The sequence below is a fragment of the Mastacembelus armatus genome, chromosome 11 (genome assembly GCF_900324485.2).
Source record: "Mastacembelus armatus chromosome 11, fMasArm1.2, whole genome shotgun sequence".
Lineage (NCBI taxonomy): Eukaryota > Metazoa > Chordata > Actinopteri > Synbranchiformes > Mastacembelidae > Mastacembelus > Mastacembelus armatus.
This window is the reverse complement of record NC_046643.1, coordinates 11864939-12004176: the sequence shown is the minus strand read 5'-3', so window position 1 is coordinate 12004176 and position 139238 is coordinate 11864939. Positions and strand designations below refer to the sequence as shown.

The 139238-nt window shown below is 40.4% G+C and overlaps 13 protein-coding genes across 20 annotated transcripts in view; 9 read left to right on the top strand and 4 right to left on the bottom strand.

The window, feature by feature from the left end:
• Positions 1-12124, bottom strand: part of fam83hb (family with sequence similarity 83 member Hb) — a 13423-nt gene extending 1299 nt beyond the window's left edge. Inside the window, exons 1-8 of the mRNA XM_026300566.1 lie at positions 11786-12124; positions 6383-6577; positions 5963-6295; positions 4327-4491; positions 4042-4166; positions 3371-3928; positions 933-3216; positions 1-154 (exon numbers count right to left, since the gene is read on the bottom strand). The exon at positions 1-154 is cut by the window's left edge and continues 1299 nt beyond it. Coding sequence (XP_026156351.1) covers positions 134-154; positions 933-3216; positions 3371-3928; positions 4042-4166; positions 4327-4491; positions 5963-6295; positions 6383-6505 — 3609 coding nt within the window. The 5' untranslated portion in view covers positions 6506-6577; positions 11786-12124 and the 3' untranslated portion in view covers positions 1-133. The remainder of the gene's footprint in view (positions 155-932; positions 3217-3370; positions 3929-4041; positions 4167-4326; positions 4492-5962; positions 6296-6382; positions 6578-11785) is intronic.
• A 6268-nt stretch (positions 12125-18392) lies between these two features.
• LOC113126965 (receptor-transporting protein 3-like) lies at positions 18393-20760 on the top strand. Its single transcript, XM_026301127.2, has 3 exons — positions 18393-18542; positions 18946-19117; positions 19577-20760. The coding sequence occupies exons 1-3, from the start codon at positions 18527-18529 to the stop codon at positions 19923-19925; spliced, it is 537 nt and encodes a 178-aa protein (XP_026156912.1). The 5' UTR covers positions 18393-18526; the 3' UTR covers positions 19926-20760.
• Positions 20761-21302: 542 nt separating this feature from the next.
• On the top strand, positions 21303-38664 carry LOC113126367 (ankyrin repeat and IBR domain-containing protein 1-like). Of its 5 annotated transcripts, XM_026300346.1 has the most exons (22): positions 21303-21512; positions 24176-24514; positions 27107-27278; positions 27434-27565; positions 28282-28473; positions 29641-29758; positions 29857-30077; positions 30285-30373; positions 30478-30622; positions 30727-30887; positions 31090-31178; positions 31444-31574; positions 31727-31861; positions 32060-32146; positions 32267-32333; positions 32761-32906; positions 33237-33415; positions 33617-33668; positions 33858-33914; positions 34072-34195; positions 34471-35791; positions 36420-38664. In XM_026300346.1, the coding sequence occupies exons 2-22, from the start codon at positions 24327-24329 to the stop codon at positions 36445-36447; spliced, it is 3834 nt and encodes a 1277-aa protein (XP_026156131.1). In that variant the 5' UTR covers positions 21303-21512; positions 24176-24326; the 3' UTR covers positions 36448-38664. The 5 variants fall into 5 exon arrangements, with proteins under 5 accessions (XP_026156131.1, XP_026156130.1, XP_026156127.1 ...); XM_026300345.1 differs by having other exon boundaries at positions 34474-38664; XM_026300342.1 differs by having other exon boundaries at positions 34471-38664.
• Positions 38665-39636: 972 nt separating this feature from the next.
• Positions 39637-42752, top strand: snrpd1 (small nuclear ribonucleoprotein D1 polypeptide). The gene is made up of 4 exons (XM_026300472.2): positions 39637-39770; positions 40759-40835; positions 41740-41931; positions 42591-42752. The coding sequence occupies exons 1-4, from the start codon at positions 39757-39759 to the stop codon at positions 42665-42667; spliced, it is 360 nt and encodes a 119-aa protein (XP_026156257.1). The 5' UTR covers positions 39637-39756; the 3' UTR covers positions 42668-42752.
• Positions 42753-43905: 1153 nt separating this feature from the next.
• Positions 43906-46093, top strand: ggcta (gamma-glutamylcyclotransferase a). Its single transcript, XM_026300312.1, has 4 exons — positions 43906-44106; positions 44617-44762; positions 44852-44984; positions 45126-46093. Exons 1-4 carry the CDS (start codon positions 43921-43923, stop codon positions 45258-45260), a joined length of 600 nt encoding a protein of 199 aa, XP_026156097.1. The 5' UTR covers positions 43906-43920; the 3' UTR covers positions 45261-46093.
• A 144-nt stretch (positions 46094-46237) lies between these two features.
• adnp2b (ADNP homeobox 2b) lies at positions 46238-52520 on the bottom strand. 2 transcript variants are annotated; one of them, XM_026300311.1, is made up of 4 exons: positions 52065-52520; positions 51385-51506; positions 49823-49927; positions 46238-49696 (listed from the first exon to the last, which is right to left on the bottom strand). In XM_026300311.1, exons 2-4 carry the CDS (start codon positions 51490-51492, stop codon positions 46958-46960), a joined length of 2952 nt encoding a protein of 983 aa, XP_026156096.1. In that variant the 5' UTR covers positions 51493-51506; positions 52065-52520; the 3' UTR covers positions 46238-46957. The 2 variants fall into 2 exon arrangements, with proteins under 2 accessions (XP_026156096.1, XP_026156094.1); XM_026300309.1 differs by having other exon boundaries at positions 52245-52520.
• Positions 52521-55179: 2659 nt separating this feature from the next.
• Positions 55180-61435, bottom strand: azin1b (antizyme inhibitor 1b). Its single transcript, XM_026300619.1, has 11 exons — positions 61259-61435; positions 60318-60461; positions 59695-59893; positions 59285-59458; positions 58891-59063; positions 58447-58660; positions 58203-58277; positions 57835-58000; positions 57443-57552; positions 56816-57033; positions 55180-56708 (listed from the first exon to the last, which is right to left on the bottom strand). The coding sequence occupies exons 3-11, from the start codon at positions 59794-59796 to the stop codon at positions 56633-56635; spliced, it is 1308 nt and encodes a 435-aa protein (XP_026156404.1). The 5' UTR covers positions 59797-59893; positions 60318-60461; positions 61259-61435; the 3' UTR covers positions 55180-56632.
• Positions 61436-64182: 2747 nt separating this feature from the next.
• Positions 64183-71349, top strand: atp6v1c1b (ATPase H+ transporting V1 subunit C1b). Of its 2 annotated transcripts, XM_026300956.1 has the most exons (14): positions 64183-64333; positions 65687-65715; positions 65891-66071; positions 66162-66229; positions 66404-66489; positions 66703-66797; positions 66980-67071; positions 67482-67580; positions 67770-67838; positions 68951-69043; positions 69484-69577; positions 69920-70017; positions 70186-70309; positions 70557-71349. In XM_026300956.1, the coding sequence occupies exons 3-14, from the start codon at positions 65940-65942 to the stop codon at positions 70653-70655; spliced, it is 1149 nt and encodes a 382-aa protein (XP_026156741.1). In that variant the 5' UTR covers positions 64183-64333; positions 65687-65715; positions 65891-65939; the 3' UTR covers positions 70656-71349. The 2 variants fall into 2 exon arrangements, with proteins under 2 accessions (XP_026156741.1, XP_026156739.1); XM_026300954.1 differs by lacking the exon at positions 65687-65715.
• Positions 71350-71972: 623 nt separating this feature from the next.
• LOC113126707 (brain and acute leukemia cytoplasmic protein) lies at positions 71973-73640 on the top strand. The gene is made up of 3 exons (XM_026300790.1): positions 71973-72111; positions 72384-72508; positions 73536-73640. Exons 1-3 carry the CDS (start codon positions 71973-71975, stop codon positions 73638-73640), a joined length of 369 nt encoding a protein of 122 aa, XP_026156575.1.
• A 2539-nt stretch (positions 73641-76179) lies between these two features.
• Positions 76180-101694, top strand: spire1a (spire-type actin nucleation factor 1a). Of its 2 annotated transcripts, XM_026300949.2 has the most exons (18): positions 76180-76642; positions 80025-80056; positions 88191-88466; positions 90201-90326; positions 92281-92355; positions 92474-92638; positions 92757-92843; positions 93250-93379; positions 95144-95191; positions 95580-95728; positions 95952-96033; positions 96160-96302; positions 97868-97897; positions 98556-98693; positions 98801-98871; positions 98982-99009; positions 99556-99719; positions 99805-101694. In XM_026300949.2, the coding sequence occupies exons 1-18, from the start codon at positions 76297-76299 to the stop codon at positions 100064-100066; spliced, it is 2352 nt and encodes a 783-aa protein (XP_026156734.1). In that variant the 5' UTR covers positions 76180-76296; the 3' UTR covers positions 100067-101694. The 2 variants fall into 2 exon arrangements, with proteins under 2 accessions (XP_026156734.1, XP_026156735.1); XM_026300950.2 differs by lacking the exon at positions 97868-97897.
• A 2247-nt stretch (positions 101695-103941) lies between these two features.
• On the bottom strand, positions 103942-108903 carry klhl38a (kelch-like family member 38a). Its single transcript, XM_026300464.1, has 4 exons — positions 108470-108903; positions 105523-106879; positions 105275-105380; positions 103942-105043 (listed from the first exon to the last, which is right to left on the bottom strand). Exons 2-4 carry the CDS (start codon positions 106876-106878, stop codon positions 104754-104756), a joined length of 1752 nt encoding a protein of 583 aa, XP_026156249.1. The 5' UTR covers position 106879; positions 108470-108903; the 3' UTR covers positions 103942-104753.
• A 1388-nt stretch (positions 108904-110291) lies between these two features.
• fam91a1 (family with sequence similarity 91 member A1) lies at positions 110292-130692 on the top strand. Its single transcript, XM_026300063.1, has 24 exons — positions 110292-110592; positions 111587-111671; positions 112177-112328; positions 113931-113988; positions 115559-115626; positions 115863-115976; positions 116500-116590; positions 117278-117340; positions 117475-117581; positions 117806-117844; positions 119519-119631; positions 120014-120123; positions 120653-120765; positions 120893-120979; positions 121177-121306; positions 123266-123414; positions 124298-124432; positions 125483-125596; positions 125723-125795; positions 126193-126339; positions 126749-126850; positions 127019-127142; positions 127259-127328; positions 128342-130692. The coding sequence occupies exons 1-24, from the start codon at positions 110521-110523 to the stop codon at positions 128525-128527; spliced, it is 2502 nt and encodes an 833-aa protein (XP_026155848.1). The 5' UTR covers positions 110292-110520; the 3' UTR covers positions 128528-130692.
• Positions 130693-132994: 2302 nt separating this feature from the next.
• Positions 132995-134791, top strand: lratd2a (LRAT domain containing 2a). The gene has a single exon (XM_026300064.1). The coding sequence runs from the start codon at positions 133480-133482 to the stop codon at positions 134302-134304; it is 825 nt and encodes a 274-aa protein (XP_026155849.1). The 5' UTR covers positions 132995-133479; the 3' UTR covers positions 134305-134791.
• Positions 134792-139238: the final 4447 nt, after the last annotated feature.

Here is a 139238-nt window from a genome sequence, read left to right as displayed (position 1 = left end):
AAAATCCAGGAAAGGCTGTAGTGTTGAGCCACAGAGGTAATTTGATAGTGTTGATGGCACATAATGGAAATGAGTCTTTTTGATCATCTTGCATAAATAGTTTCCATATAAAAAGTCGTTCCTCCATCTTTCGTTACCCCAGGCTGTTCCCCATCTGTTAAAAGAACAACAGGGATAACAATGAACACAACAGAAAATAAACTCCAACCCATTTTCTTCTGTCCTTTCCCCTCTTTTTCCTCATTATTACTGTCATTATTGTGAGGCAAAAAGGGACTGTCCTAAGTACAGTATTGTGCATGGCATAAGGAAACTTTAATCATTATATAAGCCTGGGCAAGAAAAAAATTCTAATTAAATAAGTATCATCTATAACAATGATACAGTACTGTAGTTGTATTAGACATCTACTGAACTTTATATAAAGCAGTGTCAATTAACAGATCAATGAAAATTTATTTTCCCAGCTTTAAAGCACTACACTACTTGACACAATGTCAAACTTTAATCTGTCGTTATTTGTTAAATAAAAGCACTTTCAATTATTCAAACATGATTATTTCTGCAGGCAATGAATAAAAATATTATTGCAAACATGACTATTTATGTATTTATTTATTTTCAAACGGACTAAAATTCTTAATTTAAAATAAAAGGAATTGTAATGCCTGATATGAGTTTAAACAAATATATAGTTGCAAAGACGCCATTCTCACATTTTGCTTGTATTGTGTGGCTGTAGTGGATTAACTCAATCAAACAGAATTTGTTCTGTTGTTCAATATTTTGAATATCTGGCTTTGTTTAAACATAGTTTAAACTTTTGATTTGGCCACTACATATACTAATTTTCATCACATCTCACACTGCTTTTGCTTTGAAATTTCTTTCCCATCTATGCTGCCAAAATCATCCTTGTAGTGACAGACTACCTCAAAGCGGCTGTAGACCTTTTTCTCCTTCCTCAGGCTCTCTATCCTCTTCAGCAATCCTTCCCGCTCTTGGCTGTTGCCCTGTGGTCGCAAAAATCGGTTCTTTTTAATGGTGCTCTGTCCCTCCAGTCCCTTCTCCTTAGCATCAGTATCTTTGTCTCCCCCTGTCTCTTCCCGTTCCACTCGGTTTTTCTGGCTGTTGGCTGAGATCTGCTCCAGAATTACTTTTGTGTCATCTCGTAGGTTGCTACTGAACAGCACAGAACTGCCTGGGGACTGGTATCGAGACGGACCTGATGTCCCAGTTGACATCTTGTGATTTACTGTAGTTTGGTCAGTATTGGTGGAACCTGTGTCTTTAGCTGATGAACTCTGCTTTTTGCTTGAATCTTCAGTGGTCTCAATGACCATGCTCATACCCTTTTCATCTCCTGAAAATTTCTTTTCTTTATCCTTGGGGCCTAGGAACCCCTTCAACCTCTGAGTCTGCCTCTTTAAGAAATCAAGTGGCTTCCCCTCACCCTTTCCCTCTCCAAGTGTGTTGATGGATGTATTAGATCCCATAACCTTTTGGAGTCCTTCCTTGGACAAATCATGTGGCAGAGTTGAAGAACTTTGAGAGCGGGTCTTTTTCATTTCACTCTTCTCTGCATCTGTAGCATCTGTGGTTATACTTTCCTCACCACAAGAGATGCGTCGAGGATTCAGTCCTTTGAGCTTCAGCTGATCCCTTCTGAAGAGTTTAGGTGAAGGAGGAGGCTTTAGTGACTTGAATATATCCTTCTTTTGACCCTCTGAAGCATTTTCCTCTTTATTAGGTTGAAGTGGCTCTGCATGCTTCAGGTAGCTCACATAAGGCTTGGCAGTGATAATTGGTGGTTTTGAGGAACTAGTTGAAGGTCTGCGATTGAGCTCTGCGATTTTTGCAGAGATGTCTGGCTTCTTTGCTTCAGGTTCTGCTGAACTAACAGAAACAGTTGGGATCTGTGGAGTGGTGTTGGGAGGAGGTTGGTTAAGTGGACTGGCTGGATCATTCATTTTCAGAGATGATATTGTGACTTCAGATTTTTCAACAGTTGGTGTGGTCTTTACCTCTTCATTAGATTTATAAGGATCCTCTTTTGCTTTAATTTCAACTTTCAGTTGTATCTCCTTTTCCTCTTGCTGTCGCTCTTTCTCCTTCTCATTTTCTTCCTTTTCTTTCTTCTCTTTTTCTTCTTTGTCATTCTCCTTATCTTTTTCCTCAACCTTCTTTCTCCACTCGTAAGGGTCACGAGACAAAGACCTCCTCTTTTCTAGGATCTGGGCTACAATTGAAGAAGTCCGTACTGTATCTAATGCCTCATCTTCTTCTGTGGCTGGCTTTAGGCCCAGGCTACCACTGTGTATCTCTGCCTTGGAAGATGAGAATATAAGTGAGGAACGCAGACGAGAGCTACGTTGAAGGAGTGGGTTAATACGTGTCCGGAATGATTCATGTTTTGACAGGAAGAGATCGGGACCCTCTTTCATCTCCACATCCATACCCACTTCCCTTACTGCACCCCTCTCTGACTCTCTTTCCCTTTCTATCTCAACCCCATCTTTCTTATCCAATACAAATGGTTTCAAGTCACTGACTGAAGGAAGCAGATCCTTGGTTGTAGGTTGGGCAGGGTCTATATTGCTGCTCTCAGGTAATCTCGGCTTTCCAAAGCGTGGTCTCAGGATATCTGGTCTGGGTTTTGGGGGAACATTTGGTGGCTCCTTCAATCCAAAGTGAGGAGCTGATGTTTCAGCAGCAGCAGGCTGCTGCGATTGTGGAGGATCTTCAAATGCATCAGGCCCCATAGGCTGAGTTAGACCTTCTTCTCCCCCATCCTCGTACGTGCTAAGATAGGAGTGGATTCTCCAATTCCTCAGGCCATGCCTAACACTTGCATCTTCGTCATGCTCTTGATCAGGTTGTTTGAGATATGGTTTCTTCTCTGGTGGGTGGGGCTGTGTTGGTGAGCTTTGACAGGCATATGCCTGACCTATGGTTGGCCTCTTATGGGTGGAACCTCCTCCATATCTTCCAGGTAATGGAGGTCCCTGGTGCACCTCAACTCCTCTCAAGTCCTCAGATGAGAAGTAGGCTTGGCCATAATTTCCTGGAGGAGGCTCCAGATCTGAGCGAAAGCTGGACTCTGAATACTGGTCAATGGCAAGGTGTTGAGGTTGACCTCGAAGTCTGTCGTAGTGTCCATGGCCAGAACCTGGACCAGGCCCTTCACTGTAGTAATGGCTACTTTTTTTCTGGTCTCTGCCAAGAAAATTCAATGAATCATTGATTAATATATTTCTTTATGAAATCAAAATTATGTGTAGAAGGATATAATCACATAAAATAGTGATACATGTGATGACTAAGAATATTTCACATTCCAAACAGTTCTAGGTAATAAAGGGTAAATTACCTGTGGAAGTCTGTCTCGTCCAGATTGTTCATGACTCTGTGCTTCATGTATTGCCTTGAAGATGTGTAGTTTTCCTGGGTTCCTTCTGCATAGCTATGCCTCTTGAAGGCACTGGTACTTATCTCCATCTGTCTGGACACTATGGACCTTCCCTGCTCCATGAAGGACTGTGGTAGACGCAACTGCTGCTGAGAATACTTCCCAATTGTAATTCCAGGTCCAGGTTCCATGCTGTGACGAAATGGGTCGTTCCTTCGGAAAGAAAGTGTAAGGTTACGATCAGAGTCTCCATAGGGAAAGGCAGAGGAAATCTCAGGCTGCCTGCGGTATCCTATGGGGTTTCGCAAAGATTGGCTCCTCTTCAAACCAAACTGGTTGCCTAAGTAATTGCTGGTGCTACTGGTGTCAGTGGTAGCAAGTGCTCCATCTGAGGGGTCAATGACTAGAGGCTCTGACTGAGCAAAGAGAATGCGAAACTCTTCATCAAAGGTAGCGACCAGCTCCCCGAGGAAGAGGTGGGCAATGCAGCGGTGGATCTTCTCATAGGACCACATGAAACTATAGAAAATATGAAAGAACAGTGGAAACAATTAAAGTAAATGTAGTTGCAGAATGAATGAAACTGGAGTCTTGATAATTAAACTCATACTTGACACAGTTAAACCGCTTACCTGTAGTTTCCACTGAGTACAGCCCTGCAGTCAACCAGTAGAAAACGATCTTTCACCTGACCCTTAAATGATTTTCCTGTCCGGCAATAGTAAGTTATTCCTGCCACAGTTCTGACACGCATCATCTGTGACCCAAAAAATTCAACAATGTTATGGTTTCATTAAAAAATAATGTGTTATAAGAGGTCAAATAATAAATAATAAAATAAGAAGAAGAAGAAGAAATGCCACAACATAGCCAAGTGTTAGTCCAATGAGGAAAAAATATTACAAAGGCAAACTCACAGGGATCAAATCCAAGTTGACTTTGCAGTTGAGGACCATAGAGACAAAGTGATGTGTATTCTGTTCATCCAGTAGAATGTAAACAGGAATGTGGCGTGCTGCTGCATCCAAGAGGTCAGCAAAAATGTCAATATCTGTGAATATGTCCATCACCACAGCAATAACCTGAAGGAAGAACAAGGAAAAATTTCCCAAATACTGTTCAGTATAATTAGTAATTATATAATAAATTATAATTTTTAGCTTATTTCTGTTGGTTAATAAAAGAGCTGATTTAAAATTACAACCCCAAAACATTTATAGCATTTGAAAGAACTTTGGCTATGGCAGCTGCTCTTTGCGTTTATCTACAATAGAAGATAAAGCATATAACATCATGCTCTGTAGATAATATATTCACTTTAAAGTATGACAGTTAAGTAGGACTATTATTTAATAAAGTTATGTATGCTGCTCTATAGATACTGTGACAAAAGAAATAAAAATGTAATACTGCAAATACTGTGCAAACCACAATGAAGTTTGATACCACAGAGGTGAAGAGATGTTAAGTCAATATCCCTCAATGAATATGCAGCTCTTACAATTAATATATAGTGTATAATAATACCAGTTAAGCACATGGCAGAGGCAAAATGTGCATTGAACTACAGCAACACAACATAGCTTCAAAATTACATGATATGGTATGGAAAGATTTATTACTACTGCCCCTTAGAGCCTGCCTGTCCTCCAGGTGCAAGTTGAAACACTATTTAAAGAGACACACTTCTAAATTCTGTCACAAATAAAAATGACAGACATGCTCTCCAAAGACAAAGACAGAAAAGGAGACAGATAATGTCATAACCCTCCACATGAACTGGTTTGACTGCTTGTGACACTTGGTACATGCGCTGAAGGTTAATTATATTTTTAATTTAGCCAAAGGCCAACCAGTTAAATATTCATCTGAAAGGGAGTGGTGGAAAATGTTGGCAGTTGCAGATAAAGAATAATAAGAAAATGAAATCACATAACCTTATCTGAACACTTTTTTTTAAGAGATAATACTTCAGTTGTATAGTACATACAGTAGGATACTCATAAATAAGAAATATAATAGATCAGATATTATAATATAGTATACATGCCTAGAAACTTATTTGGCATTTTGATAGGTACAGCTAACCTAAACTAATGCAGTCTAATCCAACAGTCCTGCAATAAATCTTCTCTTCATGAAGGTGATAATGTTGATATGGATTCAACAATTTATATGGAAGATGTAGTTTGTCTCTCTGTTCTCTCTGATTTAGCCTAGCCTCACTGATATAAAAGGGGTTATTAAATTTAATAAAAAGCAACGCCTTTTAGTCTAATACAATACAGATCAACAGCATGAGAAACTAGATCTTCCACAATGATTATGCTGTTTAATCAACACCAGTCTAAAATAGTTTAAACAAAAACTAAACCTTATCATCTTCCTGAAGGGAGTTTTTCTTAGAATGCATTAGTTTTAACTGTGTTTAGAGGTATATAATAAATTATATGTATGGCATATTTGTATTTGTACATGATTAATATATTGTGCAACTGTTATAAGCAAACCAGATATACAGCTCCCTGTTTCCTATCCCTCCCTGTTACTTACTTGGCGTGCAGTCTTAATGAGTCTCCTGGCCTGCTCTTTGATGCTTGGCATGTCTGGGTCAGAGGGGTTCACCAGAGTGGTGACCTCTGTGGGCCCAATGAAGCTATGCTGTGGTAGCGGCCAGCCCAGGTCCAGCCCCGGCGCAGCCAGGTCAGACTGCACTGGCCAGTAGGTATCAGACGAGCCATCAGCTTCATCACTTCTCTCGTTGTATGTTAGTTCCGGGATGCTTGAGGTCTGGTTGGGCCCCTGGACTGCGGACTTTATATGTTCAATTTCTGGCTGTGCCAGGAAACTGACCACATCTGTAGTCTGGAGGAACTCATAGTAACCCTGGTGTGACAAGAGACACATCCAAGTTATAAAAACCAATGGTTACATTTTTTAAAGAATTTCATTCCACAAAAACTGTAGTGTTACCTTTATGTCTCTTTCTATCAGAGCATCAATAGCTAGACGGTACTCCTCGCGATAGTGTGGGGGCAGGTAGTTTGGGTCAAGGGGGTTATCACCATATGATGAACTCTGAGACCGGTGTGCCATGGTTTAAAAGAGGGACCGTCTCCAAGGTCAGGATTTAGGGTTGAGGAAAGTTGAGGGAGGAGAAATGTAAATCTGCACAGAAAAAGAAAAAAAAAAAGGTAATGCACAGAAAAATGAACCAGTTTAGATGTCTGTCCCACCTGTTTTAGGAAAATAATCTATGGACTTCTAATAATCTCAGAACAAAAAGTATATCACTCAGTTACACAAAACAATGACATATCTTCATGTGTTCAGTTGTGCCTTTGGTTGGTGCACAAATAGTAAATAACACACCACTCCTCCATCTGTGATATACAAGACTCATAATACAACTAAAGATTTGTTGGCGTGGTAAAAGGAAGAATGCAGATTATCTAAAACCTCTTACATAAAGGACCTATTGTTGTTGCTGAGTCAAAGCCTGTGCAGTAAGTTTAACGAGTAAAACTTTAATATTAGCACACCTTTACCAGCACACAATACCATGAGTTTATAACCCAGCATTTATTAATGTTTTCATTGCTAATTGTACAATGTAACATCTGGAATATTTTAATCATGTTTTCTGTCTTTGCATCACTGTAGACTATTTTTAAAATTAGATTAAAAGTTTACTTGACTTATGGCATCACACTGCTTTAACCGCTTGTTTGAGCTGACATCAGAGCAGTATTCAGCAGTTAAATATCACATGTGATGAAATTCATTCAGGCTTGTGAGAAAACTTCATGAAGGTATGAACAAAGAAAAACAACAGGATGCAGAAAACACAATGGGAGGAAGAGGTAGACGAAAGTCAAGCAAGAGAAAAAGGGTGGTGTCCGGGAGAGGTGGGAAAGGAATGGAGAGGTGTATAGACAGGTTCTCTGATATCTCTACTCAGTAAACTTGTCATGCTGGTGCATCATACTACAAACAGTCATCCTGATTAAACTGTGTCATTCATCACACTCAGAGTTTGCTATAAGCTATGCCATGACTTGACATGTTGACATGACTTCAGCTAAATGTAAGGTAGTGAAAACAGCGTTGTTACATAACAATTTGTGAAAGTATGATTGTGTGATTGAGACAAATGGTTGAGAAGTTTAGAATTTATTTAACACACCTACAGGGCTGAGGGACAAATTTTCAAGTGCTGTACTTATAGTTTCATATGAGGCTGAATAACAACATTAGATACAGAAATATTCTAACTCAAAACCCAAAAGATGCAATAAGCAAAAATAGAAAATAGAAAATTGAAACTGAAAGAAAGATGGCAGAGGAAACAGCTATACCGGAAAGCAGAAAACTATGACAACAAAACACAAACAGGGACATTATAACAGTTAAGGCAGCTATTTCAGTTCTTATTCTACATATTCTATTTGTGATTAGTCACACTCATATGTAAATGTATAAAAAATAAGCGTCACAATTTTCTGAACCCCAAGTTGATTTTAAAACACTTTCCCTACCCAGGCCCACGAAACTGTAGAAACTGTTTCCAGATGTACTACCAAAAATCGTTGGCCAAATTTGAATAAAGTCACAATAAACTAGAAAGTGTTTCCAATGATACCAAGCTCATCAATATAACCCTTAAAATGTAAGTACAACAGCTAGTTTAATTTGGGTATGCAAAAGGGGGGTAGGTTTAATAGATTGTTTTATCCAACCAACAATTTAAGAAAGATATTTAGTTTACTGATACAACAATTAGCAGAAAATCCTCACAAGGACCTGAAAATTGGCAATATTTAACATTTTTTCTTGAATAATCACTTAAACTATTGATTGATTATCAAAAAACAATGGAGAATGTGATTAACTAATGGTTTTATCTACTACCAAAGTAAGAAGTAGACAATTACTGTCACCTCTAAGATTTTGTTTGGCATTAGACATTTATATGTTTGTACAGCAACAACTGAGGCAACCACAGCACTGTCTCATTAATGTGATCCCAACAGCCAAACACTAGATGGTGGGTGAGGGTGGAGATGGGTTAACAACTAAACTGCAAAAAAAAAAAAAAAAACTAAAAATAAACTGGTTTAATGCTTGGTAAGCCTCAGGAATAAACAGTCTAAGGATTTCTTCCGTACCCTGAAAGCATGTGGTCAAAACAGGAAATGCTGTGTGGATATATCACCATGGAGGTAGAGACAGTTCGAGTACATGGTTGGGGTGTGGGTATGTGTCACCTTGAATCTAAGTCGGAGAGTAGGTAGGTGTTTCGTAAGGTGCACCTATTTTAAAAGTGTTTGACATATTTTCTGTAAACTTCCACACGCACTTTGCTGGTGATAATGAAGGGCCCAAGTCCTAGCCTGCAATCACTGAGAGAACCTGGTTTACTCAGAGGCCTGGTGAGTCACTGAGTTGCGTGGTCTAGCCTGCGGATAACTTGCAAGAGGCTTCTCTGTGGTGATTCATCTGTTGGCAAAATGGCTGACATCCTTTTTCCGAGCTATAGAAATTGTGCCTCTGTGGTGTGTTGTTCCCCTACCACAGTTCCATGGGCAGAAAGGCATGTTGGGTACACAGGCTTTTTGCTTGGAACTGTTTACTTAGCCCAAGCTCACCAGTAGAAGAATCCAAAGTACTTTTATGTGTTTTTTTCCTTGTTCTATATTTTAAAGCAGCCTGGGGCTTGATCTGTATTCAAGTGAATCATGCTGAGGCAGCAATGGAGTGCATACCTGAGGACTCTTTTTAAAAACCAACCACCTGTCTGTGCTCGTCGTAATGCGTAAAACACTCAAGCATGTGTTACAGAAAACAGTCAAAAACAATATGAGTGTTTTTCAGTTAAAAAGCATTCTACAGCAGGGGTCTCCAACCCTGGTCCTTGAGCGATAATGTCCTTGTTTTCCAGATATCCCTGCCATACCCACTGCTGATTAGCTAGATCAGGTGTGTTCAGCCAATCAGAAACTGGAAGGGCAGGGATGGTGGGAAAACCTGAAGGACAGTAATGCTCGAGGACCATTGTTGAAGACCTGTGCTCTAGAGGAATACAGCAACCAGGGCACATCAACCTTGAGGCAAATGTGAGTGAAGAGCATTACACAAGAGCACAGTAGCACTAAACAGAGCCTAGGGTTGTCTTATTCACGTTCCCTATCTCTGGGTCAGTGTAAAATAAAACAAGAGAATGAGACAATCTAAGAAGCATAACAGACTATCCCCACCTTACCTGACTGACTAGTAGCAATACCTAAACAAATATTGTTGCTTTGTTTGTTGGTATAGCAACTGTAGGGCAGCATCAAACTGTGGAAAGTGACACATGATGATTATGATCCTTTGCTCTTTTCTCTCTCTCTCTCTCTCTCTCCTGACTTCCCTTACTTATAAAGCTTTCTGGTGCCCACATAAAGTCGAGCCTGCTCTAAAGGTAACATAAACAAAGCCAGTCTGAAACACTAAACCACCACAGGACATACAAGCAACAACCAACTACAGCTACTCCAGGCTTATAAACCCAATAATTGAAAGTGCTCAGTGTTTGCTCACTAAGCATATAAATGGATCATTCTCTGCATTCCTGCTTGAACACTGACATGAGGAGAGGGAGGGAACATTTCCATCTGTCTCGACATGTGAATCGGAGAAATAAGCCTGAGGAGACACAAAATATCAAGCACAAACTCCAAAAAATATTTTCACTCTGCTTTCTCTTCATCGCTTCTCTCACATGCACATACACAGATCTGAACACACCTCACTAAATAAACACTATGATTGATACCTCTTCAGTTGAATTATTTTGTGTGATAATTCAGTGTAAAGCAGTTAGAAAAGAATACCTGAAAACAGGTTTGGAGGGATGATCCAATAATCTCTTGATGCTGTCCTGTCAGGACCTTTCATGCAACTTTTGTCAGATTAACATACAGAAACATAGATAAGAGTAAACGCACAGCATGACGTTTCTCGCTGTACATCATCATGCCTTAGCGCTACAGTTGAATGCTGCACAAAAGACAGTTCAAGGTCAGGTGAATATATGCTGCATGTGAGAAAACAGAGCAGTATTTATTCTCTCTTTTTCTACGCAGCCCTGCTAGAAAAACTGGCCCACTGAGGTCCTCGTCATTCTTTCCTTTTGCTAAAGCCTAAATGTCTGGTCATCTTGAGTGGAAAACTCAACAATAAAAGCACAATATCACTGGTACATGAATTTAACGCCTTTACAAACAGAAGCTAACCCCTTGTAACATAAATAATGCAACTAGACTAATGAATAGGATGAAGCCTTGGCCATATGGTTAGTGTGACAAGATCGAAAACTATAATAAGAAACATGCATGCACAGGGATACCGCAAAAACCTGGCACTACTGCCATTTTCCCTCAAATTATAGCCACATGTTGGAATATTCCTGCTCGGTGACTCACTTTGAATGAATCGAGGCAAAGCCTGCAAAGGTGAACTTTTAATCAATAGTGTTTATGTCAAAGCTGCAAACAAGACAGATCTGTGTGCCTAAAATGTTATCATACCCTACAGGAGATCAATGTACACGGGAGTGGACATGTGGTGGGTGTCTCCCTTGCTCAACAGAAAGGGCTATATCATTAGAAGACAAGGGCTGTATATTATCTCACCAGTTATCTGTAAATAAGATAGATCTAGCCTAGGACAAGGCTAGACCCAGGATTGTGGAACCAAGGCCTTAGACAAGCATCTGCTTTTTCAAGCATTATTTATTACCCACAGTTCCCTCCAGTACAGATAAAGCTCTGCCATGTTGCTTCTCCAAGAACTTGTTTTTCTCTCTTTCCTGAATGTCTTCAAAGGACTCAAAAGAGAGCAGCACAGTTTATCAATGTCAACCGACGCAGAGCCTTCTGGGGGCTTAGACCATAGTAACAATACCATTCAATGAATTACTCAAACCTCTATACACACCAGGCAAATCTTCAGGAAGATCTGCAAGATCAAATCTGCAAATCCTTTCATCAGGCCGAATATCACTTTTATTCTACTCATTAATGGAGTAAGCCACAAAGTGGAATAAATAGAATTGGTATAATTTGAATACAAATATAAGATCATAGGACAGGACATGATACCACTCAGCAGAATAAAATATAATGCGGTAGAGGACAATAGAGCAGAACACGTTAACAAAGAATCAAACAAGACAGGACACTAGAATAGAGAAGTGGGACAGTGGCTATAGACATGACAGCAAGCAAGAATAGAATAGAATAGAATAGTATAGAATAGAATAGAATATCTGGACAAATAGCTCTTTTGTCCCAGGCTGCATTTGCTCAGTTCGTCTTTGTTTCCACTTCGTACCTCCTGACTTTTCTGCAGAACTTGTCTCTTCGCTTTGTACCGAGGTTGATCGCTTTCCCCAGTGAAAACCGCCGATGTGCGTCTCCTTTCGTCCAGTGCGTCACATTCCTCAGACCAGACAAGAACTCCACCCAAAACCCCCCGGTGTGCACCCTTCACGGCCAGCCGGCGGAGTGCGGCGAGGCGAGGAATTTCTTACTCCAGGTCCGGGCTGAGCGCTTCACTCGGCGGTGTGCGAACCTCCGGAGCCGCCGCCACTACGGCACAGAGCAGCGCGGTAAATGAGGAAGAAGCGGGGTGATTCTTGCTGGGCAGGACTTTCCCACCGGTGAAACTCCTCCCAAAGTCGTTGATCACTGGCAGCACACAGCCATTGGAAGTACACACTCATTGGCATATTTCAAAAGTTCTGCCCTTTATCTCTTGGCTGCTTAGTGTATAGTCTAATCTTCACAATGAAGAGGAGTTGTTTTCTCCCAATTCCTGCTCAAAATTCTGTTACCCTCGCTTCTTTTCTTAGTATGTGCCAACTTGGGCCAACAGCCAGCCAAATAAAAGGCTATAGTTCATCTGTCTTGCTTTGACTCTTCACACGGTTTTTGTCTTTGCAGTGTTTTTCACTTGGTTTGGTTGGTCGTTTTGCACCTAATATTGACTAAAAGGTAATGTGAGCACTGCTTAAATGAATAATGTAGCTCTATTAGTCCCAGAGAAACTAAATGTCAACCCCATGTAAATGAATGAGTTGAAAATAAAGCTTTCATTAGATAGATAGATAGATAGATAGATAGATAGATAGATAGATAGATAGAAAGAAAGATGCTTTATTGTCATTCAGGTACACAGAAAAAAAGTGCACTTTGAATGCAATATTGTTGCATATGACTAAGTATTAGCAAATAGCAAATATGCTACAACGTAGTAAGTAAAATCTGCATAAGTAAAGTATTAATATGTATTTAAGTATTAAATCATTGGCAGGCTGGCAAAATCTGGGTACCAGGTTTAAATACTGTACACCATTTAAATACTATACACTGTGTAATTTGTGAAAGTATGAATAGCACAATTTACCTTTTACAAAAAAAGCATAACTTACTAGCAATAAATTTCACTGCACAGTTTTGCAGACTAATTTTTTTCCAGAATGATCAGTACCCTATGGTGAGTAATATAAGCTAATGTAAGCTAACTTTACATGTAGCCTATATGCCTGTACAATTGACATTATAGTGGTTCTGTTTGTTTAATTTGACTATTTTAGCATTTCCATAAATCTGTAATCGCCACTTGTGTCTATGAAACCCCCAACCATCTCCCCCACCTCCATATTAAAAATTTACTTTAAAGCCCCAAGTTCAACAAGGAAATCATATTCCCATCTGAAACATTGTGTAACTGAGTCACACATTGTTTTTCTCTATTGCAAAAAACTCTGCTGAATCAGCAGACTGTCCTTTTTAAGCTCTGTGTGCATTCTCTGTAAAGACAGACTCCTTGCTGCAGGCTGCATGGCTCACTTCTTTCTTCTGTAATACCAGCTGGATTTGGGACACCTGTTGGTAAAAGCCATATAGGCAACAGTGCAGGTCAAGTGGGTCCAGTGTCATGTTTTGTCCCCATGCATGCACATAAAACATGATTTGTAAGCAGTGTTGGATTTAGTAGATTGAATGATTATTAAATGATTATTTAATATGTAAATTCATTTTTCAGCTTGCTCCAATACTTATTAATGTGAATAAAACAGCTTCGTTCTCAAACATGTATCTATTTCACGCTCTTTCATCATTTACTTTGTAGTACTTTTCTTATTCATTTTCAGTCTCCTTCAACTGTGGGCCACTTGTATACAAAGACACCAGCAATCATCACATCAGGTAAACATATATTCCAGTTTATGAGCCGTCCTTTGTTCTGAAACATGTCTGTCAGACTAAACAGCTAGCTAGATAGCAACACACACACACATATGAGTAATGACTTGGTGTTCAGTTCTGCTTCTAAAGGCGTGGCCCCTGTTTGAATGTCTGCCTGAGCACCCATGGCCCATTAAGCCCTTATACACACACACACATGCACACGCACACTGTTGGAGCCATGTGTATTTACTCTTTTTCAACCTATGCAACTGTGCAATTGCACAGAGATATGACGTGTCAGTTGAGTGTTTGCACACAGTTGTGTATCAAAAGTAGACTATGCCACTGTGCAATAAAAATTACTATTGAATTTTGTGTGTAGAATAATATCTAATGAGAGAAGTATGAAGAGAGAAAGTTGCCCAAGTGTCTGCTTACATGAACAAGCTCTGGTAACAAACACTAGCAGGTATACAGACACAGAAACTCAGGGCGCGGCAGCTCCAAGGAATGTGCTAAAGGCATCTTACCACACCCAACCTCTTTCTCCCTATCTTGCCCCCCTCCCCCCCTCCTCTCTGTATCTTCCTGGTTTGTCCTCACTCTCTCCCCTTTCTCCTCCCTCGCTGAGTCATCTGGCAGCCATTGAACAGGTATACAGGTCCAGGCGGAGTTCAGGCAGAAGCTAAATCCTGGCCTGCACTTCAGCATACCGGGCTGAGGAGTGTGCTTTCTATGAGACTCAATTCAAACAGGTTTTATTGATGTTTGTTAGAGGTCTATGTTGACCTTGGAGCAGTTATATACATGTAGGGCTCAAACTGTAGAGATGTGTAGAAAACACTGACTGCTTTACTAAATGTGTAATCTATCAAACCCTTAAAGCTCCTTGTCAAATTCTCTAAGTCTCTGTACCTTTAAATTTACATCAGTTTCACATTAGTCATTTCCTAATTTCATGGATTGATGATAGTTTGAGAACACTGTCCAGTGCTATAATAAATCACTTTATGCCCATCAAACAAATCAGTGACCTCTCATGCACTTTTGTAATCATCTGCCATTAATCTGTCATCTAATCCACTAATTAATCTGTACAAATCCCAACATGTAAAAACACCATATTGTGGTTTTTCATCAATGTGGGGCTGCCGGGAAATGAGTGGAGCCACTAGGAAGCCACTGAATGAAATAGTCCAGCAAATTATTACCAATAAATCCACAATGTGGATTGTGTGGATTAAACAAGTACATGTTATCAGTGTGTTACTTACTAAGCTTAGAAGGGGGATTTTGTTACTTTTAGTCAGGCTGTTTCCTCTTCTTTTCAAGTCTTATGCTAAGCTAAGCTAACTGGCTGTTTGCTGTAGTAGCCTCTTATTAACAAACCAATGTATTTTTAAAAATGCTGAACTTTTCCTATAACAATAATGGTTTATTATTACAATAATGAAATATAATCGAGCTGCTATTATACAAACACATTTATGGAATTATAATAATTAGTTAGTAAAAAAGTTATGTTGTGAGCCCACAATTTTCTACATAAAATAAAGCTTACACAGCCGCCCTGAAACTGTGGAAGCTCAAATTTTAATCTTTCAGCTATTAGTTTTCATTATTAAGATGGAATCTTACCACATGGTTCATTAATTCTCAACCTTAATATTGTGGAAGGTCATGCAATACGATCAAAGAAGAGCTCAGCTGCAGAACAGCTAACAATGAAGTGTGTGGCAAATTGTTGTGTCAACTTCAAGAACGAACTTGCTACGTTGTTTGTACTGTCATGTTAGTGTAATGCTATTATACAGTCCATGTCAAATTATGTAGACCAAGCTAACTTCAACTGATGAAATCTAATGTGGCCTGCTGTAATATTAAAGCATGTATTGTGCTTCTAATATTTGACAATACTTGAAACACCTGTCAACATAACACAATACAGTTCTACAGCACCACAAAGGTAAAGCTTCAAAAATGGTCCTAAGGACAAATCAGTTAGATGACATGAAAGATATTGTAGAAATGAGCAAAAATCAGGAGGATTCTGTAAAAAAAAAAAAGAAGTGAATCGTGAATCAGGTTACAAATTGTCTTCTTTCAGTTATAGTGCAGACAATGCTAACAGTCCTTTGTGTTGTATTTTAACACTGTCTGTTTCCCTCCACTTGAATTCATTTGGTGCATGTTCCTAACATTTGTTCCATGGCTGATTTAATCACCATTTACGTGGATCAATGAAAATTGACTTCAGTGCTGTAGAAAGGTGATACAAAGAGGTTACTGTTACACTGAGTGTGCCCTTCTCTCTTTTTTTTCTCTGCTTCTACCCCCTGTGTGGAGCCTTCATCTCTGTGGCCCTCTGAGCTTTCCCAGCATGCTTTTCTCACGCTGTAATGTCACACCTGAGTATAAGGTGACTCTCTAGAGCCTTAAGCATTGAGGTCATATTTACACCACTGTGCCGGGGAGGAAAGGTGCACGCTGGTCCACTTTAACACTATATACTAGTTGAGTGGCTATGTATGTATGTGTGTCTGTGTATGGATTTGACTGTTGTGGTTTTATTGAATATGTATGTACATAAACTGATATTTCATGCTAGTCTGCATCGTCTGATTCTTCTTTTTTCCACTAGAAAACAAAATAAATCTATTCAATTCCTGTTAATGATGAATAAAGTTTGTTTACTAACTAACTAAGGAATGTGACTACATCAATACTGGTGTTTTTACAACAGACGACACTTTCAGGTACTTCTAAATGAGATTTATGAGCCTGACATGCATGTAGTGTTACAAAGTGTACGTGTGTGTGTCATGAGACCTTGTCAATCAGTTTTTAGTACTGGGTGGGGCATCGTTAGGAACCTTAAACAGCTCAGGTGGAAGGAAAGTCCCCACAGCGCATGCAAGGTATTTAGTGAGCAGCATGTAAGTGTGTCCGGTATGTGTTTGAGACAGGGATAAAATGACAGAATGGCGTCAGTACATACCTGTAACAGGTGTTGTCATTTTGATGCTATTATTGCCACTCATGAAATGACAGTAATCATTTTTCAGGAAACACAGTGCATACTTTTACAGTTAGGATACAAGTCTGAAGAAACAAGGGTTTCATCAAACCATGATGCGGGTTGTCACAGATTATAGACACCACAGTGAAGGCTTGGTCTTTACCTTTGGACTAGAGCTTTACTTTACTCTTTAGCAGACAGGATGGCTGTACTCCAGGACCTCATTGACCACTCCTAATTCTTACAGGAAGTTAAAACATAATATGGTGACTTTTTATCCATGTATGTTTTTTAGGTATATTGAATAAAGTACTATCAGGTTTAGGTGTGAAAATAACTTCAAACATATGGCTAAAGAAGAAAGCAAGAGATCAAAAAGAGTTTTGCCCTTTTTTAATATAGAAAGATGACACAGATTATTGTTTCCACCAACACCCTGAGGGCTTTAATTTAATGGCAAATGCAGGTGGCAAGAAAGATTTGCAGCTCAGCAGGTGGATCAGACTGATAGAAGGGTAAATATGCATTAGTGCAAAGATGAATATCAGTCACCTTAACAGGACACATTGACAAAGAGTGCCAACTTAAAATTAAGGTGGTATAATCCAGCATTCCTATAATAAATGCTACCTTCACTGAAGTCATCGTGTTGAGTTTTTGTTGAAGCTGTTATACTAAGGTGTTGTTTCAACACTGCAGGATGTCATTTGCTGTTAAATACTGATAGGTGCGCCTACTGTTTTGCCCTCCCCATTAGTGAGGATAGACTAAACACTTTTCAGTATAACACAACAGCACCACCAGCTAAATTTTTATATGTTGTACAAGTAAATATATCTGGGATATATGAAAACAGCATATAGTGCAGATTATCAATTAAACTATTTTAACCTCAATATCATTGATAGTTTTCTTACATGGCAAAGTTGATCATCTAGGCTACAGATGTAATTGTTTGCAGAGGCTCACCACTTACCAGCACCAAATTAAAAGTGCATTGACTTATTGTATTGGAAAGTGGATCCAGTTAGCCTACTTCTAAGAAACAGGCAGTGGCTTGTGGAAAATCTCAAGACTCCATAAAGTATTTGCTTCTACTGCGCATGAAAAGGTGCCACCCTTGTGTTCAACTGCAATGCACTTACATTCAATCGAGCTCTAGTATTCGTGGGAAACAATCTGTTGACTTATGCTGCCCCCTACCGACCTGAACAACATCTGCATCTGTTATTACAAGACGTGGTCATAGATAAACTCACCCATCTCTTTGCAAACCTCAGGGAAAATGGAAACGAGGTAAGGAAAATGAGCATATCACTTGGTGCAAATGTTAAATAGGTTTTCTTTTAATATATGTAAATAAATGTAAAACAAGGGAGCTCAAATAAAAGAAGTCAAAGAAGAGTAAAATACTTTATCAACTTTATGATTGGAGGTAAAGAGGATTTTTTTTTTTTTTACCAACTGATTGAAAGTTTATACAGTAATTATTGCTAAATTAAGTTATATTTTATGTGATATACTTTTCTCGGTTTTATGGTTTCATGTATGGTGGCTGCTGCGTAATAACAACGCTAACTACCAATGGCTCAAAAAAAAAAAAAAAAAAAAAAAAAAAAATCCCCTTAACTGCGTAGCAGAGTGTTACTCGTGATGTTTATTTGCTCTACATCACACGCTTGAAGTGACAAGATGGAAAGTGAAACTGTGATGTTAAGTTTCAATTTCCTGACTAACAGCTGTTGGGACGGTCAATAAATAGAGACGCTGCGTGCAGAGAGACATTAAAATCACAAACGTCGTTTAAGCTCGTCTTCCAAGAAACTCTTCAGGTCCAGGTTGATCCTATCAACGAGCACCATGAGCAGATCGACAGGTAACATATAACACTGTTTTTATATGTCAATGTGCTTTTGAATTTGGTGAGATGGTTTGTTTTTGCGTCGTTATTGCAGCGTTTATCAGTGGTTATACTTACAGCATTGATTGTGCCAAGTCTGAATTTTTGATTCCAAAAGCTGAATAAAGGATGTGGCACTTCTTTGCAAAAGTCAGACAAAAAGAAACATTCTTTTTTCTTTTCTTTTTTTCTTTCTTTAATAATTTGAAGCTTTCTTTTAGTTTCTTCTACATGATAATCATTTGCTCCAGGAAGTGAGTTGTTTTTTTTTTTTTCAGTGTTCGGGCCATGCAGAGACCTGATTTGTATAGTGTTATTATTTTGTTCTCGGTTGGAAAGCTAACACAGTGACTTGCATTTTTCACCTCTTTTTTTGTAGAATGGATTCCTTCATTGTGGTTGGACACTTTCAGTGAGTTGCTGTACGATGACAATGAGCTGGACTATGGAGACCAGTGGACTCTGAATTTTAACTACAGCCAGACAGACGTAGTGACCAAGGAGGAGAGGAAGAAAGGGTGGAAGATCTATGCCCACTGTGCTCGTGGAAAGTATGTGATGTATATTCTTTTTCTTTTTCTTTATTTAGGTTTTGGAAGGGTGTACAATATGTATATCCAACAAACATGCAAATGTACATTTACACCATTTACACATTATTGCTGTATATTGATAAAGTATCATGGTGAAAAATTCAGACTGTATTTTATGTAGTTTTTCTCTTTGTGGCCGGTGCTATGATGAAATAATTGCGTGACTGGGAGCAGGTTATGTGTGGTAGTAAAACAGTGCCATTTTGTGGCAAAACATGGTATTGCACCCCTGGTTAAAGTGGAAACCACATCCTGCTTTATGACAACTCAGAAGTGTACAAGATAGGTTATACCAAAAACAGACCCTTTTGCACTGAAAAGAGAGAAGCTTAATTTCAAAAACATAGTTTATATGGATAGATGTAGACTTGAGAATACCTCTGTGCCTCTGACTGTTGTCTTTTTATTTTCCCACAGTTTTCGCTGTGATTCCTGCTACAGGACATGGCCTTCAGCACGGGTGGTGGTGTTGTTCCGTTACCGGCTGCAGAGAGGCCGGGGGACGGTGATCATGCGGCCCTTTGGACAGTCCTGTCGTCATTGCCAAGATGATGAATTTGATCTCCCTGGTTTTTCCAAGAAAGAGGTTGAACACGCCTTGCTCAGGCTGTTTGGCAAAATCCGGAAGAACTGCTACAACGAAGAGGAGGAGGATGATGATGATGATGGCTCATCAACATGCTCTACCAAAGTGTGGACCAAACCCCATGAAGCGGGCCTGTGTGAAGCCTGCATTTTGGGCATTTGTTGTCAGGATGAGCAATAGAAAGTGAACGTGTGTGTGTACTAATACTTACTCCCTTGTGAAGACCATTTTCACCATAATTCCTTCAGAGAGAATATTTTGGCAACGTGAGAACATTTTGTCATTATATCAATGAGTGTCCTCACAAAGACATAAGTACATGTGTACCATGTTTTTGCGACATACTGGAGACAGAAACCTATCTTCACAATGACACATAATGCCTTGGCTTCTTTGTGGGGACAAAATCCAGGTGCCTACCATGTCAATCACTGAATTTTAAAGAGATGACTTGTTTAAAGTTAGGGTAAGATTAAGGTGAGGATTGGGGTTAGTCTCTAGTCCCCATGTATAGAAAAAAAAAAACGGAATGGAAACTAATTTGTGTTTGTGTGTGTGTGTGTCTGTGTCTGTGTGAGAGAGCGATATAAAGAAAGATTCAGAAAGACTGACATTGGCAGAGATGCTCCTTTCCAGTTCACTTAAGTTCACTAACTAGGCATTTATGTAGGCTAATTCTGTTTATAATAATTATATATGCAGGACCAATAATATATTAGAGTAAATATATCAGTTTGTATGTGGTGTTACTATTGATGAAGTGTAAAAGCTGACCACATGTTGTTTTGTCTTGGTTGTTATGCCAATTTAAGAGAAGGAATGCGACTATTTGCATTTACTCAGTCATACTTTTATTTCTATTTTGTTCAGCTTTATACTTCTGTTCACTAAGGTCCAGAGGTAAATGTACTTTTTTATCACTATATTTACATGATATAGTTATAGTTACTTTGCTGATTAAGATCTGATATGCAAAAGAGAATCTTATGGCTACCTAGTGCCATTAAAAATTTATTTACATTTGTCAAAAAAAATAAATAAGTAAATAAAATAAGTTGTCTCACTAGTTATTCATTTCCTAAAGTATTAGGTTTATGTTCAGAAAAAGCTACAAAAAAGCAGTTGTGTCTATATGGAGATCTAAAATGAACAATATTAATGAATAAATTAAAATGTAACTTCTTATTATGATTCTTTTTCACCACTTTTATTGCTGTTTATTTTATGTCATTAGGAAAATTTCTCAATCAATGATGATATGTTGCTTTTTATTTCATAATTACACATCTTATAATGTCACTGGATACTGGAATTACTGTGACCTCTGATTTTAGGGATTAAAATCAGACTGAACTCTGCATAAATTAATGCAGAACTGGGCTATAAATTTGAATGAATCAATCCTTTAGGCTTCAGAAAGTGTTTCCATGTATTTGAGATTGAACTGTTTGGGACTCCATATCCCACGACCACCCAGCGAAACCAGGCAACCGACCAATCAGGTGAGACTCCTCCAGTGTGACAGTTGGTGCCGAGCATGCGTAGTGGTCTTTTCTCTTTGGCAGCAACATCAACATACTGATAGCGATCCGGTCAGTCTCGCCCCTCCGCTCGCAGCAGCATCATCATCGTCCCCACCGGCTCCGGTGGCAGAGAGGATGGTACAGCGGAAAAGCAGCCGGGGATGCGAATGACAGTGAGAAGATAATGGCCCTCGGTTCACACATGTTTCGAAATGTGCGACTAGTGACCAAGTGAAACGACCGTGTAAGTAAAACGGCGGAGAGCTGATGTAGGGAAACGTTAACGTTAGGTACTTGAGGCTAACGCGCTAATGTAAACCCGAGAGGGGGAGACGGTTTGCTAGCTCCGGTAACAGCAGGTAGGAAGGCTGCTTTGGGTGTTAACGCGTTCCCACGGTGCCGTCACAGTCCGGAGAAACGATAGCACCCACAGTAAAATGATTTATCGGCGGAATTCAGGACAACCTACCCCCCACCGGTCGCTTTCCGGCTGGGTTAGTAATTCACACCGAGTGTCAGCGCGTTGAACAAAGGATCTTTAACCGAGGGGCCGCACGGACACAAGCATGCAGACAGAAGTCGGCTGCTGTTTGTTTTACGCTCCATTTCATGCTGACATACTTCGAGGATAACCACACGAGGTCTGACCTCAATATTTAGCCGAAACACGGTGACCCAGCTAATTTTGCCGAAGTGGATGGTGGAAGTAAGTTGCACTGTAGCTCGTTATGACTTTTCCTCCAGTTGTTTATAAACAGGCATGATCCAGTCATGAGGTGTTTGATTTGATGTGCATCAGCTGACAGGGAGTTTTGATAACTGCAGTTAAACTGGGTGTGTTTTTTAAAGATGTCAGCAACACAGTGGTCACTGTAGATTTCACTTTAAAAGCCAGGTTGCCAGGTAGAGCTGAATGTTTTCTGGTCTTGTATTCTTTAAGTATAGTCAATCAACAGCCAGCAGCTGATCATAGCTGGACTGTGAAAACTGATGCTTGACAAAAGTCCTCAAATCTAATAGGCTGTTAGACTTTTTTTTTTTTTGCTGTGACATAATAATCAGGCAGTATTTCCACATGGGATTCATGTGTTTGGGATTCTTGAGCTTATGAGTCATTATATTTTACACATAGCCAAAAATGGGGAATACCATGCGTGTTAAGAGGGTTCTGTTTTGTGTGGACCTGTTGCATGAGTGGAACTTACTGCTGTTAATTTTTTCAACATAACTCATTAGTGCTCTTCGGTTCCTGGCAGGATTTAGGATTAATAAGACAAGTGTCAAGTGAAAAGGGAGTGAAAAACCTCCTTAAGCTTCACTCCACCCGGCCACTGAATGACGTGTCGGCTCAGAGAGCTTTCGTAATAGTGCATAATTGCCCTGTCGCTGCCAAGTGCAGGCAGCAGGACTTACGATCCCTGGAATTCCAAAGTTTCTCCATGTCCATACTTCCTGTCCTTATTTAGTATCAGGGAGAAAGAGACAGACTGGTGATACACATAAGAGTGAAGTGAACTGGAAGTAAAACCAGTGTGCACAAAACAGAGAGCCAAGCAGACAGACTGACCTATTAACTGCAGTAACCCCCAACACCACCCCTCCAGATATACACAAACCCAGAAACAAGCTCCAGTCTAGCGCATTCATCACAGGAGCAGAACTTACAGACTCTTGGCTGTAAGTCGCCGGCGGTAGCAGCTTCAGTGCAGCCCGTATGTCTCTGTCTGTCAGTGTGTTTTCCTCTGTCTGTGTCCCTGTCTGTCACTGCTCAGAAATGGGAGGTACAACAGGGGAAGCAGCCAACCACGTTATTCAAATGTTCCAGAGCCTGGCCAGCCAGCGGCCAACTGTAGCCCAGCTAAAAAGAGGCTCATTGTGAGGGCCAGACAGATGGCCATAGAATGAAGACCGTAATGATACCCTCAACAGCCCAACACACACAGACACAGACCAATGCACAGACTCCACTCATTACAGGATGTAATAGTGTATGTGTTTGTGAGAGAAAGAAGGAGGGAGAGGTTGGGAAGACTTGAAGGAAATGAAGCAGAACACACTGATAAAGATAGTGATTATATGTAATATGTGACAAGAAAGAATGGGTGTTTGTTTCCCATATCTGTTTCCTTTCACTGCACCGTTATTACTTTTGTGATGCATGTCTTATTGTTTTGTGATATAAATAAAAATGTAAACTTTAAAATTTATAGGAAGATGAGACAGAAGATGGAATCATGAGAACTCATGAATCTACATGGGGTGTGGAAACTGTTGCTGGGAGAGTAAACTCAGCTGTAGCAGCCATAGCTGTGATTCTTTGGACTCTGTGTTTTAGCGCCTGAAAGGCAAAGTAAAACTGGCTTTGTCCTAGAGAATTAGTGTTGCATGGTTTAACACACACACACAGACTCTAATATCTCCAGTTGTAGACAAGCATGTAAACAGTCTAATATATGCAAATTCTTCACAAACGCAGCCCAACTGGACTCACGGTGGCCAGCTGTGGTAATATTGACCCTGCGTTTCATCAACTGACTAATAAATCGATGGCTTGGATGTCATTAATCTTCCTCTCTCGCCTGCTTTCTTTATAATTAGCTCTCTGTCTTTCTAGATTCTTTCATCCATCCCTCTGTCTTCCCCTCTATTCCTGTAAGATAACATCTTCGCTGCTGCACATCAGCTGATCGATGGATGGACTCATTGATTGAGTCTCCCTCTGTCTCCTTCCATCTCTATCCCTACATCTTCAATTCCCATCTTATGGCTATGGTTATTTTTTTCTTATTTTTCCTTCCTTTCACCTGCTATCTTTTTCGACTCATTCTATTCTTTCCTCTTCCAGTATCCCTCTTTCCACTGTTGTTTTCCTCTAATCAGTCTTTCCCCCCTTTTTCCTACTTACAGGGCAGGAAAACGCTGAACCATGTTGCTCTAAGTTGTGACCTGTGGTCAACGTGGGAGGAGGAACAGGAGGAGGAGAGGGGAGGCGTAGGCAGGCAGGCAGACGGGCATCTGCCACATCTCCCTTTAGGCAGCCCTGTATTAGCTTGGAGCCATGGGCAACACAGCCACCAAGTTCCGCAAGGCCCTGGTGAGTGGCGACGAGGCCCTGGCCTGGCAGCTGTATGAGGGCAATCCTCAGTTCAGGGATGGCCTGGACCCAAACGCATCATATGGAGAGCAGTACCAGCACAATACGCCCCTGCACTACGTCTGCCGCCACGCCATGACACGTCTGCTCAGGTAATACCCAATTTTTTATCTTTTTTTTTATCTTTTTTTTTTTTTTTTTTTTTAAGTTTGGATTTGTTTGAGAATCCTATTGAATTTGACAGTCATTTTTGAGGCTGTGGTTTTTAACGTCGTTAAGCAGTTATCTAACGCAGTTACAAAGCCAGTGAGTCATATTAAATTGAATAACAATTAGCAGGATGTCAGATTTAATAGATTTATGAGGGTCACCATTTTCATAATTGTGTTTTTAAGACAAGTAAGGCAACTTACTGTACAGAGGTCCATAGAGGCCACTCACATGCACTGTCAGATTATGTAAATGATGAGAAAATGCACTGGAAAAATGCATTAGCTTTTAGGAAGAGTGGCACTCAGGCACAGTTTGGCCTTCACCAACACATATACGAGTACATTTGTTTAAAAACTGCAAACTACAGCTTCAAAAATGACCAATGAATGACCACCTGAGTCGCAAAATATGAACAGTTAAGGGTCTGATTTTTACAGAAAGCCTGCAGTATTTTACAAACTGGAAACTGGATGTGGAAAAAGATCTGTTCACTTAGCAGACACAGAGGCTCTAATGAAAGACTAGTGAATTGCATTGAGGGAATTACACTTAGACAACAGCCCACCTTCCCTTCTATAATGGCTCAAGAGAAACAATAAAGGGGACTCACTAACGCAAGTCTAACCCAAACTCAGTGAAAGGTGTCAAATTAAAGAATATACAAAGAGCCACACACCAGTGTAGGGTTTTACCCCCTGCAGGGATAATCAGGCTGCTGGCCATGACTGAGACAGCTGATTCAGTGACTCAATAGCCGTCCAGACCTCCTACTCCTCATCACACTCTTCCCCTCTGTTGTGCTTTCTTTCCATGATTATGGGGAGGGGAGGGGCGGGGGGTCACAGGAAGCTGTTTGAAAAGGCCACTCAATTATCTGTGCATCTGCACGTATGTACACAGGTGTTTTGGAGGGGGGGAAGGGGGGCTGTGACTCCACAACTGCTTAATGTGTTCGAGTTTGTGAATATAACACAGTGAATCAATTGGTGTGCTATTTGTGTCCTTTTCCTACTAACCTATAATGGGCCGGAGAGGCGTGCGGAACGCAGCGCTCTGCTCCTGATAAGTATCAGAGGAAATTCTTGTTTGTTCCAACATGTCGATTGGGCAGAGACAAGCAGATAGACGACTGAGAAATCGCAGACAAAATAACGACTCATAGAGGACGAGCGTGGGCTGGTGGATGCGGGGTCTGTTTTTCAGATTATTTATAACATGTATCTCCTTCATATTTATTCGCTATTGCCTATGTGGGTTGGATTGGCTGGTAATCCCATGAGATGTGCAAATTGGGAAATCTCAAGTAAACCCATTCCTGGAAAAGTAGGCGTACTTCAGGAAGTGGACGCCTTCCTCCAGAACAACTGATTACACTGTCTTACAAATATGTAAATAACAACTATGACTTTTTTGATCATTCTGAACAATGGATTTTCTGTTGTTTGAAGAAGCTAAGTTGTAAAGCTTATTTGAAGTTTTCCCTTCAAAGTTGTGTTTATGTTTTCCTGGGATTTCCTGTTCTCGCTATATTAGTGGCCAAAACGACACTGAGTGCAAAACATGACGTCTCCTAGCCTTCTGTTTCTAGCAGACTGATATTAATGCCATCATTGAACATCAGGCTTTGTGTGTGTATGTATTTGCGTATAGGTGGGGGGTGCTGAGTTGTAGTTGAGAGGGGAATAATTAGTGATTATTGCTGTGTGCATAAATTGGCAGCATGCTGTCGTTAGGGGGAGGCTGCAGGGACTTGTGGCTGACAGGATAAGAAGGTCAAAAGTGGAAGAGCATGACAGTAGTGGAATAATAGACTGAAGGGATGAGCAATAATGAAACATTCATGCACAAATTCAATAAGGGCCACTGCTGTGTCCAAACTGCAGAGGGACTAGAGAAGCAGACAAAGAAACCAATTTCTCCCATACAAGCAGCTGCCATATGATGATGTAGAAAGAAGAAAAATGAAAGACAATTCAAAAGGCCATTGTGGAGAATGAGAAAATAGCAAGTATAGGATAGAAATCCAGCTCCGTCAGTTTTTAGCACAATGGAAATGGAGAGAAACGTGAAGAGGAATAAACAGGATAGGTGGAGCCAAATAAAAGAATGGAAAACCCATCAGTAAATGACGGATTTGACAAAGAGCAGAGAAAAACTATTTACCAAACACAACTGCAACCACAGCCAGACTTCCAGTGCAAGTGACACATCCATCACCATCTGGGTGTGTGTATGTGTATGTCTGCCAGTCAGCATGTCCATTATCTCTGAGATGTTAAACAGAAATTGCCAATAGTCTAATGTAGTTTCCCCTCCCTCCAACCACCATCTTTTTTTTACCTACAGCATCTCACAATTCTCAATATTGTACTTTGTTTGTCATCTCCACTCCTTCCATCTGTTTCTGTCTTAAGCCTTTTTCTATTGCGGTCACTTCTTTCTCCTCAATCCATCGTACTTCTAAGCTTCTAGCTTTGTTCTTATTCCTTCTCGTTTTTTATTTAATCCCTTCTTTTGCCTACACCATGTAGGTCCTTCCTGTTCAGCAAAGAGGGAAACCCCAACAAGCGAAATGTGCACAATGAGACGTGCCTCCACGTGCTGTGCCAAGGCCCACAGATCCTGCTGCTGCCAGAGGGAGCGCTGTCGCCACGGCTAGCCCGACCACAGAGGGATGAGCAGCGCCGTGCAGACTGCCTGCAGGTACAAACACCCTAGCACAGACAAATATAGTTTGGAGTACACACATACAACTACATGCTGGTGCGAAGGAAAGTGAATAGCACAAAGTTATTGCTGTTGACATACAAATAATGTTGTGTATGTGTGTGTCTGTTTGCGGGTTCCCGTGCTGCCAGATGATCCTGAGCTGGACTGGGGCACGGCTGGAGGGAGGCCAGTATGAGAAGGCTAATGTCAACGCCACCGACAACCACCACAGCACCTGCCTGCACTACGCTGCGGCTGCAGGCATGAAGAGCTGTGTGGAGGTGAGAGAAAGTGTGTGCACGCCACTGGCACACACATTAGGATGATCTGCCATTTGTGTGTGGCAGATCCGTTGGTATTGTTTAAGGTGGGATTTGGCAAAGCTTTTGTAGCCAGTAAAATCTGTAGACGGGAATGTTCCTATCGCTGCATCAGGAGCATCAGCTTTGTGTTTCTTTATTGTCAGATCCTAGTAGTGCTTGCTCCCTTGTTTTTAGAGATTTTACAGCTTTTGAATAAGAAAATACACGTCCTGAATTGAAAATGGAATTGAGCACAGCCTGAGGAAAAACAACCCAGAAAATGTCAGATAAGATAAAAAGTTTGAACACATTTCTCTCCACCTGTGTGTGCCCTTCCCTCTTTCCTCTTCACATCTTTTATAAACTTCATTCACACCTCTGCCTTCATGTACACCTTTTATCCTTTATTCATTTTTCGAAAACATCCTTTTGGCTCCTGTTGTTTTGCTCACTTTCTTCCTTCCTCTTAATTTTTCATTTTTCTCCCTTTCCTTCCATGTTACTGCCTGCCTATCCTTCTCCATCCATCCATCCTTCTCATATTTCTTTTTTCTACATCACATATTTGTTTACACTTTTCCTCCTCCTGTTTCTTTTTGTTGCCCTGTGACGCATGTTCCTTGCATTTCTTACTCCTCTCAATTGTACCATTTCTCTTCCATTTCTTTTGTTTTCTCTTTGCCCCCTCTCTCTAGCTGCTAATCCAGAGCGAGGCAGACCTTTTTGTGGAGGATGAGGACAAGTTGACGCCATGTGACCATGCTGAGCGGCATCACCACACAGAGTTGGCCCTTAGCCTGGAGTCACAGATGGTTTTCTCCTCCTCTTCAGCTCAGCACTCAAACACAGATGCACATGGTGAAACCATCCTATTGCAATACAAGGAGGTGAGACTGAAGTTACGAGATCTGGGGTTTTCCTGCTGGCTAGACTTTTTTTTTTATTATTGTTTTATTTTTATGCTTTTTAAAGACACAGTTCTTAGTCAGTGTTGCAAATCTGATGCATTTACTTCACAGGGAATACAGTAGATAATGGAACTTCCCAAAGACATATATTCTAAAGCTGCAAAGATGAGTCGCATTGATAATTGAAAATTCATCAGCAACTAATTGTTACAAATCATTAAAGACATCACTTTGGTCTTTTGGATGCTGCCATGATTGGATTCCGCTAGTGTTTCATGTTTCATAGACTAAGTGATTGATCAGTTAATCCAGAAAATAACCAGCAGATAAATTGTGAATAAAAATATTTATTAGTTTCAGCCCTAATACATAGCTCCCTGGAGGAATATTGTGAAGAGATTGGTGGAAACCTACAATAAAGAAAATTGGAGACCAGTTGTGCTATCGGTGTTTCAAGGTTGTTTTATGTTATATTATTCATTCATGTTCATCGAGTGTAGCATTTGCTTTTGCTTGAGTTCAGCCAAGCAATTTGAAGTAGCTGCTGACTCAAGCCTTCTTGTGTCCTCTGTGTCTCTTGTATTTGTGGATACACTGAGCCGATTAAATTTCTCACATATCTCAACATTTTGAATCTTTTTTGTATGTAACCACTGCAGCCCAAGAATTGTTACCACTCACCTTAATGTTGTCACCAATTTGTTGCCAAAATACCTTCTTTTCTCACAAAGTTCTGACCTGATAGGTCACTGGTTCTTAGAGGTAGAGTAATACACATGTAAAGACGTCACCTCATGTTTCTCGGTGTCCTAGTTAAACAGAGGGCACCAGAACAGTCGTCTAGTAGCTGCTGCTGCCAGGTGATAGCAGTTTGATCTTCCTTCCTGCAGCCAAATCCATGCTAATACTTAATCTCTCTTTCCCACCACTACCCCCACTGCCCATCATCCTAAAGTCATTTTTCTCACATTTTTACTTAAACATATCTCAGTCTCATACTTTTCATGTTTTTGGTTAATAGCTTTTCTTCTGTTTCGTTCTGTTTCATAAATTTGTGCCCTCACTTCCTCTGTGAGAGTTTTTCTCTTCTCTGCTCCTCACTGTGTATTTTCTTTGTTTGACATTTCTCCCACTCTGTCCTTTCAGCCTTATGAGGGACTGAAACTTCAGGACCTGCGGAGGCTGAAGGACATGCTGATTGTGGAGACTGCAGACATGCTGCAAGCCCCTCTCTTCACTGCTGAGGCCCTGCTTCGAGCACATGGTGTGTGTTTGTCAATTAGAGAATGCTAATGTTCATTCACAGCAGGTCTGTGTGATTCGCACTCTCTAAACTTGTGTTTTACCTCCTTGATTTCTCAGACTGGGACAGAGAAAAGCTTCTGGAGGCCTGGATGTCAGATGCTGAGGGCTGCTGTCAGCGCTCAGGTGTGGCCATGCCCACCCCACCTCCTAGTGGCTTCAATGCTTGGGACACCCTACCCTCACCTCGAACCCCCAGGACCCCACGCTCACCCCTCACACTCACCCTCACCTCCCCCACCGACAGTTGCCTCACACCTGGGGAGGAGGGTCTGGCTATGGTGAGACACTGATGACTTAACTTGGAGTTTTTAGCCTTCCATCAGCATCAAGAGTCATAGGACATCTTTGACATCTTTTCTTTCCACTCTTTGCTCTGATGTGACAAGAAGTACAGAATTTCAAGTATATAATACAAATATATATGTCAATATTCTAGGTTTTATTAAACTATCATATGGTGTATGGCGTATGGTGTCTCCCTGCAGTGTGGAATCTGTTTCTGCTCGATCTCCGTCTTTGAGGACCCAGTGGACATGTCATGCGGCCATGAGTTCTGCAGATCCTGCTGGGAGGGGTAGGGCCTTGTGTTGGTGTGTGCAAAATGTTCCTGCATACTTTGGTATGTTATTATGTGTCTGCTACATTTTCATTGTGTTGTATTTGTGTGCATGTTCTCAGGTTCCTCAATGTTAAGATTCAGGAGGGTGATGCACACAATATCTTCTGCCCGGCTTATGAATGCTACCAGTTGGTGCCAGTACATGTGATAGAGAGTGTGGTTTCCAGAGAGATGGACCAGCGATACCTGCAGTTTGACATCAAGGTGGAAACACAGCATACAGTCCAAGAAACATTAGACACCCCACAGATAAACAGTCACTTGTCAATCACCTCTTTATTTTTTGTCATTCCTCTCCCTTTCTCCAGGCCTTTGTGGAGAACAATCCTGCGATCCGCTGGTGTCCCGCAGCACGCTGTGAGCGTGCGGTGCGGCTAACCCGACCAGGCCCTGGTGACAGTGACCCAAACGGTTTCCCTTTACTGCCCTCACCAGCTGTCGACTGTGGCAAGGGTCACCTCTTCTGCTGGTACTATGGTTGAGCACACCTGGTTCATGTGCTGTTTAAACAATACACACCTGCAATTATGTTAAACACAACCTAAAAGAAAAAAAAAGAAACTATTTAACATCTTGCAGCTCCCTCTCTTATCCTTCTAGGTAAGAGTGACAAGTTGTTATACTGCTTTTGTCTCAGTGCACTGTAGTTTAATCACCCTCCCTGCCTGTAGGGAGTGCCTTGGTGAGGCCCATGAACCATGTGACTGTCAGATGTGGAAGAACTGGCTCCAGAAAGTCACAGAGATGAAGCCTGAAGAGTGTAAGTCTGTTTTTTTGTGTTTCCAGGAATTTTCAGTGTTACAAGGAACCATTTTAGTTTCACTTGAACAAGCTGGCAGCACAGCAAAGCAGTCAACAGCAGCTGTGAGGAAGGCCTACCAGGATGCGTCTGTGTTTTTATAACAGAGTGGCAGGTGTGCAGGTCATTATAGTTGCCAAATGTGTGCATGTGTGTGAGCTAGGGGGTGTATTGCAGAGCAGGTGTGGGACAATTCAGATGTTGCTTAACTGTGTGTCTCCCATAGTGGCAGGTGTGAGCGAGGCTTATGAGGATGCTGCTAACTGCCTGTGGCTGCTGACCAACTCCAAACCATGTGCCAACTGCAAGTCACCCATTCAGAAGAATGAGGGCTGCAACCATATGCAGTGTGCCAAGGTATACACACTAATTTCTCTCAGCTGTGTCATCATTTGCTTAGATAAAAATGTCTGGTCACTGACTATTTATATTTCCAATCATTTTATCCCTCTGTGTGCTGTGTTTTAGGTAAAGTTGTAAAACAATCTTCATTTTGTTTCTCCCTGTAGTGTAAGTATGATTTCTGTTGGATCTGCCTGGAGGAGTGGAAGAAGCACAGCTCATCAACAGGAGGCTACTACCGGTGTACTCGTTACGAAGTCATCCAACAGCTGGAGGAGCAGTCGAAGGAGATGACTGTAGAGGTACACTCACACTAAAACACATAGTCTCTTATGAACATGCACAGATATGCTCATACAATTGTAGGTTTACTATGATATCATCTGTCAGATAGTATTGATTATAATAATTATATATTAATTACTGTGCAGCATGTGCTTTACAGCACACACACAGAGACACATACTCCAAGCCATAATTAAAGTTGTATTTTGATTCAGGCAGAAAAGAAGCACAAAAGTTTCCAGGAGCTGGACCGTTTCATGCACTATTATACTCGCTTCAAGAATCATGAACACAGTTATAAGGTAATATACAAAGACACACACAATAATTCCTTTCTGACTTGAATTTCTGGAATACCAGAGAATCCATACATTTAAATCTCAGGATCACAGTATTTTGGATGTGCCTTCTGTCTGTGATAGTTGGAGCAGAAGCTGCTGAAAACAGCTAAAGAGAAGATGGAGCAGCTGAGTCGAGCTTTCATTAGCCGTAAGTCTCCCCTATGGTGATCTCAGTCTGTGGTTGAGAAGAGCTGCTTTAGAATGGAGTGTGGGTTAGCTGCTTGTCTGCTGAAAATCAATTCCTTGTAAGGTTCTCTCTGTAAAGGACAGTGCTTTTACTCTTAAATACTTAAACATAAGCTTCAGTTATATTTTTTAGGTTACACACATTTACTTTGTATTCCAGACAATGTAGAGAAACCCACACATATGCCTGTGTTTTGGCTTTTTTTTTTTTTTAATCATAACACATTATTCCCTTCTATAGTATAATGTAGAAGAATGTGCTTGTTACTACAAGAATGACAGAGAATGCACTTAGTGTCTTTATTGTCAGTATTATTATTTTTTCCAAAGTATATACAATACAGCAGAGGTTTGTTACATGTGTGCTCGTGTGTGATGTTTTGGTGCAGGTGAAGGCACTCCTCCAGACACACGGTTCATTGAGGACGGTGTGAGCGAATTGCTAAAGACGCGGCGCGTACTGAAGTGCTCTTACCCATACGGCTTCTTCCTGCAGCAAGGCAGCACCCAGAAAGAGATATTTGAGCTCATGCAGGTAACATAATACAAATATGCCAAGTGACCTACCCATGATCTTAATGCTCCTCTGTGGTAAATGTACCCTACTGGTGCTAAACTCTTGGCAAAAATTACTAGAAGTAAATCCTGTGGCAATCTGAACATTACCTTTTGTTTTTTTATGTACAATACAAATGTGCCTGTGTGTAAATAACCATGTCACAGTCGTCCTTTGAGGACCACAAATATGAATGGAATTACAACTAGTAGTATGCAGTGCAGTATGAGTTCAGTATAACCTCTACAAATGCCCTTTTTAATTTGAATTTCTGATCAGAGTTAGTATGTTGTTTTTGTTTCTTCCCAGACTGACCTGGAGATGGTAGTGGAGGATCTGGCCCAGAAGGTCAACCGGCCGTACCTGAGGACGCCATGCCGCAAAATAATCAGTGCAGCTCGCCTGGTGCAGCAGAAGAGGCAGGAGTTTCTGGCATCAGTGGCCCGCGGTGTGGCTCCCAACGACTCTCCTGAGCCTCCCCGCAGGAAGTACGGACAAACTCACTCATACGTAAACAACACAAGGTTGTGCTTTGCTCAGTTTAACAAATTGAACTGCATGGAGATGACACAGGCAGGAGACAAAGTATGGATGTAAATGTATGCTTATAAACTACACAGATTGTGAATGTTAAGTCGAGCTAAGCTCATGTGTGTCACAGGAGAAAAAACATCCTTGTTTGTTTTCAGCTATCCTGGAGGATCATGGGACTGGGAGTACCTCGGCTTTGCTTCCCCTGAGGTGAACACATAACTCCTGCTTTGACACCATATGCTAAAACACTAACTTTTTAGTTCTGCTAAGTTTTTTTGGTTTACGTTAAGTTAATGCTACTTCCTAAAAACCACGCTGGTGTGCTTATGATCTACCTCTGTATGAGGAATGCATGACTGTGGCTGCAGCTGACATAGTTCGCTTATGTGTGTTAAGATGGGGAGTCGTCACTCTGTACTGGGAGCTGCAGATCAAAGAGAGAGACATTCACAGGTAATGCGCCATAGTTCTTTGGCACTTGGTGCTGATGCACGGACTGTATTCAGTTTTTTGGGCTGAAGATTGTGAACTTGCTTGATTCAATATAAGGCTTGCACCACAGCATTTAGAGTTGGTTTTGTAATAACCCAGCTTAAATCAACTTTTGCAGGATTATGCTGACATCCAGTACCGCCGCAGACACAGGCCACGGCGCAGAGGAGACATGCTGAGTCTGCACAACCTCAGAAGCAGCAGCAACACACCAGAGACCAGCAGGAGGAGTGACAACACAGGTCTGGAGAACAGAATGGTTAATACCTCTTATAAAGATGTTTTTTGCAAACTGAGCAATATATTTGAAGAAACTCTAGATCCCAGTCCAACTCTATACCCCGGCTGCATTTATAAATTTTGACTTGTCACTACATCAGGCAAGCAGCAAATGGGATTTTACTTTATTGCTTCATGAATCAGGTCAAAGCAAACAGAGGCATTGATCACCATGATCAATTGGAAATGAAGCTATACGAAGCAGTCCTTGTTTTAATGTGATATTTATCTGTTCCAGAAGGTCCAGAGAGGAGTGACAGCCGTAGGAGAGCACTGGGCTCTCTGGATGAAGATGACCCGAATGTCCTGCTGGCAATCCAGCTGTCGCTCCAGGAGTCCCGCAGAGAGCGAGGCCTGGAAGGGGCCCTGGAGAGAGGGATGGAGGGGAGGGCACAGCTGGAGCATGGACTGGAGAGGAGGCCGGGTGCTGCAGAAGGCCTGGATGATGTTGCATTGCACTCTCTCAACTCAGAAGGCCCTCCAGGAGCCAGAGGCCCTTCCTATCCAGCATCTCTCCTGGATCCTCCCCACCCCCCTAACAGGACAGACTCCACCTCCCAGCCTCCCACAGCCAACACCCTGCCCCTCCCTCCACCACCTCCCTCTCTCAGTGCAGAGCTGCTCGAGCTGGGAGACAGCCTTATGAAACTGGGGAGCATAACTACTCCTTACGACCTGGACACACACACCCAGGAGCAGCTCTGCTCACACCACACATACAACCCCAGTACCCTCACTACTCCTTACACCACTGAACCTGCTTACAGCGACCGCAGCCATAGACAAGACCAGAATGCACTGACAAATCCATATGTGCTTGATCATATCACCATCACAGACCCTCGCTATGATGACAAAGAGCAGAGTTACTGCCCCTCCAGTGTTTATTTGGCTGAGGCTGAACACACTGCCCCCTGCGCACTACGCACCCAAAATCCCACCCATCCTAGTTCATATAATCGTGAACACGCAGCCACGTACGACCGCACCCCAAAACCAGACAGCTCTTACAATCCCTGCTCAGAGCCTAGTAGCGCTTACACTCAGGAGCGTTCTGCCGCCTATGCCCTCGAACGCCCATCCAAACCAGACCCCCAGCCCCCTGCCCAGTTGTGCCTCCCATCTCCAGAGCTCGAGCCGGAGATGCTGCTTTCACCAGTGATCCCTCCTGGGGGCCCTTTCACTCCCAGTGATCCTCAGAGTCTGGAGGCCCTGGACCCCACAGCTAGTGCCCAGCTGCTGGACAACATCATGGTCTGGTTCAACAATAACATCAACCCCCAGAACAACCCGCAGAATCTAGCCCTTATCCCCTCGCCACCAACTACAGAAACTGACTCTTCCCCTGACACACACACTGAGACTGAGTCAGAGAGCCAGACCTCAAGGGGCATGACACCCGTCCTGCTCTGGCAGCCCCTGGAGGGCGAGGCAGAAGCGAACAGAGGGTCTGCGAGTCCCCGTCTAGGTGCTGCGGGTGTTGAGGGCCTGAAGATATCAAGGCCCAGGACTCTGGAACTGGAAAACAGAGATGGTAGTGAGGAGAACGTGGACGCAGGGTGTGTGGCTGACCTGTCGCTGGACGAAGCACACACACACTCATGCTCACTCTCCCAAAGTGGAAGTAACCCCACACACACTGCCCCGACCACAGAGAGAGATTTAGACCTCGGCCTTCAGTTAGAGGGGGACCAATCACCTGAGGAGTGGGAGGAACAAGTACATCTGGTGTGATGAAGTAGGGACTGAAAGTTGATCTAAGTACAGGAAGGGAGAGAAGGGAGGGATGTAAGTGAAAGAGGAAAAAAAATCAAAGACTGGAAAACTAGAGAAGCACTGTTTGGAAAATCTATAACAACGATGCCTCAGTGAAAGATGTAGATGTTTGGGGGGATGTTTACTGTTTGTATTATACCGTAAGTAAGACAACATAAAGCCCTGCAGACGTTGTCCAGTAAAGATGATGTCATAGTTTTTTTGTTTTTTGTTTTTTTTGTTTGTTTTTTTTTTGTTAAGCGCTTTTGACAAAGAAAACACACAGCCAGTCCTTAAAAAAACAAATGAGTGTTAAATCGGAGTACATCTATTGAAAGCTACTGATCTCATAACACTTAAATGCTGCACGTTTTTTGTTTTCTTATTTAATTTATTCCCTGTTTCCTGTACTTGTCTTCTCAGTTCGTTCAGGGCGAAGCTCTGGTGCTGTTCATGCTGAAATCCAAACTTGCTTCATATGCCCACACCGACCCAGCCACGAGCCTGCTCAGAGCTCCGAGAGCCAAATATGATGATAACTGTAACTTTGGAGCTTAGTTCAGCGTACTGCACAATCAGAGGGGCCTAATTTCTGATTTTTGGACCTTCATGCACACTGTGCCTGCTTTGTTAGAGAGCCAACACACTACTGGTCTTTACTTTTAGTAATCTGTGAAGAAAAAGGGTACACCTTTCTGCAGGGTAAACAGGAACATGTTAGTATGACGTCTGGATTTTATCTCGGTAACAATTAAAATATCTTTTGTCCCTCAGCAAGGAGGTCAGAGGTCAGGCTCAGCTACAGCATCCTGAGAGCTGGTAGGAATTCAGTGTGTCTTCCTCAAAGTCACTTCAGCATTATGGGTGCTTGGTTTTGAGAGGGATGTGAACCTGCTGTTGTTCCTGCTCACTGCACCAATCTCCTGCCCATTCCATATATTTTTCTACCTTTGTCTTTTTTCATTCATACGTTTTATGTTACAGCATTTTACAGTTGCCTTGGCTCAGTTTGCACAACAGTTTCACAAAACACTTAACACAAAATGCCCTACTCTTAGTTTCTGTTTTAGACTCTCACCTAACCCCCCTCTATCATAAATGGCATTTTAATCAGTGCTGCATTTTCAAATAAAGTGTCCAAATTGGAAAGCATAGAGTAAGAATGAGTACACATACAGAAGTTTGACTTTACACTACGGTATATTATTTTTGTACAAGTCAAAATAATGACTAGGATTGCCCTTTACTGCACCTGTTTAAATTTTCACCAAAAAGCATTCTGTGGTTGAAGGGTAAGAATGTGTGAAGACAGTTTGTGAGATTTGCATTTTACATAGAACCTGAGCCACAGCAGGTGTAAAATACTGTAAATGAAAAGTCTTAAAATGTCAAGTTTTATAACTTGCAGGCTTTGTTGTTTTTATCATATCTCTTCCACTACTGATGACTAGTACAGTTTGCTGTTGATAGATGTGAAATGGGTTGGATTTTTACTGTAATTCACCCTTTTTAAAATTCCTTTACTCTTTGTTATAGAAATGAAAATTCTCCTTGTTGACACCAGAAATTTTGGGTCTATGCGCCTTCTGTTTGGATTGTATTTGTTTCTTTGTTGGTATTTATTAGTGTCATTACTTTTTAAACATGCTAAGCAAAGTAGCTAATGAAAGTTAATGAAGAACACACCACTTTGGCTGTTGCCATAATACACTGGGTGATGCACGAGTATTGTTTGTCCTTTGTCTTATCCCTGGAGGAGAAATGCTTTGAGGCTAATGAAGGGTATTCATCTTCCCTTTTTGAATTTCCACTAAAATGAACCACTTTATCTGAATTTTCTCTATATGAAGTTGGCATTTTGATTTCATGAGGATTTTAAAATGTGATGTAGCATTCCTGGGTTTTCATTCAGCCTGTATCTTAAAACTGTTGCCCAGCTGTAATGTTTACAATAGAATGAAACACTGCCTGGTGTGCTGAAGTATGAGTTGGTGCTTTGGGAACTGAAGTGATATTAATGGAACGTTTCAATCTCACTTTGATGGAAAGTTAAACAAATGTTTCAAAAATGTCTCCCTCGACTTCACAAGTGTTACAGAATGTGATATGCAATTAAAATGCATCACTTAAAATTGGTAGTTTGAGTTTGAAGATTGTTTAAAGTGAAGCAGTAAAGTGGTTCACAGGAAAATCTTGTCTTTAGAGTGTCAAAAACCCCAAACTAACACCACTTGTCTGTATTGAACGTCAAAGTGTGAAGGTGTTGTGAAGGTACTGTGTAGTTGCTGACAATGACATTTCCAAAAATCGACTGAGATGTGAAGGCAGCTGGTGTCGCCCACAAAATTTCAGACTTGGTTCCTTGAGGAATAGCTTGATGAACACACCCTCACACTTTTGTTTTGGGTTGCACAGTGCAACATTATAAACATTAAGTCTGGGTGCTTTTAATTTGCACACACATGCTGTTTATGCGGGGTGCACCAACCCTAATTGGTGAGGCAGCGTGAAGAGGATTGATGAGTGCTGCTTTTATTTACTTTTTGTTTTCTTACTAATGAATTGGATTTATGGTGTCAAGGGAATGGTCCTATGCCATTTTGTGCCCCCTATATAATGTTTCTATTTTATTGATCCCTCAACAAACAACTTCAGAAATAAAAAAATAAAAAACAAATTGCACTGTCATAGATTATACTTGATACATTCCCAGTTGATCCATAAGAGCGGTTTGATGTGTGGCCTACACTGTAAGTGAAAGTGTCAGTGCAAAGTTTACTCTCAATAAAACAAACTGAAAGTGTGTTGCTATGAGTTTCACATAAGTTGTCTGTGATAGTGATTTTTCCAGCCAGCTCAACAAAAATCGTTGCCATATGACCACTAGTATATCATATACTGTAGGACTGATCAGAGCTACAAGGATACCAACTAGTCTACAGTCAGTTTACACTTAAATAGTTATCAACAATTTACCAAAGAGAAATGACTGAATTTCTTTAAATATTACTGGGACTGAACAAAGCTGTGCCACAAAACCTGATCATTATTTTCATATTATGCATAATGTTGATTACAAACAGTGATCTTTGAATACTTTTCTCCTAATTAATAGTCACTGAAAATATCATGCCATCGCTGCTGAAAAGTGATCATACAGGAATAGCAGCATGTAGCATGTTGAAAAAAAAAATGTAAATGGCTCTTTAACAACATCTAGTGATAAATACTGGAAACTTCAACAGCTGAGCTTGGGCATTGTAAAGTCAATATTAGAAACAGCATTTCCTTTTCCTATTGTGACTTGGATGTGGTGGTGTCACATGCAAAAATTCATGCTTTAACTTTAAACTAAAAAAGGGTTGGAGTTTTTGTTAGTACAAGGACAAAGATCCTTTTTAGATTATTCATGAAGTGGCAAAATAAATAAAATGCCTCTGAAACTTATTCAAAATGGTACTATCTTACAATAAGTGTCTGTCAATAATAGTCAAAGGTTCTTCAGGTATTTCATTAGTAAAGAAAAATGAAAACAATTCAATAGTTCAAGAAAAATGTGATTCGTGGCTTTCTCTTCTGTAGCTGTCTACCCCTCCACCTGTAGGGGGCGCTGTTGTCATTTGTGACGTTACTTTCCTGCTGTCGCTCCTTAATGACGTCGATTCCGCGCGACCGAAACGTAAATCGTACACCAGCGGCCTGTGTTTTCACTTGAGCGCTGTAATTTTTCTCTTCGGTGGAGGATTTGTCCGTACAGTCCGTCACCATCATGAAACTAGTCAGGTGAGTGACTGGGGAAACTCTTCGTGTATTGATCGCTGTGATGCGGGATGATGAAGAACAAAGTAATACCGCCGGATGGATTTAGATGTAAACGGAGAGACGTTGATGAGGCGGGAAGCGGCGGGTGAAATGAATGGAGGGTGTCCGACGGTACAATGAACGGGCACTGGGCTCCACTGACCGACAATCAGACGTTAAATGTTCACATTTATCGCTGAGCGGTGCATTTAGCTGTAAATCCGCATATTTTATTGTAGCCGCAGTTTTTGCTAAATACCGTATTTTCCGGACTATAAGTCGCACCGGAATATTAGTCACTTCTAGCAAGAACAGCCTAGTTGAACAGAGAAAATATATATATAAGTTGTTTCAGTATATAAGTCGCATTTCTAATTATACTAATTAGTCTAAATTAACATCTGAAGGACCTGGGCTAAACATAACAACAAGCAGAAGTGCATTACGACATTCATTCATCTGTGTACAATAACTTTAAGCAACTGAGCCAACATTGGGGGCGGTGGGTGTACAATATACATTTGAGCTAAAAGTTCCATCGAACACTAGAAACTACTCGACAAATTGACTAAATATACACAAATATGTCGCTTTTCTGTGTAAGTCGCAGAACAACGCCAGAAGAGTAAAAAAAAAATAGCTTGACATATATTCTGGGGAATACGGTATCTATCTTTAATTACCGTATGGGTGTCCCTGTTAAATTAGCCCTAGTCTGTTTTTAATCTTATCTATTTCCTGCAAAATAAGTTTAGGCAGGCAAACTGATTTGTTAACGTTGTGGAAATAGCTGGCCATAGCTAGAAAACTATTTTGGTCTTTTTGTAATTTTTGGAATGGATGTTTGCACTGTTTACTACTTTTGTTTTGTAGTTAACATTAGCTAGCAGCTAACTTAGCTGTGGTCAGTGTGAATGTTTGGGCTCGTCATGTGTTCCCACTATAATTTTGTCCAATATTTAATCCACAGGTTCTTGATGAAGCTCAGCCATGAGACGGTTACCATTGAACTGAAGAATGGGACCCAGGTTCACGGCACCATCACAGGTAACAGGCAGCTGGAAACCCTGTTGACATGATTTCTGAACAATATAAAGATAATAAACAATACTAAAAGAGACTAATATTCCAGTGTGACTTATAGTCCCTAAAATAAGGTGTTTAAGTAATTTGCAGTGTGACGTTAGTATTTCATATTTCAGTGGATCAGAAATCAGACCAGACGTTTTACTGACTATAGGCTGTTTTTAGGTTTGCTCAGCTAAAACTGCTATAATACAACAGCCCTGGAATAAACTTGGCTGTAGTTTTCCATTAATTTTATTGATGGTATAGAAAGATGGTCACAATTTAATGATCATTTTTGAAGGTTGTAGTTTGTGGTGCTTTTTGGTTGTATTGTACTTTGAGTGTGTATCACAAACTGTTTTTTTAGTGACATGATTGTTTCTCTCTGGCTACATTGGATCTAATTTGGCTCACATTCATGCTTGTCTTGTCTGTTACAAGACCAGTGTGTGGGTGTTATTGCTTTTTCTCAGCTGGTTAAAACTGTGTTCTGTTCTCTTGTGTTTTGATACAGCTAATGTGATTACTATTGTTCTCCTTGCAATTATTACAGTTTTTATTTTCAAATAACTAAATGAAAATATAATAACTAACTAACCTAATCCTAACTAATCCTCATTTTCCAGAAGTTCACTTTTATCTGCTTTAAAACTCATGGCAGGAGAGTTTGTGAAATTTTGTAGTGTGACAACACTGATTTAATGTGGATTAATGACAGAATCGACAAGTAGATCTTTCAGAAGTAGCTAGTTTCCTGTGGACATACTGAGTTTTGCTGTCAGGTCTCATTATGTTACTTCCCTTCAGAGTTGTAAATTATAATGGGTGTTGATTTAGTTATTTTCAAGTTTTTCCAATCGTTTTTCTTTCTTTTCCTACTCAGGAGTTGACGTGAGCATGAACACCCACTTGAAGGCAGTGAAAATGACCCTGAAAAACAGGGAGCCGACTCAGCTGGAGTCGCTGAGCATCCGTGGCAACAACATTCGCTACTTTATCCTTCCTGACAGTCTCCCACTGGACACCTTGCTGGTCGATATAGAGCCAAAGATCAAGTCCAAAAAGAGGGAAGCAGGTGAGTTTGTAATAAAATATCTACTGACCTTAAGAGCATTTTTGGCAGGTTAGCCATTACTGATTTAAAGCAAAGCAAACATGCAGAATTTCTCTCTGGGCATTTTCCCATAAGGTTTGTTTTGTGCTCATTGTGATAACCAAGAATTAGGACCTTTAAATGAACTATGTCATATCCTGTCTCTTGTTTTAGACTGAACACAATTATAAATACATTGAGAGTGCTTGATATGTGCACATGATTTCATTGCCTCCGTGCCCAGCAGGCTTTTAAATACTCCTGAAAGTGGCAAGTGTCATGGAGGAAGTGAAAATCTTAGTTTTGCTTTGTTTTACGCATTTCTGTAGAGAACACATCTGGTTTTTACATCAGCGTTACGTGGATCCTAAACTGTATTATCACGTTAAATTGATACACAATGAATCCGTGAAAAATGTGTTGGCATTAGATTTTGAGTTTTGCTCCAAATGTAAAATCTGTCTTTGTCTTGTTATAGGAAAAGAGAATCATTCCTTCCTCTTCTATCAGCCATTGAAAGTTTTTCTTTTACAACTAAGATCTAAATGTTAAATAGCTCACACTTCTCTGTATTTTTACTCAGTATGTTGGCGAATATTTATGATAAAGGTGCTGACTGTCAATTGTGTGTCTCCACTCAGTGGCTGGACGGGGGCGAGGCAGAGGGCGAGGCCGTGGCAGAGGACGGGGACGAGGCCGGGGTGGTCCGAGGAGATGATCACTGGGTCGCACAGCAGCGCCTTACCACCCTCTACTGTTTGTACAGGATTTTTTTTTTTTCCCCCTCCCTTTTTTTTCCTGAGGAAATGTTTTGTGAATTTCATTGTCTTTTTCCTTGATTTTTGTTTTTCTTTATTTTGTACATTAAAATGCTTCTTTTCAAGAGGATAAACTTGACTGTGTGTTATTACAGAATTAATGACTGGGTTGTTTCAAACACTTAGATTTTGTAATATGGCTGTCACATGACTGAATAAAGTGTCTTTAAATGGAAGTATCTAAAAGAGAAGACCACACAAACATAATTATTGAATTACTTAAAAAGGAAAACACGACACTCACATTTAATATCAAGTGAAGTTATTCACTCATATCTGTGCTTAAAACATGCTAAATAATGGTAAGACTACATCTTGGGAGATTTTAACAATACTTGTTTTTCTTATATTGAACTGAAGCATGGTAATCTCTATTTGCTGTTGGAGTAAGGGTGTGTTTAATTAAGGTATTCCTCAGGGAACAAAGTCTGAAGGTGAAACCCAAACACATTTGTCAGTGATCGTTCTGCCTTGTAGACTGAAATCTATACTTCCTTGATTGCAGTTTAAATTATGGCATTTCAGTTTTTCATTCAGAGAAAACAATTTGACACTACATGGGCTGTTTGCATCTGACTTCCTGAAAGACCTTAGAAAAGTCAGTGCTTGAACCAGATGAAGGTGAAGAGCCAGTTGAATTAAGTTGCACAAATTAGCATTATTCATTAGTCAAACCCTTTGGAAAGTGCTCAGGCTGGAAGGGGGCCAACTGGGATGTGCTCAGGCTGATGAAATATAAATCAGCTGCCAACAGGCATCACTTTCTCAGCAGTGACATGTAAAACAAAACCTGCAGTCTGGGCAGAAGTGATTTTTATGTTTTTATACAGGCTGTGGATCCACTGAACTGTTGGAAAGAACACCTGAAGGTAGAGCAGCTCACAGTGTGTGGAAGAGGCTGATGGATGCAGACTATTTTGCACGTGTTTGTGTGGACAGAGGACAACCAGGGGGCTTGAGTTTCACCCAAGCTGATATTATTAAGGATCTCTGGAGCTTTAAATCTTTTAAATCTGTGGCCTGATGATTAACCCGCAAACCTCTCATGTCTCTTAAAGTGACGTTGGGTTAATTCAAAGGTATGCACATATTCAGATTTGAGAGCGCTTGTATAAACAGGAAGTTGTCTCCACTCGCCTCCAGGAAGTATTTCATGTTAACCGCTAGCTGCAGCTGCTGTCCAGTTCTGCGGACAGTAGACACAAACACAAACAAACTAAAGATGCCTGGTTCTGTCAGTGGTGTCTTCGCGTATTTTGCTTTCGGAAGCAACTTGTTGAAGGAAAGACTGCAGCTGGCAAACCCCTCCGCTGAGTTCTGCACCACCGGGAGGCTAAAGGTAACCAACCACAAATGGTTTTATCATGTCGCTGTCATCGCTTACTGATTTATGTCTGCGCATCATGTGGAAACCGGCATTCACCAAACATGACACTTTGATTTGATTATTGATTTAATTAGTGATTTGATACGATTGGTCGTGTTCATTGATTAGCTTAACGTTATTCTCATATCGTGAACTCCTGTGACGTCTCTTTTATCCTACATGCCATGAACGCAGCATTGTCTTGTGCCTTATCTAAATGTAAAGTTACCGCAGCAGACTCAGCGCGTTGTTTTGGCCTGGCCTGGCCCCTTCATAGTCACCTCTTGCTGCAGGGTGCCCACAGGTAATATTGAGCCGGGCCTGGGAGAACTGTGGTGACGAGCCACAGCAAAACAAATTCAGACAGGAACACACAGACACAGCACCCCTGTTTACACCACAGTGAAAAGACATTTCATTTAAATCGTCCTGTGTGTGTGTGTGTGTGTGTGCGCGCGCGCGTGTGTGTGCGCGCGTGTGCAGGATTATAAATTGGACTTTGGCCTCGGGAAAGATGTAGAATGTAATCCTTGGCATGGTGGAGCGGCCACCATTGAGTTCTGCCCAGGCACCGAAGTGTGGGGGGTGGTCTGGACTTTAAGCAACGAAAACCTCGTGACCCTCGACAAGTAAGACCCACAACCACACAGCAGTTGGTTAGTTCTGCAGGTAATATTTGCCCTTATAACTAACACGTTTCTTTATTCTTTGTCCTCAGCCAGGAAGGGGTGAATCTAGGACTATACTCACCACTGGAGGTTTCAGTGGAGACTGATAAAGGACCAGTACTCTGCAGGACTTATCAGATGAACAATTTCCACGCCTGTCCTCCCTCCCCTCAGTACAAGCAGGTGTGTGCATGGGAAACACAGAATTACAGACAAAACACCTGGACTTAAGTGTAAAAGTTGTACTGTGTTCTAAGTAGTCCAATGTTTCTGTGACTTAATCAGCAGATTTACTGACAAGGCTCACTCTGTGTTTCATATAAGGTGGTGTGTCTGGGCGCAGAGCAGAACAGACTCCCAGCTGAGTATGTGGAGAAACTGGCGGCCATTCAGACAAACAACTACAGTGGCCCTTCAACACTTGATCAAATCAGAACAGTTAAGAATGAGCAATTATAGTATATGTACCACAAGATTCATTTAGGAGCTGTCCTTAAACATGAACGACACGACAGAAACTAAAATACCGACCAGAACAGCAAATGTGTGGACCTTGTAATTAGAAAAAAAAACCCTGCAGTTTCTAGGATCTTCAAACTAATTTCATTTTGTCTTCATCTTTTTATCTTTTTGTGTAATATGTAATAGTAAAATATTAGTAGTGTAATAATTACACAATAACAATGTAATGGAAGTTGAAAGACTGGAAAAAGCTATTAAATGCACCCTGAGTAAAGTTTTTCTTAAACTTTAGGTCAACACTAATGTGGAATTGTAGTTATGAGGGCGAATTGATGCCACACTGTGGCAGGTAGCACTTAATAAATGTGGGCTGGTCCTAAGTATTGTGACAAATGTGTTTAATTTTAGAACTAGTCCATAATAGAAATTATTAAACTTAAGTATTTCTCAAGGGAATACTTAAAAAAAAAAAATCCTGAAGACTTCACTTTTGTCAGCCTTTTATTGCACCACCTTCATTAGGACTTTATTCGGGTCTGTTCCTGCTGGTTAAAAGAAAAAAAGCAGCCTGTAGTTCTGACTGATTTTCAGGTCAGTCATACATATGAAATAATTGGACCTTGCAGTACTTTAACACAGCTTGGTTTAAAAACTATATGTTTTATTAGAAAGTGACAACAAAAATTTAAAGAATCTTATGTAAACTCAACTCCACTTTATTTTTTTACAACACAGTGGCTCTGGACTGAATGAGAATTTTTACCTTTCCCAATATTTCTAATCCTCTAGGATTATAGAAAATACAAGTATAGTACAAAAAAAAAAAAAAATCATCTGTCGGGGTAACAGAAGACTATATTGGGGAGAGAATCGACACCCATTAACATGTTTTAAATTTAATTTGAATCTCTAAGTTAATTTCCACAAGTCTATGCAAATAATTTCACAATGGCACAAATCATATTTTCACCTGACAGTAAAATGAAGGCTCATGCAAGTGACATGGTCAGAGACTTACAACCAGCTGTTCATTCAACCACATCCCAATTCAAACACACGTTCTTAAGAATTTGGCTTTGAAACTGCAAGGTGAACATTCACTGAAATGGTCTGCAGGAGTTGGCTAAGCAAAAATCATTTCTCCCTTAGCTTTTTAAGTTCAGAATGGCATGAATGATAAAATGACAATGTGAAGCCCAGAAACAGGACCAGGTATGTATGAAAAAAAAACAAACAATTGAGAAGCAATGGTATAGCTCAACTCTGTACTGATGTGTGCACTAGTTATTAGCAGATGTGCAGTGATGTAGAAATCACAGTTTTGTACAGATGGGCTTAAATAAAGGCTACAAAAAGGCAGTTGCAAGTTACAGTTTTGTTTTTGTTTTTTTTTTTGAAGACAGTAGCCATGGTTGAATGGTAGAAAGCTGTAGGCTCAACAGAACAGTCGGCACCATGATATTCGAAACAATACCTGTATTTTAATTGTCGTAAAGGAGCATCTTAATGTCTGCGCTAAGTGGAAATTAGGATATAGACCACTGACAGTGTACTGAAGTCAAATGAAACACTATTAATCGAGGCTTCATTTAAGATACTGCCCTCAAGTTATAGGTAACTTAAATTATATGTTAGCGAATGCATTTTTATTATTGGTTGTTTTCATATCATTTCATTTTCAGTCTTTTCAGTACTCATTCCATCTGCTCCACCTGTTCCCCCTTTGTAACGTTCTCATTTCCGCTTTCATCCATTGGTTCTGGTCCATCCTCACTGTTTTCCATCTGTGCTGTTGTATCATCAGGCTGCTGTTCCGGGATGATAAGGTTGTGCTTAAGCTTGCCCATTTCAGTCATGTTGAAGCCGAGGACAACGGCAGTCGTGTTCCTCTTGAGACTCTTCATACACTTGCTGCGCTTCTTGCTGAAGAGGGCTGCCAACTCTGCTTTAGTCAGAGACAGCCTTCTGCACAGCTCTTCGGTCTCAGCTTTGGTCGCGTAAGGGTTCACGTTGAAGTATTTGGATATGAAGTCTCTGCGCTCCTCGCTGCAGCGCCGCTCGACTGGGGTGGGCTCCAACACCAGCTTCACTGTGGGGTCGCTCTGAACCACAGGCTCCGGTGGGGGCAACAACTTTTCCTGCTCTCGCTTCTTGCGCATGGCCGCCTTTTCTTCCCGCTCTCGTTTGTTGGCCTCAATGACCTGCTTCCATGCTGCCTCCAGCCTCTTCTTAGACTGCAACTCTGCTTCTGTCTCTACAGGCTGTGCTGTAGGTGGAGCTGGAATGACACAGGCTGGAGCCAGCGACGGTTTCACAGTCAGAGCTTGTGGCACTTGGAGAAAGTAGAGTCCAGATGGCTGCTGAACTGGTTTTGGAGTGGGCTGCTGAACTGGTTTTGGAGTGGGCTGCTGAACTGGTTTTGGAGGTGGCTGTGGTGCCGCTGGAGGTTTGGGTGGCTGTGGTTGTTTGGGTGAACAACGGCAGCGCTGAATGTGGAGCATCACAGCCTGCTGGGTAACCTTTCCTGTGTACACACCATTGCAGTATATGCACTTGAAAGCCTCTGTCTTGAGGATGGCATGAATGGTGGGCGCTACAAAATGTTTTTGTTTCAGGTGCTGGAGGTGTTTGGTTTCATTCTGAAACTTTTCATCACAGAAGGGACAGTAAGCGCTGTTGATTTTCACAGGTGCCGGACAGATTTCTGGTTGGGTGCTCGGCTGTAATTTAAAGTAGATCAAGTCAAGGGAATTTGTGACCAGGGCAAGATTGACCTCCGTGTCTCCAAGGATCTCCTTTGGTGCAGTGGTGTGGACATCAAAGTAAGGGAATAGGATTCCTCCGATACCTTTAGAGTAAACCCTGTATTTCTGTCTCAGGAAATCACAGTATGCTTTGCTTGTGGGATTATGCTGCTTTACATGTTCAGCAAGTTGTCTGATTGAAAAGAACAAAGCTGAGCAGGACAGACAATTCAGGCCATGCAGCAGGTGCTGGAAGACGCTCTTTTCTGACACGAGCATTTTGCATGTTAGACATTTGACAGTTTTATCTGGCATTTTCTTCAGGAAGGCTGCTCGTGCTGCCAAACTTTCTGACTTGGACGTAGGGGATTTTGTCTGGTGGGCGACTTCTGTATGCATATCAAACACATTGGAAGGAAAAAGTTCATTGCAGAGGGGACAAGTAATCCATTTCTTAGTTTGTGGTAAAGAGTTACTTGTTTGTTCAACAGTCTTGAGAGGGGTAGTTGTGCTCTGAGAGACAGGACATGCTACTTGCAGTGGTGCAAAAGTGTATGTGGGCATGCCGTTCACCTTGTTGCCAGTTGGAATCAGGTGACTCAGCAGAGACTGGGACGTCAGCATGGTCCCTTGTAGGGTGATTTGGTTTGTTGGTGCATTTTGCGCAACCACAGCAGGTTTAGGGACAACACCCGCTCCAGCTGCCACATTGGCCTGCAGTCCTGATGGAACAAGGATTTGTGGGGCTTGTGGAGTCTGTTGTGGTTGTACAGGGGCCGGCGCTAGAGCCAGGGGTGCCTGTTTCAGCGCCACATTGGACACTGTGGGAAGGTGGACCACAGACGGTCCTTGGGGCAAAGCACTTCGGAGGGCTATTGTGGCACCAGGCTGAAGCAAACCTTTGGCCTCAGCACTAGCAAGCTGCACTAGTGCTGATGCCTGAGGAGGCAGAAAAGCTTGGTTGGTTCCAGGGGCGCAGATTAGAGTAGTACTGTTGGTAGGTCCTTGGAGATGCTGAAATGCCACCACAGTCCCAGTAGTTTGGCCATTACTTGGTAAAACCACAGGTTTACTACTGAAAATTTGAGGTTGCTGTGGTTTAGGAGCAATACTTGGGAAGGTTACATACACACCATTCCCATTAGGTGTTGATTTTATGATGTAGTTCTTGTTCTCATGAATCATACTTTGCACTTGTGTGCTGACTGAATAGTGTGATGGTTCAATCAGCATGTGATGCAACATTTGGTCCAGACCTCCAGTATTCAGCTTACACACCTTGCAGCAGTAGACCTTTGCAGATGCAGACCCCTGAAGGTGTAATCTGTAACCAATATACTGTTCTGCTAAACTCTCCAAGTGCTTGAGAATAATGTGCTTTTTCATTACAAATATAGAAGAGGATGGAAATCCACATCTTCGACACTGATACCTCTCATTTCCACGATGGATGGGTAAAGATCCCTCTCTTGGCGAATGTATCTGTGTGGAAGGTTTAGTATGGAAGAACAGCATGTGTTTCTTGACAACCTTAGGGTGGCCAATGAAGAGGCACTGAGAACAGGGTGCCAGCGTACAGAATGACTGGACATATCCATGGCAGCGAGAGACATGACCCCTGAAGTTGTAGATGTTTTGTGACGAGTACTTGCACAGGTTACAGCACAACGATCGAGACCGATAAGGCCACTGAAAAGGAAAAAGAAAAAACTGTTTAGTTGAGGTTGCTAACAGGTTAGTTGTAACACTATACAATACCTGAACTTGCAAATAATCCTTTTTCTTCATCATCAATTGGCGCAAAGTCATATTTACCTTTTTCTGCAGTCTGCTATTGTATCCGTCTGTGAAATCAACCCACTCGGTATCCTGAAAAGTCTCGTCTTCATCTGAAGTTTTCTCAGAGTTGGCATTGAGATCCTACAGAGTAAGCAACGCACAAACAAAGCTAATGTACAAGTAATTACTATGTAAAACATGCCCATCTGAAGTCCTACAGTGGTGTGGGAAAGTGTTCCTGATTTCTTTTTTTTTTTTGCATGTTTGTCACACTTTGTTTCAGATCATCAAACAAATGTAAATATTAGTCAAAGATAACACAAGTAAACACATCATGCAGTTTTTAAATGAAGGTTTTTATTATTAAGGGAAAACAAAATACAAGTTGTTTCTGAGAAGTATCTGCACACCTTACTAAAAGTAATATATGAAAGGCCAGCAAAAAAAAAAAATCCTTCGTGAAGGTTATAGTTTGTTTTATTGGGGTTTATTCATACTAATGGAAATTTGGAGGCTTTAGTCGGTTGTGCTCTGTGTTCAGCTTTATTGTGTTGTATTTACAAGTTGTGCTTTTATTTTTTTCCATTCATTTACTGTGTGGCAATGAGGCAGAACAGCATAAGCTACTGAGAGCTATACAGTGTAGGTGGAAATTTAAACCTGAAAACTAAGTAAAGTAGCAACAGCCATCAGAAAAGTCAGTCAGGTGTGAAATGTCTTTAATCTACAGACAATAAAACTTTTTTTTTTTCCAGTCAATGTAATGCTGTAGTTAAGGGGCCATCTACCTCGCATCATTGCTGCCATAGGTGGGGGTTGGTATAAAACTCGCCAAAATATCAATATACATGAAAATATTTGACAAATCATGTTTTATCATATTGATGTAAATCCAACATTGCCATGGAGCAGTCCCGCTCACTGATTTGCAGCATTATCCACATTAGTTCAATATCTGAAAGTGGGAATTATGTCATATCGCCCAGCCCCGTTTGTTGCCATAACAACCAGAAAGAAACTCTTTGAACAGGTTTCTTTTAATGTGACCATCATCTTAATAAATTCAACACCTATGAATGTGTCTGATGATGTCAACCTTAACAAGCACGACCCACCAGGACCCTGTTGTATCATCTTTAAATATGGAGACTCTTGCTGCAGTGTTGACTGCATCAATGGCTGACATCACAATTGAATGCAGTTTGACATATTTAGTGCCTGGTGATAATCAGCTAACAATACTTTACTTGCTTCATATAAAAAAAATAAAATGCATGCAGGTCTGTGATTTTTGGACTCTGGTTTGTATTCTGTTCTTATCTATTATGTTTAGGACTTAAACTCTGAACCTATATTACTGTGTATTATGACCTTCAATGTAACAATGGTTGGATTATTAGCATTGGATCCACGAGAACAAAGTTTGTACAGTATATACAACAAAATGAGCACAGTGTTGAACTTTTTGAGTTATTGTGAAAAAGCTAAAGAGAGTGAGAAACCTTAAACAAATAATACAGAGACTGATTCACATTGTAAGTCTATTATAAATAAACCCATTAACTAAACTCGAATACTACTCGTACATACTAACGTACCTTCAGCAGGTTCTGACAATCTTCCAGACCGATCTCACTGAGAATGTTTTTCACTGCTCTGCGTGCCTTTCGGATCTTCTCAATATTTCCAACTGGAACCTGATACATTATTCCTCACAAGCCTAGTAAAAGAAATACACATAATTATTCTAAACCTATAACATCAGGCAGTATTTTATTGTGTGTATTCAAAGCATATTCAAATAATAGCATTTCCACCTCAAAACCTATAAAACACCAACTATTTCATAATAATCATAAATTTCCACTCTTTAATGCTGCCCCAGGTAAAACTGCTTGTTGACAGATATTCTAGAAATAAAAAACAACAGCAAACAGAAAATAGCACATACTATGAAGAATATCAGGGGAAATATAATCAGTGCAGTATGTAGTTATGTCAATAAGCCAGTATTAATAAGGGAATGAGGTCACTGGTAAAGCAACAACAATAACTTAAGTAACCACTGTAGTAACCATTAAGTATCAAACTGCAAACATCCCAGGACTTTCCTATAAAAATGACAACATGGCTGTACAATATTTCTGCATAAGCATCATGGCAGCAGAAATAACATGTGCAACAGCTGAGTTTACTTCTGAGTGTCAGCATAAATCACTAATCACTTTCTGACGACTAAGATGAAAACTTTATTTGTACACAGCTAAAGTTAAATCACCTCCGAGGTAAAAAAACCTGTGCCTTTACACAGCTGTCCTCCCTGCTAACACAGCTGTGTGTGCTGCCCAATAAAAAGCCCCCGGCACCACCACGCTGACATCCACAAGCCGGTTCAGCGACACGGCCACGCCGCTTCTTGCTACTTCACAACGGCCCCATCCTCCGCACCGACACCTACCCGCTGCAGTTTTCTGTGTAGGTAACGTTATTTCTGCCTCCTCCGACAGGGCGAACCTTTTCCACTTCCACCGGCCCTTGCGTGTGTTTCGGTAAGCTGCGTCTGCTCCCAGCGCTGCGCACGGCGGCTCATCCGCGCACCATCCCCGGTTTGCGTTCACCGCTGCAGGGCGAGTGTAGTCAAATGAGAGAGTCCAGGTGTGAGAACATACTCCAACGATAAGTTGTTTTTGGTTCAGCTTTTGTCCCTTTCTTCCCCTATTGAGGAAAAAAATGGCGCTCAAGTTCAGGATCTGACGTAGCCGTGCTCATTTACATACTGCACAAACTGACCAATGGGAGGCGTCACTCTCAAGAAACTAAATAACTTTTTATTGTTTAATCAGGGCCGTCAGCTTTTGTTGCAGGGTGTCCAGGTGATACATTGTATTATTCAGGTTTTAAATTTAATGTAATAACCGACTTCTTAATTAGATATTTTTATTACACTACACATAGCTAGGCATGTGGGCGTGGCTACTGCGACTCCCACTGGCAGTCACGTGGTACATGACTAAGGCTAACCAATCAGCTTTCTAGAAAATGAGCTAAATGGGTGGTGCTCTAGAGTGATGTCAGATCATGCTACTTTTTTAGCCAATTACATAGGACCACCATTTTGCCATGGGGGGGAAATGAGGTTAGATGTATCAAATGAGGTTAAATGTAGTAAATGAGGTTAGATGTATTTCAGCTAGCTTAGCGTAAAGTATTAGCATTTTGAAATATGTTTAAACATTACAAAAAACAGAAGAGCTAGCTACAACCACATATTCATACGTAATGTAATCTTTATACTTGCCACCTGTATGAGTCATGGCCTACCAGTTAGCCTTTACGAACTCTAGAGAAACAAATCATCAGTTTATCAAAGTGGCAAAGTGGCAACGTGATGTTACTCCAGTATAAAGCTACTTCGTGGTGTTTTTTTTTGTTTTGTTTTTTTGCATTACCAATCCAGTGTGTCGTTTTGAACATCTAAATAATGTTATTAACTATTAACAGTTCCAGGGGCCCTCAACTCTGGTCCTCGTGCTCCACTATCCTGCTTGTTTTCCAACTATCCCTGCCCTACCTGGATCAAGTGTGTTCAGCCAATCAGAAGCTGGAATAGCAGGGAAAGCTAGAAAACCAGCAGGACTGTGGGCCTCAAGGACCAGGGATGGTGACCCCTGCTCTAATTCATATTCATTTGTGGCATAAAGGGCCATGTCATTACTCTCCTGTCACATTTTCAGCATTAAAAATATTCATGTAAATTTCTGTGGCATAAAGCACTTTAGCGTTAAACTCAATGTAAGAACCTGATTTAAGATTTGGCTAGCAACGTCACATCTACTATTGTAGATCTGGTCAGGCAATGCGAACCAGTATGGTCGTACTGCAGCTGATTACACTGCAGTAATTCCTGACGCAAGACAGCCACGTCCTAAAGGTCAGACTGACATCACCTCTAAAGCCAAAATAGTGAAGAAAGAGGATTTCTTTTCTTATCAATCCGATACATATGGAATGAAACCAGTCAGAGAGCCACTAATCAGAATGAACTCTTACTTGTTGTGTCATACTGAGTGAGCTGTGAATCAAGAATGTTGTAAATACAATTCTATCACTTCTGTGCTGTAACTTTGTAATCTCTTTGACTCCTCCTACAGCTCAGTTGTTATCCTCTCACCTACAACTGCTAGGAAATTTCTCCAGAGAAAATCTGTGGTATCAGTGCAATCACATCAGATGTTTTTATATATCTATCTTACTTAATATTCTAATTGTGCTGAGGCTCAATGTGAGCAATAGCTAATGCTGCATGCTGCAGTATTTGGCTATTGGGAATATATTAATATTAATCATGATTTATTTTAATCATATTTTTAACAGGCAAAGACCTTAGTGGGAACTACTTGAAGTGGATAAGCAGCTGAAAGCTGAGCATCTGGATCATAGGTGCACTGACGGGACACTCAAGGTAACTTTTATGCAGGAAGTTCAATTGTAAATGTATAGCAGCAAGAGACCTAATATAGATGCTGAGCTCTTTATAACTAGATAATTGGTCATTTAAGTGTTTATGGTGGACTTATCAGGAATGAGGACATCAGAGGGACAGCTCATGGTAGATGTTTTGGAGAAAAAGCCAGGGAAGCCAGACTGAGATGGTTTGGACATGTTCAGAGGAGGGACAGTGAATACATTGGTAAAAGGATGCTGAGGTTAGAGCTGCCAGGAAGGAGGCCTAGAGGAAGACCAAAGAGGAGGTTCTTGGATATAGTGAAGGAGGACATGAGGATAGTTGGTGTGGGTGAGGAGGATACAGAGGATAGGGTTAAATGGAGGCAGATGATTCGCTGTGGCTGAAGGGAGCAGCCGAAAGGAAAAGAAGAAGATATTTGCCATCAAAGCCCAAGAAGCATGTAGGTTTTTACTACTACAAAACACAGTAACAAACGATTTTAGTGAGTGAATTGGCAGAAGGGTTGCCCCAAAACAAGAAGGCTACTGGTTCAAAACCCAGCAGAGGTTGTTCTGTGTGGAGTTTGCATGTTCTCTCTGTGCTTGTGTGGGTTTTCTCCAGGTACTCTGGAGAGATTACTCAACTACCCCAACAATAAGCACATATAATGAACAATCAATATGAAAGCCTTTTCTTTGCTGAGGTGAAATTAAATTATGCATTAGACATGTCTTAAGTGAATAATGTCACCTAAAAAGATGTCTGTAATTAATGCTAGTTTACATGCGAGGTCTACCACCACTTCTACTGGTTACAGCTGGAAGTGTGATCACCTTTCTGCAAAAATACTAGCCCTAAGCAGCAGTAAATCTAAAATTACTACTAGATTTATAGTAGATGAGACATGTGAAATGTACAACTCTACCAAAGATCACACATACACAAATAATTTGTCTGAAATGTATTAAATTAATCACTTTGATTACTTAAGCACAATTTACAGTCAAAACAGGCTATGGTCCATTAGTGCCCTAGACAAGTAAGTAATTAATACATTATTTATTTGTAACACATGAGGGCAGGATTCTTTAAAACTGCTATTAAATCTCAGTTAGGTCACCTTTAATATTATAATTCATGTGGCATTGGGCTGTACAAGACGACCGTGCCATATATCCCCTCATAACTTTAGACAGACACAAGGAAATGCTTTCCATGGTACTCACTTGCATTGCCTCAAAGTCTGTGTACAACAAACATGTCTTTAAATATACAGAGATGTAAGCCTATATCTGCCCCATACATCATTTATGTTTAGGCTCTGTTTTTTCACATCCTGGGAGGACAAGAATCATCCCTCTGGCAAGTGACGCTAATACGAGGATCTGAAATATCAGGACTGCATTGTTAAATGTCACAGTATTTCTTTAACGTACAAAATTTTTGGTGCATTTTAAACCAGATTAACCTCTCTTGTGTTAGAGGCAAAGAGTGCATTAGGGAATATACAGCTTCTCTGCATTCAAGAGAATTTCACACAGCAATTCCTTCATGCCTTTTGAGTAAAGGGAAACCACCGAGGTCACACGTGCCAATCACAACACACAATCTATGTAGCGTAAAAAAAAAACAAACCAAAAAAAACAAAACATCAGTATTGTAACAGGAAACACTGTTAGGGCCACAGCCAAATACCTGGGCAAAACACACTTAAAGCTAAAGCTTTAAATATACCCAGTAATATCTGAACCCAATAAATAAAAAATGCATTGACGTGTACTGCAATAAAGAAATAGGTTACATCAGTCGTTGCTTTTTACAATGAGGGGTCTCAAGTACAGAATCCACATGAGGCAATGATTCTTTTAAACACTTCAAAAATCATCTACAGACAGATTTACGTGTGTTGAACAGATACAGGATCTACACAACTGCCAAAAGGTAATCAACAGAGAACATGATTTAAATCAATTATACATTTTGTAAACTGAATTTGAGTTAGGAAACAAACCACCCCAAACATGCTGGGGGGTCCCATCTCCAAAGAGTCATCCATTTTGTTGCATAATATTTAAGTTTTGAATTGGCTTTTTTTTTCTTTTCTTTTTTTTGTAGCTGACAGGTTTTAAGAGTCCATTAGTGGGTGGAGCAACTATACGTTGATCTTCCAGATACAATTTTTAGATAGCTGAGGTATCAAACCAATTGTTTCCCATTTCTGGAGGTATAGAAGTTAAATTCCTAGAAGAAATGACAGGACACTGCATTTTCCAAGGTGGCTGGAATGTTGACCACATTTATCCCCTTATCCCAAATACCGCATTGACCCCTCTGCTCACCTGGTGTAAGCAGAGGCTAAGGTCTGTGCAATATTCATATAGGACAGGGGCTGAGTCAAGTTATGCACTGTAATGGACCATGGAGAAATTCTTCATGGCACTGTCCAGTACCACACCAGCCTCCTGCATTTCATACCTGTGGGCAACACCAAGAATGACAATCAGCTCTCTGCAACTGTATGATATGCTTACTATGATTGTATTAGTGGTGGACCTTGATATGCCAATCCACTCCCTACTCACCAGTCACCAGTGGAGACAGTATAGTAGATGGGCAGCTGGGGGGAGTTGGAGAGGCAGGTGAAATCCTCCAGGCCGGATGCTCCCATGTTGGAAAAGAGGAGCCAGTCCCCCACACTGAGCTCGGGCAACAGGCAACGCTCCATTACCTGGTCCAACTGGTCCAGTGATGGGCCCCACAGGCTGCTGGGATACATTTTCTCCTCAGCACACAGGACATGCTGCAGAAAAGAATTAATGTCATCAAAATATGCAACAATTAGGAAAGAAGCTGATTGTGCTTCTCTGTCTGATCAAGATCTTCAGTCATAGTTAATGACAGCTCTGCTGCAAATGTGAAATTACAGTCTGCATGTGAAATGCCAAACAGGAGAAGAGTACCAACCAGCTGTCAGTTGCTACTGACCCGTCTGACTGACTGACGTCTCGTTACACCTCAGGAAAATGGTGTGTTATCTAGTTTTGTGTGACTATTGGGTCTTTGTACAGCTCAATATCTAAAGGAATTTTTATCCTGCTCCTTAAATGCTTGTACTACATGACCCACTTTTCCAATTCAGCTGCAGCTGCTATCAGATGCTTCATTCAGTCCTGAATAGGGCTGACTTCCATGGCTGAAGGCGTACTAACCTTGTGCACTGATGGGGCAGAGATGGAGTTTCCCAGCAACTTGTGGCTGAATGGGCCATAAACACCCTCGCTGATGTAGTACAAGAACTCGGTGTCCTCATGGCTCTGGCCTGTAAAAAAAAAAAAAAAAACAGGCGACCATGTCAGAAAAATAGACCATTATCTACAAACTGGGAACACCAAGTGGGACCTGATCTGATTGCTTTGTTATGATTATGTAACAGCCATGTTTAAAAAAAAAAAAAATTAAAAAAAAAATCTTGAAACAAATCAGAGATCAGCAGACAGCAGATATGTATTCATGCATACTGAGTCAGGGTGCAGAGACAAAGGTAGTGCAGTCAGATTTTAAAAGGAGTACAGAGGACAAAGAGAACCTCTGAGAAACTGACCTTGAACTAGGCCATCCCAGTGGTGGGTCACCGCCTTTTTGCCGATCACACTAACAGCCAGACTGAAAGCTGAGGCCACATAGAAGCTGCCTGGCTGGGCTAATACATGCACACCTGACAGTGGGGGGAAGTAGGCATCCAGCAGTGGCCTGACTGCAGACTCAACCTGCACACAGCAAATACACTCTTAGAGGTTGCTTTCAGATAAAACAAACAGGAAAAAAAAACACCCAATTAATACCCACTTTGATTTTGGGCACTAATTGCTTTTAAAGCTGCTACCAATACATACAAGGGAATGCGACAAAGAGAGATTCCACCATGTATATTGATAACAGCCTAAATTTCTACACCTGTTTACCATTTACCTGTCTGAGCTGAAACTCTGAGCCAGTAAATCCACCACCAATGTCCAGGATGTTCATGTTAAAGCCCAGGTCCACCTGAGTAGAAAGACCAAACACTGAGTAATAAACCTTAATTGAGAAAAAATTCCAAGAACTGAAACAATCATTGAGGTCCCAAAAACATATCTCTGCTTGACCTATATCTACAAAATTCCTGCTAATTTAATGGTTCTATAATTAAAGATATTTTACACCTAGTACTCACCCCCATGTCAAGCACACAGCGGGCATCTGACAGTGCATGGGTGTAGGCCTGTTGCAGGTCTTGGCAAGAGCTAGGAATGTGGAAGGTCACTCCCACCACCTGGACTCCCAGCTCCTTGGCAGCCTCCAGCAGATGCCGACAGTTCTTCAGAGAGGACCCGAAGGCCATGCTGGTCTCAGCCGCGTGAGCCTCTGTGCTTATCTGCAGCAACAACCTAGAACAGACAAAATCAAAAAAGATCAGCCAGTAATCAAAACATGAACCAAAGATCTGTCTAATCAAGTTAAACCAGTTTTCTGACATTAAGAACTTTTCCAATTTTCTGTTTAGTTATAGCTCAAAGCAAAATGCAACAACTTTGCATTTTTCTATGAAATCAGCTTTACCTTCAGTATTAGAAGTGTGAGGAAATTATAAGCTTGCTGCTTAGCTTGGGTCACTTACTTTGCACCAGGATGCAGACGGGAAATCTTGGACAGCTCTGCCTCATTCTCACACACAAGATGTTCTATGTTGTTCTTGGCAGCGTGCTTGATGTGTGCCAGTTGCTTGCAAACACCTGACAAAATGATGTTTTCTGGTGGCACGCCATGCTCCAGCACCAAACTCACTTCCGTCTGGACGAAAGAGGACACAAGTTAGAGAAATCAGTGCAACCATGTATAGAAGCTCCATCAAAAATATCAGATACAGATAACCATTTCCAGCTGACAATAATCAGTTGTACTTGTAATGGAATGGCCCCAAAATGTCAGGTCCTCTCATAAGAGGCATTAAAAAAAACAAACAAACAAACATATAAATCCGATCTACCTGAATGTGATTTTCTTAAACCTACCTTGTTGGTGCAAATGAAGCCGAGCCCCAAGGAGGCCAGAATCTCGATGACTGCAGGGCTACTATTGCACTTGACTGGGTAGTAGGGCTGCAGCTGTGGTGCTATGCTCTGCCAACACGCATGCTGTCGCATTAGGGCACCAAGGTTGCCCACCACAAACGCACTCTTTTCCACCTGGGAACACAACAGGAAGTAACAGTATTCAACCTGAATACAAAAGCAGCCGCTCAAACTGCGAAAAATCACAACAGACAACTCAAATCCCGTCAGATGTCCATGGAGTGCGCCTAAACATATTGTGTATCAGATTTGAGGTCTAATGCCAGTGTCAAAAGAGATATTTGCAGTATTTTTGGGAATGTCTTCCACTGCTTTCTGATGCTATTAAAAGCTCTGGAAGATGAACTGACCAGAGCCTGTTCACAGATGTGTCCATCAATGACATCTTCAAGGGTCACTCCTTCCTCCAGGAGTTCAATGATGTAGTTGGGTTTGTCAGTGAGTCCTTTCATCTCAACCGTATTCCGCTAAGCCGACAATCATAAAGAACAAATCAACAAGTCAAGGGGTCACGACTGAGCCAATGGGGTCCTGCCGGTATGCAACAAACTGAAAAAAGATGAGGGAAGAAAAAAACATGACCATTAATATCAACGCAATACATTTTTACAGTTATTATACCAGATACTTTAAACATCAGGAATAGAGCTGTTTCACTTCCTTCCTAAATCCATTTAGATGCATATATTTAAAGTTTGCAGCTACGTGGCTATAAATGCTGTCCCTTCAGACACACATACTTATACAAAATAAATAAATATTATTTCATGTATAGTTAGTAAATGTGTAAAAACCAGACCCTTCACTGAGTCTTCATCTCAATTCAAAAACCTTAAAAACCCAATAGAAACTTGTATTTACATCCACACTGCTTTGCCAAATTCCACCAGAAACACAGTCATCCTGGACTTTGCTACAGGTGTGTGTGTGTGTTTGTGTGTGTGTGTAAACGTGTAGACATCGAGTCACTCACATGGACAAGTCAGGAGATGGACCTGACCCGCTATCAGCTAGGATCCCAAGGTGGCTCAGCGTTGAAATCAAAGTGCTCCCGGTAAAGAGCCGCCCCTAGGCCCTCTGGGTAGCGCTCATACACCTGTGCAGAGACAGGGGAGCCCTGAGGGACAAGCACACATAAAATAAATATCACATCCCAATACACATGAAAAGTGCAATAAAGGGAAGATGTGCATGGTTATTACAAAGGCAAACACACAATACTGAGTATCCTAGACATGGCCTCCCAGTTATTTTGATTATGTCATTACAAAGTTTACCCCTATGCACTGACATTTGTTGTCTTTGTGGTCAAAATTTCAAAACTACAATCCAAATAATCTATACGTTAAGCAACTTCTACAGCCGATAGTCTGAGTCATTATCATGCTCCAAGCATCTGTTTTTATTCCTAATAGTTCACAATATGTGATAATAGCTGCGCATGCGTTGTGATGGTGCGGTGTCACAACTTGACAAATGAGACATTATTGCAATGCGTCACCAAAACAAAGCATGAATCCCTGACTATAGCACATAAAATGTGATGAAGCGTTACCTTTGACGCCTACATGGCAAACATTAAGCACAGAAAACGCCATTGTGAGAGATTCGTGGCAAACTAAGCGCGGCTCGTGTGTAGTAGGCTCACGTTACCGCACGTTATGTTAGCGTTAATAACCTCGATATAAACGTCAGCGCTAACACGACAGATGAAGAACAAAAATGAATCTATGGTGCCGAGGTCGATTTCTAACCTAACGACACCGTAACACTTGACAGTTAAACGTTTTAAAAACACTGAATTCAATGAATCGGTCCGTCATGTGTGGGGAAAAAGGCAGAAAGATCAGCCCGCCATGTTACGTCCGCTCGCTGGAGCCACGGAACTCGACCCGACTGTTTCGCTTTACTTACGTGAGATAACGGCCAGAAGGTTTTGGAAAATCGTCTTCTCTTTTTCGGCGGAATTTTTAAAGAGTAGTGGGCACAACGATGCAAGAAACAGAGAGGGCTGTTTTGGCCATATGTTTAGAGGAGAGGCGAGCTCCGGTGTCTTCTCTGGCGGCGGGTGGGTGGAGAACTACTGGAACCGAGGAGGGGAAATGGATTTGGTAATCAACTGCCTGGGGGCGGGGCCTAACGGGCACGTCCACCAATGAGCTTTCTGGATTCTTGAGCACATACCAAATTCGTATTTCCGAAAATCCCACAGTCCGCTTCAGATGTCTGATATTGGTTCACGTTACATAACCATAAACTTTCCGTACTCGCTTTACGCTTTAATAGTCGTCTTTGAATCATTTAGATAAGCTTTGATCACCATTACGGTAATTAACAAACAGTAACAGTGAAAGCTGTCATATTCACATTGTCACATTTTAAGAAACCAAAAATATGTATATTTAATCTTAAAGCTAATTAAGACCAAGTTTTGTGAGCACTTGGATGTGTAGTATTTAAAAGTGCACTCTATTGTTGATCTCGTTCTAGGTTTATTATTGTTAGTCAATAAACAATAATCTGCTGTAAACATATAGGTATGGCTGAAACTTTGTGCCCCTAGGATAACATTGTGATTTTTTGTTGGATGTAATATTTCCGTACATGTAGACATTTAATCAACATTCAAAAGTGTTTATATGTAAAGTCTGTCTGTGAATGCCAAAACATGGCCTTGTTTTAAGTCACATGCTGGCAACAACAATTTCCTCTATGACAATATGACATGAAGCCGACTGATATTAATTCTATGTCATGTGATTCTTTTGATCAAAGTCCATAAGTCCAGTGAAGGCCAGTATTTTTTTATCCCTGATTCTTTTACCTGACAGCGTTCATGCGCTTGAAGACATTTGTGAGTACATAAACATGGGCTGAGAAGGTTATAAGGTTGAGAAAGTCCATTGGTCAAAAGCCTTTTAATCACAACAGTCAGTTATGTGTTTATTACTGCTTTTTACACCCTTGCTAAACTCTGCTAAATTCTTTCTCTGGATACTTAGGTGATTTAAGAAAAAAAAAAACAGTATGGAACTAACAAACTTTCAGGACACAGAACAGACAAAACAGGCGCGTCTAGGCCGTGGCTATTTTGATATTCACTGTGTTTCTCTCATGGAATGTGTGGGATTATTAAGATTTTAAGGGCTTACTGAGTATTTTGTTGATTAGGCCTTGAGCCTTTGTCACACTCTCCCTGACTTATTTCAGCTGTGATAATTGGTTTATGCAATCCAGTTAGATGGAAAGAAATTCATTTTGCAAAATGTATTTCATTAACCATGGTGGTCAGGAGTACTTTACAGCACTGAGCTGTTGGCAAGATGAGCACAAAAACTCACCCTGCAGCCATCTTGTCATATGATTTGTGTTGCTGTAGAGCAACAGGCTGCGTGGCCTTTTTTTTCATCTGTTGCTGTCTTGCTGCCCAGTAGCTCTAATCTTTGTTTTGTGTCAGTCTCTCCAAAATATTGTATGTTCATGAAACATTGTGACCTAGAAAACACCAGATTCTACAACAGGTCTTCTATAGAAGCACTCTGACACTGCTATTTTTAAGGATCTCAGTTGGCTGTCCTTCTTTATTACATTTAACAAATATGACTTTGCTAAATGTATGGCTTCATGGTGTAAAGATACACTGATGGCCTCACTACAGAAACAGCTATTTAAACTGGGCAAAACACTTCTAATTTCTAAGAAATAATGAATTTCTATGTATTTATAACTGGTTTAACTGTTTTTAAGTATATTTATGACAGTCTAGTCAAAGTTGTATGTAAAGTAATACTCTACAATAAATGATACAAGATAAAGTGCTTAACAGAACAAGGTCTGTATTAAAGACAGCCTTGTCCACAGTTTTGTCTGTAAAATGCTCTTTAGATGTTTCTGTTAAAATGATTCAGTGAGTTGTATTTGCTTTATTTCCAGTTTTAGTTATCTGATATAGATAACAGACCAATCATGGTAATCAAAATAAAAGCTGATAATCTTAAGTAGGCACAATGCTGTTTTCTTAAATATCTTGTCAGATTTGTATAAACAATGCAGGAAAGTGAAATAAAGTTTAAAAAAAATTAATCGCTTCAGTGTTCATAACAACAGCATAAATAGTCAATTCAATTCTCATCACCGCAGTTTACTGTCAAGCCCGAAGGTAAAACATTTAGTAACGTTAATTAAAGATATTTTTCAGGTCACTCCACAAAACTGTATCCAAATTTGTCCTCCAAAGAACTTTCTCATATCCTTTACTTATTTTTGTTTTGTCAGTGCTCAGAAAGCCAGAGATACTTGGCAGAAGATGAATAGGTTTTGCAAACTGATGTTCAGCCTTGTATGTCTTATGAGAATAATGAACATCAACTGTTGAGAAATTACAAACAGCTGAACGCTATAAAAACAAACAAACAAAAAAAAAAAACAGTTGCAGACATTCAACAGACATTCACTGCCACCTAAAGACAGAATCTGTTGTCTAATGTAGTAGTTACATTTTACAAGAAGCGACAGATATAAACACTTATGCTGCCTTTAAGTGTTGTTGGAAATTTATTATTATTATTATTATACTTTTGTAATTACATTATTATCAACAATGGTGCACTAGGCTATCAGAATCATACCATCATCATAGGTGGAGACAAGTAACTGGATGGTGCTTAAACTTATGTAAATAATATGAATCAACACGTTGTTAACCATTTATGTAGCCCATTTTAGTTACTCATATTTTGTTTAGTTATTTCAACCTCTGAGTGAAAAACTGAGTTTCACCTGAAACTGATGAGAAAGCATGGATCACGTGGAGGCATAATTTTGCGCATGCGCGGTAATGTTTCCCTGATCAGCTGACTTTGACTGATATGGTCTGCTGAAGGACCTCTGACTCGAAAACCTGCAATTATCCGCGATATACAATGAAGCCGCTGACGTTTAACTGAATTACATCGTGTGAAGCAAATACTGAAGCCGCCAAACGCATCGGTAAGAACAAAGACACAACGATTATTGATGTCGTGACAACGTGAGACTGCAACGCGAAAAAAAAGCTCTTGTCAACATGATGCTAGCAAGTAATTTAACCATATATGAACCAGGTATATCTTGTTGTCCATTACTGATTTTATTAGAGGATGATCTGCTAATGAAAACCAATATGCAGCACTTATTAGTTATGAGAGGTTGAAGGTGTTTAGATAAGACGGGGATCAGTGACTTTAAGGGGAGAAGTTTTCAGAAACAGATCATATGACAGTCAATCAGCAGATATGGAGAAAGGCCTGTCTTTACTGTGCAATCAGCCAGTTCTGTTTAGTTTGCTGACCACACTCTGACATTAGGAAATGTGAGGAAGTCCATGAATCTGAATCAAAAAAGAAGTTGAAAGAGGAAGAAAGAGCTCTGCAGTATATGACAGCATGAGTCTGATTCATTTAGGTATATTATATTATTATTATTATTATTATTATTATTATTATTATTATTATTATTATTATTATTATATTCAGGTATATGACACACGTGTATCTGTCGTTTTTGCAATGGTGGACAATGTATTTTATTAACAGTCATGTACTTAATCATATGTACATGAATTAATGTGTATTTAAATCAAGGAGGCCACAGCATCATTTAAAAAGTAAAGTCGCTCTTTAACTTCTTCCACACTCCGAATACAGCGGGTAAAATAAGTGTTGAATACGTCAACATTTTTCTCAGTACATATATTTCTAAAGGTGCTATTGGCATGAAATTTCCACCAGATGTTGGTAAAAACCCATGCAATCCACATATGCAAAGAAATGAAAGCATAGATGTCCATAAATTCAGCTATGTGTACTAATGTGAAATGACACAGGGAAAAAGTATTGAACATGCTTACTGACATTTATTTAATACTTTGTACAAAAGACCAAGGCTAGCTAAAACCAAGGCTAGCTAAAACCAAGATTAGCTAAAACTGAAACCAAGATGAGACCAAAATTGAACTCTTTGGATGTCATAATACACATCATGTTTGGAGAAGAAATGGCACTGCACATCACCCCAAAAACACCATACCAACAGTGAAGGCCCACAGGTTTGTGCTGAAGAATGGGCCAGGATTACACCTGAGAATTACATGTGACTACTTTCTCCATACAGGAGGCATCTTGAAGCTGTCATTACCAACAAAGGCTTTTGCATGAAGTATTAATGGATTGCGTGGGCTGTTACCAACATCTGGTGGAAATTTCATGCCAATAGCACCTTTACAAATATATTTACTGAGAAAAATGTTGACGTGTTCAATACTTATTTTACCCGCTGTATCTCTCTTTTCTTTTTTTGATGAAGAGCTACACCACTTTCCAGTTGTTTAAGAGGTAATTATAATTATATAGGAATAATATCCACTATCACTCCACATCATTTATCATTGCAATATCAACATATATTGTGATAAAGTCCTGTTTTTAAAAAATCTGTTGAGAAACAGCAGCTCAGAGAGAGGACGTCATAGAGGTTTAGTCATAATTTTTATGTTTACTGTGCTCTCAGTGACATCCTTACATCAGAGGCCCGGTGGGCAAACCTGTAAACAGCAGCCATGACAGAGTTCTGGTTGATTTCCGCTCCGGGGGAGAAGACGTGCCAGCAGACGTGGGACAAGATGATGGTGGCCACCACACGCACCAACGCTCTCTCTACCAACAACAAGTTCAACATCCCTGACCTCAAGGTTAAAAACTGTCACCTGTAGCTACGGCCACTGACACATTATGGACTATTATCTAACATTTTGTTAATATTTTATATTCTCTTCTAACAGGTTGGGACCCTAGACGTCTTAGTGGGTTTGTCAGATGAGCTGGCTAAATTGGACACTTTTGTGGAAAGGTAAATGGAAATATCTACTAGGACATGTCATATTTTTTTTAAATTTGTAAAATATTTTCCTTATTTGCTTGGCTGTACGAGACATATGAGCGTGATGAATGAATGTGACATTTTAGTACAATCGTGAAAGATGCCCTTATATTGGTTTATAACCCTTTTCCTCATGGGCTTCAGTGTGGTGAAGAAGGTCGCTCAGTACATGGCTGATGTTCTGGAGGACAGCCGAGACAAAGTCCAGGAGAATCTATTGGCCAATGGAGGTAATAACATCCTCACACTGCTGCTCTGACACAAAATATCTTCACCAGTGACAGACATGAGGTGGAAGTGATGATAGAAAGTTGAACCCAGTATCGATGGTGTTTATAAGACTTCAAAGCAGGAAGTGTTTTCTGTGTATTGTGTGTCATTCTTGACTGAAAACCCTATGGAAGTTCATGTGATGACTAACTTATTTTGTGTACTCTCTATAGTTGACCTGGTCACCTATATCACCAGATTTCAATGGGACATGGCAAAGTATCCAATCAAGCAGTCTCTGAAAAACATCTCTGAGATCATCTCCAAGGTTTGTTAAATCCGCTCACCTAATGCCTTATGACTTGGTGGTCTTATGCTGTAGATATAAACATTGTTTGAGTAAGCCCATTCCTGTTATACAACAAAGATTATGTTCTATTGTATTTGGTGCAAATATTCTATAATTTTTCTGTAATTTGTAGTATTCATCCTCTTCTGCTTGGTTCCTAGCAAGTGACCCAGATAGATAACGACCTGAAGGCCAGAGCGTCAGCTTATAACAACCTGAAGGGAAATCTGCAGAATCTGGAGAGGAAGAATGCGTGAGTAACACAGAAAAAAAAAAAAAAAAAAGCATGTGCAGAAAGTAAGAAAGCTTTTTAGGCCTTAAATGCCTCCATATACAACAGTAACAGCAGTAAGAAAATTATATTTACTTGTATGACTATCATTCATGACCTTACAAATATCATTAGCCAGGAGGATTTTTCTGTTCTTTTGTTTTTTTACTCTCTCTTGCTTGAGCTAATTTATAAAACTCCATTGATAAAAATACATTTATTCAACTCCTTTATGTATCGTGCCTTGATTTCCTGGTGTGGCTTTATTAGTTCTTCTTACCAAAATATACATGTATAACACTTTGCATCCCTCGTTGGATAATATCACAACTGTAACAGAGGATGGGACAAATAGTCATTATTAAAGTAGTTGCCCGTGTGTCGTCTTTTAGGGGGAGCTTGTTGACCAGGAGTCTGGCTGACATAGTGAAGAAAGAGGACTTTGTTCTGGACTCAGAGTACCTGATTACCATGTTGGTAGTTGTCCCAAAGTACGTACACCTACATCAGTATATCAGTATGTCCAGTATGTGGCAAGGTGGGAATTCTCAGTTCTCATATCATTACATCAACAGTATGTGTGATAGAGTTTCCTTTTTGTTTACAGTGAAATCAATCCAGTTTTCTGAGTTTATGTTTACATGTAATACAAACTGCTGTTATGTTTCCACCCTCACCAGGACAAGCTATGCTGACTGGCAGAAGACATATGAGACCCTGGCAGAAATGGTTGTGCCACGTTCCACTAAGTAAGGACTCAGTTGTGTTTTGACCAGACATAGGAAAAAGACTAATTTGCTCTGTGACACATTATTTTCCAGTAATGTCATGAAGCTGGATATAAAAAGACATGATAAACTTTTCCATTTTCCCTCAGTGAGTGTGTTGTTGTCAGCACAGCCCAGTGTTAGTGACTGTTTTTTATGTACAGATGATACAGTTTCATTTTAACTTCTCTGGACTAGACCTTTGCCACCTCTTCTCGCTGCCTCACCCTCTTCAGTCTGTTCACCCTTGTGCTTGATGGGTCCAAATTATTTTAGATGTTAGGTTCAGGCTTTTGGACAACTCAACCCAAGCACTGTCTGGAGACATGGAAATGGGAATCATCCTCTCATCCACAGCAGAGTTTTTATTTTTTAACTTGAAGCTCTATCTTAGATCAAATCTGGCTGACAACTGCTTATAAATCGCTGTACATTGTGAAGGCTTTGGTAGTTCAGACTCAGTTCTATCTATCAATTATTTTCCAATGTTCACAATTGATTTGTTTTCATTGCAACATGCTTTTTGATAGCAGGAAGCCAGGATATTTTATTCATCATAGTATTAGCGACTTTTATGAAAAGAATAACTGGTTAAACCAAATGTATTTAAGGAAATCGCTTAATCGCTGTGTGATCAGCTGCCTCATTAAATCTATGTGGTGTTTTAGCATTGAGTTTGGCAGAGTGTAAGCTGCTGCACACATAAAGGTTCAGTCAGCTGAGACACAAGAATACTTTTTTTTTTTTAACAGCAGGTTTTGAAGGATGTGTGAATGAATTTTGCTGTGCCACTTTCTTGCGTGGCTGGACATTAACAGTGAAGTTAGTACTGACCAGGACCACAGTACAATGGAAAATGGAAGCAAAAGCTGCTCTGAATTTCATATTCTTTTAGTTCTAGTTATTGCACGATACTCACAAAAGAAGTTAAAAGTTCACTGGTGGCTATTAATTGAGTAGAAACAGTGTCGCCAAAGGTAACTTATTAAAATGATGCAAATGTGCTTGTGAAGCATGGGAAAACCTGCTGAAACCTGTCAAACTGTGTGTATCCAGCTCTCATGTTGCTCTGTCCTCTGTGTCCTGCCCTCTAGGCTGCTGTTTGAAGACAACGACAGTGGCCTGTTCAGCGTCACTCTCTTCAGGAAGGCTGTAGATGACTTCAAGCACAAAGCCAGGGAAAACAAGTAAATTATCTCACTTGAAGTTATAACATTTAGAAAAGCTCAAACAAAATTTCTTTGGAGTTGCACTTGAGCTTTGGCCTTTAGACAGATGAATTTTAAATGTTGATTGTTTTTTTGTTTTTTTGGTGTATTTTTTATGAATTACGTGTTTTTATCCATTGAGTAATCACCCACAGACTAACAGTAGTAATGATAGCTTGTGACTGTAGTAGGCTATCAATTTGTGAATGCAGGAACCGGCTATAAAAAGACAGTGATCTAATAATAATGCATGAATTTGTCAGCACTCGACAGTCTCTCCAATTAGCACGACAGAGGGGTCTCACTGAGTGTGCTTATGTGTATTTGTGTTTCTCTGCACCCTCTTTTAAGCAGTGTACATGAATATATATGTTCGCTGGAAGCTGATTATCTTTTCTCTGCTGTGTGTTCCAATCTAGGTTTATAGTGCGGGACTTCCAGTACAATGAGGAGGAAATGAAGGCAGACAAAGAAGAGATGACACGTTTATCGACTGACAAGAAGAAACAGTTTGTACGACTGATGTTTTTTTTTAATTAACAGTACTATAATTGTGGAAGGAGAAAGTTACTGAAGCTCACTATTTGTAAAGAATGGATGCTGTGGGCATCTTAGGGTCTATAGGTATCAGACTGTACGTGATATATGTATTTCATGTTGAGTTTGTCACTTATTTTCAATAACGGAAAAAAAACGTGATTATATTTCCAGCTGATATGGTGCTGTGTTTCTCAATAAATTAGGTTTGGGTAAAGAGCAACAAAATAAGAATGCACTTTAAGATCTAATTAAGGAAAAGAATGTATTTTTGTACTTGCATGTATTTTTATTCCAATGCAATTGCTGTCCTTCTAGGGGCCCTTGGTACGATGGCTGAAAGTGAATTTCAGTGAGACCTTCATTGCATGGATTCACATAAAAGCTCTCCGTGTGTTTGTGGAGTCAGTATTGAGGTGAGAGTAACCTCGGCGCTGTCACTGTTAATGTTAGTGTTATCAATATCCGTCCAAGGTCACAGCAAGGTTGCGTTCTCTAATTCTGATGTAGGATTTGTTTCACGTGTTGCCAGTGAAACAAATATGAAGTACGACCTGCACTGAAAGACTGTTTGTGTTTTATAGATATGGGTTGCCAGTCAACTTCCAGGCCATGCTGCTTCAGCCCAACAAGAAGAACATGAAGAAGCTGAGGGAGGTGCTGTACGACCTGTACAAACATCTGGACAGCAGTGCTGCGATTATTGATGTAAGGCTCCTTCACATAAGGATGGGTTCCAATAGTCGATTGTCTTCTGAATCAATATTCACAGTTGACACTGTTTGGTTAATAGATATCACTTCTCTAGCCAAGAATGTTTCAGACAAATAACAGAAAAACAACCCAGTTTATCAATAATCTCCTAGTCATTTACTGTATTAAAATGAAATTTGACATAAGAATCAGAGTTTAAATTATGTGTATAACATCTGGATTCTTTTACGTCTGCCTGCAGGCCTCTATGGACATCCCAGGGCTGAATCTGAGCCAGCAGGAATACTATCCCTATGTTTACTACAAAATTGACTGCAACCTGCTGGACTTCAAAGTCTAGAAATAATGTCATCATCATCGTCATCATCATGTGTAGTAGTATTCCTACATGCTCCAAGCTTTAACTTATTTCCCCACAAGATCTGTTTTTCCACTTTTCTGAGTTTTACAGTATTGATGTAGTCTTGTTCCTGGTACATTCCTGGGCCCATCTTGAAAAGGTTGTTAGAAATCAGAATGCTGATTGGTGGCTGTGGTTAAAGTCAGATAGACTTAAAAAGTCAAAGTGGTCTCCAATTGTTCTGTTCTAATATACTCGAATACATGTCCTCTCTTGTTTTGTCACTTCCTCTTTTTACCATGTGTACAAGTGAAAAGCTTTCTAGTTTACACCCAACAAAACTGTTGACATTCCATCAAAGTACATGTAAAATCATGCATTTTTATTTTTTCCCAATCTGCTTTATTTAAACTAGCATTAACAGTAGAGCATGTTGGGGAACAGGAGAGAAAAATAAATGTATGTTAAATATAGTATTTATTTAAAGCTTTGTTGGTTCCATTTCTAAAGGTGATGTGTCTTTCGCTCAGTATAAAGAAGCAATATGTTTGGTGATTGTACCCTCTAATTTCTGTATATTACTGTTTGAGAATAATTATGATAAATCTAAATGGAAATACTGTATTCTAAATATAATTAAAATTGAACCACATATTTAAAATAAATGTGACAATAAATGCTCCATGTGATCTAAGCTCAGCTTTTTTTTTTTTTTTTTTTGCCCTTGTTAAATACAGAATATAAGCACTGGACTTGAGGAACAATAAGAAAAAAATGCAAAGAATGGGATCTCTTTACTTTAAGTTGACTAATTTACCATTTTTACACAGTAAATGCATATTTATTAAATAGTTAAATTATAGTGTAGTAGTAAGCACATATGCGTGTTTATTATACTGGTCATTATAACCTCTTGAGTATATCCATAGACAGATGCTGGAGGATAAACAGGTAAAAACAGTGTTGCAGCCTAATATGTTTTAAAAAATCTTATTGCTGATAAATGCAGCTATAGTCACAGCGTCTTCTAGTATGAGTGGTGTATAGGGGGAGTTTGATCGGTATTAGATGATAATGTTGGTGGTGGTTGTAGTGGTGATGATGCTGCCCCTCCCCGGTAGTCCTCGGATGACGCAGGCAGCTCCGGTGTGTGTCCGCACTGTCAGCTGAAGAACATCCTCCAGCAGCAGCAGCAGCGGCGGTGGCTCCGTTTGGTGATGGACACGGGGGCACGGATGGAGCTGCAGCAGAGATCCGGGTAGGATGCATCAGCTGTTGCCGTGAGTCAAACCGAGGCGTGTTCAGCACCTGCCGTGGATGATTTTCCCGATGGGTTGTGGAGGGAGCCGGGCGGACGCGATCATCGAGCCGAGGTATCATGAAAGCTGGACCAGGGAGACGGAATCGACGTGGCTTACCAACACGGACGTGGAGACCCCGCTTCCAGTGGCAAACAGTAAGATCCTCCATCGTCTTTTCTGTCTGTGTTGACTCGAAAATGAAAATTCCTTCATTGCTTTTACCATAGGCCACACTCAAAATGCAATCTCTTGTGTTGGGTATAAAACCTCCACTGCAAAGATCAATGAACCACTCAAAACACAACTACACAGTTGTCAACTCCCTAATTTTCTGTCATCATTATTTCTGTCTTGCAGCTGAATGAAGACCGGACACAAATCTGGTTGTTTCAAGTGATAATCTTTAGTCCTTAACTGTTGTCCACAGGTAAAGCTCTGGAAGTCAGCCTGAGGGAGAAGAGGATGGTGAACACAGGCACCCAGTGTGGAAAGCAGGCCCTCACCACCACCGGCTCCAACCACCAGAGGAGACCCAGACGCTCCTTGACTGATGTAGGTGCCGCTCAGGTGAACGCCAAATAAACATGACGATGAGCAGGATGTGAGACCCAGCAGGCTGCCGTACTAAGCACAAAGTGCTGCTCTGCAAAATCAGAATGCATTTTATAAGAAATGTAGGAGCTCCCTTAAAAATGTTCAAATCTGTGTTTTGCAGACAACTTGAAATCACTGATGTCTTTTTCCATCTCTGTCCTAAACTCAGTGGAATACGTTTGCAGAAATTTGATGGAGGTTTGCCCAGGATTACTTTTTAAATTTAAGGGCCAAGTTTACAAGACGATACAAATACAAACAGACAAAGACAAAAATAGGCAATAATATAATAATATTGTTCAAAGTCTAGAGCTGGAAAACAACCATACAGTATTGATGTGTCCGCGTATACCACTGTATCTGCAGGATCGTAGCAGAAATAATGCAGAAATACATGGTGGTCCAAATAATACTGATGTCTTGATGAATAACAAGTTAAAACATGAAATGATTATTCAAATAAACAAAATTAAGTTTTACTCTAATTAATTGTTTCACATTATTTCCAATATAAGTGCCCCCAGAAATCTGTTATACATACATCCAGTTTATTAATACCTTCAATAGATATGTTTTAGTGTCTTTTTCAAAGGCAGTTCTGGTCACAGTTGCATAAATACAGTATACACTAGATTCTTAGGAACATGGTCTACCAACAAAATCTTTCCAACCGACTGTTTGATTGATCTATTATTTTTAGCACAAACTGCTGTTATTTGTTATTTGTGCCTGTGTCTATCTTGGTGTTTTAACATAAACAAACAGCAGATTGGAAGAGGAAACCAGATCTGGGCTCTGTTTTTGAGGATCGAGTTATCAATCTCAGTTTTTGTTTATAGACCTTTATTTAATTTCTTTAGCCCTTTTCTTATAGGCAGCATTTCAGTGACTCAGGTCTCAGCAGGCCATCTTCACCCACTTCCTCTCTGTTCAGTGTGGTGACATTTAAGCAACATGATATTCAAAATCCTACATTTCTTCACAGCAAACCACCCGTGAATCTAAAAGGAGGGCATCAAAGGATGGGCAGCCCTTCAATATCAACAGTAGTGGAGATGCTGAACCTGGAAATGTGTGTGATAAAAGATGAAGAAAAGCCGCAACTGTGGGGACAGGGAGATGTCTGGAGCTGTGAACAGTTCACCAGAAGATGGGAAAGTGATTTACAGAAGTGTGTGGTGGACACTTTCTAGTCACTGTATGAGAGCTGGGCTGCTGATCTCAGTGATTTACAACATAAGCACCTGCATATGTCTCCATCCAAAGATAAGGGGATGCTGCGCTTTTGTTGTGCTGTTGCCAATGCATGCGTGAAGCTGAGAGTCAGTCACAAACAGCGTTCACATACTTCACCATGTTTTTCTCCCATGGTTATGGTGCTGGAGGGGAAATGTGTGACTGTGTTGGGCCAGGTTTAAGAAAACAACAACAGCCCGTCTCATTTGCACATGATAATCACAGTCCGCACATCAAATGTTTGGGTGGGGGCATTCATATAGAGTTTGCTTCAGTTCTTTGTGCAAGTGTATTATCGTTGCTGTAAATGATAAACAGTGTAGTGGAAACCAAATCTTTAATTAGGGGAATTGGAAATGCTGAGATTTGGAGTTATGATGCTTGAAGACTGAAGACTCTCTTCAACAGCCTTTGCAAGAAAAAAAACACCCGCATGTGCCTACAATTCATCGTGATTTAAACTGCTCCTGTGTTTATTTTTCAGGTTTTTGTTAAACTTTGATTAGTATTATGTATTTTTCAGTTTTCTTATATTCTCTCTTATGTGATTTTACACTTTATTATTTATCACAGTGTATTGTAACAATGTGCTGTTTACACTGATCTGCATGTTTCTATTGACTAAGCATTTATGAGAAAGGTCTCTGCCCAAACAAAATCAAAAGCTACCCGTTTGAAACAAAACCTCATTTAACAGAGGATTTTTCAGCTCAGCATCAGTTTGCTAAAGAGTAATTCATTGATAGGCTAACTGTTGCTTGTTCACTGAGATGATAATGATGAATAATGCACTAGTCAACTGAATTTTTAAAAATATGTATTAAAGGTGTTGTCAGCTCCTTAAGGTGTGATCCTGGATATAAGTGATATGTGCAGTTGTTTGTCACAAAGGCTATAGCAAAGTTAAAGACCCTAAATAAATATATTATTTATGTTATTTATTATTAATTCATGAATGTGTTTTTGTGTATCTTAATGATTGTGTGAAATACATTTTTATATAGGCCTATAGGTCTCTCTTTTTCCTTTACCAAACCCATAATCACATCAGTTCATTACAGCCATTTTGTTTTCTTATGAAAATTGTCTTTCAGCAAGAAATGCAAAAACACTGTTGCTTGTATTTATTCATGGGTCAGCTTAAAATGTAAAAATGAACTGAACTGAATATTAGACTGAAAAGATCTTTAAAATGGACCTCATTTTTAAATATGATATATAAAATATACAGCATCTAAACGTACTTTAGTGAAATAATTAATGTTAGTACCTATTAATTTAATTAGGTTTATTGGTTAATAAAAAGCAGCCATCAGTTTATACACATTGACGATAATGTCTTTTCAGATCTGAGATACAGCACCATCAGCAGGAGATGGAGCTCTGGTCAAGAAAATGTGTGTACCTAAATGAGAAGTACAGGAAGTTGTATTCTTGTGCTGTTGTTTTCAATTCTGCATTGACTTCACAGTGAAAAAAAGTACAAAGAGCCTTTATTTAAATGAAGGTAGCAATTAAAATACATTGTGATGATAGATCTCAGTTTAAAACTTATGTATGTATATAAAGTATAAATTTCAAAAAACTAAAACTAGGTTACTTTGCAGAATGAGAATTGATTTCCTGTTGTTATGTGTTACTTCTGTAATAGTACTTTTACCATTTGAATGTAATATATACAAATAAAATGAAAAAGAAATAGGAAAATTACAATATACAAGACAGTTGTGCAAACATTTATGCAAAAATCAACTATAGCTAAGGTGAGTGAGAGTTGTCATTAAAAAAGAAGTGGAGATGTGTTCAGTACAAAAAAATGGAATTATTCAAAACTAAACAAAACATCCAAATTATATAATAGTAAATGTAGCTACTTTCCACCTTAAGAGCCATTCAAACCTTTTAAGTCACATCTCACTCAATGCGGCAATAAATTGACATTATGGTGAAAAATTACAAATTGGAAAAATTGGAGTAGGAATATTAATGTACCTCATGACATGTAAAGTGGAAATTGTGCTAGTTGACATAAAAAAACTGACATTAGGCCAGACTTTCAGCTTGTTCACATTTTATAGGGCATAAAATACAATGTCTTTAAAATGAATGAGAAAAGGTCACATTTATTGTTTGAAATAACGATGATGGGATCATAGTACTAATTTAAATAAGGTTTTTCAAATTTGTTTTTCAAATTTGTTTTTTTAAGCACAAAACAAACAAAAACAAATCGAGTCTCCCCTCAGGTTATTTAAATTGTTAGTGATTTGGTCCACACACCTGCGGACAGGTGGGCCCTGCGCTCTGAATCCGGCGGGCACTACGACCACGCGGAACGCCAGGCCGCTGCCGCTCGTGCTTGAACCGTTGGTGCTCTGTGCTCGCGGCGGACAGATAGCAGCTGAGAGACGTTGACGACGGGCTCGTGTTGGCGTGTGACCATAAAACATCAACAGAAACTGCTTTACGTTTTTTCTGTCTTCAAGTTATGTGCTTGTAATGATCTGAGGATGGCCAAGCGACCGGGGACTGACGATGAGATGCAGACTTCGCCGACGCCTCTCCGGGATTTAGCCACTGATTTCAGCGCTGGAGACATGAACGTAGACTGCGGCGACGGAACCGACGAGGTCTCCTTGGAAGAAATACTGTCACTGTACAGCCAGCCCATAAACGAGGAGCAGGCTTGGGCCGTGTGTTACCAGTGCTGTCGGACTTTAGCGCGGAAACATCGGAGGAAAAGCTCCAAGTCCGCCGGTGCATCAGCAGCCGACTATCCGAGGAAAATCGAGGGACCCGGGGATGTGCGGATCGGGAGAGACGGGACTGTGAAACTGCACTTTGAACACAGCACAGGTAAACAAACCGAGGCCCGGCCCGGTGTCGGGATTTACCCAAAAACGTCTGTCTGGTCTGAGTAACTGCGCAGTTGAACGACGAAGACTGTTATCTCAGCAGGCTGCCAACACAGGAGCATTTCCCCCCGTAACATCACTCACAGGCCGGGCGGATGGAGCATCCTCACAAAGAGGCCATATTGTTGTGGCTGTCTGCTTCCAGCCATGTGGCGAATTTGTTTACAGACCGATGCTGGTGCTAATTATATATCACGGAACAACGGATCAACCCCAATAGCTGCTGAGAGTCGAAAGGATCATTTATTAGCATTTTTGCAAACATTTATTTACATAAAGAGTTTGCTCTGAATTCAAATCTAATATTTACATTGTAAACATGACTCATTATAGGTTCATTCAAACGGGGTGTTAGCAAGGCTGGATTTGAATGGCTGCTTTGTGCTAGTGTTTGACATTATGGTCAGTTACCTTCAGTAAACACTGACCCATGTGATACATTCAAACTGCAGAGCACCTTGAGTGCAGTAAACCAGTATCAGGGCTGCAGTGACATGAAGTAGGGGAAAACGCCAAACACTGATGACTCATATATCAGCCCCATTATTTGTGTTGTGACATCCAGGTAAAGGCACAGATTCATGGGGGGGGGGGGGGGAAGTTAAGTGAGCAGGTGCATGCACCCGAGCCTCTAAACACAGTTGGAAACATGTTTGAGTATAGTTTGGATGAAGGTTAGCATGCGTATACATTACATAGCCTACAGCAGATGCACTCAGTTCTGTGTTGTTTTTTTTTAAGGTTTGTGTACCATCTTGTCCTCATGCCTGTGAGTGTAAAATAGATCCATTGATTATTTGGCAAGAAATTCATTGGCTGCTAATTTGAAGCACAGCTTGTTCCTCTACGTCAATTCAGGTGTGCAGCAAGACGTACATTTGGCACACAGTGTTCGCAATCTTTGAACTGCATTCCATTATTATGTGAGTGATAAAGATAGGTGTGAGTAGATGAGGTGTGACTGTCAGCACAGCCTCAGGCAACTAGGGATGTGTCTTGTTTCTCCCAGGAACCTATTAGCCATCTTTCTTTTTGAGGTAACCCCTCAGCCCAGCTGTCCCTCATCTCAGCATATTTAATGTTTGCTGTGTGTGGAAATTGCAGCTGGGTATCATGGCACAACCAAAAATAGAGCAAATGTGACGATCAGATGAACAAACTTTAGAAATAAGACTGCAGATAAGTTTGGAGATCATGGGGCTTGTCCTCTGACTAGTGACTGGGGTATTTAGGGACAGCTTGGCCCTGTCCTGATTTTTATTAGGTCTGACGATGAGAGAGACGTGAGACATATTAAGCTTCCAGTAGCTCAGCGGCTAGTCTGAGGGGTTGCTATGCCAGCAGAAAATCAATGCTTGTCCAAGCTACGTATTGCTTGAATATGAGTCACTGACAAGGGAGCATGATCTGGCCAGCACCCAGACCACCAACACTGGGCTCTACAGTCTCTCTGGTTGATACCTTATATAAAAATGTTGTCGGCATGCACTGCTGCTGTGGTCAGCTATCAAGCAATTTCAGCAAACAAGGAAGTGTTCTTTTTTTTTTTTTCTTTTTTTGACGCATAGCAAATGGAATCAGACTAATGAGGAGCACAGACTCCAAGTCGAGTCTTATTTTGGACTCCGTTGATGTTGAGATACACAAAGCCCCTGCTGCAGTCAAATCAATTCACAAAGTGCACGGAGGGGAACATATTCATTCCCATTCATTCCCTATTCACGTTTCCTAGAGGAGGTCAAGGCCTGAATGCTGAGACTTGTTTACCCCAAGATTTTCAATTATTCATACATACGGTACAGATTTTTCTTTTTGTTTTTGCTGATTTGGCGCATGCAGGGTTTTAACTGGAATGCTATTCATATAGTTAATCGGATCTCATAGAAGGTGTCAAAATGAAGATGCAAATGGGACATTTTTAAGCTTCTTCGTGTATATTTGTTTATCAGATTTGTGACCAAAGATTGCTAAAAGATTGGCATGGTATAAATAAAACTTCAATTTAATGTAAAAATCCCACTGTCCTCTGGCAAGACAGAATCAAATAGTCAGGGTGACACTGCACACTGCTCCAAATATGCTCTCTGTGATTTACTTGCCCTAGGAGAGACAAGGGCCCTGGCCAAGCCATCTCTCCTTGATGGGGAGAAACAGAGGCTCTAGTGTTTTCCTGAAGGAGATGGATGAATGTTTGTTTTTTCATGTTTGTTAGCTGTAACTTATAGTGAGCTGTACAGAATAGAGCTAAACAAGTGATTTCTGCGGATGTGTCTATAAGCTCTGTATAGAAAAATGTGAGTAGTCTTGTGTAACTGGATTTTACTCAGTCACTACCTCAGTTGATGGAAGTTAAACTGAAATTGCACTTCGATTGGTACATCCGGTGTGTCTAATTTCTAAGGGATGATCTCATTTTACAGATTTATTACTCTGTTTGTACTTTGACCTCTGACGTTACTATAACTGGCAGTTATCCACTGTCCAAATCATTAATTGCTAGTGATGGAAAAGAAGCCTGTAGGCTAAATGTAACATGTAATTGTTAATTGTGGAAAGTGATTACTTCTGTTCACTCTTAGCACCCAATATGAAAATCTTGTGTGACAGCCCTGTGGAAAATTATAAGAACAAGAGATAAGACTGTCAAAGCCAGGTGATTGTTTTGTTTTGTTTTTGTTTTTTAAAATCCTTGTTTTGTCTAAAGGGCAAAGAGAAAGTCGTGGGTTTCCCCATCCATCTAGGTTCTTGTACTTTTTTGCATTTTTAAAAACAGGTTTAAAGTGCACCCTAAAGGCTGCTCAGCTTCTTTCAACCTCAAGTGCAGTGATTTATGTTTTTTTTAATGGAAAGGTCACAAGTATTGCTTTCTTGATTTTGATGTTTTATTTTGATGATAATGGGTTACAATGGTTAAACGTCTTTCTCCAAAGTATGAATGAACTCATTTTACTCTAACCAGACCCCCAAGTGGCAGTTTTTCAAAACTGAGTTTGCCTCAGGCAGTGTGCAGTGACTACAGAGAAAACATAATTATTTATTCACTCACTGGTTTTACAGTCATCTGTACTGTTGCCTAGTAATTGAGCTCCTCAGTGGCCCCATTCATTCTCCATTCTATTTCTAAGGCGTGAAGTTTAATATTTATGTTCCCTAACACTGTGACGTGTGTGTTTTCTCTTACTATTCCCTTAAAGATGTCTTGCACATGAATAGTTTACAGGGTGTGTTTGCCACGCTGCTTGTTTGTAATAATTACATGCACAATAAATAACCTGTGTTTATGAATGCGAATAATAACTTTTCTTTCTGTCCTTTCATTACAGATAAATACAAATCAGCTCCAACGTCATTAGAGGTGAGTTGCAATAATAGTCTTCTTAGTCACTCCAAGTTCAAATCCAAATTAGTTTTTTGTTTTCAACAAACGCTGGGCGAGCATGCGCAGGTTTGCTTTTAATTCTATCCTAACAGGTTTTTCATTACCCAGAAAAGAGTGTGTTAAGTTCATTAAGTGTGAGTGTGATTTGGTTATCACATTTGTTTTCACTCTATAGCTGTCATGCATTGTTTAGTTCATGTAAAACAGTAACACAGACAAAACAATTTCATGATCTGTTTGGACAGCCTGCCCACCTGCCTCTATTACACCACAAATGGGGTGCTATAGCCACTGTGTTGTAATGTTGTTGACACTGATCCTGAGAACATCATTTCCTCTATACCCTATACTCAACTCAAGTAGATATTTGAAATATCATTAACTGGTTATCAGTACTGTTGAAAATTGGTGTTTTTTCTTGTGTGTAGGGCCTATTTTCATTTTACGAACTGTCAAAATCTGCTTATTCTCTCACAACGGCACAGTCAAAATGAAAATATGGCACTACGCAGCAGGCACACATGGGATCTGCTTTCTTTGATTTTCACTTCTGTGTTTGCTGACAAAATAAACTTGCATATCAGAAGCAACGTGAAGACTGCATTCAGCACTTGCAGATTTCGCCCTAAAAAAATCATTTTCCCCATCTAAATATAACAAAATGCTACACATTCTTTCATGCGTTTACCCAGAAATTGAGGCCTGACTTGTGAAACACTAGACATGAGTGAGCAGGAATAAGTGCCGTACTAATAGGTCTCTCTGCTTTGTTCTGTAGTTAGTGCATTAGAGCGTAGCATACACACTATCACTCTTACACATTCAAACATCAGCACCAAAACCATGTGAAGAAAACATGTGGGCACTATCTGTTTGTGCAATCATGGTATAATGCTGGGAGGAGAAGTCTCTTCCGAACTTTATGTGTACATTGACTAATTGAACACAGAGCCTTCTGTCTACTCCATGTAGTCAGGCCATCCTTCATGTTTGTCTTGTAGTCCATGTGATTACAGGCATGCACAGTATGTGTGTGTTTTTGCATGGCTTATTTGGAAATAGAATTCCTCCACCTCAGCTGACAGGCCTATTGTGGAAGATACTACTTAATGATTCGAGCGAAAATACTAATCATCGATGTTTTTGCTCCACATATAGTCTCTTTTCTTCTACTCATTGTACAGTATGTTTGCTACTGTAGTTGATACTAGATTGTTCCTACCTTTGCTTACTGTGTTACTGTGAAGTGTCCCTGAAAGGGTGTGCTTGCCTTGGTGGTTTCTGGGAAATGCACATCATCTTGCTCAGCAGTAATGTGACTTTGTCAGTATGAAACAGAATGGATCGTGTGGCCAAACCTGGGGGTCACACCTCGTTGTTAAAAAAGCATTCATGTATTTTAGTTTAATTGAGTGATATCTAGTTGTAGCACAGAGAGAAAAGTGTTTCAATTACTGAATGAATTGACCTGACGTTTTGGACAGCCAGTTGTGATCCTACTTTAGCCTTGTGTGTTTGTTGTGTCTCAGTCTTCTGTGCCAGCTAAGGGGCCACTACCAATCTCATAGCAGTGTTTTGTCTTTTGGAGCCAATCACCAGCTTATTTACAGTCGATTCAGATTCATAAAACCAATTTTAGGATATTTATCAATACTGTCAAACAATATATCAGTTTGCTTCTTACATCAAAATTGATAAAGACAAAGCTGTTTTTTTTTGTGCTGCTCTATTGTTACCTGTACTTTGTGTGGTTCTTACAGGAAAATATTAAATGTGAGACACACACCTTATGTTGTAGCCCTCAGGACAAGCTTAACCCAGTTTGTCCTTGGTTGAAGATTAAGCTGAGATTAGTTGTTACATCCTATTACAGGTTCTGCAGTTTGCCAGGTCTGCTCAGGTCCCACTTGCTCATGTTTGGGCCAAGACAATTAGTTTGCCAGCACCATCCATGTAGTAAAACCCCAGACTTTGAAGTTGATCATAATAGAGCAGGGTTTTCAGTGTGAAATTGCAAAATGTGAAATTCCAGATTCAAATGTCTATATGTGCATGTGAAATATGGCTTTCATGCTGCTGCTGGTTCAGCTATGATGTTAGACTCCCCATTTTGAGAGGAAGAGTTTAATGTTTTTAGTCTGAATTTTGATCAAACTAATTTTAGGTCAGATGTCTGCACGCCATGCTGCCTTTGAGTTCAGTCTCCTGAACTGATTGAGTTGCACTGAGTTTAATCTGACTTTGTATCTCTGACATGTACCACTGACTTCATTATGTTACATCCTGCTTTTATCCTAATCAATCAATTGATTAGGATAAAAGCACATTGACAGCTCCACTTAAAAGCTTCCATGCAGCTCATATTATGGTCCCCAGTGTTACATTTCTGCCAATACACAGATATTCACATCAAGCATGAAGCCACGGGAACATGATTTATTTAACAGTCTAAACTGTTTGACCCAGGGAATGCTATTTATATCTACTATTGAAGAAATGGGTTTCTTTTTTTTTATTCTCTGGTCCAGTCAGCCCAGAGAAATAAATTGAGTCCCAAGTGTATGAAGATATCACATCTTTTGTAACGGATGTTAGAAAGTCCTGGGTTGTTTTTTTTTTTTTTTTAAGTTCTGTTACAGGAGCTGCTAGAAATGATGAAATAATGTAATGGGGTGATATTTTCTCAGTGCTTAGTCATTTCTAGCTGACTTCATAAAATGCTAACTCAACAGTTTTTGTCCAGAAAATATGAAAGGGCAGCATCATTTTCTGTCTCACTATGAACTAGCAATGATGCAGACCGGAGGGGGCTGAGCATCCACTCCTGCAGTGAAAGACCTTTAGATTTAGGTCTGCTTATGTAACTGTCTGTGTTGTGATGACTTTTCTGTTCTACTGCAGCAAACCCTGAAAGCTGCCTGTCTAACTTTGTGAACTCAGATTGCCACTGCGGTGCCTTGGGCTGCAACTGCAAAGGCAAGAGCTTGACCATGTTAGCTCCAATCCTAAAATTATGTCAGGGCAGCAGCTTTAATCTGAAAGAATACAGACCTTTGCTTTCAGTGTACCAGTATTATTTTTTTTATATGTGATCTTTGAAAAGTAAGGCTAGAAAAGGATTTTTATGGCTTTTTAATCACACTGATATTGTTTGCAACGACATTTACCCTTTATCTTCCACCTGTGCAGCAGCGTAAATGCTATCTTAAATTTTGATAATGTCAGAATGTCATGATTCATCTGATAAATAAAATAATAGAATAGATATATACTTCAGCTTGACAACTAATATTATTAGAGAGTTAAATAATGGAAAATGGGGAGTGATGGTATATTTCTGCTGCAATGGATCTAATTACAGGACTCAGCAGTACATAAGCCTGTATTTTTTTATTTTTTTTCCCCCCTCTTTCTTTCTTTCTCGTGTGCTTATGTAAGTGGTAATGGTGGTCCTTAGCACAAACAGCTCATTCTTTGCCCATCTGCGTACTGGTTGACTCACTGATTCTTTCCCCATCATGGGTGCTCTTTCCCTGTTTGACAAGCTAGTGTTTTTTAACCATAGTCTTATTTTTTCTGCCTATTTTGCCAGTTAAAGTCCCATATGACTTTAAGTGGCTGGTCGGAGCTTATTGTTATTCATCGAAGACGCGGTGATGATAAATTGCAGTAATTACAAATCAAGTAGGGCATGCACAAAGGCGGAAAAGTAAGATTTTATGTGGGTTTCAGCTAATCATGGGCAGTCTTGCTGAGACTGAATCATTTTTTCCAAGCAAGTTCTGGCCAAGAAAGCGGCACAGACAGTAAAACGCCACCAAACACTAGGTCACAGCATTGAGGCCTCACCAGAAACAACATTTATATTCTAAAGTTACCAAACTTGCTTGATAGCCTCTGTAAGATTTTTAGCATGGGAGGAGACCAAACAATATGCTTCTATTTTTATTTTGTTTGGTTGCTGGATCAAAAGGCAAATGTTTTCTAAGTATACATCTCTCCCTATTTTAACTGGAAAAACAAAACATTAATTCATCTCTCTTAATTTTGTTTAGTTGGCAGAGAGCTTCAAGCTAAGCTTTGAAAAGACCACATTCACTCCTTCACACATTATTGATGAGGAAAATGTTGTCTATTAATTTTCAAGATCCTGCCTCTGACACAGGTCATCGTGGGAAAAGGAGATTCTCTGGTATAAAACAAGTCATTGTTGGAAAACTGCATTTCTAACCTTTGGCAGTGATGTCATGCAAGAGTATCTATTTGTGGAATGTGAGAAAAGTTGCTGCAGATAGAGGCTGGAGTATATTCTGAGCAGATTTTAGGATCCACATTCATGAGGCTGGTTATCGACTTTACACACCATTTCTGAACTTAATGAACTTAAGATTTCTGAACTTAGTATACTGGGAAACCTCTCTCACACTGAAGCTGTTTTATTTATGCTCACTGATACTATTTTTTTTTTTTTTTTCTTCGACACCCGGATGACTCATTTCACTACTTTTTTTCCCAATACATTTTACATTGTAGGCGGTTTCCTGTATTACCTGTGGTTGACTAAGACCTCACTGATGGGGACATAAGTGTCTCATCCTGTGGCAAGCATCCACCTTTCCTGGGTTTCAGCCCTTGCCTGAAGCCCAACAGTGGTTTTTCTTGACATCTTTCCCAACTGATTTATCTGCATTTCTTTTCTCCCTTCTTCCGCCTACTGCTCCTCAGCTTTGCCTTATACTTCTGAGCCACAAGTCTTTACATGGAATTGTAAAGTGTGGTTGAAAAACCCAGCTGTCTTTTCCTCTTTCCTGTTCTGCCTGAGATGCAGCCTGAGTATCGGCTATTGAAACTGAAGTCTTCCTCATTCCTTCTGACACAAAGTCATGCTGCCTTACTGTCATTCTTTGAAAGAAGAACATGGATGTAGTGATAAAGCTGTGACAGCGTGGAATAATCTAGCTTTTCTTGTGTTTTTATGGCTATTTATGTCTGGACTTCACCATGTATTTGGCTAATTGAGTCCATGCTGTCATTTCTGCTGTATAGGATGTCTAAAATATGGAACCAGAGTGATTTAATCGATGATGTACTGAACAGTGAGCTTTTCTGTGATTGCTACTGTTTAAGCACTGGCCAGTTAATTATAACAAGCCATTTCTGTGTTGGCAGGGAAATTGCATTCTATACAAAAACCGTTGGCTAAATCTACCCACAACTTGCCAGCATAGTTCATCTTCAATTAGAAATCTAGTCTAATGGAGCAGCTTAGATTAGACATGCAGGCAAAAGGATTTTCTGCACTTGATTATTTGCTTACTGCCTGTGGTCCAATATAAAACTTGGCATGAATGAGACCCGCTGTAGTGCCCGTCACTCCAGCATCCTCTAGTATCCCCACTCACTATAATGCACATTGCTCTACCGATGGATTATAGGGTTACGTAATAAGACACTACGGAATAGGATATTTGTTTTGGCCACGGAAGAGGATTATCAGACACACATAGAATTGGTACATAAATGATAAACTACAACATCACAAAACTGATCTATGTCAAAAAGAAATAGGATGAATAGGTTGTTTGGGTATTCTGAATCTGGGCTGCTTTCATGGTGCTAGTATTTTTCATTTTTGGAAATATATTGAAATAAAAGTCACAGGTCTAAGTATAAATAAGGGAACCACAGTCCCCAACAGTGTAGAACAGATGACTCCTTTGACAAAAGACAAAAAATGTTCTTGTTCATACAAAATTTTTTTAGTTTAGTTAGATAGACAGTATTAGTTAGATAGTTTAACAGTAAATAGGAAAGCAGCTGAGGCAGGCAAGGGCCCCTGTAAATCAGGTGATATTGTGTAGGTTGTCTTTACCTTAATACTGACAGGTAGTCTAATGATTATGTAGTTACTAACAAATAGTGCTTCAGTGATTAACAGTTTCTTTATGGATTAAGAAAACTTTGTTTTCTAAAAGTTAATAAACCATTGGAAATACCCACTGGATTGTCTGGGGAAAAAAAAGCTCTCACAGAGCGGAAACCAGGGTTGTTAGTCTGCTTAAGTTAATGGTTTTCACAGGCTATGTTTCCCAACTCAAGAGCAAAAATGTGACTCTATATGTCATGCCAGTTATGCAATGATATTTGGTCTCGGTTGTTGAAGCCAATAAGCTCAAACATGCTCCGTCAACACCCTTCTCATGTGTGCATTACACTCCCAGACACCACAGCCAGCTGCTGCTCCTTGACACTGCTTGCGTAGCCAGCCTTGCCCGTCAACATCAGCTTCAACCACTGTTTTATTTGGACACCTCCCTTTCTCAACAATGCAGCTCTATTCTTTTATAGAAGAGAACATACAGTTCAGTAATGAGTCAGAGTATGTAATAAGTATTACAGCTCTTAGCTTCTCATTTCATTAATTTCACAAAGCCACAGTGAAATAGCTTCAAGTTGTTGTTTCTATATTTAGACCTGTAGTGTTGCCATGTTTGTCAAATATGGCAGAAAATAGCATTGGGCAGCCATTAATCAAAGACTTTTTCATTCCACAAAAAGTAATTAGGTTTTTTTCCACTAATTGATTAGTTGACATTGTTCCTCGTGCAGAAGGAACTGCTTCTTTGCTGCTTATTAAAAGCTTGACTGGACATATATAGTCCACCCCTGCAAACTTGGAAAAGGAATGCAAGCTATAGTATATTTTTTGCTTGGTGTGCAGTTTGCAGCTATTGCCATGTCTGTTATAAAATGCAAATATCTCATCTGTTATTGCTGAATGTTACATAACATAATATTGAGATTAGGCCAATAAACTTCATGTCCTTATTGTAATTGTCAGTTGTCATTTACAGTTATGACTGTTGACTAAGTGGTTTAATCCACATTAAACAAAGATACACATTACAAAAAAATGTTTGTGTTTGCCATTGAGTGAAAAAAAAAAAAAAGGTTCAGGTTTCAGTTTAATGTGTAAAGCTCTCAGTTGTATTGATTGTGTTATAAATCCCAAAATGAACCGACAATTTAGTTAAACTACTAGAAATCATTTTAAAGGTGCTAATCAATACTAAGATTTAGAATTTGTCCTCCTTCCTCACTGAACTCCTACTGGAATCATTTGGCCTGTTCTACAGATGTCTGATGTTTTCTAAGGTTGCTTCAGGTCTTCTCTCAGTGTAGAATTTTTAGCTCATCTCGCTTCCAAACACTTGTTGATTTGAGAGCAGTGGTTTATTAATTTGCCAGGACAGGGTATGACAGAGCAGAGCCAACAGGATATGCTGCAGTGAAAGAAACAACTTTGTCTTTGCAGTTTTAGACATCAATTTAAGTTGGAACATGCTGAAAAATGAGAGCTCATACTCTGCTTGTTAATGAACAGTAATGAAATCATGTGCAGATTATGGTAACAATTATGTTGTTTGGGTGAACACTGTGGCCTTGTTTCACATATGGTTTGAGGACATGAATTATCTTCTTGTTTGTTCGGGTGAGTTCAGTTTGTTGTAGACAGACTTGTTTAACTAAAACGCAGGGGCGACAAATCAGGTTAACCTGTCAGCTTGTTGGGGGCTGTCAGCTTGAAAAACCAATGTTGGCACACTTGACAGCAAATAAACCAATATTAATGAACTGGAAAAAAAAAATCTTATTTCCCCTAGCTAAATTTATAAAGATCCTCAGGTCGGCACAGATATTTTTATGTAACTGACAAGCTGATGAACTGAATTCACTCTTTGACCCAATTCCCCATGCCTACACCAGAAGAAATGACAAAACAGTAAAAATGCCACTGAGCAGATAGGACTGTGAATAAGTGCTGCAATGGTGTTCATATGGTAACTGCACTCTTTGTCCTTAATGTCTCGTTTAGATAGTCTTAGGTTATTGTGTTGACATGTGAATCCCTGTAAGGATGTATGGTCTATGATTAAAGGCCCTTTGAGTGTAGGTATAAAATGGAAAACCACTCTTGCACCTCTGTTTTGTCTGTAGAAGCTCAGTTTAAAGGAACTATTTCAGCCTCAGGCCAAAGCCCATGAAACTGGTTTATTTTTATTACAGAATAAATAATCTTTAACATGCCATTTGTCATTTTTCCACACAGGTTATTGACTCACTGGGTGTTATGATCTACAAAGCTCTGGACTATGGTCTCAAAGAAAATGAGGAGCGTGAGCTCAGCCCACCACTGGAGCGTCTGATCGACATGATGACCAACACTGAAGAAACTGAGAGCGACCTCTGTCCTGATGAGGGCTATGAGGCCACAGAGGAGGAGGATGAGTGTGAGGAGGAGGAAGAGGAGGAGGGGGAAGAACCTGTCTCTGCAACCACCACCGGCACAGTCAGCAGCATTTGCAGCTATCGAAACATAATTATGGTAGTTGTTTTATTTTATCAATTTCTAAAGATGCAGGCAGTCAAGTATAATCTGCACAATCTTTAATATTAAATGTGCAGATTTTCCGTCAGCCTTAAATATTTCGCCCTATATCCTGCATGTCTTAAAAACCTGTCTGGATGTGCATGGGGTGCACTATTTTTGTCTATTAACAGAGCACTGCATCCACACCTCATCATCACTCCAGCTCCAAATAAATTGCCCCAATAACACCTATCAATATCATTTCCCTGAGTAGCTTCTGAAAATGAGAGTGGTAATTATAGCTGTGTAAATGTGCTGCTATTTAGGAAATAGGCTTAGAAACCTTCACAGCCTGTTTCCTGGTGTAGAACACAAATGTTAGGTCTGTTGCTGCTAGTATGTGACCACACAATTCTCATTACACAATTCTCTCTCAATAGTTAGACATTAAATGCACTGGATGGGTTTTATTGTTGCTTTAGTTAAATGGGGTGAGTGGGTGAGGAAGTGTGGGTTCTTACCACGCTTCTTCTTCTAAGTTCTTATCACATCTCCAAACCAACATCAGCTCATGTTTCTGTAATTTAACCAAATTCCTCATGTGATATACAGTTTTCTGACATTGTTTTGTAACTGTAAGGTTTTGTGCTTGATACATATCATTGTTTTCAGCAGAAACATTGGAAACCAGAGATACAGTGATATCACTGAATGTTTTCATTAATCTTTTATTTAACTTGTGAATCTCTCTTCAGTGGAAGAGAAATAAGGCATTTGTTGCTGTGTCAGAGATTCCTGTGGCTAGCCAAGCCCTTCAGGGAAAACACGAAAATATGTTATTCATCTGGTTTCCTCCTTTGTGTCGCTGTAGTTAATTTGACATCATGTCCATTACTATGGCAGGCTGCCTTTTTTAGTGACATTCGAATACCAGGAGCTTTTAAATGGTGCATGGATGATGCTACTCAGACAATGTTGCTGCTACAGGATAATCAGGTTTATGCTGTTGATTGTTTTTGTTCAGACACTGTTTTAGCCACAGCATTAGCTCAGTGGGTGGCACCGTCAACTATTGCAACTATTGCCTGCATTACCATGAAATTTTGTACAGGCATTCATGATCCTCAAAAGATGAAACTTACCGACTTTGGCATTACCTGATGTTTTCTGATGTGAACATGGTAGCGTGCTGATGTTAACATTAAGCTTAAAGCACAGCTGTGACTGCACCAGGGCCCTCTCAGTGCATGCTTCGGTTTTGGCAGATTATTAAAAGTCTACAGATGGAAATGAAAGCCTGACTTACCTTTACAGCTCAGTCCAACATGTACTAAATAATTATTACATGGAGCAAAAAAATAGAATAAAAGAAAAACTAAACCAAAAAGGAGGACTCATTACAATAATCAAAATAAACAGCCCCACACATAATGATTCATATTTTGTGGTGATAAAATCTGACGTCATGAAGATTCTTCATGAATTATATGTGGGATAGAGGTTTCACTTTGCTGTTTTAGAATTTAGATTGTGCAAAGCTTTTTCTGTAGTTGTCTATGTCCATGATTTTTATTTTGTAGATTCTTCATTCAAAATGTCAAAAATATTCCTCATTTAAAACACGAATTCTATGGGGGCTCTATGAATGCGCCAATTATGCCAAGCACTAATATACTAGATGTACTTTAAGTTGGCTTATTAACACATATAACCTTTTTTATTTTTTTTTAAAAATTTTCTCCACCACAGCTGTGTTCTTCCCACCTGCCCAGCCCATCAGACGCCCCCAATCACTACCAGGCTGTGTGTCGTGCTCTCTATGCTGAGACCAGGGAACTGCGCACCTTTCTGGAGAAAATCAAGAGTGCCAAGGAGGTAGGAAAGTTTGGCATCATCAAATGTAGTGAGGATAAGTCACCATTAGGGAGGAATCATTTTTCTCCTACTAAAAAATTGGTGTAACTCTTATATATGAAGTGAATCACTTTAACTTATTTCAGAAAATCTTATCACTTTTAATAGTTCACTGAGTCACTTAACATCCCCAAACTTGTCTTTTGTGCATGAGTCATAATAATGTTTGACTCATTTGCACATTACAAACTTGTCAAAATGAGAAAGAAACTGAAAGTCACAGGGAAAGGTGTTTTTAGCAGAAAGGAGAATATGAAAAAGTACCAAACTCAGCCTTGTCATCGGTGTTTACCATTCTGCTTTGGTATGTGAATTTACAGCATAAAATTCAGTTGGCTGAGTGGTGCCCAGAAACCGAACAATAACAACAAAACAGCCCACAGAGTGGTAATGGTCCAGAAGGATTGAGACTATATGGGCGTTCCTGTCTGACACCTCTTGTTAGGCAAGTGGACAACTTGAGGACTGAAGACGTAAATCTGCATGACCTGGCATTGGTCTGCTCGCCAAAGGAGTTATTCCTGTAAATTAAGTATTGGTACGATTAGTGAGGGGATACTTTACAGAGCTTATGCTTCTTGGAGACAGATGTTTAACCAACTGTTATTAAAATGATTAGTTCAAAATCATTGGCATAAAAAATACCATTAAAGAAATACACTATGGAGAGTACTTTAAACAGCTTGAGTAGACCTAGATATAACAGATCAGGGTACAGTATAATCTAATTTCACACATGAGAGTTAAATGTTATTCCCACAATTTGTTTAACAATTGCCACAGAAAACAGCATGGGAAAAAAAGTTTGAAAATGTTATGTGTAAAAGTTAAGAATGGACTCTATTCTTGTGGACATTCTACCATTTCTGAAAGCCTTTATACAGTATGTCTCAGAAAAATACTTCATAGACCTGGTGGGAAAACATGTTACAATACGCTTTTGTTTCCTTTGACTGAACTGCAGTGTAGAGGTGACCACATGACTTGCTCTCAGAGTAGCTTTACTGAACACTACATACACACTGGCTGTGGCTACTGCAGGAGGCATGACTGAAGCTTCTGTATGTAATACATGACTATAGAATTGGATACAGCAGTGACAGTGGTGTAACCTTACATAGTGATTTAAAGAGGTTACAGGAGGGACCACCAGACTATAAAGGCTGATTTGTACTTACAATAGCACAGACTTTCACCAGGTATTTAATAAGTAATCAAACACAGCACAACACATCATATCTGCTTACAGATTAAGCAGGTAGTGTATATTTTCTGGCAGTGAGTATGAACTGTTCGTTCTTGGATTCCCCTGTTTTTCCTGGCAGTCTGAAAATAAACCAAAACCCTTATTTGCTTAAAAAGGTATCTGTGAGAAACAAGTACTGTCTTGGTTAATAAAGGAAGGACATCAGAGTCTAATTTGGAAGAAAAAGCTCATATCAGAAGAAAGAACTTTATGCATAAGCAGAAAGAGTGGGTTTTAGTGTTAATCATATGGAATAATAAATGTGTAGATGATAAGAAAAGCAGCTGCAGCTGTTAGCACAGGGCCCTTAAGACTTTCTTAATTTGATCTAAAAGTCTGGCATTAAGCAATATCATAAATCATGTCTGATTCAAATTTTGATGAACATGAGTCTTAGAAGTGTTTATGAAGTGTCAGTATTGTAGAGTCTGTCATTCCAGCTCGGGCAGATACTTTCTTTCAGCACAGGTTTCATGCTTTCAGTTTAAAAAACAAAACAAAAAAAAGCCACTCAAGGTTTAGTGTGACAACATGTTTACAGCACGCCCAGAAGAACACCAGGATTGCAACATGCAACTGGCTTAGACTGTAATGAAAAAGAATAATGATGTTTCCAGTGACATCAACTTTATTTATGTGTGTGGTGGTGCACCTTCTTTTCTTGTCTAGAACCTTCGGAGAATGGAAGGTGAGACTCGAGAGGAACCTGTTAAAGACCTCAATGAGCTGCAAAATGCAGATTGGGTGAGAGAAATATCTACTTTACTATACCAAGCACCAGTAGATTACATACACTACTTCTGCATGCATGTTTTCTTTGCAATAAATGCAAGAACTGTCATATTATTTGTATTCGCACCAGGCACGGTTCTGGGTGCAGGTCATGCGAGATCTACGAACTGGGGTAAAGTTGAAGAAGGTTCAGGAACGGCAGTACAACCCACTGCCAACTGAATATCAGCTCACACCCTACGAAATGCTGATGGACGACATCCGCTCCAAACGTTACAAGCTGCGAAAAGTCATGGTGAGCATTTCACTGCCATTATTTGTGTTAAGGTTTTTTTTCTCAATCAGCATCAAAATATTACAATGAGAAATCGCCATCAACAACAGATTTAAGAATTTTAGTTATTTCATTCCAGGTAAATGGAGACATCCCACCAAGGTTAAAGAAGAGTGCTCATGAAATCATTCTTGAATTCATCAGGTCACGACCTCCTCTCAACCCGGTGAGTAGCACAATGTGGAGCCTTCAAAGTTGAGGTATTCTATCATTGTTTGAAATTAGGCTTTAAACATATGCAGTGTTCTCTTTACAGTACACCAGAGCAAAATTTCAGCAATATTTAGAGATTGAGTAATTCTAAGTATCTAGATGTAACTGCTGTGAAAACACTTGTGCAATCAGATATTTTGTTGTCAGTTTTATAGTATTGCACTGGCATCAGGGTGTGAATGATAGAGAATGTACTGACAAATGCATAGTTGTATTGTTAGTGAAGGGATGAACTGTGTATAAGAGTCGTTTGGTGGCTTAATGCACTTACAAAGCATGCAGTGTTCCTGAGGAGATGTGATAGGAAAATATAGCTTCCATCTCCAGTTGAGCACTCACTCCTGTGGTTGTCATGACAGGTCTCCGCCCGTAAGCTGAAACCTCACCCTCCACGGCCCCGGAGCCTCCATGAACGGTTACTGGAGGACATCAAAGCTGAAAGGAAGCTCAGGCCGGTCTCACCGGACATGATCCGCAGAAGCCGTCTAGGTGGGACACCAACACAGACGCTTATTCCAAGTGTACCTGCACAAATAGGTGTCAATCAGAAATGCCAGTGCTATATTCTGCTGTTACTGGACATAACTCTAAAACAATTTCCTGGATTTTTTTTGTTCAACCTATCCAATAAGCATGTGTGTTAAACTGCTGCATAGCTGAGCCTTATGAGCCTAACATCTCCAAAAAAACATTACACATGACTTAAACATTTTTAGCTGCACTGTTATGATTACTCTAACAGGCCTCCTCCTACGCTGATGTATTCTTTTGCTCAGACTTGTTTGAACAAGGATCACTTGGTGTGTTTGCTAGACTTGCACTGCAGCAGTAACTGTTGTGGTTCCTGAAAAACATTTTCTTAGACTGATGAGTCTTTGGTTTTAACCTAATTGATATTTCACTTAAAATAAGCTGATTATTATAGTTTTCTTTGTAAAAACAAGGAGTGAGTTAGAGGTAGACAATACCTATGGTATGTCGTGATCATGATTGGCTGATTGGAAATAAGGTTTCATACCATTAAAGGCTTAAATCAGATAAAAACAGCACGCAGTGCTTTTGTACAGTACACACACCTTTTTTTAGGGACTTGTCATACATACAGGTACAGGTTATCTGAAATAGCTCCTAAAAGTTGCATGGTCCTAATAATTGTAGGTCATAAACTCTCTATTTCTGTGAATCTGCTTTGTTAAATTGTACGACTCATTGACTTCACCATCCATTTTAACATGGTTTTCTTTTTCTCCTATTCTCCTCATTCATTTTTCCCCCCTCAAACATGGCCATATCATGGCCATCTCAGTCATGCGACCTCTTAGCATGTCTTACAGTTTTGACTCATCAGGTAAAGATAAACATCACCTGTTGTTTTGTTATTGTCATTCCTTGTTTCATTCTAGCCTGTTTTTAGGGTTGGCATTTGCACACACATCTTGCTGATGTGTTGTAGGCAGTGCATGACCCACTACTGTCACTTATTGGCTGTTATGATGCACACACCAGTTGCACCTGAAGAAAATGCGGGTTAGCACAGTGCAGCTTCATCTCAGGCTGTATGAAATTGATATTATTTGCAAGATCTATGTAAGGGTAAGGCCTCAAATCAAAATGCAGGCATACTGCTTCACAAGAGCAGGAGTACATATTTTTAGGAATATTATGAATTGTATAAATTAAACAATGTAAAATGACCTGGATGTAGAAGCTACTAATGGTGACTATCTGTAGTCTAGGTAAAGAGAGACATCCCCTGAGCCAATGCCAGTGGGCTGAGATTATAGATCATCAGTCTCCCTACAGTCAGTTTGTCCTGCTGGTCACCATAATCCACTTTCACTGAGAAAATGTGAAAAGTTGCATAACAGCAGTGTTAGCAGCCTGCATCAGATAAATAGTTGAATGGCAGATGACAGGCTGAATATATGGCTATAGTTCACAAGACGATCATGATCAACGAGGATGTAGTGGAATAACCTTTTGCAGTGTGACTGCACTTATCACCTTTCTCTGTTTCCCCGGCACTTCCCTTCACTTACCTTTCCCTCTGTGCTTTCCGGCTGTGCACAAAGCATCTATGTGTGAGCCCACAGTTACGCAGCAGACCCTCAGTTTATACATGGTCTCGCAGGTACTTGCTTCTGTTAAGCCCCCACCCATCCCCCTGTGGACCCAGTCTGGTGGTTGGAACGAAAATATTAATGTGTGGCCCTGCCAAAGGCTGTATCCTAATTCTAATAAATTACTTTACAGGAGCAGGGAAAAGCATCAGCATCCCTCAGGACTTGTTCCGCAGCTCAGGTAAATTACTCATCAGGTGACATCTCATCATATAAAACCAGCATTATATTGGCAAGCAACCGTTGCTCTTTTTTAACACAGTGCACCTAAGGGTTATAAATCCATTAGGTAAAACTTCAAGAACAAGAAAATTGTAAAAAAGAACAAGAAAACTGAAAGTATGATATGGTGGGTTCTTTTCTCAACCATCATGTGCCTGCACTGACTCTGCTATCACATACTACCAATACAACATCATCATAGTTTACATTTGATGGCCAGCTGTTAAGATACGGACACAGTTCATCATGATTTGTGCTTCATGTTTGTTTCAAATCAAAACTGTGTCCAGTTTGTCAGAAGCTGTAATAGTGTCTCCTCAAATGACCGTTCTCTCTTTGATCTGCAGACACTCCTGATGCACCCAGGAAGCTAGCTGTCAGCACCCAGTCTCTGGCCAGTGACACCTTGGGATCCAGTGGAGTGCAACCACTTAGCCAGCGGAAGAGGCTGCTCAGAGCACCCACGCTGGCCGAGCTGGACAGCTCAGAATCTGATGTAAATGTCTGAAGTTTGACACTTAATCATCCCTTTAAACTGCTTTATTAAGTGCTTTCATAGAAAAAAGTATAAATGCTTTAATTGCACAACAAAATGAATGTTTTGATTTTAGAAGCTTGAAAAATGTTGCAGTCTTGTAACTGTCTTTATTTACACAAGTGGAAAGTCAAAGCCCAGTATTTATCTATCTCTTTAATATTGTGATCTTCTGGTTTGACAGGAGGAGCCCACACACAGCAGCTCCAGTATGTCTACGTCTTTGATGGAGGATACATCTCCCGAGTCTGTTACTGGAAAGAAAGGTAAAGTCTTACGTGAAACATACGTAAGCTTCCAAGTATTTATATTGCTCATTCTTTAGATGTTTGTTGATTTTTTTTTTTTTTTTTTTTTTTTTTTTTCTCCATGCTTTTTTTTAATCTCTCCAGCTATCCCAAAGTTTCTGCCTGTTTCCGCCACCACACAGCGGGACAAACATCAGTCTCCACAGAGGCGGCACTCTCTCGAGAAGGAGACCCCCACCAGTGTCCGTCCTTTTGTACCTCCATCCAGACAGAGCTCTAAGTCTTTGGTATGTAAACTACATATACACACATATGGATTACTTACCAAGGCCTATATAAATGGATCTATGAAGGCCCTGAGGTTCATGACAGATCTTTAACTTCTGGTTTTATAAAGCTTGGCTTGCAGGTGGATTTTTCATAGCAGGTTTTCCTATACTGTAAACACACTTGCAGTCAATGATTAACCTGAGATTTTCACTTTTTATTGCTATAACAAGGATTGTCCTCCATTAACATCACTGCCACCATTGTATTTCTAATCTTATCGGTAAAATGTAACAAGACGGTAAAAAATTGTTACTGACAAGCACACATGAAAATGTTGTCAAACACGCCAGTCCCATATAATTTGAATGAATGCAACAACAATCTACAGCACTAGACCTACACTATATCTGTTGAATTCACTCCTGTGACTGGTCATTTGTTTGCCATGAGGTCATTGGTCCTCTGAGTAGGTCTGTTCTGGTCGTATGATTCTAGTGAGGTCAATGGATGTAATTGAAACCACAGGACACGCTGCTCTATGAAGAGGATTTAGATGCAATTGGTTATTTCTCACCACTTGCTTGTTTAATGGCAGACCTTTGGCGCCAAATGAGAATTTTCAAACATCTTGTCTGGTCCCTTAAAAGTGAGAAAAATTTGAATTAAAGAAAGATAAGTTTAGACAATTGCCATGCAATAAAATCAAAGAGCAATTCCCTTTACTAGAAGCCATGTTTCTTTTCCACTTTGTTTGTAATATAAGCACATGCTCGCACATGCTTTGCCTTTCAGATAGACATTAGGAGTTCAGTGTCTCAAGTAAAACATATGTTTGTTGCAGTTCCCCTCTATTTGTGGTACTCATCTCATTAATGTGTTTACACTGGTTCACTGTCTAGTTCTAAACACTTAACTTGCAGTCATTTTTTTATTCTGTATAATGCTGCAGCTGATGGGGGACGCCAGTGCCAAGGTAACTTGGTCAATATACTGCTATCCATCACCGTCAGTCCCTTTTTTAATCATTTTTTATTTATGACATATTGGCATGTGTTAAAACAGCTGATTTAAAAAAAAGTTCAAGAGTGAAAGTTTTGGGGAGGAGTAGTAGGGAGATGTGTAGTCCTGCACCGTGAGCAGACAGCACCTGTGATCCTTGGCTTTTATGATACAGCAGAAAGAACAGAGTCATGAGACGAAGGCTGCCATCTCAGTGAACTCTCCTCTACTTGATGCTGTCAGATGAATAACCAGTCATGGGGCTTTCTGTTATGAAACTAAGATTCATGGATAAAATGAAATGAAATGGCAAATATGTGGTATGATGTCATGCAGGAAGAGAGCGTGCGAAATAATGTGTAGCTACTTCTAAAACTGAACTTTTTATTAGCTTTGCTGTTCTAAAGTCTTAAATTTGATAGTAAGTGATTATGTAACCAAAAGACTCAAAGTATCCTGTAATTAGCTCATTGAGATCTTGTGTTAGATTTCATTAAGCATACTGTATGTGGTTAGCATAGTAGAATATAAAGTCCTGCTTCTTTTTCAATGTCCTGTTCCCTCTGTCCTGTGTGCTGGTCAGGTGGGAGCTGCCAGTGGTGCTCAGGGCACGGTATGTTACTGTTAATCATCACAAGCACACTGTGTGGGGTTCCCATCCAGAAAACTGTGTAATTCAATGTACTGTTTTTTTTTTTTTTTTTTTTTTTTTGGATGAATGGGACATTGTGTCATGACCATTGTGTGATCACAGAGAACCATGGTGTGCTGAAAATAGCTCAGTGGATGTTAAATATAAGATAACGGTTTGAGAAATCTTCAATAAAAATTGACAGCAGAGATGTGTATTCGTTAATCCTAGCTAGGTGAGTGTAAATGATTAGAAACACATTCCTTGAGCTGTTTTCACTGCTGTGGAGTTTGACTTTGAGTGCATTAACCTGTTAGGTTGAAACAAAATATATAAAATTATATTTAAGATATACCAACATGGTATGTTGCATCACTGGGAAACTGTCTGTTCAGTGTCACACTGTCACATTTATGTATAGGACTGGTGTCTTTACCCTCACCAACTCATTGCACGTCTGCTCTGTGGTTAAAGTGGTGATTTTCTTTTGGTGAATTCTGTGAGATTGTATTGTTTGGTTTTTTACATTTAGCTGCACTCTTACACTTTTCATCATCATTTCTAGCTATTGCACTGTTTTGAATTGTGTGTTTGCTGATTGTTTCTGTATTAGTGAATGTGATGTGTTCATTTTCTCCAGGAGGAGTTCTGCTACCCAGTGGAGCGTCTGGCTCTGACAGTGGAGGAAGTGATGCACATACGACAGGTTCTGGTCAAGGCCGAGCTGGAGAAGTTTCAGCAGTACAAAGACATCTACACTGCTCTCAAGAAAGGAAAGGTTAGTTAGCTTTTGAAGGACATGATGTTTTGTCTTTAAGCAGCACGAAACATTGTCACAGTCATTCAAATGCATGAACCAATCTCATCTTATGTTTCTCCCTCTAGCTTTGCTTTTCGTGTCGGACCAAGAGGTTCTCTCTCTTTACATGGTCGTACACCTGCCAGTTCTGTAAAAGGTAAAGCAAATGACTTTTCTTTTCCACTCAACTGAAGTGCAGCAATTGATCATTAACATTTAACTTAATAGTTGATTTTTTTTTTTTTTTTTTTTCTTCTTCTTTTCCAGGCCCGTGTGTTCCCAGTGCTCTAAAAAGGTAAGGAGGCTGTTTAATGTCAGACAGGGCTGGTACTCTTGGTACACTTTCACTTGAAATAATTTGAAATTTACAAAGGTAATTGGCACCTACTGTTATTTATTGTGCCCTGCACAGATTGAAGGCAACCCCATTTTAAAAAAAAACAAAAAAAAAACGAGCTTTTTCAGTGAACTTTTCTTTGACAGCAATTTTGCCTTTGAAGATAGAGCTGATGTTTCATCTGTACAACATTTCACCCAAAAGCACTGTGGCTTGTCAACATGCATTTCAGCAAACTCCAGTCTGTTTATGTTATGTATGTTTTTCATTTGTCCATGTTGAGTATGGTGCACACTGTCACGCCATTCAAAGTACTAAAAAAATAAAGACATGCCAGTATGCATGACAAGAGCCTTTAATGTCAGGACTTTTAAGGCAAAGCACATTGTTACAATGATGTGTAAGGATATATTTAACACATCACTTTGACACTCTTGGCGCTAACAGCTGTTCTATGGATACTGTCAGGTGTGCTATATCACGTTGTATATCTTTGTACCTCAGATGCGGCTGCCATCTAAGCCCTATTCCACCTTGCCCATATACACTTTGGGCTCAAGTGCTATGGCTAAAGACGAGGCAAGTGTAGCTTCTGCCTGTGCTGAAGCAGACAAACAACCGTTTGGGTCTGGACACAGCCGAAACAGCCTACGCAGAAGTGTTTCCAAGTAGGTTGCTACAGAACAACCAGATCTCATTATAAACTGAACAAATGGGTGAGTAAGTCACTTAATTATTTCTCTCTGTCCTCAGGTTGTCCAAGCACGGCAGCAGCAGAGATGGGCGGTCACAGGATGAGCCGGAGCTCCCCAAGGAGCTAACTGAGGACTGGGTAACTATGGAGGTCTGTGTGGACTGCAAAAAGTTCATCACAGACACCATCTCCTCCAGTAAACGCAACCTGTGCGGGGCCACCAAGCGTGCCCGCCTCAATCGCAAAACACAATCCTTTTACATGTCGTCGTCCAACTCCATCAACTTTAGGCCCTCAGAGCGCACCATAAATGAAGTGTAGAAAGCAGAAATGCACTGTGCACTTTTGTTCTCGCAGAACTTATTCACATAATGGGAAAAAAATCCCCTCTTAATCTAGTCTTGAAAGGGACTGGTTCACTGCAGTGTATGTTAATGCTGATTTTGAAAAAGTCAGAAGAGACCATGAATCCAGTCTATCCCACCTTAGTTAGCAAAGGTTCTTACACCTTATCCCCTCTCAGGAAAAGTTGGCAAGCTATGAAAGGTCAGCACCCTGCAGTAGCTGCTAGGCCACATTGGAGAGCCATGTTTGTATTGATAATTTGGGAAACACTGGCTAAAGTGGGTAACGTAGATAAATTTGAGCTGCTGATGTCATTATTAGATAAGAGAATGTATATTTGATGTAAGCCCAAGATCAGTGAGACAGAAAGCCAGTAGTTGCAGTGATATCATGTAAATAAATAAAAGCCCAATCCTAATCTAAGCTATGAACAAGTTTTCCAGTTCCTGTTTACTTCTAGCACTCAGGAAGAACAACAGATTGTCTTTTTGACAGAAATGCACTGTAGATTCTCCTGTCAGGTCTGTTGGGGTAGATCTCTGCCAATCATCTGCCCCTCTCTTATTCTTCCAGCAACAATTATGCCAAATCTTTCTTTTTTTTTTTAGCCAGTTAAAATGCATATTTACTATTATGTCATGTTGTTGGGACAACACACTGAAGGGTGAGAGTAGTCTGTTTATTTTTCTGAATGGGTTTTAGTTTATACTGTATATTATGTGCCTGGTGCCAAAATGTAATTTCTTTCTTTGAATGCCTTTGTAGTTATGGACCTGTAAATATGTGTGATACACTTGATGGGGAACGTTTTTGGATTGTCTTGCCCCTCCATGTTCCAAGATGGGCAACAGAAGCACAGTTGTGGGTTTATGAATGTGTACATGCTGTATATCCTAATTGTCCTGAATTTAAATCTAATATAAACAACTCAGCTAAGTATAATTTTACCATATTTTAGGATTTCTGCCTTCATATTTTAGGATTTCTTTATTTGAAATTCTTCTCTGAAACATTTATTTTTAGTGTTAATATGTTTATGTCAATGTAATATTAAGATTTTATTTCTGTTGTGTAGTTTAAAAACTCCTCAGTGTTAAGATACTATTCTAAATTGAAAATAGCACTTTTATTGGACCAGTTTGTTGTTTATGTTGGGTTTTTGTCTTAATAATTGTTACAGTCTTTGTTTTTCGCCTTTTGGGAGTCCATAGTGCCATTTCCCCTGATTCCTCAAGAATGAAAATGTGTGTGTGAATGGGTGCAGGTTGTGTGTAAGGAACTCCAAAAGCACTCCATTGAGCTGAATGTAGGCACTATTACCACATAACTGTCAATGAATATGCTTTATGGATATATATTTTTTTTTTTTAAGAACACAGTCTCGGACGTATTCACATACACAGATATGTTCATATAGTGTATTTTGCGACAGTCATTACCAAATGAACACAAAGCCTAACCAGCCTGTTAAATTACAATGCCATGTTCCAATGAAATAATCCACCTGACCAGTTAGTCCTCTGTAAGGAATGTGTGCATGCTGTACTGTGATTTGTTTGTTTTTATTAAACGTAAGATAATAATAAAATCATAATTCTTCTTAAGATTGTTCAGTTTCACAAATGTGCATCATTAAGGGACACAAAGGCAAGTCAAATTAGACAGCAGAGGGCGACAAAGTTACAATAAAAAGAAATTTAAATTACCGTTACATGACTTTTCTGCCTTTGCACTTGACCAGCTGCAATAATTATTTTAGAAATGGTGAAAGAACATTGAATTCAATGGGCCACCTCAGGACCTTTACTACCAGTAATACTAGCTTTTTTTTTTTAACTCAAAATTATAACAATTTATTTCATTTCTTTCACTTGGTTTCTTACATGGATTTTTACCTAGTTTTATTCTGGTGTTGAAATGAATCAGTAGATGACAGTAAAATTGTTTCTCTAGCTTATTTTCACTAATTGCTGCTGTATATTTTATTTGGCTTTGAGCTTTAAGAAATAACAGCTTTAAAGGTTTGAGATCATGTTGTTAGGCTGCAGCAGATCCCTGTGACCCTAAATAGGAATTAGCAGGTGTGGATAATGGCTAAGACATTTCTCCATTATTGTTCAAATGGTTGCAAAACTGCAGCTTGCACCCCCCCTGAAAACAAACAGATACTGAGATGGGGAAGGGACTGTAACTGATCTGGTGTCAGAATTTTCAAACCACCCCTGTCTTTTTAGGTGTAAACCTTCTTCATCCCTTTGTGCATCATGTTAACACAGGAGTGTAATGTTACATGCTGACAATCGGCCCTCTTGCATGACAGAAGAGAATCCCCCCCAGTTAGTATGTGAAACTACTCCAAGCATGTGTGCTTGGAGTTATTGAGATTTCACACTATAATTATAAACTTAACTTTAAGAATAAAGTTTTTTTTTTTTTTTCTTTTCTTTTTTTTTTTTACATGCACTTCTTTAGAAATGCATACTTCTACAGTTCCCTTAACCACAATTATGAGTGTACAACTTCAGACGTTGCACTGGCTAGCAGTGAAATGTTATCCCTTGATGGGTTAGTAACAGACACTGAAAATAACCAGCCAGGCCACAGCCTCCCTGAAGGGTGACCCTCACACACTCTCGTTTCTATGGAAAGGCAGCAAGCAAACACACAGTCGATAAACAGTCTGAATAGGCTGTGTATTTAGCAGCAGCTCAATAAAAAGATACTCGAGGTGTTCTTAAGTGCTGCTTTGTAGTGACACATACACCATTTGACTTGGCTGATGGTAAATTACTCAGAAGGGTCACATTTCGCATTGATATGACTCAATTACAAAAGTTTTAAGTTTAATGTCTAACAACAGATGTTCTGCTGGGTATAATGTGTGTTCCTGTGCTGTATTAATGTCCTGATAATGATTTTGTTGTGCATCACATTTTGAACCCACACAGACACACATGCACAGAGGTTTACTGTGAGGCATTCAGGGCTAACAAGGGCTCATTTAACCCAATGACAGTCTGAGCCTGCTAATGTGGAGTGTAATGAAATTCCCTTTTGGTTGCTGCCCCTGTGTGAGTTTCAGTGTTTCCACACTAATGGGCAGCGATTAAAATGTAAGAGTGAAATCTGATCCCACATCTCTTCCCCCAAGATCAGCTTTATTGGAGGGCTGCATAAAAGTCAGCCATATCGTACAAACACTGATTCTCTCAGGAGGGGGAAACTGGTAACTAGATCTTTAGCGTACATGTGGAACTCCTCATGCCAGACACGATGTATGAAGAGAATGTAATCTGTGGTGTCAAGATGTTGGCATGTCACTCATGGTATACATACAAGCAATGTATTCATTTCATGTAAGATAAACAGTTTTAACCCATCATGATTCCTAGAATCATGAGAGCAGTATTTTTACGGCAAATGTGTCACCTGATAACCAGTGAACTTGTTTCTGCGTCTGTCTCAACAATGTTCCTCTTGTGAATGAAGGGAACAGGACTCAGGCAGTCCACAGACAAATGAAAAAACCATTTAGGTCCACGCTAAAGACCAGTAGCTGGGACCGACAAAGTTTGTCAGACACAGACTCCATCATTTGCCTCCATGTGTGAAGATATTCATTTTACATTCAAATACAGCACATACATAAATACTTTTTAAAAACCGAGTCCCACACAGGGACGTCGATCTCCAAAATATAAACACAATAAACAGTAAGACAACTAATGACATACATTTCAGTGAATATGCTTGTGAGCAGCTGCCTGCAAGGTATATGCTTACATGAGGCTGTTGTAGGCTATGAACCCTAAGAAACCCTCCCAGCACTGTTCCCTGTATTAGCTGGTCACTGTCTCCCCACCAGGCATTTGCATTCAAATATGTCCTCATATCAGCAAACAGTAGCTGCCTGCAAAGTCTTTATCTAACAACAATTGAAATTAAAAGTAAAACTGAACCGATCAGTGGAGCTGAGTGATTCTGTGGTGTTTACTACACTCTTCGTTTGTCTACATAAAAACATTGTGTGAGAATATCACTTATACCAACAAAGCACTGGTGAAATCAAATGTTCTTGGGGGTTGTGGGAATATTTCTTATTGTTGCCATCATCAGTGCACTCTAATGGTATATGGGTCAAGGTGGAATGTATTTTTCATAAAGTGCAAATTTATTAGCTGACTGATTTGTCATTTTACTTTTACAAGAGATGAATAGCTCACACAGTTAAAAGGCAGTCAGACACATAATTCCCTGTGTATTTGTTACATGGATGTCATCTGCTGTGATATACTGTGTCTAAATGTCTGGGAATTTATAGCTTTAACACTTTCAGTTGTTAGAAGTGCAGCCATCTGTGGAAAGAGCTCTCTGGATTACGTATGTGTCTGAACAGCTGCTTGATGTGTAAGGATGACTGTCTCTCCTCCTCTCCAGGGTTTTCAACTCATTTCCACCCCAGGTGCCTTAGACGCAACACCTCTGCACATCAGCTGAGCTCTCCTCTGATTCATGTGAAGGTCAGCCTGGCCTAACGCGGCAGAGACTCGGGCTGTGTGAAGGAATGCAGTTTTTTAAAAAATGGGTTCCCCTTTGTGTAGTTAGAGGTCAATAAATCACTACAAAAAGAGAGATGAAGAACACAAAGCAAAGTGGTAAAAGGTCATGGTGGGTTGGGTCTGTTGGAAACGCAGACCAGCGGCAGAGAACCGTGGTCAAATAACTTGTAAGGCAGAGAACCTTTTGAGGACCACACGTCTGTCTTTGGATCATAACACTCGAAACAGTCTGAGTCTTCGATGACGTCGTGGCCGTTGAGGATGCGTCCACCAGTGACATAGAGCTTGTTGTTGATCACTGTCGCGCTGTGATGCATCCGTCGCTCCTTTAGATTGGCACACTTGATGAATTTGTTGGCCTTGGTGTCATAAGCTATCATTCGCCTGGTGTACCCTGGAAATACGATTCATTAAGCCCATTTTACTAGTCCAGGTCAACACATCTTATGAAAAGACCAAAAACAACAAAGAATTGATCCAATTAGAGTATTATATGTATAATTAAAGCCTGATGTGTCTTATTACACCTTGTTGTTTGTTGTCATTTAATGGGTTTTGTTGACAATAGGAAAAATTTAGAACAAACTGCTGTTCTACCTACTGTCAGATTTAAAATTGAGCTCACCTCCTATGATGTAGATCTTGTCCTCTATGATGGCAGCAGGGGCACAAACATTTTTCACAGTCCTTGTCTCTAGCCTGGACCACAAGTTGCGAGAGATATGATACACCTGTTGACACAACATAAACATCTGTTTTCTACAGAATCAAAGATTTCAATTCTCCATAAGTTTGTGACATCCCTATTTAAATTGCCACCAGCATATAGTGCAGTGTTGATCCAATGGTGCTAGTATGGGAGGTCTTCTCTACCTGAATCAGCATCACAGGGTTCTGCATGGCATCCTCTCCTCCAAAAACATAGATCCTCTGATCAGTGGCTGCGACTGCTGGATGCAGCACTGCTGTGGGCATCGGTGCCATGGCCTCCCACTGATTAAACATGCTGTTATACCGCTCTACTGACTGAGAGATTTGCTTGTCTACCCCAATGCCTCCTAATACAAAAATAAAGTGCAGGTAGGACACGCTTTGGTGGGCATAGCGTGGCTCCAGCATGGGCTCAGCAGTCCTCCACTGGTTGGTCTTAAGTGAGAGTGTGTAAACTGTGGCACTGACTGAGCTTTCGCCTGATGCCATGCAAAGGCTGAGCCCACCGAGTACATACAGGATGCTGTGAATACACACATACGCGGCTTTGTAGAGGCGCAGAGGGAGCTTGGCCAACCACTCCCAACGATGAGTCCTTTCATCGTACAGTAGGGCTTCTCGTGAGGTCTGTTCATTGTTCTTGCGTCCCCCGACCACCACCAGTGTTTCTCTGCAGGTGTAACGTCGTGGTGTGGTCCAAAGTGGCTTGAGCTCTCGGCTGCACTTGGAGCTGACAGTAAGCATGAGGCGACGGACTGACTCGATGATCTCAGTGCACAGGGTCGAGGACTGCACCAGTGGGTCGTTGGCGATAAACTGGAAGAGGTAAGTTGGATGGATGTAGCGCAGACGGACTTTCTTAAAAAGATCATGGATTGCACCACGTCTTGAGAACGGGTCATGGTGGATCCATGCCAGTAAGGTCTCAAACACTTGCTCCTCCTCGGCACAAAGTCTGTCATCTTCTAGGTAACAAATGAGCTCAGGAAGAGACAGCTCACAGAAGTCCTCCGTTGCAGCGACGTCAGAGAAACACCTCACTGCCATTTCCTTTGCTTTCTCCCTCAGACTCTCGCAGTGAAGGATCTCAGAGAGTCGTATCATGCTCAGGCAGTTTTCTGGACTCAGCTGCTCCTGGAGGAACAATGAGCAGCCCTCAAAGAGACCTCCATACTGGAGCATGGATGCTGCCTGCATGAGAGGAAGCACAATCTCCATGGTGATAGTGATGCAACCTGTGTACACATAGTCCACAATGCCACTGAGGATATTTGAAGAGATTCCTTTCAGATTCACACGAGTCTGGCTGCTCTCCAGAAAGTTGCTGCAGAACATGGCGCGGAAGTACGGGCTGCTGGACACAAGGACGTTCCTGTGGCAGGGGAACTCCTGGCGCTCTGTGCAGAGCAAGACATCTGTCAGGATGCGCTCCTGGCGGAGGGTGTTGAGCCGGGCAAGCAGGTGGGAGGGAAATTCGTAGTCTTTGAAAGGGAAAACTTCTCGGGGGTTACAGGCCATTCTGTGTAAGGAAGAAAAGGAGAAATCATTCCATGACCATTGTGTTGCATTGTGTCCTATTAAACTACGGTGATGCTACGGCGATCTACCTCCTGGCAGTCTCTTTCTTGGACAGGCAAATTGACTTTCTAGACTCTAACCCTTGAGGTTACTCGGTGAACAGTGGAGCCACTCAAAGTCACTGTGCATTTCACAGAATTTCAAACCATTCCTTCAACTTGCAAAAGATACTAATGCCATTACAAAAGACTTGCATCTACCAATACCCCACCACTGTTCAATACCCAAATTTGACTTGTGAAATTGGCATGGCACACCTGCAAGTTTTATACATCACATTTCCATTTTCATCCATACGGTTTTGTTATTTTAAATTGTGTATTAGCTGATGTATTATGTTTTCAAAGGATGTGCAAATCATTTTATTCTGCAGAAAAATATTGACTGAACATATAACAGAAATAGATTAGTTTAATCTAAAGACGCCTTTAAAGAAAGAAAAGTATTCCTATGCACATCATGCACTGAGACCTTATCAATACATGTTGACACATTTTCACTCCCTTGACATTTTTTCCTGCTTTCTCAACGTGCAGATCCCTTTGACAGCAAACCCTTTTATTCCTTAGCTCCTAATTAAACTTTTAAGACTCATACAGAGGAGCTGCCCTTAATGTGAATTAATTTCTCTTCTAAATGATCTTGATTTATCAATGTGGCATCAGGTCGGCCATTACAGCAAACATTATCAGAGGTGTGTCAGCACACCATCTGTGTTTGTCTCACCATCGCTGTGAATTTCCCACTCAGGGCCTTTCTCTCCTTGTTTGTGTTGGTTTTTCTTTCTTTCTTTCTTTCCCATATCCTTTATCTCAGCCTCCGTGTATCTCTGTCTGTTTGGAGGGTTTGTGATTGTGATCCTGCCATTTATAGAGTGAGAATTTTATTGGCCTATTAGCAATATTAAATCCTCTAATCACTGCCATCACTGATGTACTCCCTCTAACTGGGCCCAGCCTCTCTGATATATTTGGAGCTCTAATCGTTACTGTATATTATGATATGCCAATGGCTGTGAGTGATGAGCTGTGACTTAGAGCCTCTTAGAGCTTAAGTATACAGACCAAGAATGTTTTATAATAAATGACATTAGACTTTTAAAAAAAATTTGTAATATATGAAAATATTTTGGATACTTCTAATTAGTCATCAATCTCAACCAGTTTGGCTTTTTATACTTTTTATACATTATCTCTGTGGTGTTCATAGTTACATCTAAATACAAAAGCTGATTTATATTATATTATCAAAATCTAATGATTACTGTTACCTAAAAACATGTGGCACAGGCTCAAATCAGTTGTTTAACAGTGGGAGTGTCTGACTCTCTAAATCTGAACGAGCATTCAAATGTACATATTTATATATTTACAAATTATTGATTAATACGTTGTCACTTAACAAATTAAAAAAGTAGTGCTGTTACATAATAAAAACTTCACAGCACAACATTAGGTCATAAACTCTGAGTCAAATGTCACGGTAATAAGCCCGCTGTTTATCAGCAACACGTGCAACAGTGAATCCTTACCTCCTGCCCTCAGAAAATTAATAATATTCCAAATGTCTTGCTAGTTCGTTTGGAAAAAATATCAGTTCAAACCAAAAAAGAACCAAAACATTGTGCAGAGAGAAGGTAGGTGGTATAGTCAGGGAGAGCAAAAGATCATGACACAGAGAAATGACCAGGCTTTCCAGTTAGGTGCTGTGGAGCTCGCCATGAGGCCACTGTGTACATTCCTGCAGCTAAGAATAGTCGGCTACCAGGGCCACTGTGACTCCAGTCAATCCTCTCATGTGACACAGAGCTGTGCAGTACTCAGCTGCCAGCTTAACAGCTCTCCCAGGACCCAGTGGAGAGGGTGTTTACAATAGCCTGGGGAGGGAGAATCATCACAGGGTCCTGACTCAGCCATCGAGCCCACCCATGCTGGTGTCTCATCAAAGTGTCCCCGAGCTGCTAACTCTTGTCCATCTTCCTGTGTTGATTAAGCCCTCCTCCTCCTCTCTCATGCATGTAACGCAGGATGAAGGTAAATATAGAGCAGTGCTGATGGGCCGGCTTGATCAGGAGAAACAGCTGTAAGAACTGGGCTCAGTTTAACTCAAGGTGTGGTGGTGTCTCTGCGTGTCAGTTAATGATTTAGCTGAACCGGAGAATGACTGTTAATCACCTGTGTGAGGTATTAGCATGGGGCAATGTGTTGTTGTGTATGAAAACAACAACATGGAGAGATAATTAGAGATTATGAATCTGATGACTGGTCATTGCTTTAATATTTCTTCAAACAAATGATGCCAGTGTAGATTTCTACTTGTTTCCAGTGTAAGTCAATGTTCTTCCAAGTAAACATATACTGTAAATCAAGTTTTTCATTAGAGAGAAATAATATGCCCTCTTTACAGACGCTCTTAAATCTTAAAGCAAGAATTTATTTAACAATTTATTGAAATTCTCACCATAACACAACAGATTTTTTTCAATTTGTTTTAAAAAAACATTAGGTTTTTAGGATAAAATTATAGGCAGAACAGCCTTGATAAGATTAGGGACTTTTTTTAAATCAAAGGTTTGTAAAATACTTTTTCTGCCTTTTAAAATATTTTTGTCTTCAGGGCTCTAAGATGGACCACACCTCATAGCCACATTGAAGCCAGAACCTCTGACAAGGGGTTTCAAGCTTTGTTATTTCAGAAAGTGGCCTAATCTGCAGTCCCTTGTTTAGGTGCACGCCTTGTGGCTCCTGAGGCAGTGAGATGAGTAATCGTCCTGTTTGTTTAGTGGTATATGACCAAGACCTGGAGTTACATGTGAACAGATCGAATGACATAGCTGCAAGAAAGTGAGCTGTCAGCAAGTGAGACATCATAACATGTGAGTGCAAGCAGCTTGGTTGGACTTTGTCACACAACCAGTGTTAAACTATCATAGTCACATTGACCAGGGGTAAGCCTCATGCTGGCAGGCCATTAAAATCTCACAGAAGGAAAAAACAACACAGGGAGGAAACCAGAGTACCTGAAGAAAACCCACACAAGCACAGGGAAAACATGCAAACTCCACACAGAAAGGCCCCTGCTGGGTTTCAAACCAGGAACTTTCTTGCTGTGAGGCAACAGTGCTAACCACCAACCCACCATGTTGTTGCTCCATGATCATAACAATTACATTATATTTTGTATTAATGCATCTATAAACCTTACAATGTTTGGGATTTTTTGCATGATGCTTTATGAACGTTTTTGGTGCTTTTATTTTGGTATTTTTACCTATTTACCTAATGAGTAATTAACCTCTCGCTCTTGCGGTCCATTCACATCCACGGTCACGCCTCAGCCGGAAGTGACGAATGAAGCCACGAGCGTGACGAACGGCTCGTTCGAAAATACAACAAGGAAGTGTCGGTTTATTGTCAGGGGGAAAAAACCTCCGGAGAAAGCGTCTCTTCAGCTTGGGGGTCGCTTCGCTCGGTTGTTGGCCTGTCGGGTCGTGGGGGGGGGTGAAGTCACCGTGGACTTGCCCGAAACCCCGTTTCTGACCGCGTCTTGGGATCCAGCTCTTAGCAAGCTAGCTAGCTAGCGATGAACACGGACGTGGAATTTCACATCAGGCAGAATTATCCGTGGAACAAGCTCCCAGCTAATGTCAAACAGGTACCGGGTTTGGGGCTTTCCCCGCAGGGCAGGGGGACGGGGGAGCACCGCCGTGTGCTGGTGGGAGAGGCTGTCAATGTCATGCAGCAGCTGTCAGAGTCCCCTCCTTTGCAGGGGTTTCACCAGTCAGCCGGAGCCATAACTGACCATCGTTTCTGCAGCCACCGACGCTCTAACCATCCCGGCGTCACATGACAGCTTGTTTGACCACGTTAGGTGGCGCCACATGATTAAAGCGCGTGGATTTCACCTGCATATATTACAATCACACGTTTGTGCACAACGAGTTTTTAGGTTTTTTTTTTTCTTTTGGGGCAAAACTGTGAAGGATGTTTGACTATTAATAGTCTGCGTAAATCCCTCCTCCTTCATTAACGTGGTGCCATTACGCCAGCATGTCGTGGTGAGGTGGAGGCGGGTACGTGGATGTAACTAACAGGCTTCGTGTTGATTTGTGAGATGCCTGCACCCCTGCGCATCCTCACCAAAGCTGGATTACCAACCAGAAAAATGGGGCAACAGCAGGGCCCCAGACCTCCTGGTTTACTGTGCGTTGTCTCCTCTGTGCTAATATGATTGGAAATGTTAGGGAGGCACCAAGTTCTTCTGTACCAAAACAGATGCTGATATTCCAATTGTGCCAGTATTGAGTACTGTGCCAATACTGTGCTACTAAAATCTGAGCCAGTGGCCTCCCATCTATCAAACAGAGTTTATTGTGGACTGATCATGTCATGGATGGTACTTGATCCTCTTTACGTTTTGTCAGTGTTAGCACAGATACTGATACTACAAAAATGTCCCAGTAGAGTTTGAAACGTTTATCTTTGTCATTTGCATATTACCGAAGCTATAATTACAACTAAAACTATAATGACTGCAAGAATGTACACAACATGTGCACACAATGAGAGGACAGTGAAGCTGACAGGGTGCAAGTAACCAAGCAGGTTTAACTGACTAGTCTCCTGTTTGCTGTGTGTGTCTTTCACAGAGTTTGGGGAACTCTCAGCGTGAGTATGAGAAACATGTGCTGCTCTACAGCATCCGCAACCAGCTGCGTTTCCGCAATAACCTAGGTACGTAAGGGGGACATCGCACCAGTGCAAAACACACACCTTGGCCTGTAGGGCACATTGTGATCGGTCAAAAGTCAGTAAATTCTCGTGCTTTTTGTAGCTGTGTAAATTAGTTCCTGGACTGGCTGGATTTGCACCTGGTGGCAAGTTTATGATGTGCACTTAGTGTAAACATATTTGTTTCAAATCTTAGTAAATATTAGTTAGACTGCATTAATTTTAGTGAGGTCCATCAAACAACTGGCAGTCATACTTTATTCCCTATTGGCACTTGATTGATTGATATTGGCACTATCCTACAATGAAACAGCCTCTAAATAGCTATGTAACAATATGTAATTTATCAAATCCATTTTATTATTCCTTCTGTGACCTTCTGGAGCTTGTTGGATCAGTGCTTCTACTTTTATCCTGGATTGACTCAGTATAGACTGATATGAAGTGCTGCTGTGTGACCACTCAGCCCTGGTTTTGCTCTGCCTGCTGTGTCTGTTTTTATGAGCAGTGCGCCACGTGAGGAAGGATGAGCGTAAGTATTACGAGGAGCTCCTGAAGTATAGCCGGGACCACCTGATGCTGTACCCCTACCATCTGTCCGACATCATGGTCAAAGGGCTGCGAGTCACTCCTTTTTCATATTACATAGGAATCATGGAGGTAAGAATGTTTTACCTGAACCACATTTCTCTAAGCATGTATCTTTGAATGTAAAAACTCTGGACAATTCAGAGGAGTGTTGCTTTTTAAATAAAGCCCAAAACAATAGCAATGGTGTTTTCACAGTCTCATCTGTGCTTTAGGAACAAAAAGCTGGGTAAAACTGGGTGAGAAGCAGAGCTGGAATACTTATCGTGCCAGCAACAATTTTTCAGATTGGTTTGGAAACATCCAGTTTTTGTTAATTCAAACAGAAATGTTTATTTTTGACATTCCTGGGCTGCGGTAATGGCTTTGTTAGACAACAGAGAACAGGGACTCCAAGAAACCATTATGAGAAGAATCTGAGGTTTTTACAGCCCCCTGCTGTCAAGTGCAGCGTGTTCTTTCTTGGCAGAATGCCAAGGTACTTTTATTATATGCTACATCCGATTTGATCTACTAACATGTACACTTCTGTGCAGCTCCACTATTATTGTATAGTCAGTAAGTATAGAGGAGAAACCTGCTTTGACATTGCGGTAAGTGAGTCATGCACATGAAAGGACATGTCATTTGCATGTCACAAAGAGGCAAAATGTTGTTATGTGGTCTATGGTGCCTTTCTATAGAGTCAGTGCAATTGATTGTAAGATATATCAATTAATAAACTATTGTTAGTTTTAGAAGAGCATGTGGTGTAATGCTGTAATTGTTGGTGCTGATAGACATGGCATCAGTGAGGCACTAGGTGTCAGTCAGTGTCTAGTGATGTGAACTCAGAGAGAGATAGAGGACTGATGCCAAGACAAACACACCCAGGCAAAATTTTTGCTGTTTGCTCTGCAGTCACTTTAGGCTTCGCCTGCACGACGGCTCCCTCTCACTGATAAAGTCTGTTGTTTGAGGCTGGTACAGCTGTGCTCACAGAGTACCAGTCTCTGGGAGACTTTGACCAGCCGGGTTCTCCTTGACTTGTGACATTTTTAATTAGATTACAAACCCTGAGCGCATGTGTTCACATGGCTCCGAGTGCTGCTTCCGAAGAGTAATCCATACAGCATACGCTCCTTAGGATTTCTTAATGAAACTAATGCAGCTGTAATTTAGTTACTTCTGTTTGGTTTCACTGGAAGCTGATAACACTTATTTATTATGTAATTTCTTTCACCTAATGTCCTCTGATAGATTTTTATTGCTTCACAACCCTGTGTGTATGTATATATACTGTGTATTTGGAGATGCTGACTGCCACAATCTTCCCATTACTGAACAGATGTAATATAATAATATAATATATTCTTATGCTTTAACTTACAGATAAAATGAATAAAGATGAACCATTTAGTTTGCAGCTCATATTTGAAAAGGCTTCACCCACCTTCCTGTTCATGCTAAACTGAATGTGACAGAGTTTTACTTAGTGGCCACTGAAACGCTGGAGGCTATGTCATGTTCTGATAATCCATCTTAAGCACTTAATTAAAATGGGGAGTAGAATTAGCACAACCGCCCATATCTGCTAATCCTGGTATTAATCAGAGGCAGGACGACAGAAAGAAGAGAGGAAAAATTATATTAATTCTTCATTTCTGTCTCTTTTTTTTTTTTTTGCACCTCCAGGATATTATGAACAGTGAGAAGAGTTACGACTCCTTACCCAACTTCACCGCTGCTGACTGTGAGTCTCCTGCCTTGTTTTTTTTTTTTTTTTTTTTTTTTTTTTTTTTTCTCTCTCAGCTTGCCTTTTCTCTCTCAAACTGTTGAAATTCCTTTTTGGGATTTGTGTGCACCTCCCACACCTACTCTCTCTCCCTTGGTGTATTGTTTTGAAAGAGCTGTCGGTGCATGAGATGGGAGAACAGTCTCTGTGAAAAGATGCAAAGTTTTTAGAAAGCTGAGCGATTTGAATGAGTGTCAGGAGGTCACTTTAAGCCTAAACTTTGAAGATGCTTATTTGACTTTGCTCTGTTACATAGAGAATATAATTTAAAAGCAGCAGTGACCGTGAGCTGAAACCAATAATGGACTATTTGATTGACGGGAAATGAACCAGGATTATGTTGAAAATCGGTCAGTTGGGTTTTTTGTGTAACCGATGGTCAGAAGGAAACAGACATTTGTAGACGTCACCTTGAGCTTTTATGTCAACTTTATTCTGTCATTTTATAGCCCAAGCAGTTAAACCTGAAAATAAATGCCATTGACTAGTGTAGCGCAACCAACACATAAGTGGTTTTCTGAATGTATGTATCCATTTTACAGTAAATCAGAGTTGCTTCTCAAAACACAAAACCCTATTAAGGTGGTTTCAGAGCCGAAAGACAAGTGTGAGGGCAGTTGTAGCGTTCTTTGAGTTCCTCCTGCCAAGTGAATCGAGCCTTGGCATTGGCCTGCGAGTGACTGAGGCCTGGCAGTACAGCACCTTCATGCTGCGGAGACAGAAGGCTACCAGCAGGCTGTGTGCAGAGGGACCTCTCTTCTCTAATCTCTCTGGAGGAGCCTTGGAAGTGTGTCATGCAGAAGTGGGTGGATGGAGATGCGGCGAGAGCAGCAGAGTTTTACGTGGGTAGATGTTTACATGTTGTGTTAGTGTCACGGTGAGACGGCAAGACACACGAGTAGGTTTCTGCTGTTCTGCTGTGTTCGGGGGCCAAAATGCAAGCATCCCTTTGCATTGGCAGCCTTCCCAGCAGATTTTGCCCTGTCGCTTCCAGTCCCCTGCAGCACAGACAGGAGAAGGTGACAAGGTGATCTTTTGCTACATGGCACAGCAGAATTTTCTCATATTCTAAATAAATGTTAATTACAGAGAAAAATGCATGCACACTACCTTTTGTTGAAATAGATCCCTCTGTGTGTGTTGGCACATTGATTTGTATAGATATGTGTGTGTGTCAGGGGATTGTCTCAGAGAAGGTGTTTGGGTATTTGTGTGGACGCACTGTCTCGGCAGAGCTCGGATGAGTCACAGTTACCGCTTGCGCAGCAGCTTTATTGCCAAAATAACTCTCCAATATGAAGTTAGAAATATCCAGAATAACTCATGCTCAGATTTTGCTTCTCACTGTAACTCTCCTCCTTTTTTTTTTGTAAGGCCTGAGGCTGTAATTGAAAAATGCCGGAGACAATTTTTCAGCTGCTAGATGTATTTGCTGTAGCACTAATGTGCATCAATTACAAATTCATGGACAGTTACTGAGGCATGATTGAGTTTTACTGACTCACTCATTTTCCCACTCGTCCCACAGGCCTGCGACTGCTTGGCATTGGGAGAAACCAATACATTGACCTAATGAACCAGTGCAGGTCCTCCAAAGTAAGAGCCATTTCTAATACAGCCAATGTAAAATAATTCATTACTAATATATACGGTATTTCTGTAATCGTTTGCATTAATGTTCATGTTTGCGCTTTCAGTGTAAAATGCATAATAGAATATTGCTTCGAAATATTTGATATATAATATTATATATTACACCGTGAATATATAATATATTGTATATTAAAAATAGTTGACTTCAACTCACCTGCTTCCCTGGTTTTCTTTTTTAGAAATTCTTCCGCAGGAAATCGGCACGGGACCTGCTGCCGGCCAAACCAGTAGAGATCTCTGTGGAGCCGTGGTGGGTGGCTCAGACTGGCTACATCACTGAGGACGATATCAGGGTGAGATAAGAGCTTTGTTTCAGTTTATCTTGACCTGTTGATAGACATCGGTCACATTCACATTCTGATTATTCAGTGAGCATAGGTGTTTAATTTGTTGTATAATCAAGATGCTGTGGAAGGACCACAGAATGCACACTAAACATTCAAAATAATTACAGACTGCAGGGGATTGTGTGATTTTATTTTTATTTATTTATTTTTTTTTACCTGAGTTTAAAGTGAAATCCTTGCATGTTACCCACCAAGCTGCTCAACCTGTGAGCCTCCGTACTGTATGTGGAGATCTCTCCTGACTAAAAATAAGTACCTGTCAAGTTTCCAACAGCTCTTTTTTCTTTAACCAAAAAAGCAACATAGGGGAAAAAAAAAAAAACACATAGTTATCACATGCTAATGTATTCAGCCATCCCACAAACTGCACTACCACTGTTCACTGCAGGTGGTTTTTAGACAACCATGGAAAGAAACTCACTGGTGCAGGTTTGCTCTAATGCTGTCTCTTTATTGTGTGTGACTCCAGATCTGTTCACCAGCAGAGAAGAAAGCCATTGATAAGATGATAGATTCTGGCCCCCAGCTGGCAGGTTCAATGGAGTACAATGTGGTCTTAAGTGAGTATCTCTGACGTGGTGATACAACAATAATATATTAGATACATCACTCCAAATTTCCCACAAAGCACTGCTTCACTGTTACCTTTTCCAAATTTGATTAGGTCCGATCTCTTTCTTCCCCACTCTGTTCTGTTTGACCAGGAATTATGAAACCGATCTCTGATTAATTTTTTTTTTGTTAGAAATTTTATATCCATCCCTGTGCTGCACTAAACTAAAGCTCTACTTTAAGGAAATCTACAGGAGTTCGATGTAAAATAGAAGGAAAAGGTCACCATTCAATACTTTAATTGGAAATCATTGTAGCCAGAGTGTGCACCATCTGCTGCCGGTGTGAATTTCAAAGATGAAGCACAGGGATTGAGGTTGTGTCCATGCAGTTTAAATGTTAATTAGAGCACATTTTGATAGTGACGCCCCTCTGCCACTGAAGTGCTGTTGGCTGAGTGGGAACAAATAGGATTAACTATAGATGACTCAGGGCAATCAGAATACAAATAGCTGCTTAAATGAGATATGATTGATTTGAAGTTTTTCCATCACTGTTACATACATATAAGTTTCTGTTCAACTCAGAAAATTAAAGTATTGATTGATTTTATTGAAGTGAAATTTGTTGGTGGAACCATGGCACTTGAAGAAGCACATACACACATTTATCGTATGTTTATTCTTTCACTGCAGGCTTATACAACCGGGGCTTCATCTACTTGGATGTTCCCATATCTGATGACAGCTGCATCTCAGGTACGTGTGTGTCTGTGTTTGGATCTGTGTGTGTTTGTTTAAACATCCTGCTATTCTTCTCCCTGAGTAATTATGTTGACTAAATGCTATATGTAGGTCAATTACAATGCACAGTCATTGTTTGTGTCATTTAGTGCCCCCGCTGGAAGGCTTTGTCATGAACCGCGTCCAGGGCGATTACTTTGAAACTCTTCTCTACAAAATCTTTGTGTCCATTGATGAACAAACAAATGTAGCGGAGGTAGGCCCTAGAAGTGTGTGTGTGTGTGTGTGTGTGTGTGTGTGTGTGTGTGTGTGTGTGTGTGTGTGTGTGTGTGTGTGTGTGTGTGTGTGTGTGTGTGTGTGTGTGTGTGTGTGTGTGTGTGTGTGTGGTGTTGATGAGCTTTTCAAACCCAGTTGTATTCATTTATTCTTTTTTTTTTTTTTTTTTTAAATCCTGATCCTTTCTCCCTCTGTGCCTCTTAGCTTGCGAATGTGTTGGAGATTGACTTGGACTTAGTGAAGGTGGGTATCCACTTGCTGCAGAATGAGTGTCCTATTGTAATGTATACTGCTTTTCACAAGACGGTGCAAAAAGCGGTAGATCTGAGAAAGATGACCCTCGCTTTAAAAATTGACACTGAAAAAACGGGAGGTAATTTCCTCTGGTTCCACTTCTGAAGAGATTTTGAGACATCCTTTTCTTCCTCTCTGTATACTTAAAGGCATATGGTGTAGAATCATGAATAACGGAAAGTAAACTGCTTTTTCACATTTTTTCTGATTATTAATAATTGACACTATTATTACAGTTGGGTGCTGACAGTTTGGTGGATAAATGTCTATCATTTTATAAAGCAGGGATGTTGTGTAACCTGCCTAGTGTAGTACATATTTTCTGAATGATTTGGCATTCTAGATACATCTGCACACACGTAAACCTGAGAGGCAGACTGTGACAGATGCACAGCATACACACACGTTGTACCGAGCACCACCATTCCAGTTGAATTGCTGCTCGAGTCTGACCCACTTTTCCCCAGTTCCCTATTCTGTGTCCGACACGGAGCCAAATTCCCTCTCTGCGTTATGACCTCCAGTGTGAAGAGCTGAACCATCCCCCTGTCCCTCAGTCTCATCTCATTCCTGCCGGTGAAAAGCAGCACTTAAGAGAAGTGGATGAAGGCAGCGGTGGCAGCGATTCTCCAGGAGAAGCCCTGTAACTTCAGAAATGATTGAGATGTCTGAGAGGACTCCTTTGTGCAAAACTTTTCCCATCGTGACTAGAGTTTAACTTTCTCTTGTGTAATAACAACCTCCTGGGCCAAGTCACTTGAAAAAAAAAATTTCCTTGGTGTGCTTCTTTTATATAATAAGAAGACAGCTAAGAGTTGACCTCAGCTTGCACCTCCGGGGCATTAAGGTGTAGAAAGCAATCAAGTCCTCCATACTTGACTGAGGCAGTCTGCTCAGTTAAAAAAAAAAATTTAGAGGCAAAGCAAGTTGACAACTGTATAAATTAAGGAAATAATGAAAAAGCCAGTGAGCTGTTAAGCGGAAAGCACACGGCGTTACCTTTTTTTCATCCATTTTGAGGGAGTTTGCACCACAGGACATAGAGCAAAGGCAATTTTTTGTTGATACAGTGGCTCATCAAGTAAGAATCATCAACAAAAAGGTTTCAGGTAGTTTCTCTTCTGTTTTCGAGACTTATGTCTACAACCAAGTTGCACAAATTGGACTCCACTTGTACAATATTTACCCATTTGTCACATCGTAATGAAAGCTCTGAAGTGGTCGACCATTTTCAGGTTTTGGATTGAGTCTTGATAGTATCCTAAAAAACCTGTTAAAAGTGGATTTTTATTGCAATGGGAAATGTTGAAAGATTATTTAAACCCTTAATAACAGACATACGTTGATAGCAGCAGGATGGAGTTGTGTAGCAGATAAGACAATTTTATCATCGTCTCTTCTGAATGACAGTGCAACATTCTCAATTTTTAGTTGATGCTACACCAGCTGTCATACCAAAGTGTTTTCAGTCTCTAAATATTCTACTGTGAATAAGTGCTGCAACACATTTCTTTCATGTTAACGCTTTATATATATATATATATACCCAGTGAGAATCCCAGTATATAAGTAATGTCAGATGTGCTTTGTGTGGACTCGAATTTCATTTGACTGTTTTCTCAGAATGCAGTGTCCATGTACTGTCGCCTTGGCTTTGCTGTGAAGAAAGGTCAGGTGTTCAGTTCAGACCAGCTCCACCCCACCTGGAAGAACGCCCCATCTGTCAACAGACTCAAGTATGTGTGTGCAATATACAACATCCAATACTTCCGCAGAACAAACCAAGCCCTTAGCGATATGATGCCCTAACTTGATCAATTTGGAATTCTGTACACTTTTTATTTGTGAAATGTGAGGATTATTATGTCTGGTGAAAGCTAATTCAAGCTTGGGGCTGCAGTATGTACTCATGTATCTACATCAGTCTCATGAATCTTTAAAAAAATTATTCTCAAATGATTGAAATAAATATAAGTGTACTTTATGGTCAGTATTACAGATGTATACAGGGACTGGTGATTTAGATCTTCCCTCCAGTACTGACAAAATTTGATCACATAAAAAATTAAATTAAAATTGTAAATCACTCTATTTTCTCTGGTGTGTCCTCTGTGTTAGGAGCACCATGGACCCCCAGAAGATGCTGCTGTCCTGGGAGCAGGGCAGTCCTGTAATGGAGGGAGGCTCCTCAGCCACTGACACCGACACCACCAGTCTGGAAGACCAAGGTCTGACCACACACACATGCACTCACACTCGCACTCGCAGGCATATTTAACAGTGTATGCAAATAAATACACATGCTGATGTATGCCCACAGCACACTTTCTGAATGTTACTTCAGAAGTTTTGAAGGATCAGTGCTAATTAGTCCCAAAGACAGCTCGGTCATGTTTCTGAAAGTCATTATCACATTAATAGGTGTTTGTCTAAAATGGTCTCATTTCCGATCTAATTTTAACTGCGTTGTGCATGTTAAGCCGGCATTGTTGGCTTGCTCAAACGAACAAATTCAAACAAACATGATGAAAAAGCTCTTCATCAACCACATTTGCTTGTTAATAATAAATTAAATGTAATCCATTTGAGAAAGAAACATGGTTTGCCTTGATCCTTGTAAACACGTTTAATTTTTAGAAAATCATAATTTGATATCCTCTATTTAAGATTAATTCAGCAGTGTATTTGAGCCTCCTAATTTTACTACAAAGGGTCATTGCAACTGTTGTCTTTTTTTTTTTTTTTTTGTCTCTGCAGCAGACACAGCCAGCGTTAGCAGCCTGAACATACCAGCCGCACCCACTAAGAGGATCGCCTTCCTCTTTGACTCCACCCTTACAGCCTTCCTCATGATGGGCAACCTGTCACCGGTTAGTGAGCAGATGGGCACATAAGCAAACACCCATAGACTCTCTTTTAGAAGGCTTATAAGAGACAGAATTATCTTAATCGCAAAAAATTCTACATTGACTGTGTGAGTCTTCATCCTTTCATCAGAACCTGAAGAGCCATGCAGTGACCATGTTTGAGGTTGGAAAGCTGTCAGACGAGACCCTTGACAGCTTCCTGGCTGAGTTGGAGAAGGTGAGACCAGCGATGAAATAAAAGAAAAGAAAGATATTAGTTTTGTTTGTGTAAAGCTTCTGTCACGAAACACCAGAGGATGTCAACTCAGTATTGTGAATAATTTATAGCCTGATGTTTACATGCACACATAAATACCACATGGATATTCATAAACACTCAGCTTTTTATGTCTTTAATGGCTTTTGTGTGTCCAGGTGGAGAGCACAGCGGAGGGCGAGGCCCAGCGTTACTTTGACCATGCTCTCACCCTGAAAAACACCATCCTCTTCCTGCGCTACAACAAAGAACTCACTCAGGACCAGGGACCCGACATTCCAAATATAGGTAATTATGCAGTTACACCACACTTCTGGGTCTGCATGCTAGACCCAGAAGTCATAAGCATGCACATATCTATACATGTGCTAACTATGCAGCTGGTAAGCTGGTTTTGGTTGTAAGTTCTTACTGCCTCCCCCATCATCAATGCTAACAAAATAGAAACTCATATTTTGGTCTGCTGTCTACACTTTGTGCTCTCTTTAAGTCATCTGTATTCTCTGCAGTTAATTTTCTGCCAGCAGTAGACATCATCTGTAATAAAAATGCAAGCGACATGTTGTAATGGTTGCTTCAAAATCACTTTCAAAACTGCATATAACAGACAGACTGAAATTTAATGTGAGAGCTGGGAGGTGTAGCGTGAATGAGGTGGAATGACTGTGTGCAAAAAAAAAAAAAGACCCTCGGAGACAAAAGCTATTCAGGTAACACACATTTGCTTGATCACCCACCTCAAGATGTCATATAATATACTAAATAGTAATGTAGTCATGTAAGACAACATAATATAACATATCCATAATTCAGGTAAAAAAAAACGTATGTAACCTTCCTGCTAAAATCTGAAGTGACCGAAACATTTTCAACCAGTCAGTAGCTCTTTAACATCTTTCCCCTAATCTTTCTCTTTACTTTGTATTATTTGAAAGGTTTTCTCAACTGTTATTACCAAAATTGCAGCAAACAACTGTAAATGACTGCTTAAAGTTATTCTGCGGTCTTAAGACATCAATAAGTAATCAAGTGTTTAAATGGTATTTTCATGCGAAAGCTTTGAACAAGACTCGAAACTCTTCTAGAAGCAACAAAGAGGAAGTGGATGTATTTGTGCTGTTTTTGGCAGCAATGTCTTTATGTCACTCTGGGCTCTGTTTCACCTCTCACCTGTCTCTGGATAGTTTCTCTTAAGTATGGGTCACATATTCCTGGATGCACATACAGACTGTGAACCCATAATAAAGCTATATTTTGTTAATTTGTCAAGATGGAGCAGCACTGAGTCGGTCCTCCCACAAGTCTCCATGTAGCTACCACGGTGCCACCAGATGCTGTTTGTTTGGTTTGGCTGTGTGCCGTTCTTCTAATTGTCTTTTCTCTCACTCATGCTCAGCTCTTGCTCCAGGCGTCCGCTAAGGAGTGAGTGCAGTGAAAGCCTGCTGGCTGCAGCTAAACTGAGCCCATGATGAAACGAAATGCTAGTGATGTTTGGTCGTTTAGGTAGTGAGGAATATTTAGTTCAACAACCAAATTCTCAAAATCAGTTTTTCCTGCAAATGTTGATCTATGAACAAAAATAATATAAACTGATTGACAGTGAAAGCATATCTCTAAAATCTATACTGTTATCAGAGTATTAATGATGGCCTGTGATGTTTCCTGTGGTGGTCAGTTAAATCATTCAGTTGATGAGTTTGGGAAAATTCTAACTTGAAAAACAGTCCGATTGCAGAAACTGGGTTTTGACTGTTCCTCTCTATTTTGTCATGATTGTCTTCATCTCCCTGGCTGGGTTTAAATCAGTTCTTACATCATTCATTGCAAAACACATCTCAAATTAATTATCACTATCAGCAGTACATAGACACCTCCTGCCTCTGGGATTTGCATCTACTGTAGGAGACATGAGGTGATCATTAAATCCAAGAATGCCAAGTTGACACTTGTGTCTCTTGAAAAGAAATCACCTGACAAGTCATCAAGTTACTGTGTGTTCCATCCACAGTTGGCAGATGAACTTTAACGGTCTTTATTTGCACTTCTTCTGTTTCATTTCCTCTAAAGAACGATGAAGTTGAAAAAACAATTCAGCGTTTTAGGCTCTTTTTTTTTTTTCGGGTTAAATGATATGGCTTTTACCATTTTCAGATCTATAATATGAGAAATATAAAGTGGTATAATGCAGCCTGCTCCCAACCTGTTTTGTATAGAAGTTGTGATTGTGCCTGACTTCTCCCCAACTAGGTTTCCCCTTGGACATGTTGCGCTGTGAGAGCCTGCTGGGTCTGGACCAGGCCACCTGCAGCCGCGTCCTCAACAAAAACTACAAGCTGCTGGTCTCAATGGCACCGCTCAGCAACGAGATCAGACCCATCAGCAGCTGCACGCCTCAGGTACGATGCCTGGAGGGAGGGAGAACAGAGGAGATACTATGTGGCATGCTGGGCTGTTGGATCAAATGTTGTGTGTGTTAGGATGCAAGAGTGCTGTGTGTTTTAACAGTTGATATGTGTTTGGTTAACTTCGCTGTCTTACTGTGTGCACACGCTTTTGTGCCTCTAATGATTTGTGACGGTGAGAGAGAGAGTGTGTGTGTCTGTGTCTGTGTGTGTGTGTGTCTGTGTGTGTGTGTGTCTGTGTGTGTGTCTGTGTCTGTGTGTGTCTGTGTCTGTGTCTGTGTCTGTGTCTGTGTCTGTGTGTGTGTCTGTGTGTGTCTCTGTGTGTGTGTCTGTGTGTGTCTCTGTGTGTGTGTCTGTGTGTGTCTCTGTGTGTGTGTCTCTGTGTGTGTGTCTGTGTGTGTGTCTCTGTGTGTGTCTGTGTGTGGTTTGTGAGCAGTCAGTCTGCAGTTGCCCTAACAACAAGACTACACAAAGAGAGAGAAGGGAGGTGAGGCTCATGAGTAATTCCCCTTCCTGGCCTCACTCCAGCTTCCTAGCTGAGCTCAGAAACATGGAGGCAAAGAAGTTAAACTCTTGTTGTGTTATTCATGCTGCTGTTTATTCTCGCACTGCTGGGACTCAGTGAAGTGGAATTCAATGAGTTCTCCTCATTGTTTTCTGCTGCTATCTCTAATAGTGGCTTCAGTTTCAACATCTCAGACAGAAGAACAAAACTGATAAAATGATTCTGCTTTGTGAGCGAACTTTTTTTGTTTATTTGAAGTGTGTGTTTATGTGCGAAATGACACGAAGGGAAAGTGTTGTTAGGATGTGTACATGCGTATTCATTAGTTCTGCTCCTGTACACCTGTATGCTTGCCTTTGTTTCCCCCTGCAGCACATTGGCCCTGCCATCCCTGAGGTGAGCTCCATCTGGTTCAAGCTGTACCTGTACCATGTGACTGGCCAAGGTCCGCCTTCTCTGCTGCTCTCCAAAGGCTGCAGACTCCGCAAACTGCCCGACATATTTCAGGTTAGATCACACTAATAATTAACAAGGTGGGAAGGTTAAATACGTGTAGGTCCATGGGTGAATGAGTAAATGTATGCTGGTGTAGATATAAGCTAAAGAAATCTATTTGAAGACTGGTAAGAAAAGCCACATATATAATAAGAAAAGTTATAGCCTGGGTCCATTCAAAGATGTGTTATAAAGATGGAGTCTGTCTCTGACACCCACCCTTTTTAAATTTTGAACTTGTTTGTTGGAGGAACAGGTAATCAGCACACTGCAGTTAAAATTCAAGGAGGTTTCTCTCATCCCCACCAGCCTTCATTTCTTAACAAAGCACCTGCTGCATCACAGTCATACACTTGCTTTTTCTTCCTCCAGGGCTTCCCAGTGGTCTTGGAATTCATTATCTATCCTGGGAATGTGAGAGAGGGAACAAAGGAGATTTATTGCAGTAAATTCTCTGAGGATTTAATATCATGCAAATGGGTCACTCAGTAGAAACACAGCAGCATGTACTCTACTTCCACTTGTCTCAAACTTTCATTTTATTCATTTAAGCTGTTTACCCCTTCTACCAGAATGTAATATGTTAACTTGATGGAAAGCTCTGATTCATTTAAGGAGAGTCATGGCATGAAAAATGAGCACCTAGGTGGAATTTTAATCAGTTAATGTTTGCCATGGTGGGAAGTTGACAAGTTGACATGACAGTTTGAGTGGAGGAGGCTGTTTCAACACACTGTTTTTGCTTCTTTAGATTAAACAATTTCTGATTGAGAAAAAGTAGAGTTTATGTGTAATAGAAAATTAAATGTATAAATATTACCATCTTTATAGAGCAAATGGAATTTCTTTTCACTTATGTTGTACTTTGTGTTCATTTTCTAGCATTTTTAAACCCTAAGTTTAAGGGAAAATTATTGTATTAAATAGTTTATTTTTTAATGTTGTTTATTATTATTGTTTACACATGAGTGATGAGTGATAGAGGAAGATTTGCTCTCATGGAGGTCTCTGATATTAATGGCTGTGGAAGAGTTCACTGTTGATCCATTTTTCTCTCTCCAGGTCTATGACAGGCTGTTGATCACATCTTGGGGTCACGACCCTGGAGTTGTCCCTACGTCTAACGTCCTGACCATGCTCAATGACGCCCTCACACACTCTGCTGTTCTCATCCAGGTAAACACACATAAGCCTAACTTGTGAACATTGCAGCATCTAATGTTGTGTATTTACTCACGCTGTGTTAGTGCTACCAACTCTCCCTCTGTTGACACATAAACTGCATGTGTGCGTAACCCTCAGGGTCACGGTGTGCACGGCCAAGGAGAAACAGTTCACATCCCGTTCCCCTTTGATGAGGAGGATCTGAAGGGAGGTAAGATACTGTGCATAAACCAGTGAAATCACTCAGTAACTGATTTATACAGCCAGAATGATATGCTAATACATGACATGCTGACATTAACCTACATTTGCAAAGTACAGTGAAGACAACATTGAAAACTGAATATGGCACCTTTTAATAAATGCTTGTGTCATTCATTTGATGCATAAATAAAGAGAAATGTATTTTTTATAAGAGATTGTTAAAAGGTGATGGTACAACAATATATTTGATTTGTTTTTCCTGAAATGCTTTCTTTCAGAATATTACTACCTTTGGAAAACACAGCTCATATACAGCACTGCAGATACTACTACTACTGTCTGGAGGTTAAGATTGCACTTGAAGTTTGACACCCATTGGTTGTTTTGTCTCTCTTGCTGTGCAGAGTTCTCCTACTCCAACATGTGTGCGCACAAAGCGCTGCAGAAGCTGAAGGAGCATGTGGATCTGGAACACCAGTGTGGCTACATCACCATGCTCAACTCCAACAACAGGCACCGTCGCAGGGCCAGCGACAGTGCTGAGTGCAGAGGTAGTGGAGTGAACGCACACTTTTTTTTTTGGTTTTTTTTTTTTTTTTGACTGCATGACAAAAGTTGAATTAGTAACAAGGTCCTTGCCTGGGATGGCCATAGACGCTGATGGTGTGATGGTGTAAATTAGATAAAGATAGCTCACAGTCCGATTTAATTATGCTGTTTGTCTGCATAATTGTGTCTCTTATTGTGCTAGCCTTTGCTAATGGTCATGGATCGAACACGACTTAGCCTTTAGCTTGAGATTTGATTGAATTGTTCTGATTTAAATGATTACATTTATTTAACATAAACATATATCTACATTACAGTATACAGTTTATTCAAGCAAATATTTATTCAGCGGTATTTATTTAGGAAAGTCCGTGCCTTGATGGTGATGGAGATTTGTTGCCTTTCTTTAAGGTGACACCCATCTAGGTGGAGGCCTTGACACCAATGGCAGCACTGAGTCCTTTGAGCTGGTGACCGAAGAGAACAATGGGGATAGCAAAGGAAAGACCGACAGTGGGTCTACACTTGTTTTAATGTATTTATTTATTTCATTATCTTTACTTGGAAGAATTTGGAAGAGATGGTAGAGAATAATACAGAAAGAGATGGGTAAAGTGTGGCAAATGGTTCAAAAGCAGCATGTGCTTGTTAACAGCATGCGTCTCGTGTTGTCTCTTCCAGCCCTTTCTTCAGAAGATGAGTGGGCCCCTCTTGAACTGTGCTTCGGCATGCCTCTCTTCAGCTCTGAGCTCAACCGCAAAGTGTGTCGGAAGATCGCCTCTCACAAACTCTGCAGCAACGAAAGGTAGAAGGAAAACATCCTCTCTAATTTCACTTGAATAAAAGGAAAAAAACACAGTGAAGTGTTATGAAGTGTGATTTTGAGGTGCTAGCCTTTGGGTACCATTGCTTTTGTTTCAGCCTTCAGGAGCTACTTCACTCAAGCCGAAAACTGTCGCTGAAGGTGTTGAGCTTCGTTCAGTCATTCCAGGTAAAAACGTCATGTCACATTAGGAATATCAGCAGTCAGCAATTTCATTTTACAGATGGACTTTGTTAAAATAGATCAATCTTAAATATTGTTTTATAATGTATACATTTTTTGAATAGAATTGTTTAGATACAGCAGTGTATGGAGTACGGTGTAGACTGCAGGCAAACTAAATAACTTTCTCTGTAGATGTCATCATCCATTCAAACTTCCAGTCAAGCAGAAGGACCCAACAGGCTGTGCCTTTAAGCTTTTCTAATCACGGTGTGAAATACAATTTAGGTTTAAAAAAAAAAAAAAAAAAAAGTTGTCCTAATGAGATATTTAAGCTGAGATCCCGAAAAAAGATAGCTGCCCATGAGAAGACGATATAATTCAGTTTATCTTTTGGAATAACAGGCTAAAAGAATAAATATGAGCAGCGTAATGTGTGTTTTGTTATCTTGAGATAATGAGATAATTAAGTCATGATTGTGCGATAACAGGCTTAAAACCATGACTGCTTCTAAAAGCCATATAAGTAAAGCTTTTGTTTTTAATCGATATCGATTAATGAATATAGTATGTTGTTCTAGCACCAGCCAGTTTCTATATAAGGCAATTTCATTTTTGAGACGCTTAAAGATGTTATTGTAGGTTAACATAACAGCTAAAGTGTTTATATGTGTGTAAGGGACGTGTGATTATTAAGCAGAAATTTAAGATCTATGAGAAAATAAATTACAGAAAACAGGATGTAGTAAATTGGTACTTTTACTTTTAAACATCCTGTCTCTTCTGTTTGCATGTTGCTGATTTAGTTTAGTTTCAGCTAATTGAGCCTCATGACTATGTCTGTATATTTTACACATTAATTGTTTTGTAGGGGCTGAACTTGTGCAGATCAGACAGGAAACACTTTGTTTTTGTGGTTTATTTCTCAAAATGTATCATCATCCAGCGTGTCATCCTGCCCGCCTGGTGCACTAATCTGGGTGATTTCATTTATTTATTTTTTTGCCCGGTGTTGGCAGGACGGCAGCCAGCCCTCTGACCTGGACAGTGGTGTGTCAAACCCTCTCAGTCAGCCCCCGGCAGAGTCCGGTGTCCCCCTGCCCGCCCTCAACCTCCTCTTCAAGGACGGTCAACTGAAGGAGTGGAGCGGGCGGACCCACCCCCCTCTGGACATCTCAGCCCTGCAGAAGGACCAATCCACATAAACTCCACCCCCTTCCCCCTCCCCACCCCCACCCCTGCACTAGAGCTTTCAGATTTGGTCATGAGGAAGACTCATTGAACCATTCTCTCTTGCAGTGTCACATCTCACTGAGGAAATTCTTATTCAAGGTCCAACCTTGTATCTGCTAGCAGGTCACAAGAAAACTCATTTTCCCACCATACTTGTTCATCAATACCCAGTCATGGCAAAATTATCCCTTTGTCCTTTTCCTACTGTATGAGGAATCATCCTTGCCAACACTAGTTCAAATCCCCCCCCTCACCCTCATTGTTTCCTCATTCCTTGTATTTGTATAAAGGCAGTGTTATCTGTTGGAGTGGTGCTATTATCACAGTATATAACAGGTAAACAACATCTAACTTGGAAGACCATTTAACTGGAAACACAAGCGCTGTTCTCCGCTGACTAACCCCCCACCTACCATTCAATCAGTGGATGTTTTATGATCCTTGGGAGTGGAGTGCAAAGTGGTTAATGTTGCATAGATTTTGTCAAAATGACCCACAAAATAAACAATGAGGTGTTGAACTGACTTTTTCAGGAATAATTTGACAATATGCATATTTATAGGACCAAGAACTTACCAGACCAGAGTCCAAGTACAGGCTCCCCTGCTGCCTTCCTGTGTTGTCTCATGTTAAGTGATCTGATGCATGATAACAGTTGCACAACTCGTACCATAAAGAATTCTTTCCTCTTACTCGTAGTCAATGTTGGGGGCATTTTTTTTTTATTTGCACTATGCAGGATTTCTCTAAACCTGTGGATGAAGTAATGTCATGTATATTTTCTTTAATTTTGGATCCCTTGTAGTGCACATGTAATTTAATGAAACTCAGTTAAAAAAAATTTTTTTTTAAATTCTTTATTAATCTTTCTCAGTACAAGAGGACACCAAAGACTTTTTTTCTGTATGTTTTTTTTTTTTTTAACCTTCTGTTTTATTGTCCTGCCTTTTATTTTGCTTTATTACCATTAGCCAATCAGAAATTTCCTGGTCTTATATCCAATCAGCTGATTTGCTTTTGTTTAGTTTTTTTTGTTTTTTTAAAATTTAACAACTTTTTTAAATGATTTAAGTGCATTTCAGTGATTCAGTGTACATAAACCAATAAGAACATTTTTGGGTCACAAGCTGTGAACCATCACATCTGCTCAACAATTCAACAAGATAACCTAGGGCACCTAATTGCATAGAACTGGGGCAGCCTGCCCTGTGTGTTTGACCCAGGCCTGTCGCCATTGTTGCCTGCCAGTAAATCTCCCTGGATTGACTCCAGTCTGGGTGCAGTGCAGTGCAGTGCACTCTTAGTTTGCCCACACTCTCAGAGGGATTCTGTTTGCGCCATGTTTTGAAAAATGGGGTTTGTAGTCTAGAGAGGAGCAGGCAACTTCGCTATGAAGGCTGTCACAAACCCAAGGGAGGGTAATGCTAATACTTTGCCCAGTTTCTCAGAGATGTGATGGCCCAAAAAATGTCTGAAGTTTTTTTTTTTCCATATGGATCCAAGAATATAGAGTACCTGATTTTTGCATTTAGAGTGGTAACTCGTTTTGTTGAGTTTTTGTTTATGGAGGAATCCACCGTCTGCAATTTCTGACCCACTTGTGGTTGTTTTTAATAACGTGATGCTGAAATAGAAACAAAAAAAAGAGACTAACACAAAGTCCCGTGAAGCATGATGACTGTGTAGAAACTTGTGTGTATGCGTGTGTATTGTACCCCTCATTCTTGGTGTGTTTTTATACACGCCTACCTTTCACAATAAGAGCCCTCCCTCCCTCAAATCCTGCCAGTATGTTATCTAGTTGCGGTTACTCGGTCATCCTAAGATATTCCCCATCCTCTCCCAGGTCTTCTCCACAGTGTTTAAACAAAAAATGCTAGTTTTGTATGTCAGCCTATATTTTAGGAAATTTTTGTTGTAGCTTGTTTAATTGGACTGTGAATATCATTGACTGATGCTCTTATAATTAAATGAGTTTAAAAAAAAAAAGAAAAAAAAAAAGAAAATGACATTCCTTCAACATGTCCGCTGCTTCCATTGTTGCTACATCTCCCCTCTGCTCCGGATAGGCTACATGTTATTATTACAAATAAATATGTAAAAAGTATATGAAAATATAAATAAATATGTAATAAGAGCAAGTCTTTTTTTCCTCCTCGAAAACGTCTCCCAGTGTTGTTTTTTTTGCTCATCTGTATTTTATATGTTTTGCATCATTGATTCCAACCTCTATTGGCTCTAAATGGTAGCCAGTCATATTACATGATATCAAGCCTTATTTGGTAGATGTTTTCCTAGCCAGGTGGAACAGATGGTTTGCAAGACGCAGTGGTCCGGATGCTCTGTCCATCTGCCTCAAGTATACACTTGTATAGCATACATCCTTAAAGATCTAGTGGACACTGCTGAAAAACAAACGTGTGAAACCTTTTGAGAAGCTGCAAAAAATAAAAACGAAGACAACAGATTGTTGGGAGGAAGGTTAAAGTGTCATTCTGCGTCTGCCTATGCCCCCACCCAACAGGTGGAGTCTAATTGACTATGTCTCTCAGGCCTCTCTGCTCCAATAGTTTCCCAGCACCACAAATTACACTGTGTCACTAGGGGGCACCAGGGGCTTAAACTGGGTCATGCCACCTGAGGATAAGAAGCTCCAAGAATTGGTCAAATGGGCTCCATGTCACCGCTCTAACAGTCCATTTCATTCCTAACACCCTCAGCCATGCACCGATATGAAACCACATACTCAGGAAAGGTGTAATACATCTGCTGAATTCATTCTGCAGAGTTGTTATTTTTGGCTTCAATCATCATATGCATTGTCAAACTGGGGGTGCTGCAAGCCTTCACGTTGAAACAGGAGGAAAGCCGTGAACAGAAGAAAGAAAGAAAGGCTGTGCACATATAGAGTAGCTGCAAAAAGTTAAGCAAAAGCTGAGGAAACGGCAGTAAATGTTGAAATTATGCTGGTCTCTTTTACTTTGCATTCTGCTGCTCTATCATCTTTACATCATGTCTTTGAATCATGGTGAGTCCTTATCAGTCCAGTTCAGGATGCTGCAGTTTATCTCTCTTAGCATTGCTTCTCACAGGGGTCTAATGTTTATACTGAACTTACATGTAGGCTCAGAGAAAACGTCTGTTATTTAAGCAACAGTAAGAATCTATATCATTTTATGTACCACATGTCAGACAAGTGAATACGCCCCCTCTGCTAAAATCTGGCTAAAATGGTTTAACATTCCTTGCTTTCATTATAATCTAGAAACCTACAATAAGAGATTTGATTTAAACTTTGTGACTCAGGTTATATTTTACTAACCAAGGAAAACATTCACTTGGATTATACAATGTGATCCTGCACAGCTTTACAAAAGCTCAGGCTCTTAATTTTGCTGAGACATGTCTACTGTAATAGATGACTTTGCTACTGAAACCCATGCTGTCCCATGTCCTCAGTACTGGGGTTAAACTCAGGTTTATCCACCCTGTAACAAAGTTTATGTCTCTTTCTGTCTCTTTTCTTAACACACTTGAACATTTGTTTCCCTTTAAAGCTTCTCAAATATTGCTCACACCCCTAAGCATCTCTCGCTCACAGCCATTTCCAGGACAGGTGTTTTCACACAGAAGCTGCTACAGCATGTGCCATTTTTGGGCCACACTGAGCACATTTCCTTTGCCTGTGGGATACAGTGGTGAGAAAATAGCCCATAACTGAGAACGAGTCTAGGCAGGCCACAAGGCACTACAAATGTAATAGAGACATTATGGTCCCACCAGGAGATTGAGAGGGAGCAAATGACTGTGCAGCTTCAGTTCATTCAAGGACAGGCAGGTGGTCAAAACAGTAAAACATCCACAGATGTTGGACCCCTCACAGTCCTGTGTAGATTTGTAAACTGTAAGAAAACACATCCAGCTACTGAACCCCAGCTAGAGGTTTGTCTAGTCTGCATTTTGTCTCTACGCAGGTTAAAATCAATAAAATGGAATAAAATCCAATTAATTAAAAATTTAAAAATATGACCACATAAATAATTTTTCAACATGACAATAAATAGGAATAAATAACTAACAAAAAAAAACCACAAAAATGACAACTAAAATAAAATAATGACAAAAAAGAACAAAAAAATGAAAAAACTAAAAATGGTCCTACTAAATTACTAACGAAGTAAACAAATGACATTAGAATAGGCTACCAGAAAACAACTAACTAAAATAACTTTATGACTATAAAAATAAAAATATCCACATTTATTAGAGAAAAGCAACATAAGTTTAAGCCTCACATCAAGTTTGTAAAGTTTTTTTTTTTTGTTTACTTCATACAAAACCGTTACAACACACAGCATTTGACTTTTCTCCCGGAGGTGGCGAGGCGGATGTTAAAGGTGCGGTGATGAAAATTACGCGCACTTCCGCTTTAAAAGCGGAGCAGTGTGTCGCTGGAGTGAGTTGCTGTTGAAGCCGAGCTCAGACCTTCCTCCAGTCCACTGGACTGCACAGTGTGCAGCCTGTGCGCCGACACCACACTGGACCAATTTACAAACATTTCAGCTGTTCTGCTTTCGAGGATTTGGATCTTAACCCTCTTTGTTTACTGCGTGAGAGCTCGGGGACGGAACTTTACGCAGGGAAACGGCAGGTGAACCGACGCCTACACCTGAAGGATATTTCGACAGGCTGAATTTCAAGCAGTTTGTATTTTCCTCCCAGCTCCACTTGTTGATAGGCACTAACAGACTGTCACATCACGGATATTCTTATGCGTAATCTGGATAAAAACCCAGTCCGACGACAGAGCGAAGCAAGTTCTATCCTGTGAGGTGTTGTGGCAGATGGTGGTGATGTTTAGTACCCGGTAACAGCTCTCGGCATCAGATCGTGTTACGCAGGCTGCTACCTGGTGTGCAGCGGCATGGGGAACCAGATGGACAAGCTGTCACATCTCAGTTACGCAGAAGTTCCAACAGTGGATCCGAACGGTGTGGACACGGAGGACGGACCACGGATCGGCGTCTCTTATATATTTTCCAACGATGATGACGAGCTGGAGGACGGCTGTGCGGTCGATGGCTCGGATAAGGACCCGAACCAGGAAGAGAAACAATACGACCAGCGCGATGAGATGGAGTGCGCCGTCTACAACAGGGATGAGTGCATTTACGAGAAGAGCGTAAAGTCTGCAAACCTGGAGGTTTACTCCCCGGAAAACCTGCTGAACAAATGCAAAGCAGGCGATCTGGTGGAGTTTGTGGCTACGGGTCAGTACCCACACTGGGCTGTGTACGTGGGGGACTTCCAGGTGGTGCACCTGCACAGAGCCGAAGTGAAAAACAGCTTTCTGACGGACGCAAGTCAAGGGAGGAGGTGCAGGATCGTGAACGACCTGTACAAATTCAAAGCTCTTAGTCCAGACATGGTGGTGCAGAACGCGATGGAACAGGTGGGCTTAAAGGACCGGGAGCTGAGCTGGAGAAACTCCGAGTGTTTTGCAGCCTGGTGCAGGTTCGGCAGGAGGGAGTTCAAGATGGGCGGGGAGATACGGATAGGCAAACAGCCCTACAGACTAAAAATCTCCATATCGGACAAACAGTCACACGTGTTGGAGTTTCAGAGTATGGAGGACATGATCATGGAGAAGAGGAGGAACGATCACCTGGGCAGGACAGCCGTGCTGCGGGAGCTGGCCACGCATTTTAGCAGCGTGGAGGAGATAAAAAGTGATCCAGGCGCAGACTGATGCTCTTTAACAGAACCGCTATGGAGCTAGAGTAGCCTTTACCAAACAGATACTGTTACACCCTCCTTTAATCTACAGCGAGCTGTCACTCCTTGGTTTTAGTCTCATCTGGAGCACACACATCTGTGATTCTTACCTGAATAATCTCATTTAACTATTATTGCCTTAAAGTCACAATCTTCAACATCCTCTGATGCTCAATGACTGACAATTGAATTATCTGAGAGAAATTGACTGAAGTAGCCGATGGGCCTGTTTGTAGCTGGAGCAGCCTCTTCACACGCACAGATTGTATAGTTTTATAAAAGGTTTGCACATGTGTCTTAAACTGTCTCCATATTCTGTAAGTAGAGCCAGTGTTTGTCTGTCCATAGTGCGTCTCCTCACCCGATCCTTCGACTCACCCAGAGAGAACAGAGCCGGAGCTGCTCGCACACCGAGGATCCTTTTTTTTTCCTTTAAGGGCGATTTTCACACCAGCACGTCAGAAGAAAATGATTGTGTTACACTGATCGACGTCTGTGTTAACTGTACCCAAAGTTCAAGTAAACCATGAGTCATTGTTTCTTTTGTAAACAACCTTGTTTATACTGTGATGTTTTATTTTTAACGTGAGTAAGATGGACAGACCAGTTTCTGTTAAGTGCTGAGGTGGGTGGGTGTGTGTGTGTGCGTGCGTGCGTGCGTGCGTGTGTGTGTGTGCGTGCGTGCGTGCGTGTGTGTTGTGATTAGCCCTGGAATCTTCCTAGTTGTCAAAACAGAAAGTGTGGACCCCCCCACCCACGACTCATTTTTGAAGACAGGAGTACTTGCAAACGGTGCAACGAGTAGGTGACGTGCTCAGTAGTTTTAAATCATCAAACCACTTCAGGAGAGTGAGTTTGACCCCAAAACATCCTGTTACCTCAGGGGGAAAAGTTAGTGGACTTTTTATTTGATTTACCAAAGAAACAAACCAACCACGTTCACAAAATCCATCCAGTTCTGTCTCGCTGCCAGTTTCTCGTGAGCTATTGTTTATATCACTAATTAAGAAAAGGGATTTTCTTGTAACCTTTCACCCCAGGATTCTTTCTCTGATCTACAAAACACCAGTTAATATTTATTACCCACTGTTAAAGCTATTAGTTATTGACTTATTTTATAACAAAGCCTTATTATAAAGTTTTAATGTATTTATGCGTTGTTCTGATTTAACTTTGGGTTTAATTCTGGTGTTTTGGCTACACTTTTAACCAAGTTGACACCATAGTAACCTAAGGTGCAGGACTAATCCACCTTGAGCCAGCTGTGATGACTTCTTGCTCCACCTGAACAAAAAGGTGGCCTAAAGCAAAGTTTAGTCAGGGCTCCCAGAATTCCTAGTTCCAGCGTTGCCCACAGGATCCGGATATGGACCAGATTAGTGCGTTCGACTGAGCGATGAAGCGAAGAACAGGCTGCGTTCAGCAAACAGAAGGAATAATTGGATGAACAACTTTAGACAGAATCACCCCTTCATGATAGTTTTCATCAGAACTACAATAAATGTTTAAACGTTTGCTGCATTTTCACACCATCTGCACACTTTAATGTTAAACCAGGACTTGAAACAAATAGCAGGTGGCAGGTTGACCATAATATCAATAAACTCATTTTGTTGTTGCAAATAAATTCCACTGCATAATTTTTGCAGTATTCCAAGATCGTAAACTGGTTTCAGTGCAGCCCTGAAGAGCATGAGGGAACGTTGTTACAGAGCGTTTTCATGGCCTCAGTGCGAGGAATGTTAACTGTGCCCTAATGTTGGCAGTGATGAGCCTTATAGCTGCAGAAACCTAAAGTATCTGCATTTTCCCACTTCTCTTGATTCCCTGTCATCAGAAACTCTTATATATTACTCATATTGTTTCATACTAATAATTTATTCTTCTTGAGAGAACTGAGTTGTTGCCCTCGAGGCCAACATTGATTTCCAACTTCATCTTCAGAATTAAAAATGACTGGGTCCAGACTGATGTGGAAATAGAGCAGCTTGTCCACAGGAAGAGGAAGTCGACCTTCAGTAAACTCTTTGTGTGCTGTGCTCACATCTTCCACATCTATTTTTACCAACTTTAAATGCAGAATTAGCGCTTTATTCACCGTCAAGCCTGCAGCTGTTGGATCTACATTTGGAAATACACAACAAAAGCAATATCTTGGTCAATATCTTGGTCAATATCTTTTAAATGTGAAGTAGTTACAAATGTATCAAATCAATTTTAGCAAAAGCCAAAGAAAAGTGAAGTGAAACAAAAATTCTATAATGAGACGTCTAATTTGTGAACAAACTGCATCAAAAGTCAAGACTCCCTAGACGCTTTTATTCATTTATTTTTTTAACAATTACTTTTAAAACATTTTTAATGGTTTTATTGTGGCTTTATGGCTTTAATGGCTTTTTTTGTGTTGACAGATTCCAGCCTCCTGTCCTTGGATGATGCCAGTCCACTACAAATCTGTGAAGAGATGTTCTGTCATTCGTCACATATGATACATATGATACATATCTGAGGGAGCAATAATATTGATACCAACACTGGTATTATCAGATTGATACTACCTTAATGGGATTTTTATTTGGCTAAACACTTTTATTAAAATCAGTCCTGAGCTACTATTATTATTATTATTATTTTTATTTGGAGTAGTGGTATTTAGTGGTCATGCTGATATATTCAGACTGACCCAATAAACCCTGACACAACACCGCCCCTTCACCACAGGCCTGTGCCAACCAAAATAAGAGCAGTTTAGGTTGACCTCTGACATGTTTGTGTGCACTGTGCGCTCCATGCTGGGAAGTTCCTGCTGGGTGTTTGAAAACAGATCTTGAGCTGAAGTAAACAGCTAAGTTAACACGTCAAAGCAGATACATAGATACAAGATGTTTAAGGAAAAGCACAGGAGGTGGAAGAAGCTCAGGGTTTGTCTTAAATGAAGTTACAGCGCACAAACCCTTTCGTACACCAGCAGGATTAAACGCGTCCTCGACGAGCGGCGGCGCTTTTTTTTTTTTTTTGGTGAACGTCGAACATGATTTGGCAGATTCACAGGATTGTCCTGAAATCACCTCCGCATTCAACGCCAAGCCACGTCTCCCCCACACACGCCCAGTCCACGGTAAGATATAAATAATGCTTTTATGGATGAACCACAGCGCATCCCGCGGTGTATGATAATTAATACGCGGTCACTAAAAGTGCACTGCATGGAGCCTGAACATTGTGTTGTCTGTACCTGTGTTAATGAAAGGCATTACACAAATGGCCGCATGCAGAGTGCTTGCATTAATGGCTTTCCTCTTGCACCAGGATTTGGGATTGGAGCCTGTTGGATATATGAAAGTTTGTTTGAGTGTTTGTTTTTTTTTTTTTATTTGGTTTTATTGCTTATGTTTGTCCATCTCAGCTGTGGTTTTTGACTCTAAAGGGATCAGAGTGTCTCAGTTCTACCTTCAAAGTGCATGGTAGAGACTGTCAGGACCAGTCTGTGCTCATGATCTGGTCAGTGTTCATATCAAGTAGTTTGTTAGCAGGTTTGGGAGAGCAGGATGATCATGGATGATAGAGAGAGAAACACACCAAGCTGCCTCAGCTGGTCCAGCTGTCTCTTCTGCTGCAAATATATAGTTCTGGCTTCCAGTCAGGGGACATGCTCGGTCAGATTACACTTTTTTTTTTTTTTTTTCTTCTTTCAAAGCTCTTGTGCTCCTCTCTCATTCAGAGCGCCACCTATATCTGTCCTCCCCCCACATTCTTCACGCTCCTCGCCAGGCCCTCGCCGAACGTGCCGGACCCCGTTCTGATCCAACCAGATTTATCTTGGTTTCATCTGACCAAAGGATGTTCATCACAACTTTTACAACCTCATTGATATAGTTACATTTAGTTGGTAATAAACCTTCTCACCTTTAGCTTTCAGGTGTCTGTGTATTCTGATTAACCTGATTGTTTTCCTAATTATACATCATTATACCGTACACATCAACTTCTAAATAACACAACCATTATTCGATGGTAACATTTTTGAATCATTTACCACCTAAGAGATATTTCACAGGGGTGTGCTGTAACCTGAAATGATCTGTGACAGTCTGTCACATGTATGAATATTCTTTCATAATCCTGCAGGGAGCAAAACAAGCTAAAATGGTCTAATATGCATATGGTGCTTCTAGACCCCCGCTTGGTATCTGGCTTCTTTGGCCACCATGTGCCGTAGTTTCCCTGGGGCGGCTTTGATGTCTCTTGCAGGGCTGTAATCAAATTAGGGCATGGTAAATCCTCCTCAGGGTCTTGTCAAGCTCAGCCTTTCCTGAGTACATTAGACCGTTTTATATACAACTACAAGTCGTTTACCAGGCAGGAGTGCAGCTGTAGCTGCAGAGGGAGAATATCCTCTTGAGTGTTAATGTGGGAGAATCTTGTATATGAGGTGCAGTGCAGAGAGCTGCTGTTCCAACTCTTGAGTTGTTTGGCAGGACTGGCAGAATTTGAACTTTGCAAGTGACCCGTGTGTTTGTTTCCTCAGCGTAGTTTGAAGCTCCTGGACACATTGATGCAGGTCTGCCGAATGTTTTTGGCTTCTGACCCCTTAAAATGAAGTGATGTCTAGGTTCTGGCATCAGTGTTGCACAGACAGTCCTCAGATGTGTGCACTCTGTTTTATTGACTTGAGAAGCACTTTATTTATGACACTTGATACAGGATTTTGGTTTAACTTTCTGAGACATGTAAGTGGTGTAGATTGGAGGATTAATCGCCCACAGGTATGTGCATGTGACAGCAGTGTCTCTGTTAACATATCCTGGCTGCTTCTGGATGGATTTTGGCTCCACCAACTCCATTACTGAGGTTATTTATATATCACTGAGGTTATTTTATTGACCATTCCCTCACAGTATACATGGA

What these genes read in the sequence shown, in the direction of transcription:
- LOC113126965 (XM_026301127.2), top strand. An exon ending in GCCCACTGTGCTCGTGGAAA is followed by an intron (nt 19,118 to 19,576) that starts GTATGTGATGTA and finishes ATTTTCCCACAG; the next exon opens with TTTTCGCTGTGATTCCTGCT.
- LOC113126367 (XM_026300342.1), top strand. Translation starts at nt 24,327, where the DNA reads ATGGGCAACACAGCCACCAAGTTCCGCAAGGCCCTGGTGAGTGGCGAC. An exon ending in GGGAGGAGGGTCTGGCTATG is followed by an intron (nt 30,078 to 30,284) that starts GTGAGACACTGA and finishes GTCTCCCTGCAG; the next exon opens with TGTGGAATCTGTTTCTGCTC. An exon ending in GAGTCGAGCTTTCATTAGCC is followed by an intron (nt 32,334 to 32,760) that starts GTAAGTCTCCCC and finishes GTTTTGGTGCAG; the next exon opens with GTGAAGGCACTCCTCCAGAC.
- snrpd1 (XM_026300472.2), top strand. An exon ending in GGTTCACGGCACCATCACAG is followed by an intron (nt 40,836 to 41,739) that starts GTAACAGGCAGC and finishes TTTCCTACTCAG; the next exon opens with GAGTTGACGTGAGCATGAAC. An exon ending in GTCCAAAAAGAGGGAAGCAG is followed by an intron (nt 41,932 to 42,590) that starts GTGAGTTTGTAA and finishes GTCTCCACTCAG; the next exon opens with TGGCTGGACGGGGGCGAGGC.
- ggcta (XM_026300312.1), top strand. Translation starts at nt 43,921, where the DNA reads ATGTTAACCGCTAGCTGCAGCTGCTGTCCAGTTCTGCGGACAGTAGAC. An exon ending in GCACCACCGGGAGGCTAAAG is followed by an intron (nt 44,107 to 44,616) that starts GTAACCAACCAC and finishes GCGCGTGTGCAG; the next exon opens with GATTATAAATTGGACTTTGG. An exon ending in CCTCCCCTCAGTACAAGCAG is followed by an intron (nt 44,985 to 45,125) that starts GTGTGTGCATGG and finishes GTTTCATATAAG; the next exon opens with GTGGTGTGTCTGGGCGCAGA.
- adnp2b (XM_026300311.1), bottom strand. Translation starts at nt 51,492, where the DNA reads ATGTATCAGGTTCCAGTTGGAAATATTGAGAAGATCCGAAAGGCACGC. An exon ending in ATTGTCAGAACCTGCTGAAG is followed by an intron (nt 49,928 to 51,384) that starts GTACGTTAGTAT and finishes CTTACTCTGTAG; the next exon opens with GATCTCAATGCCAACTCTGA. An exon ending in ATAGCAGACTGCAGAAAAAG is followed by an intron (nt 49,697 to 49,822) that starts GTAAATATGACT and finishes TTTCCTTTTCAG; the next exon opens with TGGCCTTATCGGTCTCGATC.
- azin1b (XM_026300619.1), bottom strand. Translation starts at nt 59,796, where the DNA reads ATGAAAGGACTCACTGACAAACCCAACTACATCATTGAACTCCTGGAG. An exon ending in CAGAGTTTCAGCTCAGACAG is followed by an intron (nt 58,001 to 58,202) that starts GTAAATGGTAAA and finishes TGCTGTGTGCAG; the next exon opens with GTTGAGTCTGCAGTCAGGCC. An exon ending in ACTGTCTCCACTGGTGACTG is followed by an intron (nt 56,709 to 56,815) that starts GTGAGTAGGGAG and finishes TGTTGCCCACAG; the next exon opens with GTATGAAATGCAGGAGGCTG.
- atp6v1c1b (XM_026300954.1), top strand. Translation starts at nt 65,940, where the DNA reads ATGACAGAGTTCTGGTTGATTTCCGCTCCGGGGGAGAAGACGTGCCAG. An exon ending in TCTCTGAGATCATCTCCAAG is followed by an intron (nt 66,798 to 66,979) that starts GTTTGTTAAATC and finishes CTTGGTTCCTAG; the next exon opens with CAAGTGACCCAGATAGATAA. An exon ending in GTTGTGCCACGTTCCACTAA is followed by an intron (nt 67,839 to 68,950) that starts GTAAGGACTCAG and finishes CCTGCCCTCTAG; the next exon opens with GCTGCTGTTTGAAGACAACG.
- LOC113126707 (XM_026300790.1), top strand. Translation starts at nt 71,973, where the DNA reads ATGATTTTCCCGATGGGTTGTGGAGGGAGCCGGGCGGACGCGATCATC. An exon ending in CCCGCTTCCAGTGGCAAACA is followed by an intron (nt 72,112 to 72,383) that starts GTAAGATCCTCC and finishes TGTTGTCCACAG; the next exon opens with GTAAAGCTCTGGAAGTCAGC. An exon ending in CCAGACGCTCCTTGACTGAT is followed by an intron (nt 72,509 to 73,535) that starts GTAGGTGCCGCT and finishes ATTTCTTCACAG; the next exon opens with CAAACCACCCGTGAATCTAA.
- spire1a (XM_026300949.2), top strand. Translation starts at nt 76,297, where the DNA reads ATGGCCAAGCGACCGGGGACTGACGATGAGATGCAGACTTCGCCGACG. An exon ending in ACAAGCTGCGAAAAGTCATG is followed by an intron (nt 92,639 to 92,756) that starts GTGAGCATTTCA and finishes ATTTCATTCCAG; the next exon opens with GTAAATGGAGACATCCCACC. An exon ending in TGGACAGCTCAGAATCTGAT is followed by an intron (nt 95,729 to 95,951) that starts GTAAATGTCTGA and finishes CTGGTTTGACAG; the next exon opens with GAGGAGCCCACACACAGCAG.
- klhl38a (XM_026300464.1), bottom strand. Translation starts at nt 106,878, where the DNA reads ATGGCCTGTAACCCCCGAGAAGTTTTCCCTTTCAAAGACTACGAATTT. An exon ending in ACCCTGTGATGCTGATTCAG is followed by an intron (nt 105,381 to 105,522) that starts GTAGAGAAGACC and finishes TTGTGTCAACAG; the next exon opens with GTGTATCATATCTCTCGCAA. An exon ending in CAAGATCTACATCATAGGAG is followed by an intron (nt 105,044 to 105,274) that starts GTGAGCTCAATT and finishes TCGTATTTCCAG; the next exon opens with GGTACACCAGGCGAATGATA.
- fam91a1 (XM_026300063.1), top strand. Translation starts at nt 110,521, where the DNA reads ATGAACACGGACGTGGAATTTCACATCAGGCAGAATTATCCGTGGAAC. An exon ending in CCATCTGTCAACAGACTCAA is followed by an intron (nt 119,632 to 120,013) that starts GTATGTGTGTGC and finishes CCTCTGTGTTAG; the next exon opens with GAGCACCATGGACCCCCAGA. An exon ending in TGAGGAGGATCTGAAGGGAG is followed by an intron (nt 125,796 to 126,192) that starts GTAAGATACTGT and finishes CTTGCTGTGCAG; the next exon opens with AGTTCTCCTACTCCAACATG.
- lratd2a (XM_026300064.1), top strand. Translation starts at nt 133,480, where the DNA reads ATGGGGAACCAGATGGACAAGCTGTCACATCTCAGTTACGCAGAAGTT.